This window comes from Lygodium microphyllum, chromosome 1, assembly GCF_053477565.2.
Source record: "Lygodium microphyllum isolate KBCC chromosome 1, Lygodium_microphyllum_v1.1.10, whole genome shotgun sequence".
In the NCBI taxonomy this organism is placed as follows: domain Eukaryota; kingdom Viridiplantae; phylum Streptophyta; class Polypodiopsida; order Schizaeales; family Lygodiaceae; genus Lygodium; species Lygodium microphyllum.
Genome location: NC_141135.1, coordinates 200,346,789 through 200,490,967, shown reverse-complemented (window position 1 = coordinate 200,490,967; position 144,179 = coordinate 200,346,789). Strand labels below are relative to the sequence as shown.

Here is a 144,179-nt window from a genome sequence, read left to right as displayed (position 1 = left end):
TGGGGGCCATCCCTCTACAATGAGTACAACATGTTCCACACCTTCTCTTCTAGTCATTTGCGTTTGACAACCCACACTGAAATCCCTCCTATGCGAACAATCTTATTCCGTATCAAGGCCTAACCCTTGGATTGCATCTTGCAGGCCCCTAGAAGGAAAACATGGAGAACCACGGACAGCTGGCATGCAGAGATGCTCTTCGCGGACGACGAGAGCACGCAGCACGTGCCCCTCCACCGATGCGCTATGTGCCCACTCTCAAGAGAGATGCAAAAAAACATGGACCTAAACGGCACCATCCAGGACAAAGGCCTAAAAATCATCGGACCAAGAAAGTCAAAGCTCAGCTAAGCTACAAACTGTAGCAACACCAGTTGCAAAAATCCCCCATGAGCGCTCAAGCACCAAATGCCCAAGGGCAGGAAAGGCGGCCAGGGACAGGGAAGAGTTCGACGAATTATTTAAAGGCATTTTGGAAATGGTGGCGGTCCGGGACTATACCATCCATGTCCTGGCCGACATGTGCCCTGCCCGACCTCACGACAATCCCGCACCAGCACCAGCCCAGTCGCCCAACCAATCAGACTCGCCCGGCCTAGTAGAAATCGACTAAGCCCTATGCTGAACAAACAAGCTTATCAAGTTATCAGGACCTAACTTTTTGTCTTTTTGATGGGGGAAAGGAAAACTCCCCACTTGTGCAACTTCTTCTGCCTATCACTAATGTATGTCGCATCTTTGACAAGCGATCGCATAGGCAGTGCAATTAACATCATAGCATTTCGAAAAGTCATGTTTTAACATAGCCATAACTGTTGAATTACTTAATGAAGTTAAGCATGTGCTCTCACGATGTGACAAGTGGATGCAGGATAACACAAGTCCTCGTGCCAACATGTTCAACGCCTGGGTCACCGCAAAACCACGATCTGCACTAATCGCAACAAAGTCACGCTGCTGAACGTGAACAATCACCCTTGCAAGTGCCCACATCGCATGAACCAACGTATAGTCATGGGCTACACTCTCTTCTTGGGTCAAGCTCTACGCTCACGATGGGTGTCACCGCAATCGCCCCAATATCGTAACAATGGCTCCCCTAATAACGAGGCTAGGGCCAAATCATCGGTCATATCCATTTCATGAGCCTCTGAGGCTTGACATGTCTCGACCTATTAAAAGGCTCATAGCCTTTGGATATTGCAGAGGTTGTACTGTGGGGCCACATAATTTTTTTTTTTTAAAGAAGAAGAAGAAAAAAAAAGAAAGAAGGATGGAAAGAAAAGAAAAGAGAAGAAAACAAAAGAATACAAAAATAAAAAGCACCCATGATTACAGCACCGCACCTAGGGGCCCTCAAATTAGGTGCGTCCAGTGCCTTAGTCGGCTGGCTCCGCCCCTAGTCCCCTAGCCCCCTAGCGCCCCCCACAATAGTTTAGGGCACATCAAGGGCAGGACATGCCTAGGGAGCCTGTCTCGCCTATGGTTAGACCTGTCACCCTGACCCTCTCACCCACTCACACACTCCCCTCTTGCACTCTGCCTTAATACCCTTGCAACCAATTGTGGTAAGCCTTGCACAAATGACCATGAAAAGTCCACTGTCCTCATCACACAGGCCCAATGTCCACAAGCTACTGATAGCGCAATATCCCTATGTTCTATTATAATAGGTCGTGCAATCACAATGTACAGGATGTCGCATACGTCTCCACGTACAATTCTTCCCATCCGGGATGACTTTCCTTAATCCCCATGTCGTTAGGCGGAACCAACCCGCGATCTTCTACCTACGTAATATCTAAGTATGCACGGGCACTCACATAATATTTGCACCACAGTATACACACAGTTTGGGTCCTCAAGTGCAGGACAATACTCCAGGCTTGCTTAGAGTTCGACCTGTCTCCCAAACTAATCAAAATATGTCTTGTGCACAATAAGAAGACTAGCACTACCCCTTAAGGAGAGAACACATGAGAGGTTTTCCAATTGTAGGTATTAAAGACTCCAACGAAAGCGCTGTCACCTCTACATCAACACCCAACTCTGAACTCTTGTCCTTTACTTCATCATGCAAGACCACCAGAGAATCATCACGAGCAGAATCCACCATGAGCATCCCAAGAACACCAACACCCGTGCCAGCTATGAGTGACCATTCCCAACAAAGAGTAGCCCTATCCCCACCTCCAACAATCATATCACCAGCCAATCAGAACAGCAAAGTGCCCCCAACAACCTTCATTCGCACCAACATCAGAACTCCTCCCAGGCAAGCCACAACAGTCCCTTCCACCCACGTCTTCGGCGCATGCTAATGCCTGCTACATATGACGGTAAGTGCCATGGGACTGGCACTCATCTAGGAGGGGGGTAATATTAACCCCAACACGAAGAAAGCAAAAAGCAAAAGAAAATAAAAAAGACGCAGGGCAAAGGCAGAAAAAAGGTAGCCCAATTGAAGAAAGAAGAGGAGAAAAGGCCAAAAGCGCAAGGGCAACCTTAAAAGTCCAAGGCGGCTGCAAAAGGGGAAAGGTGCATTTTAAAATACAAAGGCGCACTCTGAAATCTTGTAAAAGAGTGCCAGGCGGTGGAAAATCCGAAAAGCTAAAATAAAAGGCAAGGATAAAGACAAAGGCCAAGCCAAGAGAAATGGAAGGCAAAGGCACACCAGGAAAAGCACAAGACAAAACTTGTGTACAAGAGCGCAAGCGCACCGTGGTTTAATTCAAGGAGCATCGGGCTCTCACCAGTGCAATTTGTAAATATAGATGGGCGGCGGAAAGGAAGCTAGGAAGATAGAAGGACAATGGGAAAAAGGGCCTAGGCTACGGCCGGCCATGTAAAAAAAGGGGATGACCGCCCAAAAGGGATTTAGGGTTTTGTATATAAAGTTAAAAAGTGAATGAGAAGCTCATTCTTGTGTGTGGCCAAAAGTAGCTCTCCTCTTCTTCTTCCTCTTCTTGTTCTTGCTTGCTTGAGCTTGTGCTTGAGGGAGGGAGTGTGAGAGTGTGAGGGAGTGAGTGTGTGAGGGTGAGGGACCATGGGATGGAGAAGCTCTCCATCTTCTCCTCTCTTCTTCTCTTCTCTTGCTCGCAGTGATGGAGCTTGGAGCATGGAGCTTGAGGATGGAGCTTGCTTGAAGCTTGCACTTGGATCGTGGAGCTATCGGAGTGAGTGGGAGAGGAGGTAACTCGAACGACATGGAGGTAAGCTCACTACACCCGTAGATATGGATGGCGCGTCGGCTATGTGAGAGGTAGCCATTAGTGCTCGGCTTGGAACACTTGAAGCAATAAGCGGTCCGTGGGTCTTGGCGGTTGAGCGAAAGCTCTCACACATGTAATATGCATAAGAAGTCTAGTATGACATGCATGCGTGAGCCTTTGGCTCTCCATTTGGATGTCTATGGACCCATACCTTGCAAGTCATTAGGTGGTGCGAAGTATATCATTACCTTCATTGATGACTATATGTATAAGGTTTAGACAGATCCTATTAAGCACAAACTGGAAGTCTTGGCTACATTTTAGTGTTGCCTTGCTTTGATTGAGAACCAATCTGGGTATAGGCTGAAATGCCTAAGGTTAGATAATGGGGCCCCTTGAGTAATTTTGTGACGAGAGGGGTGTTAAGCGTCAGTTGAATGCCCTTTACACTCTACCCTAAAATGGTATGGTTGAGAATGCATGAGTATGACAATTCAAGAGCCAATTCGTAGTATGCTTAGCCAGGCAGGCCTACCACAGTTTTGTTGCTACTCTAATCTATATAGAATGCATAATAGGAAAGGCAATGCCTCATATAGAAATGACCTAATCCTGTATCAGGCATCTCATAGAAAACTCAAATATAGTCACACAGAAATATGAGAACACATACTTCATCACTAATACTTAGAGAATCCGGAATAGAGCATAAGGAATATGGTGAAAATAGAGTAGAAACATAATGAATGATGGCACCAAACTATTAGATATGATATATCCTAATAAGAATCCACCATACACAAGTTGTGAACATTAGAGATGATCCAAAAAATGAGAATGACACTAGTTGCCTCTTTCGGTCACGTTTTTACAACTACCTATAAACTACACTTCATGAGGCATTTAAGGGCTGCCCCACACATAGAACTAACATGACTAAGATACTAACCATATGAAGGACAAACATAATGTAACACCTAGCATAGCCTAGTGGATAGTTGGAATAGCCATGACTCGAACCTTCAGATAATCCATGGTGTCAAATGACTTATTGAAAGGTGACATACCAAATGAGAAAAATTATGCCTTTACTCACAATCTTGCACCATGAAGCAAGCCACAAAGAGAAATACTAAGTAGAGCCTCTCTAGTAGGATACTTATAGCCCTCTACTATAGTTGCATAATCCACTCAAAAGGTAGTCAAGACAAAATAAAGGCATACATCGTAAGTATGATGGAAAAAAGAAACAAAATGAGACAGTGGAACAAGAGAGTATCTCATGAGCTGTGAGGCTCATGAGCATCATGATAGTCAGTGATGATAGATTGCTCATGTGCATACTCCTCATGAGATACAAGAGGCAAAAAATTCATGTCATGAATCCTGTCAACTGTAAGCTCCCTAATCTTTACCTATTTACTGAGATCATGCAATACATAATTGATATCAGCCTTGACAACATCAACATCCGAAAATTGATTTTAAGCATGATCAATATGCTTAACACTTTGTGCAACCTAGTAATCATGCCCAAAAGTTTATCATACTCAACGTGCATCCCATCAAGCTTCTCCTTGAGCATATCCTATTCATGAATCAATGCTTCCACATTTTCAGAAACAAATGACTATTGCAACACTACATTAGGTCAAGGAATAGTGTGAGACATCCTCCCAACAATAAAAACCCATTGATCATGCATAACCCTAATCAAAGTAGTCCTTGTAGCAGCCAAATCCTATTGCATAAACACAGAACCATCCAAATCAACTTCCATGTCATTCAATAGTTGCTTCTCAACCTTAAGCAAAGGTTCCAATCGAGCATCTAGAAGAATCCTCTCAGCTTTGAGTTTGGTATTCTCTTGAGCCACCAAATCAAGCTCACCCTAAAATTTTGCATGCATAGCGGTTGTCCATTCCTTGAAAGCGGTCGAGTGTATCTTATACTTGAACAAAATTTCACCATAATAATCATTATGTCTCCTAAAAGCATTGTAAGGTGCTCGCCCATCAATTGTCCAGGCACGCTTTTAGCGGTCTGTCAAGAAACGAATCTAAGCATCGCTACCCGGCACTCCCATGGTATGTTCTGGGTTTTGTCGCCTAGGGTTTCCTGAATCTGCCTCGCAACGGAACATTCACGACTGACGAACCCACTAGAATCGACCTGAATTTTGAATTTTGGGCTCCTAGTGGCCAATGTCTCTTAACAGTATTTTAGCGTCAGATCCTAGACATCCTACTTTACGCAGAGATACCCAAGCCAAAGCAGACCCACGCTACACTTGGTTCAAAGAGAATGGGAAACAAGAGGGATGTGCCGCTCAACCTCTCTGCCCGTAGGGCATGGTCCCATTCCGATCCCCTAAAATGGCATGAATCAAGTTCCAACTTAACAATACCTAAAACAGCATGAATCAGGTTCCAACTTAACAATACCTAAAGGTCGAACTATGGTAAAATCTTATGAGAAGCCTCCGAGTTCTCTAGGACCACCGTACCAAAGGATGGACCCATCGAGGGCTCCGCCCGCCCCCTTTCTTCAATAGCTTTAGTTTTCTAATTAGGTCCTACCACATTTATGTGTGACACTTAAAGTCGGCTTCATTAATGAAGCCTTTTAGGGAACAGGGATCGTTTGCATAACTTATAGCACAGACACGAATTCTTTGACAAACAAGTTCAAACAAGTTCCTTAGCTTATCTTCAAGTTAATCTTTGTCTCTTGCCCGTACAAGAGAAATTATGTATCCCTTTTGTCCAACAGAAGTATCCCTTTTGCTTTGCAGAAGTAACAAGTCCAAATCACATGGCACCACAAATTCCATATCTTTCCATCCCAGTGGAAGATACACAAAATTCCATGAGGATATTCTGCCCACCAAGATTCTACCCTTGTAACTAGTATTTAGGGTTCCAGGATCCCATCCTGGGTCATGAAGGGGCTCGTCAGATTCTAGGAATAATGCAAGATTTATAGCCAGAGCCCCCTCTGGCACACACATTTCCTACTACCCGAGACTATCTCTATTGACAAACCTTTCGCCTACAGAGCCGATCCAAGCCTCTCGTAGCAATAACCATGACCCCCTTGGAGTAGGGTATCGCTACTAGCTTGGGGGTAGCCTAGCGCGATCCTTCCTTAATTAAATCCTTTAGGAATCCAGCACAACAAGGCATTCAGTCCTAATATCATTTTCTAGGAAAACATTCCTTTATCCCCATGGCAACTTGTCATCACAGACCCTTGCCATGCATTTACCATAAATCACAAGCACTTGGAACATCATCCAAACAACAAACTAACAACTAGTTGAATGTAAAAGCATTTAGGATGTTGTTAGATCAACCAACAAAAAACCAATTGTATTCTTGCCAAACAATGCAAGAATAGTCGCGATAACATTTCCATCGCATATATGCTCTTCCCCTTGGGATCAAAGAGCGGTTCTATGTAAAATTTACTTAATACTTGTATGAATAATTTTTAATGTCATGATTATGCCATTCATAACCCTTAACTGATTCCTCCTTGTAATTGCTCTATCAATGAACAAGCCATATGCAACTAGGTGCTATGCACTTTGCAAGCTTGATCTTTTGAATACGTGAGATGAAATTTATCCCTTCCGATGACCTATACTCGTACATCATAGTATGGGGCCTAACGTATCTCATACGAGAATCAAAACAAGCATCTATTAATTTGAAAATACATTACCTACGATCGGAACTGTAGTTGGATTGATAGTGATGCCTTTGCCCAAAGCTTCATTTTTGGTTGTGGGATTGCCATCTGCATGCAACATTCTTCGCCATCATCTGCAAGTAGATTCAAGAGATAAAGAAGGTGGAGTAGATTCGAGATAGGGGAGTGTAAGAGAAGATGGCTTAATCGAAGACCGAGATAGGAAAGAATCGAACTAACTCTCTCTCGTGCAACCTCTCAGGATAACTCCTCTCTCTCTCTCTCTCTCTCTCTCTCTCTCTCTCTCTCTCTCTCTCTCTCTCTCTCTCTCTCTCTCTCTCTCTCTCTCTCTCTCTCTCTCTCTCTCTCTCTCTCTCAAGCTCCTTCTCATAATCTCTTGGAGGGGTATCCTTCTCTCTACCTCTCTCTCGCAACTCTTGGGGTCTCCTTATGCTTTTGTGCCTCCCCACGCCTCATATTTATAGTGAATTAGAGAAGAGGCTTTTGGCTGAGAAGAGGTGCTCTTTGTGGAGGGGGATCTTGGAAAGATCAGTGATCTGATGCTCAGACCATAAATCTGATGGTCCCATTGGCTCCAAAAGTGGGGTAAAACTCCAAGACACTTGCTTAGAAAGCTCTCAATTCACTTCTTATTATTTTCTCTATTCGAACTGCTATTTTTTGTCTGTAGGTTGTGATCGCGGCGTGCGTGATTTTGCAAATCCCTCTCTTTATTTTTTTTTTCTTTTTATAAAATCTCCAAAACTAACTAAAATATCACTTGTCTTTTTTTTAAAATGACATCCAGTTTTAGAAATCTCCATATCTTTTTAGGATAATATCTCAAATATCTAGAATATGCTAATTTTGCCCAAAATCTAATATTTTTGGATCATCCAAACTATACACATTAATACTGGTGATTAATATAGCTCGTTCACATTGTAACTTCCGTGAAGGGTGGCTACGGTCCTTGTCAATCCGTGAAAAATATTGAATGTATGACTCTCGATTTTTTAATATATATTTTTAATTAAATAAAAATCCCTAATTATTCATGTTAATTAATTTTTTACTTTAATTAGTGTCTAGTTAGTAATCTTACTAACTTATTAATTGACTAACTAACTTTCAAATTAACCAACTAACTTTTATAGTGTGAAAATATTACATCCTCCTTCCCTTAGAGAAATCGAGATGTCCTCATCTTGAGAGAAACCGGGGGTATCATTTTGGAACTTGTGGGTTATGGGCCCACCACACTTTCGTTGCGTTACTCTGATTACTCATTAGGCATGTGGTCTTTTGAAACAAAAACCTATTGTATCTGATATATCGGAGTCTTGATTACAAGAGAAAATTTATTGTAGTTACATCTCATGAATATCTTCTAGGTTTTTCCTAAGTATCGGATAATTTATTGGTAGGTTCTAGATCACTTGAGCTTGTACAACTTCATTTCTCGTAAGCTCGTTCTCTTCAAGTTCTGTTGGGACAATTGACATAGTTATGTCCAATGTTGTGGCACTTGGAGCATTAGTGTTTAGGGTGCTTTGGACATTTCCTTTTGAAATGACCTAACTCCCTGCAATAGAAACATCACGAAACTTTATCACCTCTGGTCACAAGATTCTTGGTTGTCCTTGGTAGGATTTTCTTCTTTAGACCAAATTGTCCTAGGATCCTTTTAGCAGATTGAAGTGCTCCTTTATCTCGAAAACTATATTCCCAGATTGTCCTCTTCTTAGTTCAGGACTGAGCTTCATGGACAATTGGCTTTGCTTATAATACGAAAGAATACTTCCAAGCTTCGACATTCTGGTAAGACTCAATCTATATTAGTTGAGAAGGAATGACTTAAGAAAAATTCATTGCAAGTTATAATTGTCATTCCTTGCTAGAGTATCTCTAATCATTTGCAAGTTCTAGGCTCAAAATAGATGCAACTCATATGATGCAAATTAACTGTAGGTATAAGAGTCGGATTTATCGGGGTATTCTCAATACCAAATGTATGACAGTTTTGAAAGATATCTAGGGTTTCTAATCATCCTGAAGAGGTGTTGTAGGTTCTAGGTCTTCGTCTTCATCTGATTCCTCTATATATTCGAAGACTGCACTTGTGTAGCTTCGTTTTCTTAGAGGTTTAATGTCTTCTCGTAGGGCAGTCTGCTTGGACATGCCCTAACTCACTGCAATGGAAGCATTGACGGTAGGGACATCTCCTATGGATGTGCAATATCTATTTGCACGTGTGGCATCTCTTTCCTTGATCTCGAGAAACATCTTTGTCACAATTTTCCAATCCAAGTTCTTGGACGATTGGATTCGCTCGGAGTAATGCATCTTGCAAGTCCATTGGTGGACGCATTGCTTCAAGACGGTGGTTCAGAGGAGTGTTTAGGCCATGGAAAATCCTGGATACTTGCTGCGCAATATCCATAGGTGGTGCATATTTTAGTAGGGTTACAAACTTTGATTAGTAAGCTTCCAAGGTTGATTCCAGCTACTTGAGCTTGAAAATTCATTCATCCTCAAAGTCTCGTAGGTTGGCGGAAGGTATCGTCCGCATACAACATCCTTCAGCTGAACCCATGTGATAGCGCCTTCAAAAATACATTGATCCTTGCACCATTGCTTCCACCATAACCAAGCATGGCCAACTAGCTTAAGTTTGGCTATCATTGCTTGATTGGTAGAAGCAGTTCTCGAAACAGAGAAATAATCACCCATTGACTCAATCCATATCTCTGCCTTTGATGCGACATCTATTCCTTCTCCTTCAAACTCGAGTGCCTTAATTTGCTTGAGAAGAAATTTCTTCTCTTGCATGTCAGCATTTGTAGGTGCAAGAGGTGCCTAACAATCAAGCCATACCACTTAGATTATTTTGTTTAGGATATGCCTATGGACCATACATTAATCAATCACGTGTCATTACAAAGTTTGGCTCTGATACCAACTGTAAGATGCCTGTCCAGGCACGCTTTTAGCGGTCTATCGAGAAATGAATCTAAGTGTCGCTCCCCGGCATTCCCATGGAATGTTTTGGGTTTTGTCGCCTAGGGTTTCCCAAATTCGCCTCATCACGGAATGTTCGCGGCCGAATCCACTAGGATCGACCAGAATTTTGGGCTCCTAGTGGCCAAGGTCTCTTAATACTATTCTAGCATCGGATCCTAGACATCCTACTTTACGCAGAGATACCCAAGCCAAAGTAGACCCACGCCGCACTTGGTTCAAAGAGAATGGGAAACGAGAGGGATGCGCCGCTCAACCTCTCTGCCCGTAGGGCATGGTCCCATTCCAGTCCCCTAAAGTGGCATGAATCAGGTTCTAACCTAACAATACCGAAAGGTCAAACGATGGTGAAATGTTGTGAGAAGCCTCCTAGTTCTCTAGGACCACCTTGTCGTAGGACAGACCCATCAGGGGTTCCGCCCACTCACTTCCCTCAATAGCTTTAGTTTTCTAATTAGGTCATACCACATTTATGTGTGACACTTAAAGTCGGTTTTATTAATTAAGCCTTTTAGGGAACAAGGTTCGTTCGCATAACTTATAGCACAGACACGAAAATAGAGCGAGCAATCCTTTGACAAACAAGTTCAAACAAGTTCCTTAACTTATCTTCAAGTTAATCTTTGTCTCCCGCCCATACAGGAGAAATTATGTATCCCTTCTGTCCAATAGAAGTATTCCTTCTGCCCTACAGAAGTAACTAGTCCAAATCACATGGCACCACAAATTCTATATCTTTTCATCCCAGTGAAAGATACACAGAATTCCACAAGGGTATTTTCCCACCAAGATTCTACCCTTGTAACTACTATTTAGGGTTCCAGGATCCCATCTTGGGTCATGAAGAGGCGTTAGATTCTAGGAACAATGCGGGATTTATAGCCAAAGCCCCCTCTAGCACCCACACTTTCTACTGCCCAAGACTATCCCTATTGATAAACCTTTCGCCTATGGAGCCGGTCCAAGCCTTTTGTAGTGATAACCATGATCCCCTTGGAGTAGGGTATCGCCACAAGCTTAGGGTAGCCTAGCACGGTCCTTCCTTAATTAAATCCTTTAGGAATCTAGCACAACAAGGCATTCAGTCCTAATATCATTTTCTAGGAAAACATTTCTTTATCCCCATGGCAACTTGTCATCACAAGCACTTGGAACATCATCCAAACAACAAACTAACAATCAGTTGAATGTAAAAGCATTTAGGATGTTGTTAGATCAACCAACAAAAAACCAATTGTATTCTTGCTAAACAATGCAAGAATAGTCACGATAACATTTCCATCGCATATATGCTCTTCCCCTTGGGATCAAAGAGTGGTTCTATGTAAAATTTACTTGACACTTGTGTGCATAATTTTTAATGTCATGATTATGCCATTCATAACCCTTGATCGATTCCTCCTTGTAATTGCTCTATCAACGAACAAGCCATATGCAACTAGGTGCTATGCACTTTGTAGGCTTGATCTTTTGAATACGTGAGATGAAATTTATCCCTTCTGATGACCTATACTCGTACATCATAGTATGGGGCCTAACGTATCTCATACGATAATCAAAACAAGTATCTATCAATTTGGAAATACATTACTTACGACCGGAACCGCAATTGGATTGACAGTGATGCCTTTGCCCAAAGCTTCATTTCTGGTTGTGGGATTGCCATCCACATGCAACATTCTTCACTTGGAGGCCATTGTCCGCAAGTAGATTCAAGAGATAAAGAAGGCGAAGTAGATTTGAGATAGGATAGTATAAGAGAAGAAGGCTTAGTCGAAGACCGAGATAGGAAAAAATTGAACTAACTCTCTCCCTTGTAGCCTCTCAATATAACTCCTCTCTCTATCTCTCTATCTCTCTATCTCTCTTTCTCTCTCTCAAGCTCCTTCTCATAATCTCTTGGAGGGGTATTCTTCTCTCTACCTCTCTCTCGTAGCCTCTTGGGGTCTCCTTATGCTTTTGTGCCTCCCCATGCCTCATATTTATAGTGAATTAGAGAAGAGGGCTTTGGTTGAGAAGAGGAGCTCTTTGTGGAGGGGGATCTTGGAAAGATCAGTGATCTGATACTCAGATCATAAATCTGATGGTTCCATTGGCTCCAAAAGTGGGGTAAAACTCCAAGACACTTGCTTAGAAAGCTCTCAATTCACTCCTTATTCTTTTCTCTATTCGAAGTGCTATTTTTTGTCTGTAGGCTGCGATCGTGGCGTGCGTGATTTTGCAAATCCCTCTCTTTATTTTTTTTTCTTTTTATAAAATCTCCAAAACTAACTAAAACATCACTTGTCTTTTCTTTTAAATGACATCCAGTTCTAGAAATCTCCATATCTTTTTAGGATAATATCTAAAATATTTAGAATATGCTAGTTTTGCCCAAAATCTAATATACTATACACATTAATATTAGTGATTAATATAGCTCATAAGTCTCATTCACGTTGTAACTTTCATAAAGGGTGGCTACAATCCTTGTCAATCCGAGAAAAATATTGGATTTACGACTCTTGATTTTTCAATATATATTTTGAATTAAATAAAATTCTTTAATTATTAAAATTAGTTAGTTTTTTACTTTAATTAGTCTTTAGTTAGTAATCTTACTAACTTATTAATTGACTAACTAACTTTCGAACTAACCAACTAACTTTTATTGTGTGGAAATATTACATTAGCATCCACTTCACTAGTATGCAACTCCTTCATTTTATCCATCTCAATGAGCATAGTATCCCTCTCAGAGTTCATACATGACAATTGTTCCTGCAAAGACTGAACAACATCCAATTTGACTGCACCACAAGCATTCATATAAACCAAAAACCTATGCAATCTAGAAAAAATGATCATGCCAATACTTTCCTATCATGACACATACTATCTCGCTATTGCATATAGTCAAATTGCTTGGATATAGTCTCCATTTTCACCTTAGAAAATTGGACTTCCTTTTGTGTACCTATTACAACCACATCTTCATGAACCACATCATGCTTAACATCATTATTCAACCATTCAAAAAAATCCAAAGGCATGGCAATGCCCACATCAGCATTAGATACATCATGTAAAGAATAACCCATATTCATTGGAGCAACAAATTCTTTGCCTTGACTATTTTCAGCATGCAATAGTGCATTAGAATGAGTCAAATCCTTGCCATAAAGATCCACAAGAATACCATCTATTATCTTTTACTTTTTGAATGCATTAAGCTTATCCCCCTTTTGTGAGTCCCAAAGAGATGAATGAACAATTGGAGATAGCACTTGTAAATGAGCATATAAAGCTGCCAACATCGATCCAATTTGACTCTTATGATGTTGCTTTCTAACAATGGGTACATGTACTTCTTGCACAAGCTTATCATGAAGAGTACCTAGCCAATTATGGATAGCTACATTTTTGGTGGCATAGCAAAGGATTCCAAATGTATATTTGGTAGTTGTATCTGTATTGATAAAGAGAGTAAACCTTTCCATAAACCATTTAATGAAGAACCTTCTCTTGGAATTGGCATGCCTTAAAATATATTGATTCCTTGCACCTGTGGCATTCCCAAACTCCTATTGTTTAACCTCATCCGTGCATCTCCAATGTTTAGGATAGTCATAAGATCAAGAGAAAAAACTTGAGAAAAAAGAGGAGTAATCTCCAACTTCCCGCCAATTTTACCACTTTCCCTAAGCACTTTTAGGGAAGTGCCGAATCCTTGTAACTATTGAAACAGAAAGCTTGCCAATCCTGTTCTATGTTTCTTCAAATAGTGAGAATTGTGGAAATGAAATCCTCCTAGGAAGGCCCTTCAAAAAGGCAACGAAGTGTGAGGCTGACTATGTAGCACAGAGGATACACTTGACACTACCGAGTGTGAGGATAGTCACAACCTTTAGCAAGGGGGACCTCATCGAACCTCGAGGGAAAGGCAAGGGAGGTGCTGACGTAACAATCAAGCCTACTAACGAGAGCAAGGACTTGTTGGAAGAGTTGATACAAGCACATGTCGAACAACGAGAACCAATGAGTGAGGCCATGCTTGAAACAAGAAGGTCAAGGGACAATGCCAAGGACATGCTTTGGACTTACAAATATCGTAGAAGACCCCAAAAGAAGCCCAAGCCTTATAAACGAAGGCATCGATGGAGGGTCAGCACAATGCTGCGATGGATATCCAAAGCGTTGCTATGTGCTCAAGGGTATTACACAGGTAACCGATGGATTTGGGTACCAAAATCCCCTGCTAAACCATCTCTATCAGCTGAAGACAAGATTGCATCAAAAGCAACGCAGCATAGGAGGAAATCTAAGAGAAACTCTAGGTCTCGAGGCAAGAGACCGGACATGAGTGTTTGAAAGAAAGAGCCTCAGTCCAGCATGTTTACTAAGCAGATGCCATATGTAGATATTGAGCACACACAAAAGCCATTAGTGCCCAAAGAGCCTTTGATTCTCCAAGAGGATAACAGGCATCATTGACAGCAACCCTCCCACAACAGAAAATAAACATGAAACCAAGGTAGAAGCATGCAAAATCTATGCACATGGCTGAGCCATTAATCTCAAAACTGAAAAGAAACCATAAATCTTCCACTTAATAATGAACTGATTCGTTATCTTCATCATCTTCATCCATAGCTTCAACAATTATACAAGAACAAAAGGGAAAAGAGGAATTTCTGCACAAAAGACAGAGGAGAGAGGAGAGAGAATAACTTTTTGCACCACCAAAAAGGAGAATGTGCCATCGGACAAGAGAGGGAAGGAAAAGAGGCACATAACCACTCGTGCACTCCACCCCACCTCTTCCCCAAAAAGCACACCCCTTCGTATTTTTATTATTTCTTTGAAACTTTGATACATTTGATATCATAAGACCTTTGGCCTTTAATTTTGAGTATTCCTACCCTTCACAAATGCATGCATGTAACACTTTTGTGTATACCATTTATTTATTATGGTGTGTGTGGATGTGGATGTGGCCCCCTCATGTAAGTGTGTATTTTAGTGATTTTGTAACAATGTAGTATTATTCTCTTGACAAAAAATGAAAATATGATGCATGCTTGGATTCTTTTGTGCCTTGTTTTTATGCTTCTTTGGGTGTCATCATATTCCTCCCACACTGAAATGTGAAGCGTCCTCGCGAACCTTGTCAAAGAAGAACCACTGTCTAACACAAAAAACTTCCAAAATTGTTAGTTAAACAACTTCGATCATAAGGCCTAGCCATGGTAGGGTATGGGACTCCAAATCCACGACCACCAGAGTAAGGGAACTCCTGCCTCAAATACTCCCACACTAAAAAACTTTACTAGTCTTCAAAAGATAGGGTTCTATCTTCGATAATGATCACAACAACAACTTCTCCATTCCAATAGAGGAAATAATGATGACTCCCTTCATCATGTAGCTCCAGACACACTCAAGGTTTGGTTAGCATTGTTAGTTTTTAGGATTCAACTTTAATAGAAATTTATATTTATAAAGGGGTGTTCATTTTGAATGTTAATTATAAACATCAAGCTTAGAAAGGCTTTAAGGTATGTGTTTAAGTTTGATATTATATTAGTTAATTTGTTTGGTTTGTTTATGATTCTAAGTTTCATATTGAAATTGGTTTGTATGTCCTCTCAAGGAAAAAGACTATTGGAGCTACATAAGAAAATGGTCACAAGGACTCCCCCTTAGTAAGGGATAATGGAGGAAGGAGAGCGACGTAAGAATTTAGAAGGTGAAGGGAATAAAATACCATTGTACTATGAGGAATAGGAGGGTTATGGTGGAGAGGCATATGGTAGAGCGGAAAGGTGGATTGATTAGGTGCCATCCAATCTAGAAGGGTATGTCTATGAAAATTTTATCTAAATGCTTTTTATTTGTTTTTTATAATTTCTTTCTTGAATAAATTATCCCTTTATTCACATTTAGGGTGTTTTGGAAGAGAAGACGAAGGGATGGGGATGAAGAAGATGAGGATGGAATGGAGAAGAAGAGAGTCATTTTTTATGAAGGACGAAGATGGAGTGCTATCGATGAGGAAGAAGAGGCCGCCTTGGAGATGAGGAATGAAAGAAGCAATCAAGTGGGAGATGCCTTTGTGACCAAGGAAGCGTCCAGAGTGTTCTCTCATGGTTCCTTGTTGTATGAGAGCATTCGGTGACCCCTTCAACTTCTTTTTCTTTTGGCTTCCGCTTCTCTACGATTTGTAGCAAAGGAACTTCTTCGGACATTTAATGGCAGCACTAGAAATCTAGCACCTGTGCTTGTCTCGTTTATATTTTCTTTTTCTCCAAAAATGGAATGCAGGTTGACCTTCAGATTCGGAGCCACTATGAGCAGCAATGGAGCCCTTCGATCTCTGTTAGTTTGCACATTATTGCCGCCTTTGTATTTTTTTCTTCTCGTTTTTTTTTCATCATGTATGATGCCTCATGCTAGCCTCTCTCTATGTGTGTGTGTGTATCTCTGTGATCTCTCTGTGCTCAGGAACATTGTAAAGCTTCAATTTGCCAGTGGTCTCGTCCTTAACAACACGGTACGATGGCGGTATGGGAGGGAAGAAGGTGAATCTGGCAATGACAGAGGAGGTGACTGCCCCCATGGTAGAGAGAGGGGGAAGAGGAGGAGGAGAACCCGCAATGGGTCCTCTGAAGGCACACTGGGTGTTAGAGAAGCCACATCTTTCTCTCTCTCTCTTTGTTTTCCTTCCTTTTGTGTTTAGAGGTGTTTGTGACGAAAGCAACAACAGCAGCAAGTGGAGCCCTCCTTCTCTCCCTCCCTCCTCCTGCTCCTCCTCCCCCCCCTCTCTTCTGTGTCTCTGTTCTAGTGTCGCAGCGTCTTCCATGTAGCTTTTCCATCCGATTTTTCCTTGTTGGCCACTTTGGCATCTTTGCTCAAATTAGACATTTGTTCCCACCCACCTTCGATTTGGCCCCTTTTCTTCATCCTCTACATGCCTTCCCCTGTTTTCCCCCCTCTCTCCTGCCGCCCCCTTTCTTTCATCCCAATCGATGAATCTTAGCACGGCTTGAAAGCATGGACTTGCTTTATCTTCTTATTTGTTGTTTTTCTTGTGAATAGTCATGGACGGAGGAGACCTAGCTCCCTTGATTCCGATGTCAAGCTCGTCAGACAACATACCTCTTCAACAGCTCCAAATCGAGGTGGAAGGACGGCTTGTATGATCACATTGCCCTTTTCAAGATCACATTCACTCTCCTTCCCTCACTACTTCTCTCTCTAACTCTCTCTCTTGGATAGACGTTGATTGAGCTAGAAATGCTATGACCACCGTGTGGTGGTTTCCTCTCGCATCTCATTGGTGTCCGTTGTCTACGTCAAGTTTGGAACCAAGTTGCCCGTCGCGTGGTACTATGGATGAGTACATTATACATCCCTGTCTCTCTCTCTGGAATCGTTGTCTGTTTGTGCTAATGGTTACTATCCATATTCCATCCCAGCCTCTTTGATCTCTTGTAAAATCTACCTATACTTAAGAAGAAATGTTGTGATTGTAATAGAGAGAGGGGCAAACAAAGGACATGCATGCACAGGGCTAGAATGGGGCTCATTCATTTTCTTCTCCCTTCTTCTTGGGATGGCAATCTAGCAGAACTTTCATGAACCTTCTTTTGAGCGCCTTTGATAGGAGTACTCAGTGATAGGAAGCCATGGCGAACTACCTTATGATATCAACCTTTATTCTTCGTCTTCTTCTTTCCTTAGTAGGGTACAACTCTCTCTCCTCTCAACCAGCAAATTCCTGATGTCAAGAAGCCATCGCTCTGTCTCTCTATCTATATATCTATATATAACCTTCTAATGTTTGTAGTAACACCTCTCCAACTAGCTTTTCGGTTCTCACATTTTTGTCTCAACATTGACAATCATCTGCTTTGTAGCTTGACAAGATTGCTTCCTGAGTGTGGTTTTGTTTGAGCCATTCTGGTTGTTGATGTTGTTGTCAGGTGCCTCTTCGTGTGAGGAGCCTATTTTCTTCCTCCCAATGTTGTTAACGAACGATAAAGGCCTTCTTTAGAATCCTTCCTCTATTCAAAAATCCCTTCTGTTTCCTCCATCCTCTATCAGAATCCAAATCCAATCCTTTTCCTGTTATAACTTATGAATCCCTGGGGTATACCTCCTTATTCAATTCAGCATCGGCTTCTTTTGCATCTCCTGCATCTGCTTCTTTTTATTCTTCTATTTCTGAAAATTCCTCCCTCATCAAGAGCTATGCCACCACAACTGCTTCCACATTGATGCACACTATTCTCAACATTTGAAGTTTCTTAACAAGATTTGAGATTAGTTGTTCCCCGGCTGCGCACCAAAATGACAGCAACCCTCCCACAGCAGAAAATAAACATGAAACCAAGGTAGAAGCATGCAAAATCTATGCACATGGCTGAGCCATTAATCTCAAAACTGAAAAGAAACCATAAATCTTCCACTTAATAATGAACTGATTCGTTATCTTCATCATCTTCATCCATAGCTTCAACAATTATACAAGAACAAAAGGGAAAAGAGGAATTTCTGCACAAAAGACAGAGGAGAGAGGAGAGAGAACAACTTTTTGCACCACCAAAAAGGAGAATGTGCCATCGGACAAGAGAGGGAAGGAAAAGAGGCACATAACCACTCGTGCACTCCACCCCACCTCTTCCCCAAAAAGCACACCCCTTCGTATTTTTATTATTTCTTTGAAACTTTGATACATTTGATATCATGAGACCTTTGGCCTTTAATTTTGAGTATTCCTACCCTTCACAAATGCATGCACGTAACACTTTTGTGTATACCATTTATTTATTATGGTGTGTGTGGATGTGGATATGGCCCCCTCATGTAAGTGTGTATTTTAGTGATTTTGTAACAATGTAGTATTATTCTCTTGACAAAAAATGAAAATATGATGCATGCTTGGATTCTTTTGTGCCTTGTTTTTATGCTTCTTTGGGTGTCATCAATCATAGGCACGACATTGATCATGGCAAGGCTGATCGTTCAACAAAGCAAATGGCACAATCGTCTAATAGCCTCGAGCAAATCATTCAGCCAAGTGCCAAGCCCACCTAAGAGTCCTAGATCTCCTACAGCCTCTTTTTTCCCTAAACGGACACATGAAGCACAATACTCGTCAAGTGCGGCTACTCAATCCCAATCTCTACCTACATTAAAGCTTCCAGATGTCTAAGAGGCACGACACGACACCACCCTTAGCTCTCAACCTAAGGATATGTCTGTGCAATCCACCGTGGCTAGCTCAACTGATACTCGATCTACGCAAGTGAAGGCTCTAAGGGCAACAAAAGACACGACCACTTCCAATTGCCCTAAGGACTTGACACCGCAATCCACCAATATTAGCAAGTCCACTAAACTAGCTGCTAGTACTTCAAATCAGGGACCACAGCAGTCACAGCCCTTGGCCGTGACAGTGCCCCTTGCGGAACGGGTCCTCAGTTGTTTGCCTGTGGAGGAGGTGTCGCAACCAACTTCATTAACAACTCCAATACTTCCAAAGCACCTAAAGCCTAGACTGGAAGACTTAAACAGAAGGGAAGAGCTAGACTCTCCAAAAAGGGAGATAGGTGTACCCTCACCACCTGGCGAGGCTAGTCAACAGGCGACGTTTATGCCCCATAAGAACACTTCAGAGAAAAAAAATGTTGAGGTCCAACCAAGCACATCAACGGTTGACCTAGTCCATGGTCCCGAGTCGTTGAGAGATGCACCTTCATTGACCAAGAAAAAGAGAAGAAAAAAGCGAAAAAAAATAGCAGTTACAGGTGGCTGTGGACCCCAAGAACATTGAGACCAAGAGTGCTGGAGAGCTAAGGGATAAAGCATCGAGTCCATCCACCAATGAACCCATTGATGTCTCTCCTAATAGCGGTGAAACCTTAGACACATCCGTGTGTTTTGAAAAAACAAAGCAACTATTACCATCAGCAGTTGCTTGCAACACTCAATCCACTGACAACAGAACTCGCATTGACCAATCAAGAGTGGATACAACACTGTCACATCACGGTGACAAATTTATACCAGTCACATCTAATGAGAACCATGACACAATAACAATGCCTCAAGGGAAACATGGAAACCCCGAGGGCATAAGCAACCCTAGCGTTGACCAATCTTGCTCATTTAGGCCAGAGCCCCCAGCTATGCTAAAGCCTAGGGAAACTCCTAGAACCCTACATGAGATAGCAATTGAGCAAGCCCTCGTTGAACATAGAAGTGTCGCCGAATGCTTAGCTGAGTTGGATGCTAAGCTCAAGGTGTTCGGACGTGTCTACGTCCTTTTGCAGACATGGGCGCATTCCCTAAGGAGCAGCTTGGAGAATACTTGCCATTTTCTCTATCCTGGGAAGAGCAAGAATACCTGAACAAGCACTATGACAGGCTCTTGCATGAACGCATGCGACTCACTTCTGACGAGGAAGCCGATGAACTACGCTTAACTGTAACATTCAATGATGTGCTCTACCAACCAAATCTCTTAGAGATAGAGCAACTAAAGCGACAATCAAAGGGTCAAAGTCAATTTGAGAAACGTTGGTTTGAAAACCGTGTTGCAATGGCCGAACTAGGAGCCCTAATCATGATAGTCTCAGAAGAGCGATTGGCCAAATGGCGGTCTCAAAGAGACCCAACCTATGTGGCACCAACTTCCTTTCGAGTGCTAACTGCCATTCGGGGTACGGACTTAGCTGGAACTAGCCAAGAGAACTCTTTGGCTGATAAGGTTCTCACTGAGGAGGAGCTACATGTTGCAAGTAGACTCGGACAAGGTACCATGATACTTGACGTTGCAAAATACATGATGTTATTAAGAAGGCTACCACGAGTACTGGATGCATGTGCCACACTCCAGTACAATCCCGAGTTCTACAATTGGTTTTTATCCTTACGGAGTGACATGGTTTCATGAACATGTACATAAATAAATGTGTTTTGTGACTGTGCAAATAATACCAAAAGAAGCAAAGGCCAACACACTCCATGAGCAATGATGAGCGAGTGCAAGTGATACGCACCAAGTCAAAACTAAGGGATTCAGGTTGGCGATGTCTTGTTTAGCTGGACATTTTCATTATGGTCAAAGCATGTGACTTGCATGTCCTCTCACGCCTTTCCAAGTGAATGCAGAATGACACATATCAATATCTAGAAGCGTTTAATATCCAAGTCACCACAAGACCACCAACCCCACAAAGAACCATTATGGAGGAAGTGACAGGAATACCAAGAAACAAAAGCCATGACAGAAACGCCACTAGATGAGAACCCAAGGACGCCTCTGCAGAAAGCACATATTACAACTGAGCATGGCCAAAGCATAATCATCGGTTACCTCCTCCTTCTTGGCCAAACTCTATGATTCGGGCAAGAGCCACGCTCTCAACAAGGGCGAACGTCTCTTCATCATCCAGGATTCAATTCGCAAGATGCTCTGCCCTTGTCCATGCATAGCTCACTCCAAGTGCTACCTCAAATGTTCGATGTCTCACATGTTACAAAAAGGTTTGCAAAATCTCAAGTGTATCTCTTCATCTCAACAACAGTTCCTCTAGCATCACGGCTGGTGACACAATCATCTCTGTAATATCCATTCTTCATAGCCTTTGGATCCCAACATTTCTCAATCCAAATGAAAGGCTAACAACCTCAATGTATGGCATTGATTGTATTCATTTTTTCCACCCCCAAAAAAAAGGGAAAGAAAGAAAGAAAAGAAAAAAAAAAGAAAAAAAAAGAAAAAAAGAAAAAGCACACACAATCACAGCACCGCACCTAGGGGTCCTCAAATTAGGTACGTCCAGTGACCTTGGTCGGCTGGCTCTGTCCCTAATCCCCTAGCCCTTTGTACATCCCCCACAATTGTTCAGGGCCCATCAAGGGTAGGACATACCTAGGGAGCTCGCCTCGCCTATGGTTAGACCTGTCACCCTGAACCACTTGCACAATTCTTTTGCACTCCATCTCAATGCCATTACAATCAACAGTGGTAAGCAAGGCATGAAAGACAATGGAAAAGTACACCCTACTTTTCAAGCACTACAAGTAGCCACTAGCTACCAAAAGCCAAGACATCAAAGAGCTCAATTATGCTACATTGCCTTGACAAGACCATAATGATGTCTCAACCAATCTTCAAGTGTACTCCCCGTCTTCATCGACAAATTCTCCCATCAACTTAGCCCCTTGCTTCACTGACCCATTGCTATACAAGGAACCAGGTCGATAGTCTTCTAACTAAGTAATACCTAAATATGCACGTGTACTCACTTAATATTCACACTATAACCTATACACAGTTTGGGTTCTCAAGTGCAGGACAACACTCCAGGTCGACCTGTCTCCCAAACTAATCAAAATATGTCTTGTGCATGATAAGAAGACTAGCACTACCCCTTAGGGAGAGACCACATGAGAGGTTTTTCAATTGCAGGTATTAAAGACTCCAACGAAAGTGCAGTCACCTCTACATCAACACTCAACTCTAAACTCTTGTCCTTTACTTCATCATGCAAGACCACCAGAGAATCATCACGAGCAGAATCCACCATGAGCATCCCAAGAACATCAACACCCGTGCCAACTATGAGTGACCATTCCCAACAAAGAGTAGCCCTATTGCCACCTACAACAATCATATCACCAGCCAATCAGAATAGCAAAGTGCCAACAACGACCTTCATCCGCACACCAACATCAAAACTCCGCCAAGGCCAGCCACAACAGTCCCTTCCACCCACGTCTTCGGTGCAAGCTCTGCATGCTACCTTCGACAAAGAGTGCCATGGACTAGCACTCGTCTAGAAGGGGAGTAATGTTAACCCCAACACGAAGAAAGCAAAAGAAAATAAAAACGATGTAGAGCAAAGGCGGAAAAAAGGTAGCCCAACTGAAGAAAGAAGAGAAGAAAAGGCCAAAAGCGCAAGGGCAACCTTAAAAAGTCCACGGCGAATGCAAAAGGAGATAGGTGCATTTTAAAATACAAAGGCACACCCTGAAATCTTGTAAAAGAGTGTCAGGCGGTGGAAAAATCCAGAAAGCTAAAACAGAAGACAAAGACAAAAGCCAAGGCAAAGAGAAACGGAAAACAAAGGCGCACAAGGAAAAGCGCAATTCAAAACTTTGGTAAAAGAGCATAAGCGCATCATGGTTTAATTCAAGGAGCGCCGAGCTCTCACCCGTGCAATTTGTAAATATAGACGGGCGGTGGAAAGGAAGCTAGGAAGATAGAAGGACAATGGGAAAAAGGGCCTAGGCTACGGACGACCATGTAAAAAAGGGGATGACCGCCCAAAAGAGATTTAGGGTTTTTTATATAAAGTTGAAAAGCGAATGAGAATCTCATTCTTGTGTGTGGCCAAAAGTAGCTCTCCTCTTCTTCTTCTTCTTCTTCTTCTTCTTCTTGCTTGCTTGCTTGAGCTTGTGCTTGAGAGAGGGAGTGTGAGAGTGTGAGGGAGTGAGTGTGTGAGGGTGAGGGACCGGGGAGGAGAAGCTCTCCATCTTCTCCTCCCTTCTTCTCTTCTCTTCTCTTCTCTTCTCTTGCTCGCAGCGATGGAGCTTGGAGCGTGGAGCTTGAGGATGGAGCTTGCTTGAAGCTTGCACTTGGATCGTGGAGCTACCGGAGTGCGCGGGAGAGGAGGTAACTCAAACAGCATGGAGGTAAGCTCACTACACCGGTAGATATGGATAGTGCGTCGGCTAGGTGAGAGATAGCCATTAGAGCTCGCTTGGAACGCTTGAAACAATAAGCAGTCCGTGGGTCTTGGCGGTTGAGCGAAAGCTCCCACAGAAAGAGAGAAATAGAGAGAGGAAGGGGGAGAGAAATAGAGTGAGTCCAAGGAAGGAGATATAAATATATATATATATATATATATATATATATATAGAGAGAGAGAGAGAGAGAGAGAGAGAGAGAGAGAGAGAGAGAGAGAGAAATGGAGATGGAGAAGAGAGAAAGACATGGAGATAGTGAGAGACAAATAGATCATCAAAAAGAGAGATGAATAGATAGATAGAGAGAGAGAGAGAGAGAGAGAGAGAGAGAGAGAGATGTGGAGATAGTGAGAGACAATAGAGGGAAAGGGATAGAGGGAGTGAGAGGAGAAGGAGATGGAGAGGAGAGAGAAATACATAAAGATAGGGAGAGACAAATAGAGAGAGGGATAGGGATAAGAAGAGAGGGAGAGGTAGAGATAGGGAGGGAGAGAGATAGACATGGAGATAGAGAGAGGGAGGGATAGAGAGAAATGAGAGAGAGGAAGGGAGAGTGAAATAGACAAGAAGAAAATAGAATAAGAGTGGGAAAGGGATATATATAAATAGAGAGGAAGAGGTAAAAATAGAACTAAATAGAAATATAGAGGGAGAGAGAGGGAGCAAGAGGGAGAGTGATGAATTGAGAGAGATAAGTGTATTGTCTATCATGACATAAAAGAAATAGACAATGATGAGAATCATGACATTGAAGATCGAGAGGCATATCTCAATCAACATGTCCCATGTCCTTGCACTCACTGCAAGCTTGCAATTTGATGAAAACATCGCTTATTTATAGATTGTGTATGATGCTTTAGTAAGTTTCAACCAAAAATCATCGATCAAGTAGTCTTAGACTTTAAGTTAATGGTGAGCAAATTGTGTACCAATCATGCTTTGCAATCAAACTCTAATTGAAATAAATTTTAATAATATTAAAATTGTAATAAAAACTCCATATAGAGGTGCCAATACATCCCAAGCAATGCATCTATTGTGGCATGTAAGAAGAGTTCATGGGCATACAATGGAAAGAGCACCCGAGCCAATAAGATTCCATCTAGTGTACTCTTGACATCCAAAATATTGGGGACCTTTCAAATCTTTTTCAAATATTGGAGGCTAAGATGGAGGTAACGATTAATGCATTACTAGTCATGGATGCCAAGTTATTCGATCCAATGGGTATCTTACTTAAAGACATTTCTTATGCTTCTAAGTATACATGCAAGGTATGAATGGAGTGATGCGAGTTTGATATTACAAGAGCATGGAAGAGTTGCCACTGTTCATGCTTATGAGGTGGTTGCATGATGCCTTAATCGCAACTTTACGCCAAGGGGAGGAAGTCTTTAGGAAGGAGTGGGAGTTCTTGAAAATATGTAGTTCAAAGGTAATCATGTGCTTTCTTTGTTATTGTATCTAATAATTGTATGTAATATCATATCTTTGTTTGCCTCAATAATAGCTTTCTATTCTTCTTTCTAAATATCTAAATTGTCTATAGGCTGAAGTATTTGATTTTACTTCAATTGAACATTCTTTTGATGATCAAAATCTTATTGGTTATCCTTGGAATTCTAGAGAATATTATTTGGTTTAGTTCCTTAACTTTTCTAAACTTTAGGCTACTCTTGCACTCCTAGATGTTCTATAGGGTGTAGTCATGTCTATTCATGAATTGGTATCCAAATAGTTTTGTTGCTTATGAGAACTCCATTCTTACTACAAGGAAATGGGCTGATAGCAACAAACCGTTCCGACGAAAAATATCGATGTCGCTATTTGTCACTATCGGCATCACTGTTAATGTCACTAATTCTAGTTTACAATGCTAATAACGACGTCGATAACGATGCAAATAGCGACATTGCTCTAATTTAAAAAAGCATCGAAAACCCGAGTGTGGCATTTGTCGAAAGCATTTGCGAAAGAGAATGGAGAGAGAGAGAGAGAGAGAGAGAGAGAGAGAGAGAGAGAGAGAGAGAGAGAGAGAGAGAGAGAGAGAGAGAGAGAGCTCACCACTGCCTCCTCCACTATCATCGCTGTACACCAAGAAAAAGGAGAAGGGTGCAAAGGAGAAGGAAGGAAAGTCGTGAAAGGGAGGCACAAAGGGTTTCATCTTCAAGCCTTTGAGGTAGGTGCATTGCCGCTTCTTGCTTTATTTTTGTGTTTTTTTCTTTTTTTGATTTATTTTTGTTTGTGGAGAGATGCATTGAGAGAGGGGGGGAGAGGGAGGGAAGGGAGAAGAATGAAAGGGGAAGAAGGGAGGGAGAGGAAGATAAAGACAGAAAGAGGGAGAGAAAGAGGAGAAGCGAAACAAAGAGGAAGGGGAAGAAATGAATAGAGAGATTGAGGGAGGGAGAGAGGAAGGGAAAGAAACAAAGAAAAAGAATAAGAGAGAGAAAGAGAGTTGGGAGAAAAATAAATAGGGAGGAGAGAGAGGAAGGAGAGAGAAAAGAAGGGTGAGGTAAAGAGAGGAAGAAAAGTGAAATGAAGAGAGAGGGAGGGAGAGATAAATAAAAACATGGAGGGAAAGAGAGAAAAAAAAGAGGGAGGGAAAGTGATAGAAAAAGATAGATGGAGAAAAAGATTAAAAATAGAGAGCAAGAGAGAGGGAGAGAGAATTAGAGAAACAATGAGAGAATGAGAGAGAGGGGAAAGAGAGAAAAGTAGAGGGAGAAGGGGAAGAGAGAGAGAGAGATAAAGAGAGGGAGTGAGACATTACTTTCCATTTCTTTGTTTTTTAAGTTTCTTATTTTCTCCCTTTACTTTTATTTGTAAAGAGATGCATTGAGAGAGAGAGAGAGAGAGAGAGAGAGAGAGAGAGAGAGAGAGAGAGAGAGAGAGAGAGAGAGAGAGAAGAAAGGAGGGAGAGGAAGTGAGAAAGAAGAATAGAAAGAAAAAAGGGGAGAGAGGGGACTTTATGAAAAATAGAGAGATGGAGAGAGAAAGAGAGAGAGAGAGAGATGGGAAGAGAGAAAATGAGAGATGGAGGGAGGTTGAGGGAGAGAGAGAAACAAAGAAAGATGAAGGGAGGGAAACGAATAAATGAAAAGACAAAGAGGGGCGTGGAGAGAAATAGAGAGGGAGGAGAGATAAAAATAGAGAGGGGGAGAGAGAGAGAAGAAAGGGAGTTTCATAAAAATTAGAGGGAGAGAAAGAGGGAAATAGAGAGAGAGGGAGGGAGAGAGAGAGAGAGAGAGAGGGGGGTGGGGGTTGAGGGAGAGAAACAATGAGGGAGAGAGAGAGAGAGAGGGGGAGAGATAAACAAAGAGATAGAAAAAGAGAGATGGAGGAAAAAAGAAAAATAAAGAGAGAGAGAGAGAGAGAGAGAGAGAGAGAGAGAGAGAGAGAGAGGGAAAGAGAGATGGAGGAAAAGAGTGAGATAAAGAGAGGGAGGGAGCATTGCTTTCTATTTCTTTATTTTTTAAAGTTTCCTATTCTCTTTGTTACTTTTGTTTGTGGAGGGATGGATGGAAAAGAAATAGAGAGGGAGGGGGACATAAATAGAGAGATGGAGGGAAAGATAAAAAAAGAGAGCGAGAGAGAAAAGTAGAGAGAGACGGGGGAAGAGAAACAATGAGAGAAACCAAATTATATTGTTTGTTGTAACATAGATGAAATGGAAAATGATGATAGTTGCAACATTTAAGATTGTGAGGTGTATCTCAATTAGTGTGTTCTATGTCCTTGCACTCAGTGCAAGATGGCACAATTTGATGAAAGCATCACTTGTCTATAGACCATATGCGATGCTTCGGCGAGTTTCAATCGGAGATAATTGACCAAGCAATCTCAAACTTTGTCCAACAGTAAGAAAAGTGTGTACCAATCATGCATTACATTCAAATTGTAATTGAATATTATATACAATAATATTAGACGTGCCTTGAAAATGTCTATAGAGAGGTGTCATTCCGTCCCAATGAATACACCTATTGCGGCTCATAAGAAGATTTCATGGGCATACAATAGATGGAGTGCTTAAGCCGATAAACCCATTGGAGGGCACCTTGCAAACTACGCCTTCAACACCAAAAGAGATGGTGGGCCCTTCGGACCTTCCTCTAATCTTGGAACCTGAGGTGAAGACAATGATCGATGCATTACTAGCCATGGATGTCGAGTCATCTGATCCACTAATAGCAAGTACAATTAGTAGTTCACTATTATTTGTCCACTAAAGAAGAGCATATGGTGAAGTAAATTACCAGGTCTATCCTCACCTCGATGTTATGTGTTCTCTCATATTTGATTTTTCTAAAGATGACCAACTAACAAGACTGAAATTCCATGTTTGGCACAAGATATGCTAGGTTTGTCCTGGCCTTGATAGCAAGAAACCTCAGTATTTCACTATTTTATGTTGATCCGATATTCATAATGCTTTAAATTTTTGGCAATTCATACTACCAATTGCAATTCCAAGGTATGTCACTTCAAACATATGCTTGGCGATTTATAAGTTGTCGAATTTAGTGCAATGGATCTCACAGAAGGAGATCAAGACATCCTCTATTTGAATTTGTAAGACGAGGACTAGTGAAGATGATCTATCTCTTTGAGAAGTACCTACACACGAGCATGCTCGTGTTATAAACTCACCTCCTAGTACATCTCATGGATGAGGTGGAGATTATGGGACCTGTCCATATGTGATGGATGTTATTATTATAGTGCTTCATGAAAACCCTAAAGGGCTTTATGCGACAATGAGCTCAGCCAAAAGGTAGTATGGCTGAAGGTTGGCTAGTGTCGAAGGTATCAATGAATATTTTGAAGTGATTGCCGATGGTGGATTCAAACAACAATATGCTATGGACATTGAAGGATGATGATAGAACGACTGGAGATGTGGTGGTTGGAAATGGGGTAGAAAAAAATATGGATGGTGCCATGAAGGAGAAAGTGAATCGTTTTTGTATGTTGAATCGTGCATCCATGGAGAAGTGGCTTGGTAGATATAAACAGGCCAAAAGAGAGCGGGAGGGAGTGTGATCAGAATTTCAACATAGTACACACCATCAAGCGATTCAATATCTCAAGGGCATGGAGGAGATGTCGTGGTTTATGTTTATGCAATGGTTGCATGAAGCTTTGATTGTGGCTTCACTTGAAGGGGTAGAAGTCTCTAGGCAAGAATGAAAAATCTTGAGGAGATGTAGTTCGAAGATGATCGTGGCTTCACTTGAAGGGGTAGAAGTCTCTAGGCAGGAATGGAAAATCTTGAGGAGATGTAGTTCGAAGATGATCATATGCTTTCTTTGTTGTCATATCTAGTTTTTTATGCACAACTAACCTATGGGTGACATTTTTGAGTTGAGCGCATAGACAAAATGTGCTCCACAACGAATTGTGGTGTCATGGCAAAGTTTGAGCAAGAGAGCCGACGATAGGCCGCGGATCCAAATACTATAGTAGATGAGATGGAGTATTTTGGCAACTTGTAAAGTGTTATCTCAGTGGATTACCGTAACTTCTCCATGATCATATTTGATGAACAATGGTTTAAAGTGATAATGGAAGGAGTTGGGGCAATTATTCGACAAGGTCTATCTGGATTTTTGGAGGTAGATTTTCACAAAATATGAAACGACCTGCATGACACATTTGTATTGTTGGGTCATTGTGAACATGTGCAGATATTGAATATATAATCTTCTATCCAAATCCCTGACAACCTCCATGGTGATATGCTGTGCCATCAACATCTTGGAGTGCACAAGTGCATAATGAAGGCAATGTCCCCAACGTGGACAAGGAGAGCATGTAGGTAGAAGGATCAATGTTACAAGGGGTGGAGGGCGAAGAGGACTTAGTACATGCAGAGAAGACAGGCATGGGTAATGTAGACGAAGAGACAAGAGGCCATGAATTTTTTGAGAATGAAGTGAACTCCTCTTTCTGTGGAGACTTGTGTATAGACCTTCCATTGAACGGCGAGCTATACCAAGAGCTTGACATGGAGCCATAGGCTTGGTCGTATTTGTGTCCACTTGGTCAATTTGTTGATAATTTGCTTCTAAGGGTACTTTAGTATATGCATTTTAATTAGCATACTTTTTTGTAGAGTTATGTTGTTGTGCTTTACCTAAATCCTTATATTGATTATGTTAACATCATTTTTTGACTGTGCGAGTTACTTTGACAATACCCAAAGAGTAGGATGAGTCGAGGAATGACATATAAGGAGTTACATAAGATCTTTATGCATATGTCTCCGAATTAGATGGCCCGCTTTAGAGATATGGCTTGCGGTCGTCGTCTAGCTGTTCTACAAGGTCTACCTCAGTATGCTCCAATGCTTCGATCTCCAGTAGCATAATCGACACTCTAGATTTCTGGCCCCAAATGGAGCTAGTGGTTTTGGGAGGTGCTATGAAGATGTAGATGTTGTGAGCCCACGATTGATTGCTAGTCCTCACTCTCATACCGTTTTTAGAGAAGGTGGCTTAGGTGGTTGTTGTGGAGGCACCGATGTAGTGTTTTCGTCTTGTTGGTCTAGTGGACACTTGTCACCTCCAAGGTTTGTCATACCTGTAGGGACATCTACTTATGTGACTCAAGATTTTACTTGCCTATCCATAGGTGGTACCCCTATAGGTGCTACTCCGAGAGATACCACCTCCACAGGTACGCCAAATGTACGGGGGTCTCTTGGTTATGCCCAAGAGCATGGTTGTAGGTGGGAGAGACCACACCTTAGACATAACCCAGTAGGGTACATATACCTCGTAGATAAGAAAATAGGTGTTGTGATCATGAATGATAAGGGGAGGAGGGTGATGGCTCACACGAGAGAGTTGTGCCAACAAGTATTTAGATGCAACATTTTAGACCATTGGAAGAATATACCGGAGAAGAGCAAGGACTATGTAGTTGCATCTTTGTACAAGGAGTTTCCGGTACCTATGATAGCAAAGAGGTTTTTACTGGTTGGGTGAACGATAGATTGTATGTGTGAATACATGTCATGTAGACGATTAGACACACGCAAGGTGATCAAGAGTGGTACCTCAAAGCCAAAGTGGTTGGATGCAAAGGATTGGCAAAGACTCAGGGAGGAGGCCACAGACTCTCTAAGATGATGGCGACAACAGGGGGAGGTAGCGATGGCATAATTGGAGGTAAGGGTTGTGCATCATTTGGGGAATGGTAGCCATAGGACTTATTTGAAGGACTTTGTAAGTTTTCTTTTGGTTCTTCTCACTTTCTTATTTGAATATCACTTATACTAATAACTTTATTTTTAACAATGGTACTTTGTTTTCTTTATAGTACTACATCACAAACCGCGATTCTATAGGTTTGGAGACTCTATATGCAGAGAGACATGATCTCATAGTACTTATTGATAGATTTGTTAAGACTTCAAGCTCAATCTACTATCTTTGGTATGACCATACCCGACACTTAAGTTGTCCAGCTGTACCACACTATGCGGACATTAAATAAGTCGGTACTTAGGACTTAACTGCTTTGGTGTGAATGGTCCTTTGTGACCTTAGGTTGTACATTCACTAAGTAGTGTGTGGAATGATAATGAAAGTAAGAGAGCACTCTGCTCTGACTGTTGCTTCTTCACTCTTGTCTCTATCTCTAATTGTTAACATGGTATCAGAGCACCCATGACGGGGCTCTACGGAGAATAGCATTATGGAAGAAGACCTGGAGATTGAAGAAAAAAGACCTACTGTGTAGAAGGACTGACTGCCATTGTTTCTGCAGAGGTATGTATTGAATGCATCTTAATTATACTTGAAGGAGAGTGTGTCAGGACCTATTTGGAGCTTTGAGGAGGGTTGGTTGAGCACCTGGAAGAAGACCTTGGTCATCATTATGAAGAGAATCTGCTACTGAAGGCATTCTAACAGACTGCGTGTTTGCGCCTGATTGCCTGATGGTCTGCCTTGGCTGCTCATGGACATGATAAGCATCATCTATGCCATTTGTAGCTTGTACACATGCTTGAGAAGACATCTTGATAGTCTGACATGGCAATGGTTAAGTTTGAGCTGAGATAAGAGCTAAAACAGTCATCTACAGATCTGAAATTCAGACCAGGCCTGCCACAAACAGGGAATACACAGCAAATATACTTCTCTGACATAAGCTTGGGAGCTCTCTGACATGCCTGGAAGGACTTGATATAGCATACATATGCTCAGGAAGACATATGTATTGAATGTCATGCTTGGAAGGTGTATTTTCTTGATGAAATCACTCAGATTTGTGAGCTCTTGACACGCTGAAAACGGTCATTCATAGTTTACAGAAAGCACTTATCTATCTTGGAAGATTGCATGTTTTTTGTCGGCCTTGATGACATGTATGACATGGGATATGTCTACTAAATTGGTTGTGGATTGGTATGAGCATTGGATGCTCTTGGAAACTGAAATTTGGATCAGAAAACAAATACTTTGGCACTCTATTGGTTGGTCATGAACAGTGACTGCATTGTCTGACATTGCTCCTGAATGCAGGACACTCATCGGTGTTGACAGGTTCATGTATTGGTTCCCATGTATGGTGGCATATGTTTGTGACATTTTGAAGAGTTTGGTGGACTAAAATACACTATCATTGTTTGACATTGCTCCTGAAGACATGACACTCATCGGTGTGACAGGTTCATGTATTGGTTCCCATGTATGGTGGCATATGTCTGTGACATTTTGAAGAGTTTGATGGACTAAAATACACTGTCATTGACTATCTTTGCTTGGCTGAAATTTACAGCAAGTGTACCTTGCTCTTGTAGTTGCAGTACATGATGTATACAGTGTCAGACTAACATGTCTGGAACTCCATATGCAGAGATAAAACTCTGAACTATTGTAAGTGTTCTTGGGGCATGTATCCTATGTGTTGAGCTCAAAGAAGAGCTGTTGGTTACTGTCATTTTCAGCCTATAGACTGCTTGTCTGTACATGAACAAGTTTCCCAAATACATGCTAGTTTTGCATTGAATGCAGTCCGTACATGCAGGCTACAATACCTAGGTGATTGCCAAGTGTCAGGAGGTGAATGTACCATTGTTTTCAAGTTGAAATACTGATTTTCTAAGCACAGGGATTGCTGAAAACTGTCATAAACAATTGCAGGTTGAAACTGAATTGTCATGAAGATTTTGGCTTGTAGGTAGTCAGACATAGCATACGACACGGCTAATGCAAAGAGGACTGACAACATAACCCAGATAGTGGGGGAAAAGCTTGATAGTAACAATTATGCCATATGGAAGTTCCGCATGGAGAACTTCTTAATAGGGAAAGGCTACTCGGAGTTGGTGACTGGAGCGGAAGCTGAACCTGAGCTCCCAGATCGACCTACAGCTGATCAGAGACGATACACCGAGCTTGGACAGAAAGAGCTCGTAGAGTCTTGCACTGGCTCTCTTTATGTATCTCAGATGCCATGGTAATGCTGATAATGAACTGCAGCTCTCCTAAGAATGCATGGGACATTTTGGTCAGGTACTATGGCACAACCACAAGTGCCAGAAAGATACAGTTGAAGCAGAAGTTCAACAACATGGAGAGAAAGAGTAGATCTATACAGGATTATGTCACAGAGGTTAAGACCATTGCAGATCAGCTGGCATATGTTGGTTCACAGGTTAAAGATGAAGACATGATTGCTGTGACTTTGAATGGCTTGGGGCCTGAGTATAAGTCATTTGACACTTCTGTGTTTGTGAGGCCTGAAATGCTTGATTTTAATGAGCTGGTTGTGTTGCTTATCCATGAGGAGGTTAAACTTGGCTTGGCTACAGGGTCAAGCAGTTCTAAAAACAAGAATGCAATTTTCTATTCCAATCAACGTGGCCATGCCAACTGTGGTAGAGGCTATGGATCTGGCAGAGGAGGCCAATAGAATGCATCCTATGGCAATAACAACCAATAGGTATCAAATACAAAAGGTGGTGGAAACTTTAGAGGCAGGGGGAGATCTAGCCCTAGAGACAGAGGCTCCTGGCACCAGCAGCGCCCATTTGACAATCCCAATAGGGATAAGGATTGTCACTACTGCAGGAAGTATGGGCATATTGCCAAGGACTGTTGGAAGAAGCAGGGCAATGAGAAGGGCAAATAGCATGGACATTTTGCTACGTCTAGTCAGGGAGATAATTTCTCAGGTGATAGACTGTTTGCCATGCAGTATGTAAAAGACAAGGCTACTGAAAAACCCACTGATGATGTAGTTTGGTATATTGATTTAGGGGCATCAAATCACATGATCCCTCACGGTGATTGGTTCACTGATATGGTGGCTAAAAAACATGGCTATGCCTGTACAGGTGATGACACGCAGCATAGCATTGAACATAAAGGCAAAGTATCTCTTGTGGTTCATGATGGCAGAAAGCAAAATTTGCATGATGTACTGCATGTTCCATCGATTACGAAGAACTTACTATCTGTCGATCAGATGATGGAGCAGAACTTGCAAGTTAGATTCAATAAGCATGGCTGCTTTATTGAAGAGTTTGAAAATGGATGCAAGTTGATAGCTCGCGAACAGGAATGGCAGAATGTTTACTCTTGATGCTACCTTGCCAGAGCTGAATTTAGCTATGTTTGCCCATGGTTCTGGCACTATCAGAGATTTGGAAATTTGGCACAAGAGAATGGGGCATGTAAATTTGCAAAGGCTGCAAATTATGCAGAAAAAATAGCTCGTTACAGGTTTACCCAAGTTCCAATACTCAGATATTGGTCATGTATGCGATGCTTGCCAGTTTGATAAGCAATCCAGGTTGCCATTTGTTAGACATGTAACGCTGAGTACACGTCCATTGCAGTTAGTGCACTCTGATGTTTAAGGACCAGCCCATAATGCATCTATGGGAGGCTCGAAGTATTATGTGACATTCATTGATGATTACAGTCGTTATACTTGGGGTGTATATCCTGAAAACAAAGGATGAGGTGTTTGCTGTTTTTCAGCAGTTTAAAAAGCAGGTTGAAAAGGAATTTAACTGCTATATCTCTTGCTTGAGATCAGATAGCGGTGGGGAGTATGTGTCAAATGAGTTTGACAAATTTTTGGCTGAAAATGGCATACGCAAGCAGCTTACCTGCAGCTACACTCCTCAGCAGAATGGGGTAGTTGAAAGAAAGAACAGGGTCTTGATGGAAGCTGCTCGTGCCATGATGAATGAGAAGAAGATGCCACTCTATTATTGGGTTGAGGCTGTTATGACAGCCATGTATATCTTGAATCAGACTCCCACTGTTGGTATTCATGAGATGACACCATTTGAGAAGCTGTATGGCTATAAGCCGGATGTAACTCACATGAAAGTCTTTGGTTGTCTTGCTTATGTGCACATTCCAGATGAGAAAAGAAAGAAGCTGGATCCAAAAGCGCATAAATGTGTTTTCATTGGATATTTGCAGGAGAAGAAGGCATACAAATGCTATGATCCCTCTACCAGGGAGACTTTGGTGATCAAGGATGTTATCTTTGATGAGATGGGCTCTTGGTATGTATCACCAGCTGCAGTGCCATCGGATATGCCTTCTACTCATGTATCTACAATTGATTCATAGCAGAGCACTGCTATGACAGGTCCTAGTGGTCAGATAGTATCCCCATGGACAGGGAGATTGAGGAGCTTACCGTCCACTAACACCAGTATGTCAGTGAGAGAAAGATATGATGTCTTGGACAACAAAGGAAAAGAGAAAGCTATTGAGGATGCATCTGGTATGATGACACATGGTAGAATGACTTCTGGATATGAGTCTGCTAACACTTTAGACAATGAACTCAGTATTCCGACTGTCTATACGCATGGCACAAGGCAGAGCAGGTACATTCCGCCTCATGAGAGAGGGGAATCGAGCAGTGCACCACAGGCTAGACACTCACAGAGGGTCAAATACCCTGTTGACAGGTTGATGTACAGTGGCTATTCTACAAAGTATTATGCTTACATGACAAAAGTGATCGATATTAAAGAACCAGGTACATATGCTAAAGCAGTGAAAGATGAGAACTGGTGTGCAATTATGGATGAAGAAATGAATGCCTTGGCTGAAAATAAGACATGGGATCTTGTACCACTTTCTGAAGGGAAAAAGACTATTGGCTGCAAATGGGTCTACAAAATCAAATGCAAGTCGGATGGCAGCGTGGAAAGGTACAAAGCCAGGCTGGTTGCTAAGGGGTATGCCCAACAATATGGACTTGATTATGAGGAAACGTTTAGCCCTGTTGCCAAGATGGCAACCATACGCATTGTGATTGCTTTGGTTGCTGCTAAAGGCTGGAAATTGCAACAGATGGACGTTAGAAATGCATTTCTTAATGGTAACTTAGCAGAGGATGTTTATATGGTTCAGCCTGAAGGGTATGTTCACCCTGATTTTCAGCATTATCTATGTAAGCTGAAAAAAGTATTGTATGGGCTGAAGCAGGCTCCGAGAGCCTGGCATGCAAGGATCAGTAATTACTTACAGAGCTTGGGATTTGCTGTTGGTAGGGCTGATCACAGTCTGTTTACGAAAAAGACAGACAAAGGCTTGGTAGTGCTGGTTATCTATGTTGATGACCTGATAATCACATGTGATAATGATTTGGGGATACAACATGTTATGCAGATGCTGAAATCTGAATTTGACATGAAAGATCTAGGTGAATTGAAGTACTTTTTGGGTATTGAAGTGATCAAGGCTGAAAATGGTTTATGGCTGATGCATAAACATTATGCCATGGAAATGTTGAAGAAATATGGCATGGCTGATTTAAACCATTGGATACACCTCTTGATCAGAATGTCAAGCTGGACATTAGCACTGGAGCTGAAATTCAGGATGTGACTATGTAGAGGCAGATGGTTGGAAGTCTGATCTACTTGACCATCACCAGGCCAGACTTGAGTTATGTAGTTGGGCTCATAAGTCAGTTTATGCAGAAGCCCAGGAAGCCACATTTGGATGCTGTTAGGGAGATTCTGAGATGTGTTAAGTCCACTGTAGATTATGGGCTGTTCTATGTGAGAGATAAGCCCTTGAAACTCATTGGATACACGGATGCAGATTGGGAAAGATGCTCATATGATCGTAGATCTACGAGTGGATATGCTTTTGGCTTTGGAAGTGGCATGATCAACTGGAGCAGCAAGAAGCAACCAACGGTTGCATTGTCTAGTACTGAGGCAGAGTACAGGGATGCTGCATTGGCAGCATGCGAGATTTCATGGCTGCTCAAGCTTATGGCTGATTTGGATATTCAGGTGGATGCTCCAGTGACCTTATTATGCGACAATCTCAATAGTGTACTCCTAGCAACGAATCCAGTATACCATGCCATGACAAAACACATAGAGGTACACTACCACTTCATCAGAGAGATGGTTCTTGCAGGGAGAGTTGATCTCATGCATGTAAAGACTGATGAGCAGGTTGCAGATATCTTTACCAAGTCCTTGGGTAAAGCTAAGTTCAGTGTTTTTAGACAGCTGCTTGGTGTGCAGATGCTGTCTTGAGCTTGAGGGGGAGTGTTAAGACTTCAAGCTAGATCTACTATCTTTGGTATGACCATACTCGACACTTAAGTTGTCCAGCTGTACCACACTATACGAACATTAAATAAGTTGGTGCTTAGGACTTAACTGCTTTGGTGTGAATGGTCCTTTGTGACCTTAGGTTGTACATTCACTAAGTAGTGTGTGGAATGATAATGAAAGTAAGAGAGCACTCTGCTCTGACTGTTGCTTCTTCACTCTTGTCTCTGTCTCTGATTGTTAACAAGATTGTATGCATGTGTTGGCCCAATAAGTCAATCCTATTTCTTATTTGTAATCATTAGTTTATTGTGATGCATTATGTATTGTGGATTAATGTCTACTTGTTTATATTGTAGAGTCTGTTCGATGCTCCATTGTATCGAGACGAGATTTCAAATGGCGAGGAGCTATAGCATGCGCTTGGATTCATAGAGTGCACATCATTTCCTTTTTTGGTCATGTGATCCATACAAGCTTATTTCATGTAGTAGCATTTCTTAGATATATTTCTTACCCTTTGTATAAAATCACATTTTGCGATATTTATAGATACATTTTCATGTTTGTTTTGGACTCTCTTCTCCATGGTTCCAAATAGTGGAAAATCTTGGATTTATTGTGGGCAATAGGGTTATATTAGGCTGTAGTGCCATAAAATGTGCAATGAGAAAGGCAAGGGGAAAGCATATGATAATTCAAAGTCGAATGATTGTAGCATTGTCATCATCAGTCTTGTACTCATTTGAATATTAAATTAATGATACTTTTTATCAAGCATCTCATGATGCACTTGTCTTGATGATGATTATGTATTCAAGATGTAATTGCTTTATAGAATATTATTTAGCATATGGTACTGGGGGGGGGGGGGGTACGGTAGCAAGCTGCCCAGCCACCAAATTTTTTTTCCCATTGCAATCAACACTAATTTACATGCACGTGTCGATCAATGTTAATAGCGATGCTAATTGTGATGCAAATAGTGATGCTAATTGCGACCGATTTGTAGAGAAGTCTATACTGACGCTTTTAGCGATAACGGGGAACAAATTTTTTTATGAATATTTGCATTGATTTAGACGTCGCTATGTGGCATGTATCTTGTAGTGTAATGAGGTAAAAAATACGTGGTGCTAGGTTTAGGATTGGATCTAGTGAAGGGGCTTTGTAAAAAAGCTAGAGTGCAAACTAGTCCTTTTTGCAAAGAGAGGTGCAAAGGATAAAGAGACAGTGAAGGTTAGGAATGTCTTTAGGATTGTGGTGATTTGATGGATGTGGAAACTCCACAATGATAGGCTTTTTTGAAAAATAAGAATGCCTTGGCAAAATGTTAACTATTTTGAAAGATTTTAGGAGGAGTGATAGGGCTTACATAGTTATTTAAGAGAAGTCTATCTAGAGTGTGAGGGTTGTTTCCTAAAGTATACCTAAATGGTGGTGTAAATATTATCATAATTCATTTCCTTTAATCTAATATCAACACACATTATTTAAAACAACTTTTCTAGATTGTTTTTATATGCAATGTGAATGTATTTCTAGATAATGCTAAATATTTTTTTCATTACTACTGAACTCAAGATAATGTGAATAAATGTTGATATTAGAATAATAATTGTTTCCCTTACATTAATATTTTCAAAATGGCTAACTTAAGATAACTTCGTTACATTGAAGAGCAACTTATGTGGCTTTCTTTTAAAGGGGTTGCATGTTTCAACTTTTGAACCTTTACCATACGGCCTTTCCATCATGAAGATCTACCATACACTATTGCACTTGTCAAGATATCTCAAATGTAAATGTTGTAAGGTGAAAGCACCTCCATTTTATGAGTAGTTGCTCTACATATTAATCTAGATCCTCTAATGCACCTAGTAGATAGAATAAGTGGGTGTGAGAAACAATTATTGTCACTTGGATAATGTGAATACATGTGAATGTTTTTTGCAAAGGGTGGCGGCTCATGACAACATGTGAACATTGTAAAGATATTGTTGCTCACAAACTTTTACCAGGAGACATTCAAACTCAAAGGAGCTAGCTCATTGCTTTCTTGTGCTTCCTCGTTGAACTTAAGACTCAATAACACATCTACATGAATAAATTTGAACAAGTACTTTGGGTATTTATGGCATTCATCACTTTTTAATGCTCCTTGTAGAATATCTAAGTCACAAAAGCTTCATAAATATGTTCATTCCAAATGTTCCCCCCCTTTTTTTTTTCAAGAGAGAGACATATGTTTGTCTTTTAAGCTCAAACTTGTAGTACGGCTTTTATTAAAGACAAGTCTACCCATTGAGACATTTGAAGCTTAGCATTGGCACCCACAAATCATAGTTTGGTCAAGTTTTTGTGGTTGCTACCGAACTCACAATTTAGCAAATAATTGGTCAAGAGGTTGTGTTTATTTGCAAATATATTTATGTTATTGTGGCATTAAAAATATAAAAAATGATGAGAAGTCAAGTCCTTTACACAGGAGTAATGTGTACTTCCACATAGTTCATTCAAAAGAAGCCAATAGGGTCTTACATAGGAGCACTCTGCACTTCAACATAGTTCATTCAAAAGAACCACCCAAATGTATACACATGTAACATTTTGGTAGTCATAGTTGTTGCCTAATGCATTCATTACGGACTTGATATATTTATGCAATGCAAGTAGTTTCTAGACTTTTATACACAAAGATTTAGGTTAAATAATTGATATTCACGTCATAAAACAGATGAGCAACACGTGCTAAAACCTTAATATCTAGAGAGGTGCTTAAAATCAACCTTGTATATGTAGGCTTTCTTCTTCAAAAGCCTAAAACAAGTCAAGTTTACTTTTTAATTAAGATGCCTACATGCTCCTCCTTCAAATGGTTTTCACTTGTGTGATAAAGACACTCTTATCTTAATGAACGGAATAGTTGCTTCAAACTGGATTATTTAAGAAACATTGCAAAAAGTAACATAGTTACTTTTTAATATGAAGTTGAATAATTATTCACATGTATTTGAGCATTGAAGCTTGCTTGCTTCTATGGTTGTGTTTTCAACAAGGGTGACATTGTGCGAGGAAGAATTAAACCTCTCATAAACCTTCGATATTTGTAACTTGCTAAACTAGTCACTCAATACACTTGTTGGATGTGTTTTATAACATGAAGAATTTCATGTTTTTCTCATGAGCGACATTAGTTGCCCAAGTTATTGTTTCACTCTTTGGGCAGTGAGCATGAGAAGATAGCTAGGAATCATCGTATCAAACAACCTTTTTGTTGCTTGATGTGCAATTGAGTCGATACTATAGTAGCCTAATCTCAAGGTGAAGGCTTCATTTTGCTAAGAAATTATTGATTTACAAACAATGCAAATTCTTGAAGTGTGTGTCCACTTTTATTTGGAAGTGAAACATCCAATCAAATTACCTGTATCTCAAATGCCTCATACCACATCAATACATATGCATGGCCAAAAAGTTCAAATAACTAGTGAGATAAGTAACAAAAAGAGTTTAAAGTCCAGACAAACAAGTTAACAAAAATTGCACTAGGCTACATTAAAATCATGGAGAGGTGAAAAAAAGTAAATTGGTTTAGTGAATAATGTGTGAGAGACATGATGAGTCTTTTAAAAACCTACTGGTGAAATGTGGTGGTTTTCAAAAAAATATTGAGAGCTACATTTTAGTAAAGGTCATAAGGATCCACCAAAAAGAAAAGGTGATACTACAACAGTAGTGGCATACACACTTTTTGGCAAGCATCAAACGTTTTAAAAAGGTATACAAACATGGGGTTTGTGTAAACTGACATGAGAGGCACAATCTATAAACAGACATGAGTAAATGAATTCTCTATAGTGCATTGGAGAGTGAGAGATATAAATTCTATGTTAAAAAGTTTGAAGAGAAAGGGTCTTAACATTTATGCTTACTAATTAAGAAATGTATGAAAGGAAAACAATCAAATCTTGGACATGTGATTATTAGTTTTTAAAAAATGTAAGAAGTAAAAGAAAGCAAAGAACTAAAGGTTATTGCATTCTTGAAGTTTGAAATAATTTTGTGTTCTTTGAGAAAAATGATTTTTCCCCTACAAACCACTAACAAGGCCTTGGAAGTGTAGCCAAGACACGAAAAGTAGTTGATATCATCCACAATTTATCTATATAGCCTACTCTCTAACTCACCTTTCACTAGCCTTCATTTTCAACGTCTAGGTCGTAGAAACAACTAAATAGTGTCACATGCTTTGTAATACTCTTTAATTTAATAGTAATAAGGTTACAAAATAGTAGAACAAACGGAGCTAGTTTGATGGTGAATTGAACACCTACATTAGTCCATGCTTTTGAAGCAAAGTCTCTAAAATGGTTCCAACTAGTTAGATTTCTTTATGCACTAGCCTCCAAATATTCTTTACTTATTATTGAAAACATTACGCCCATTGAAATAGATTCACAAGTTTTATTGTCTCTAGTTATGTTCCTTTTTGATTGTTTTTTGATAGAGTTTCCATGTTTGATACGAAGGACCCAGTATAATACGACGTATATGAGCTTTTAACATCAGGTTAAAAAAAATCACAAGTTAATGGATGAATTTTGTTAAAAATCAAAGATGAAAAAAGAAGTGAACAAAACAAAGGACAAATTGATACCTCTACTTGTAGGAGCATAAATGGTAAAGCCTTATATGCAAGAGTAATCATTACCATCTATCAAATATTTATAAACTATTCGAGCAAAAACCGCAAAGAAGGACTGAAATTTTACCTTATAAACATTTATTCGTATGACAACTTCGTTTTCCTCACAAAATTACATTGAAACAGCCTAGCATTCATAGTATGCTAGTTTATATTAATATTAATGCCTTTAACTCATTTAGAGGCATGCAATGCCTACGGCTTGCAGTTTTCATAGGACAAGAAGAACGCGCACTATTGAGTCGATGAAGAAAAAGAGAATCCGCTACTGGTGCTTGCTTTCAGGTTGCTGCTGTTGTACTGTGGTAGCGCAAAAAGGTGTTTGAAACTTGGAAGGCCGCAAGGGGTGGGGCCCGCTTGTGTTTGTGTCGTGTCCATGTTTGAAACTTTGTTAATAAGGCATTTCACATTTGATAGCCTACCAAAAATCGTTAAGCAATCGCGCTCTCCCGCCAAGCAAAACAACTAAAACAGAAGCAAGCAGTGAGCTAAAAGAAAAACACACACTCCCTCTCCCTCTCTACCCCCTCCCTCCGGGCTCTACTTCTGCAGGCCATTTCTTGCTGCGATCGACATCTCTCTCTCTCTCTCTCTCTCTCTCTCTCTCTCTCTCTCTCTCTCTCTCTAACCCTAGTTCAGCTCCGAAGGTCCATCCTCCTGTGTGGACGCATCATCTTGCTTCTTCTCGCTTCCTCTCGTCACCAAAGCATCTGCTTTCCTCCCCCCCCCCCCCCTCCGGCCAGCGCACCTTTTCATGCTGTTTTAAACGACTTCCTTTTTCCGCCATCCGAGGCCCTGCGGCAGCATCAGTCATGAAGTCGAGCTTTTCCGCTGCGCTTGTTTCTCTCCGTTTGGTGTCATAGCCGCATCGCAGATTCTGTAAGTTCAAGCTTCATATCCGCAAAAATGATGGCAAACCATCTCTTGTAGTCTTCTCGAGTTTTCCTCTCGAAGGCAGGCTAGCAAATTACTCTGGAATCCAACATTCATTTCCCGTCTTTCTATCGTTGCATTTCCAAAGGTGTTGGTAGCAGGTGCGGAAGAGCTCGAAAGGGTGCGTATCTTCTTCACCAATGGAGAATGCAGAAGGAAGAAATGCACAAAGGAGGCGACTGTCACGATCGTACACAACTGCTCTATTCTCCTCGGACGTTTTGGACAGTGAAGTCGTGCCATCAGATATATCTCAGATTGCGCCCATACTACGGGTTGCAAATGAGATCGAACCAGAGAACCCTCGCGTAGCTTATTTGTGTATGCACCTAAAGCCACATACCGTCATTAGTCTTCTTCTGTCCTTGAGATGTTTCCCCATCGTACTCTTGGATGTTTCTTTGCCACAGGCCGCTTTCATGCATTCGAGAAGGCACACCGTTTGGATCCTCATTCCAAGGGCAGAGGAGTTCGCCAATTTAAGACTGCATTGATCCAGAGATTGGAAAAAGTACTGTGTTGCACACTTTACTCGCTTCCAAATGCTGTTGTAATTGCTGAATGTGATAATTCACTCCCAGTAATTATTTTAAGATGCCTCCACAGATTCCATTTTCCTCATTCTTTAGCTGACAATAAGGTACAAATCGTCTATTTCTGCTAAAGGAGGATAAGGAGACAGAGGTCTACAAAACGAAAGACGATCCAAGCATAATGCAAGAGTTTTATCAAAAGTATTCTGAACAATACATTCAAGCGCTAAACAGATCTGAGCATAAAGACAGGTACTGCTCTCGTATCATACATGTTCCAGCTTCTTTTTTCTTGTCAATAGAAGAGTTCAATAGGTTTGCAATACATGGAAAACCAAATCCTGTGTGTACCCCATCATAATCATAATCATTTTTCATTTCTATTTGCTTTCATGTTAATCTGTGGTTAAAAAATTGCTACTAAAATGAGTCCATTTATGCTCTTCAAATGGAGAGAAACTTCAATGCATGCACCTAATCGATGGTCACACCTGCCATGCTCAATTTTGCTCAGTATGAAATCAAAAGTCAGGTTGTTGCTGTCATGTGATGGCCGTCTGGAACAATCCTCTGTGAGACGTTTTACATGGTGGTTCTGCATACATTTTTTTTTTCTCTTTACCTGGTAATTACATGCTAGTTGCGGGTGGTTAAGCAGATGATTGAAGGGCACATATAAGAAGAGGCATAGCATGATTTATGTTTCTCTGTGTTCTTTGCACAGAGCTCAATTGACAAAAGCATATGCAACAGCAGGAGTGCTTTTTGAGGTTTTGTGTGCAGTAAACAATGGTGAAGTTGCACCAGAGGTAATTTTCTTTTTCATAGTTGTGGATGCTGTTGTTTTTGACTCTTTCTTCGATGATGATTTGATCAGTTAGGAGTATGGTAGTGCTGCTCACTCTGCTGACTTATGCAGATTATGGCATCTGGAAAACATGTTGAGGAGAAGAAGCAAATCTACACTCCTTTTAACATTGTTCCTCTTGATGAAGGAGGTGCCTCCTTAACTATCATGCAACAAGAAGAGGTACAAATTTAATTTGCAGTTCTGTGCAGATATTAGGTGATTGTTGATATTGCTTTTTAAGTAAAGGGATGCAAATGGTTGCATATTGCAATCCCAACATGTTGGTAAAATATTGTTTGTAGTGCTTGAAGCATAGGCCCATTGTTACTAGATAAATTGTAGAAGAGCTTAGTGAAATAGCTTTTAATCTCCAGTTCTGTTCAGAAATTAGGTGATTGTTGATATTGCCTTTTAATTAAAGGGATGCAAGTGGTTGCATATTGCAATCTTGACATGTTGTTAAAATATTGTTTGTAGTGCTTGAAGCATAGGCCCATTGTCACTAGATGAATTGTAGAAGAGCTTAGTGAGATAGCTTTTAAAAATTATAACCATGGACCTGTCAACTATCAGATAATCCTTTGTTCTAGGCTAAGACATTGGATAAAGGGTTTGGTATTGCAACAAATTTGAGCCTTGAAGATCAAATATCAAAGGAAGTGCGTCCAACTTTTCTCAAATAAAATTGTCCAGACATCATTTGACATATAGTAACAATAAAGATGGTGCCCTTATGTAGGCAAAGAATAGAGGCTATAACCTAGTTGTATGGAATATAGGCAAAGATAGGAGAAAAAGACAATTTGCTATGTAACCTAAATCTAGATGAGAGCCAATCATCCAAGCCCAAAATTTAGAGTAGCATGGTTAAGCCGTCCAAAATCTAGAGCAAAGCGCCAACTTCTAAGTGCCAAGATCTTAGAGTAGGGCTTAAATGCACTATAGGCCTTTCACATTGTAACTTGGTAGGGGTTGGTTGTTAGATTATAATCCTCATAAATGAGACAGTCAATTATATACGAATGAATAACTATGAATTAGGTAGAGCTGAGAAGGGCTATCTTCTTATTAGGGTAACATTGAAATGTATCAGTCTCAAAACATTTTGTTTCAAAATAGAGCATTTCACCATAGGGTAGGCTCTACGTGAATCACACACACACACACACACACACACACATGTACACATATATATACATGTATGTACCTACATATGTAGGTATGTACACACCTACATACCTACATATGTAGGTACATACATGTATATATATGTGTAAGATACATACATGTATATATATGTGTACATGTGTGTGTGTGTTTAACATTGAATTACACATTTTTTTGGAGTGAAATGGCTAAACCTTTTATCTTTTGAATCTAAATATTTGGAAGTTGTCGCAATAACACGTGCCAAGAAAAGAAAATCCATAGTTCTAAAAGAGAACATTTCCTCTGTCAAAACAATAAAGTTCAATCTTCCCAAGGAGAAATAGAATGATGCAGAACAAAATGATACAGTGCAAAGTGTCCAGTAGTACAGAAGGATACAGAGACAGTTACAAAGACAGGACTAGAGATCTAAGCGATAGAGGACGTAGAAGTACCTCCATTAGTAGAAAAAGTGTAGACGTTGTCACTTCTAGAGGAAAGAGGGAAGATAAAAGCGGGGGTTATCCCATTTCCTAGCTGATTGGAGAAGCCCATGGATCCTATCAAAGAATATGACTTGGTCAAAGACTTAGACACCTTTAAACCAAACCTAACATTCCGATAGTTGTTGATGTTGTCTCCTAATTGCCAAAAGGACATTTAGTAGTGAAACATGGTTTACTTTTTAACCTTGGTGAAATTTGTTTCATGGTTTTCATGCTCTCCTTGGAAAGAGATTGATCTCAGAAAAAGACTAAAGTTACATGGTGGGGCATATAGAATTTGAGCAAAGAATAGAGAGCACACAATAAATTAGAGAATAATTGAGATTTCTTCAATTTCAAACAAATTGATATAGAGATGGCTCTTTCCACTCGTGCGTTTTCATTGTGAAGCTTAGATGGTGATCTACATAGAATCTTGGTGAAGAGTTTAAGGTTAGCTGGAAGAACTCTAAGCGGGTCTTCCTTTTATAACCCGCAAAGATAGTCAAGTTGGCCTAGTTCATAGCCTCCCTTGGGACCCCTTAGCCAATGGCCACCTTTGTGGCCCTTAGGACTCTAAATAGGGGGTCTTTTGAAACTCCCATGCCTTGCAACTTGATGCAATGTGCCTCGAGTTACTACTCGCAAAGGTCATCTTTTTGTTATTGAGTCACGTAGATCTCATTTAAGTATAAGTTAGAGTCCAACCAATGTTTGGGCTCACACATCTGACATGGCTTCTCCTCATGATGGGGGCTAGATAACTTTGAGCACCATGGATCATTAGTGGCACCTTTTGAGGGTGGCATATTAAGCATGTCTTACAATCTCTACATCAAGTCTTTCAAGTAAGATGTCAGTCAAGTTTTTAGACAAAATTTCAACAATCAATTGTGGAGAAGAACAAGACATAATGATTAAGAGATTTAGATGCTAAAAGCCCTAGAGTAGTTGCAATTGACATGGAGAAAATGTACACATCTTGTCTTGGTAAAACTAAGCAGTGATATCTTTGTTTGATGAGGACAAGCGACATATTTTTTTTTGATGATAGTGATGGCAAAAGATGAAGTTGCTTGGTTTGGTGACCCATGGATAGCTTTATCTAAAGTAAAGAAAGGCTAGAGGTTGTTGCGTTCAACTTGATTGGATGAATTGTTGCATTAAGGTTGAATAACTTGCTTTAAGACTCATGAGTTGAATCGAGTTTTTCTAGAAAGTTTTAGCTTTTCACAACTGGTTTGGTGATCCATGGATAGCTTTATCTAAAGTAAAGAAAGGCTAGAGGTTGTTGCGTTCAACTTGATTGGATGAATTGTTGCATTAAGGTTGAATAACGTGCTTTAAGACTCACGAGTTGAATAGCCTGCTTTAAGACTCACGAGTTTCAACCTTTGGCTTTTCAACAAGAATCTAGTTTTTCTAGAAAGTTTTAGCTTTTCACAATGCTCTTCATGCACAAGAACTTTTCAAGCAAGGCCCAAAGGATTTACAAATGTTGAATGTTAAATCTATATATTTGAATTGAATCGATAGTTGTGAAACGTGCTTAGGCCCAAGATTTGAATATACAACTCATTCAATAGAGATCCTAGGCAATTAATTATAGCAACTTGCTACTTGGCATGTTCATGTTATCTATCCTTAGCTACTTCGCCACTTTGTAATCTATCAATATCTCATCTTGTGCATCATGGGCTACTTATCAATACTTTCCATGGTATCCATTCATTAAGAAATGTTTGGAGTTCATGCTCAACAAGCAATCCATCCATCATCTTTTCAAGATTGTTGGGGTTTCTAAGTCACAAGTAATCCATCCATATCCATTGATTATTTACCATAATCTATTATATAATAAAATAACAAATGATAGGACTTGGATCAAGGTCATAGGTGGTGACATTCCCCTTAACTTAAATTCAAGTCGTCCTCAATTGCATTGAAGCTACTTTTGCATTTTTGTAGCCATATTTTCTCAAAATTATGATGATTGGTGAGTCTTGTGAACTTGAGAGAAAGAAACCCATTGACCACACATGTAGGTTTAACACACAACAATCAACCAATATGAATAGTTGAGGAGACTAACAAAGTATGTCTATGAGTTGGCTAGATGCTATTAGGAATTGCACCCTTCAATGGCACATTTGAGTAACTCTATCAATTTATTGAAAGCAAAGTAGAGGTGAATCTTTGGAAGACAAACTTGGATAAAAAGAGAAGAGTGATAATTCTATGGTAGATATGTGAGCATGGTTGTGTCAGAAGTGGTATAGCAATGGAAGCATAGACAAGTGTTGAAGTAAACTGTTGAACAAAGACAGAATAGAAAGAAAAGAGAACATTGTAGAGAAGAGAACTTAGAGATGTGTTTGGAAAATGGAATCCATATACCAAACACGAGACAGTCGCGTACAACAGTGAGTCACTAGTTGTGTGGGCATGGGCACTGGCTCCTCTCTTCAATGGAAATCCACTTGAAGAATGATGATGACTATATGTGTGGAGGACGAGGAGCCCAATAAATATGCCTTAAATAAGCCATAACTAATAGTTGGTTGGCTAGCATTAAATGTTGGCCAATTAGCATAAAATGCCAAAAGCCACATCAAATGACCACTATAAAAAACCTTAAAAATATACAAATGTGCCTAGCTTGTTAGGTATTACAAGCTCACACATGAGCTGACAATTTTGCCAACACCTCAGATCATGGATGATCTGACACAATACAATTATACAATGATGATGACTCATCATAGTCAATACCACATAGAAACACTAGAGTAGAGCCATGGATACCCAAGTAGTGGGTGATCAAGCCACCACCAGGGTGCCTCTAAGAAAACCTGATGTTGATGTTAATTGTACCATCTCTTGAAAATAGAGAAGAACCATATCATGTCTTTGTGTTTGCCATCAATGTCTCGTAGTAGCATATAAGACCATACTGTCAAAAATGCCTTTGAACATATGTGACCATGGATTTTCAGCCTTTGGCTAGACCATCAAAGTGTCCCCTCATGTGAGCACAAGACTAGGAGCCAATCCCACTCTCTATCAAATAAACATCTCATCATGAACTTGGATGTCAAGCCCAGCTCCAAGGTTTGAACCTGCCAGACTTCAATGCGTTAGGGACATTCCTTTGTGGAACATGTGCACCTCTATACTTGTATAGACGAGGCTCGGCTACCTCATCTCACCACCTTGTCATACTCCCTCTCTAGCATTGGAGGTTGTGAGGGATGACCGCATCACTTGGACAAGAAAGCAACCCTTCCCTTGGTATGAAGAAGTGGATCTTATCTGTGCCTTGGACTTCTCCTTGGCCGGAGGATCGGAGTCAAAGTCTGAGGAAGAGGATGACTCAGCAGAGGAGTTCGCATCTTGCTTCTTCTTCTCCTTCTTTTGTGAGGCTGCTAACTCCTTGTAGTTTTTCCACAAGTGTCTCTTCTTGCCATAATGATAACATTGGGCCTTCAACTTCTTCTTCTTCTTGTCACCCCTCCCTCTCTAAAGCTGTAAAGGCCTCATTGGAACCTTCATAATGAGATGGAAGCCTTTCTTGTAAATGCAAAGATGCTTGATGCTCAAGCGCAACATTTTGGACATGTGCGAAGCTCACAGGTGTAGATGGTATCTACGTCCTCAAAGCATTTGTCACTCCATCAAACTCTGAGGGGGAGCTTATAGAGTACCGTTCCCACGAGATACGCCTCCGGAAGGGCAAATTGCATGTGTTGAAGCTAGTCCTGTACCTGTGTAACACAGAGCAGAAAGGATTGAATAGTGTCCTTTAGCTCAAACTTCGTGTTGAAGCTATTCATAAAGCCTCATTGCACTCATGGTGGAGGCTGTCTCGTACAACATCTGAAGCTTTGACCATATTTTTGGAGATGTCTTGTAGGAGGTAACCGTCAATAGAACTTCTTTAGAAATACATTGAAGCAATACAGAATATGCACGTGCATCGTTCGAATCCCATGTAAGCACAGCTTCCTCATGGTTGTCCTCATCAAAATCCTCGAGAAGAGGAAAAGGACACTGAGGTTGAGGAATAGCTCCACTAACAATGTACTAAATTAGCTTCTACACAAACTAGTCTTTCATCGCATTAGTCCATGTAAGATAGTTAGGTCTATGTAACTTATCATTTGAAGAAGTGCATGGAGGAGCCATTTGAAGAGGAGAAGATAAAGAAGAGAATGTAGACAAAGAGAGAGGACATCCAACCAAACGGCATAGATTGCACAAAAATAGAGTTCACACGCAAGGTTTACAAGTTGACCATGAAAAATCAACTGCAAAAAAAGGAAAATGGCCAACAAACATTGTAAGTAAAGAGAAGATGTTGTCCCTCGCCTCTAGGAGCAAGATTGGTAGAAAACACAATAGTTGCTAATGAAAATGCAAGGTAAACAGCATTAAATGCAGGTGATCTGCAGTAAATGCAGCAGACGGGGAAAATGCAGGCAGCTAGAGGAAAAACACAGCCTTTAGAGGATGAGAGACAAGGCGATGGCAGTAGGCAGTAGTCGCTAGGTCAGCAGGAGTGTAGACGGCCTATAATCAGCAGAAAAGCACTCAGCAAGAACCTAGATCCTGAAATTTGATACCATGTTAGAAGTGGTACAGCAATGGAAGCATAGATAAGTGCTGAAATAAATTGAATACAAGACAAAGTAGAAAGAAAATAGAAGAACATTGCAAAGAAGAGAACTTAGAGATGTGCTTGGGAAATGGAATCCATATACCGAAGACGAGATAGTCGCGTACAATAGTGAGTCACTAGCTATGTGGGCACTGACATTGGCTCCTCTCTCCAATGGAAGTCCACCTGAAGAATGACGATGACTGTGTGTGTGGAGGAGGAGGAGCCCAATAAATAGGCCCAAAATAGGCCATAACCAGCAGTTGGTTGGGCAACATTAAATGTTGGCCAATTGGCATAAAATGCCAAAAGCCACATGAAATGACTACTACAAAATGCCTAAAAAACATACAAATGTGCCCAACCCATCAGGCATGCACAAACTTGCACATGAGTTGACAATCCTACTAACAGGTTGATATAGCCAATAGGACATGCTCATGGTACAAAGCAAGGCAAACAAGAAGTAAGCACCAAGGCTATAGACCAAGGTTGAACATGGGTTCAAATCATGGAGGATTGAGTCCTTTGGGGTTTGTCCACCTTGTTATTTGGCAAGCTCTCTCTTATATAGGTGAAGCTCTTGCTTGTGTTTAAAGGCATGACTATTCTAAAAACTTTGTGTGGGCTGCATTATGGTAAGAATTGTTCATTACTTCCATAAAGTAGTGCCTTTGTGTCTCATCTTATCCTCTACTTTTGGAACAAGCTATTGAGTTCTTGCCATAGCTAGGCCGTGTGCCAATTGCCAAGCTTCTGTAATATGGAAGACCATCCTAAGGGCTCTTCATTATAGTATTGATGCTTTATGGCAGTCCCATTAGTAGTGCCTTTGTGTCTTAATGACTAACCATCATTTGAGAGATTGATAGTGTGCTAGGTGCAAGAATCAAGAGCTCGAGCCCATGACTCTGAATGCCAGAGGCATGAACAAACTTTGATTCAAAGTGCATCCCCATCACAAGTTCTCAGATTCTCTTGGCATAGTATCTAGGACTTGGCCAAAATGTGAAGATCTTGAAATTGGAACACTCGATAGTGGGCCTTAAGTCACATGTATAGAGGTTGAGGGTGAGCTTGATTAAAGACCACAAACCTAGCTCCTTGTCATGCACAATGCAATTGGAAGGCTAAGAGAGGTAGAGCTTGGGACATCCTAGTGGCAAAGTGTAATGGAAGTGAGTCCCTCCGTGTGTGTGACTGAGAGTTTCAATAGGGTATCCCAAGATAATGGGATGGGAGGGAAGTGTAGGAAGATTTGTGTGTGTGTAGAAGCATTTGTGGGTACTAAATGAGATGCAACATTGAGGGTAATAACTTGCAAATCAAGAGAAATACCTATTTTATAAAGGGCACTTCTCGTGTTGCAGTCCACATAGTTTTGTGCCTAAAAATTCTTGTGGTACCTTATGTTTGCCTGCATATGAGTTGAATCAAGATGAAAGAGATGATCTGTAAAAGAATCATGTGAACCTTATTGGATTTGAGTGGTCATAGGATGTCTCTCTTGGTCCATGGTGGTCCGTTCTCTCGTGGAAGAAGACTCTAGATTTTCCTCAACTACCTTGTCCAATTGTATGCTACTTCCATACAGCCTGTTAAAATCAAAGCTCAGAGATCATGAGCTCATTGCTGAAGATAAATAAAAGTCCCTTAGAGCCTGAACTGATGGACTTAGAAGAGGGGGTTTTGGAGTATCAAACCTTAAGGTTTGCAGAGAAAACACAAAGCGTCTATGAACTCTACTAAAACAAGTGAACTCGAAGAGAATTGCAAGGTAACTCAAAACACAAAAGTGTGAGACAGCCTCTAGATGATTCAAAAGCAGCATACCACCAAAGTTCGGATGTTGGAGGATGCCACCATAGCTAGAGAAGAAGAAAATGCAGGTGTAGCAGTCCTGGAGATGTAGGCGGCAGCAAATGCAGCCTCTGGTGGAGAAAACGCAGTGGTTTGGATGATGGGGGAAGCGGGCAGCAGCACGAATAAGAGAAAACACAGGCAGCAGACTGTCCTGATGATGATGTCAGCTAGGTCGGTCAGAATAGCAGCACAATGCAGCTGTTCGGATGCTGGAAATGCTGGACTGACAGCTCAATACAGGTTGCCAGCAGCTAGGAGAAGTCTAGGAAGCAGGGTGGTGGCTGAACTGGGGGTGGCAATAGGTTTGGCAACAGGTGTAGCAGCCAGTAGCAGGTGGACAGCAAGGGTGGGGGTGCAGCTGATGGATGTGGGGGATGTACAGAGTGGCTGACAGATCCCTATTTATAGGTAAATGAGCCAACCGTCTTAGGTGGCATGGGCACACTTTTGGGGCATTTAGTATTTGAGCTTTGGGGATGTTTTAACGAGCTGAAAAGGGGGATTAAAACTACTTAGCTTCTTGTAGCTTAACACGGTTAGCTCGTGCTAGAACTAGCAATGTAGTCATGTTCTAGGCAAGGATGCGTTGATCCAACATTCACATAATAAAGTATACTTAAAAAGGTGAGATGCTCTAAAGGCTCCATTGAAGTACACAATGGAGCACACTTCCTACTCCCACACAACCCCTTCCCCCACACTCACTTAGACCACACATAGGCCTCTACTCCCACACACTACCTACTCCTACATACACTTAGTCTACTCCCATATGCCCTACTCTGACATGCACTTAGCCTATTCCTACACACTTACTCCCACACACTCCTACTTCCACATACCCTTACTCCCACTCGTCCCTAACAACCCTACTCCCACATGCACTTAGTTCACTCCCACCCACTTGCGGACTCACACTTGTGTATAGTCATTCACTCTAGTGTGCGCACACATGTTTCCAACCATTCACACACACTCATAGTCATTAGGCTTTGTGGTAAGTGGTGCTTCCAGTTTGTCTTGAGTGGTGAGCAGCACCATTTACTAGCAAGTTTGGTATAATAAATCAACTTTTCCTTTGATTGAGTTATATCCCTCATGCTGGCCATGCCAAACAGAGTCATTGATGGCGATCTAGACATGCAATTGATGATGGGCACATATTTTGGAAGATGCAAGTGATCTTTTAATGTAATAGGTAGTAGTGAGCTGTGCACAATTAGTGTGTTTGATGGATGTTTGGCACATTAGGTGACTCTCTGTCCATGGCTGAATGAACTGTGTGCATGCTCGACATCCTTGAAGAGGATTTTCCACAATAAAGATTTGCTTTACTGTGTTGGTGCTAATGCCACTTTGAATCAATAAGAGCTCAATACTGAAGCTAAATACATGTATCTTTTGGTTCTATGCGGCTGCTCAATATGAATGATAAATATTTTCTCTAGTTTTTATTACAAAGTATTGATCTTTTGGATGTCCTTAATCTGCAGAGACTGACATTATGTAAATATATACATACGTATGCGTGTGTTTGTTCTGTTCAAGCCAGATTATAGCTGCAAGAGATGCTCTGAGAAATGTTCATGGTTTAACATGGCCATCAACAAGAAGACAAGTGAAAGCAGCTTCCTTAGACATTTTAGACTGGTTGCAAATGAAGTTCGGATTCCAGGTTTGCATTTTCCTGGTTTGTTTGGTTGATACATGAACAGTGTGGTATTTGTTGATGTATGGAACTTTGTAGCCTGTCGAGATGTTCGTAATCTCAAGATAAAGTGTACCTAATGTGCTTAAACATAATTTGTTCATTCAGTGCAAGCTGTTCTATTTGGAACCTCTTGACATGCCTTGATGCAAAAGCACATTGTCTGTCATTGATGGGTCAATGATGACTTAGCTGCACACAGTTTTGCATCTTGTCTGAATAGCTGCTTGTTACCTGACAATATATTTATAGATTGTGACTATTTTGACATGATCAGAAAGACAATGTGGCCAATCAAAGGGAGCATCTTATTTTGTTGCTCGCCAACATTCATGCACGGTTGGAAGATCCAAAACCTTATCCTAAGCGCAAGGTTTGTCTACACGAGAGAAGCTTACTTGAAAGTTAAACTGTTGTGACTTTCCCATTATGCATATTGAGGACTCTGACGAAGTAATGGACAACTCAGTTGGATGATCGTGCTGTCAAAAAACTTCTGGATTCCCTTTTCAAGAACTACAGGAAGTGGTGTGACTTTTTGGATCATAGAAACAATCTAAGGTGATGTCATTCCCAAAAGACACTGTGCCATTTTATATTTTGGATAGAATTTTATAAACAATGGTGGTTTTCCTTTGTTATCTTATTAGGTTTTAATGCAGGTTTTCACCTGGTCAACATGGTCAGCAGACAGATACTCAACAGCGCATGTTGCTGTACATGGGACTTTATCTGTTAATTTGGGGTGAAGCTGCTAATCTGCGTTTCATGCCGGAGTGCCTTTGCTACATCTTCCACAATGTAACTCTTAACCAGTCAATTTAGCTGATATTATAGTTTTTGAACTGTGTTCAACTGACAAATATGCCTCTCCCCTTGATGAGACTCACTGAGATGGATGGCCTCATGGCTATTGCAAAGCCACTCCTATCTTCAATTGGTCCTGTCTTCTCTTAGTTATACTGGAATGAAGAGTATTTATGGTCTTTTGTCTATTTCTGATTGCATATGAAATGGGTTGAGATTAACTTTTAAGCTGGTTAGACTGCATTGATTCTCTATGCAGAAAACATCTGTTTAGTTTTACTATCTTTGCAGATGGCATCAGAACTCCAGGGAATGCTAGCTGTTACCAGCATTGTTACAGGACAGAATATCATGCCTGCATATGGAGGGGATGAAGGTTCTTTTTTGGCAAAAGTTGTAACTCCTATATACAAAGTTATACAAGAGGTGCTCAACATTTTTTTGGACTTCCAACCCACTCATGAGTTGAGACACACTTAACTTTTTTAATTTATGCAGGAAGTTGCAAATAATAGGAATGGTACTGCTACACATTCAGCATGGCGAAATTATGACGACTTAAATGAATATTTTTGGTATGCATGACAGGTCCAAAATTTGAGATATTGAAATGTCTTTGAACCAAAGTGGACAGGTCCAAAATTTGAGATATTGAAATGTCTTTGAACCAAAGTGGATTCCTGTTTATGTTTGAACTGATTGATGTCTAGAAGTAGGATAAGCTTGTCAGTATTTTCCTTCAACTTCTCTGTCAGGATCTGATATAAACAGAAGATGAATCCATACTGGGTCAGATGATAAGCTAACAATTTGATGTATAGGTCTGATGAATGCCTCAAGTCGGATTGGCCCATGAAAAATGAGGCTAACTTTTTGTGTCAGGATCTGATATAAACAGAAGATGAATCCATACTGGGTCACATGATAAGCTAACAATTTGTTGTATAGGTCTGATGAATGCCTCAAGTTGGATTGGCCCATGAAAAATGAGGCTAACTTTTTCAAAACATGTTCAAGAGGTGATTCTTCTCACAAGGTGCGCTTTTCCCTTTATGGTGAATTCAATAGTGAGCACGTAGGTGCCTGAAAGTCAACTTGCAGCATAAAGAGCTTAACTTATATGCTGTCTTTTTTAACTGCAGTCAAATGGTTCAAATGTGTCACGTCATGTTCAGAAGATCAACTTTGTGGAAGTTCGAAGCTTTTGGCATCTTTTTAGAAGCTTTGACAGGATGTGGACTTTCTATATCCTGGCTCTGCAGGTACTGTTGGCTTGCATGCCATGAGGAAATATAGATATCATGGAATGAAAATGCATGTAAAGTCTGTGTTAGATTGATCACAACTGAGCAAAAACTTGAAAAACGAGTCATTTACTGTGTGAAAAAGGAGGCAAATGACTGCTTGGCTTGGTTAGCATTTCCTATGTAGGCAATACACACTGCTCTCACACATGCACACATTACACACAGCAGAGTGGCACAAAGCAATGTGCATGAATAGAGAGGAGCTTGAGATATTTTACAAGTGTTATGTAGTGCTGAAGTCTTATCTCATCTTTACATCGAGTTCGTCGTACGTGTTGGTACATGTAAACTGGCATGGTGAGTTTCTCTCTAGTATATATTGCTTGTGGTGTAAGTTTCATCCTTTTTTTGATGGTCTATGTTTGCTCTTGGACATGCCCTGGAATTAATATGTTGGATGTTACTCAAATCTCCACCTCTTAATTCTCTGCCTATGCTCCAAGCCCTCGAATGAGGACAAGCCAAGATGGGCACTGAACATGATGATCTATATGAACTTGATAGTGGGGTCAAGCGGAAAGAGTTTGGGCAGATAGTGAGTATACACTCAGGCACTTTGCAACCTTGCGACGTGTGACGAGTTATTAGGAACTACTTTTGTGGGGGTTTAGGTTGTTAACCTGGTCTGTGACCATAAGCCATAGTTTTGATTGGTCAATCTCTAGCATGTTATATATATGTTGTGCCACCCTCTAACATATCCCAGGTATTGAGTACTCACACCTTTTTTACTCATTATTTTCCATGTAGCATTTGTCAAGTTCACTTGTCAAGCACATAGGAGTGGATGAGTACCAAACTGTAGATATGTTATACCAAGTTGTAGATACTATTGATGGCATAAATGTGTATCTTTACCTTTCATATCAACATTTATACCGTGGTGTATCTTTGTTCACTTGTCAAGCACATAGGAGTGGATGAGTACCAAACTGTAGATATGTTATACCAAGTTGTAGATACTATGGATGGCATAAATGTGTATCTTTACCTTTCATATCAACATTTATACCGTGGTGTATCTTTACATGGTATTAGAGCTGGTGCTCTTCTAAAGAGTATCTTATGGCTGTTGTAGATTGCTTGGTTTGTTCTTGACTACACTACATGTCATACATTGACTCTCGATGGCTTAGACTACTCCATCTTGGGATCCTTTGGTGTTTTCTCAGCTCAATACTTCAATGGAGACCCTGTTGAGACACTAGATTCTTGATGTGGAGAACAATGCTCCATCATCACCTTCCACGTATTTCTTCTAGGGATCATTTATTGATTGAAGCCCAATTTTTCTTGTCATATTCCTTCATAAGGGGATTTTCAATTGGGGCACTCAAGCTATGAGACTAATCACCTCTGATATGGAGAAAACTTTTGATTAGAATTGTTCCAAAACATACTCCTATATCTTTTGTTTTATTTGAGTATGAAGTTGGTGCTTCGTACTCACAGTTCTTGCCCCTCCCTCCCACAATCCACTATAAGTACATATTTAGATACTTGTACATTAAATTTAGGACCCTCATTTAGATTCACCATAGGGTATCTAGTGTTAGCACATACTGTTTTTGATCCATATTTTGGCTTTAGCCATCATTAGCTACTCGAATGTCTACCACTTTGTATGTTGGTGCTTTGTTGTTGGGAATGCCACCGTGCATTGTGCACGTTCCACACACTAGCAAGTGAGTCACACTTTGTTCTATGGTTCGGTCATGTGGGGCTCCCCCTCTAGCATATTGTACCATCCTCGATTGCACAAAAGCAAGGACTCCCCTCTTGTGCTGATGAGTGACTGCTGCCTTCATTGAAGGAAATAGGGAGTGCAAATGAATCATGAAATACTTAGACCCAATCCAATACTCCTTGATTGATCCTAAGTTGATCCACCTCTCATTGAAGGAAAAAGGGGAATCATAAAGCCCAAACAAGACAAAGACATCTTTGGATTCTAGAATCACTTGCTTAAAAAGATACCTTTTGCTAGAAACTCAACCATGTGGATGACAATTGCCACTCAAAAGCCAACGGTCTTAGGCACAGATGCAAAATCAAATAGTCCACAATTGAGCGTATTTTATCCACACCTAAGCTGAATCCATTGCCCATCCCAAAACAAATGTCAGTCCCTTTTGGCAGTGGTACTACCACTCTATAGATGTTGAGAGGGAGTCTTCCCTAAGGAATCAGTGTAGATTCTCCAACCCCCTTGTATATGTGCTCATCTGTTGTTGGCCACTAGTGTGGTGGATTCTGAATCACCCCATGTTAGTGCCTATCTGACTGGCTCAGTCATTATACACTATTAGGCTAGATTCTTCAGATCTTGAGGTCACTCTTAGGATGATTAGGCTAGTCAGAGCCCACAATCCTTTTGGTTAAGTTAGGCTCTTCTTTTCTTAGACAGTCTTGCTAGATCTTTTTGAAAGTAGTAAGTGTGCATAAGTGTCCCATAAGCAAACCCACAAAACTTTGGTTGGCTTCCATTTCTATGAATAGAGAATGTGCTAAGTCCTTCCATGTAGTTCTTCATCAGTCTACCCGCTAAGGTTGCCATGTTCGTCAATTGGCTGCCGCCCATCATCTCAGTTGTTGCTGTGACCATCTGCTGTTGCTGCCCTGATCATTTGGAGGTTGCCACCATCTGTGTTGGTTCCAGCTGCTGACGTCACCATCAAGTGCTGCATTTGCTTCAGTTTGGAGCCACCTAGCCTGCTGTTTACCGCTGCTGCTTGTTGCCATCAGTTGAACCGGTGTCTTGCTGTTTCTGCACTTCCTCATCATCATCTGGCTGCTGTTCAACACTTAGGTGCTGCAGATTAGGTTGCATTGACTAGCACATCACCAAACAGCTGCCCACTGCTGCATTTTTGAGTTTTCTGTACTTTTTTGTGCTCCTGCTAGTGGTTGCTGCACTCTGAATCTTGGACAATACACTACAGCACCTCCCTTAGCCGACTTCGATGAGAGCCATCAGCTGTTAGACTTCTTTCCCTTTGAGCATTACGTATGCACATTCATTCATTAATTATATATTATTTGCTAAATTTCATCTTCTTCTTACCTATTTTGTGTTTTGTATCTTTGTCGGAGCTATTGTGTTTAGTTGTGTTCATACAAACTCTGTTTTCTCAATGTAAACCCTAGCATATCTTCATAGGTATTGCTGCAGCTAGGCAATGTCATTGCACAAGGATGGGATAGTTTTCTCCAAGGGAACCCATGCATGGGTGATCATTTAACAAAGCTTGAGTTGTTGCAAGGGGACAAGCCTCATGGGTGTTATTGGCAAACATGGGAGCGTTGGCTTGTATCTATACATGCTATTGGAATGTTCATGGCAAGACAAACCGTATTTATTATTGAAAGAAAGTGGAGCCAAAATTTGTCGTTTTAATGCTGTGAGAAGCTTGTTTGATGTGCATTGTCGTTGTTCTATGGGTGATATTACTTTAAATATAAGGCGTTGAGAAGATTTGAATTTTTACCCATTCTTTGCTATGTCTTGAAAGAGGTCCAACAAAGTTGGTTTATCTCCAAATTTACCTTGTCGATGGGCCTCAATTATAATTATAAAAGCATTGCACATCCTTCTTGTTGAAGCATTCAAAGTTTCCTTCTTTCAAGGACCTAATCCTCATAGAAAGAAGCAACAAAAGATTGTATACTTGTCTGGATAGGTGCCAAGAATTAGAATAATTAGATGGATATGTATCAATTCCAAATGGATTGGTGGTTTCTCAACCAGTTGGACACATATGAGACGTGAAGAACGCCCACATTCCAGTCCACGTTTCTTAAAGAATGTCAATTCTTGCTTCCAACCACCTTAGCTTTCTTTTGGCTTCTTTCCAAGTTTTTCTTGGATTCAATTGTCACATTTCTTAGCTCTTCACTACTAAGACAATCTAATCACCTTCATTTGCTTGTGTTTCTAGCCCCTCTCTTTGTGTGAATTTGGAGTATGAGTACACGACTATTGAGGGACACTCTTGATTTCTTGTTGACTTTTGGGTCTTGCTGTTCACGCACCCACCCACTCAAAAATTTTAAAATCATAGAAAGACGTAAGGGGGAGGCATATATAATCCAAAATAATAGTCAAAGAGGTCTACTTGATTTTGAGGAGTATCTGTTAAGGTCAAAGGAGTCTTTGAAGAGACAAAATGAGTGAGCACTTGAAGTGTACCTAAGAACTGAAATCAAATGACTTCATGTAGTGTAGATAGTTGGTGCCCAAAACCTAGTCCAAGGGATCAAGAGTGAGAAATTGGGAAGGAAGGACGGCATAGGCCCGAAACCCTAAGTTTCTTGTTAACTTTCTTGCTGAGAAATGAGATTTCTAAGAAAATAAGGGTTTTGAAGCTAGACATGACTGTACCATTGATAAATTGTCTCTTGATTGTTGGAACGTCTTTGACAAGAAGCTGATGCAATACTTAGTGAAGGTCCCACTAGGAGTGCACCCACCAAACATCTCCATAGAAACACTTGTTTGAAAGGCAAGTTACTCTTGTATATAGTTGAAAAATTCATTTCTGACAACCTAAGAGTGTTAGTTATGTCCCATATGACCAAATCATACATACACGAACAACATAACATCATGTCCAACGACCAGGCCACAACCAACAATCACAAGGCATGAAGAAAACAATGTGCTGAGGATAGAACAAAATTGAAAAGCATTTAGTATGATACATGGATGAGCAGAAGTTTGTACTCAAGAAGAAGACCACCAACCACAAATGCACCGACGATGAGATGGCTGCCACGAAGCTTATGAGAAACCATGGAAAGAGACAAACAAGAAATGAGATAAAGAATGACAAAAGCTTGTATGAGAATTGTTGAATTGTATGATACAGAAAATGAAGTCTCTCTTATGGGCTATCTACAAGCTTGCTGCTCATTAGAGCTTGGCTACAAGACAAGACAAGCATGAACCTTAGAATGGGTACAAGAAAGTGTTTGAGAGACTCAAATTAAGCTTAAAAGTTAATCTCAAAGTAAGTTCCAATTTCTTTTGTCCCTTTTAAGCTGCAAAACATTTTCTAGATGAAACGTATGTATATATAAAACTCCAGAGTTTTCGATTAGACAAATGGTTAAAGAGTCAAAAGTTCTATAAAAGGGTTTCAGTGTAAATGTAGTGAAAAAGTACATACATAAGAAGATCAAAACTGTGGTTACTTGAGAGATAAAGTGTGACATTAAAAAGGGGGAATACAAATGTAAAGCTTATGTTTGTAATTATCTGGCAAGGATATTGCAGAGACATTATGTAGTGGTGTTAATTCCTGTGAATGTCTTGATAAGTGTATGGATGGTACTGTATGCCACTTGAGGCATTTGTATTTGATAGAGCCCATAGTAGACATTTTTGAGCAGGTATTATGATGAGTATTTGATTCTTCTCTGGCTATACAGGCAATGATTATACTTTCATGGAATGAGTCAGCAACTCCACTTGATATTTTCCAGCTTCCTGTATTTGAGAATGTGTTGAGCATCTTCATTACGGCTGCTATTCTTCGCCTTCTACAAGGTGCATAAAGTTGTATTGTCATAAGTCTGTCAAACAATATTAAGCTATGTCTGGTCATTTTGAGGGACCTTAGCACTTTCTTCTTGTACAGTTGTTCTGGATATTGCACTCAACTTCAAAGCCTACAACAGCATGAGTTTCTGGGACATGTTAAGAATATCACTGAAACTGATTGTAGCAGTGGCATGGGTCATTGCCCTTCCTATTTGTTACGTTCATTCATGGGATAATCCTAGTGGCATACTCAAAGTTATAAAGAATTGGCTGCGGCAGACTGGCAAGATACCATCTTTGTACATTACTGCTGTGATCATCTATTTGCTGCCCAATCTGCTCGGTGCAGTTCTTTTTCTGTTGCCCACAGTAACAATGTGGATCGAAAATTCAAACTGGGGAATCTTTCAGCTATTGCTCTGGTGGTCACAAGTAAGTGCAGACAGGATCCTGTCAGGACTGTTTTGTTTTTTGTCCCACACTAACAAGTAGAATTTAGATAGGCATCTATCAGTGATCTGTCAACCTCTAAGGCTTTGTTTCAACACGTGGGCAGCCAAGGCTTTATGTGGGACGTGCTATGCAGGAAGGCCCTGTTGCTCTTTTCAAGTAATCTCCTCTGAAGACTTGTAGAGTAGCTCACTTAGTGTGGGGTGAATTGAACTATCATGTTAATTGCATTTGTCTGTGAAATGGCAGGTACACCATGTTTTGGATTGTTCTTCTGATCTGCAAGCTTTGTTTTAGCTATTTCATTCAGGTGCTACTTTCTAGTCAAATTTAAAGTCCAGCTGCCAGTGGGTTTCCCATGCTCATGCTTGATTTTTTTGTTTGAAAAAAAGGCATCTAGCAAGTGCTGTTCCTTATTCAGTTGGCCTACCTAAAACATGACAGTAACTGAAAGCTCGTTCTTTCAACTGTCTTTTCAATATGTCTGGTACAGATCAAACCATTGGTGAAACTCACAAAGGATATCACTCAGGTGACTAATGTCCAGTATGAATGGCATGAACTTTTCCCCCATGGTGAGTGCAACTGTATAATATGGATTCTAGATATGTCTTGCTTGTAAAACTTCGGATTCCTCCTGTTTCGTGATTTTTATGTAGTTAGGGTTCTTGTGTTGTGACGACTTGCAGCCAAACACAATATTGGAGCTGTCATTGCTATGTGGGCACCAGTGATTATGGTATGTTAATAATGGTAATTTGATTGACAGTGCTTATAAATGGTGATCTTTCAGACTAATCCAAATTTTTATTTTTCAGTTTCTTAACAAGGGGGCGATATTTTGTAGTAATTTTGATTGTGTTGAATGATTCATCCCATTTAACCTTTGTCACTGTGACAGGTATATTTCATGGATACTCAGATTTGGTACGCTGTGTTTTCAACTGTTGTTGGGGGCGTAATGGGTGCTTTTCATCGGCTTGGTGAGGTAAGAATGCATACCTTCTGTTGTTGCAAGCCTGAAATATTAATGCAATCATAGTTTGACTACATCAGTTGGTACTTACAAGAAAAGCTTTTCCTCTAGTTCAAAATTTTGTCATACATTCTAGTTTCATGCATTATCTTTTGCTGCAGTGTTGATAACGGCTGATACTTTTCTAACTTTGAACAACCCATGCAATTTTAACAGCTGCCTTTTTGTGATTGCACATGCATGTGCATAAATGTACGTGTATCAGATTGGGAACTTTTGACTATTTATAGTTGGCTTGCTTTATAGTCACATAGGACTGGAAATAGGGACAGGGGAAGGCTATGAATTGCCATACCTTGCGATCAATAGTCACATAGATAAGGCATGGGACAGGAAATAGGGATGGGGAACAGGGACAGGGGACCCAAAATTGGTAATTGACTATGAATTGCTTGTATGATAGCCGTCCTCTTGATGACTATCTTTTTGAAAATATCTGAGAAGGGATGCTAATGTACCGAGCTAATGCAGCTTACGATCCTTAACTGAAAATGATTGGCTTTGCCATTCCAGCCTTAATGGCTGAGTTTTATCTTTTTCTTTACAAGATATTGAAGTGAGCAAAACGATTATCATTGAATGTTGTCTCCTTTGGCAATTGGTTTTGGCACCTTTGTATTGTATTGTTCTCGTTTTTACTACTATATACTCCACAAAGTGCACATTCATTAATCATTTTACTCTTTTGATTCTTAGGAATGGTGATGCTTTGTTAACTAATGCAAGCTATTGCTCTCAAGAAGAGAGTGAAAATGTTAGAGCACGTCCCAATTTGAGAAGCTTGAGATTGCCGTTTTATGCAAATTTGCTCAATACAGCTCAAAAATCTTATTCATTAAAGGTAGGAAAATTGGCCAACATCATAATCTAACCGAGAGTTCTTTTAGAAGAAGCTGCTTTAGAATATGAGAATGCCAATATTAGAGTAGCACAAATAATTAGTGGATTGTTGAAGAGGGGAGCTCAATTGGCATGTAGATGTCTAGACATCAAGATGCAGTGGGGATTAATATCCCCTCTCAATCCCAAAACTAGAACCGGATAGGGATAGAGATTTGGCCTTGTATGGATTGACCAAAGAGATTTTTCTATGACAGATCTATAGGTGTGCTCATTGAAGGGCTGATTGAGGGAATCCTTAAAAAGGTGGATAGTGGGATGAAGTGGCGTGGCCACTAGCTACAAGACATCTGATTGGTACACTATTGTTTCACTAACTAAAGGGCGTACTTTTGCTATGAGACAAAAATACTATCCCTAGATTGAACTACATCCATCTCCAAGAAATACGACAACTAACCAAGGTCAATCATCTCAAAAGTGGAACAAAGTTGGGTCTTAATAAATGCTATGATAGTAGAATTTGAGCTTGTGATAAGTAAATCATCAATATGTAAGAGAATGGGGTTGGACCCCTTTGATGTGGGCTTTATATATAAGTTCATGTCATAAGGGATAGAATGAGAACCATGAGCTCGAAGGAAATCATCCATCCCATGGAATGAGGAATGCGGTGCTTGTTTCAGTCCATGAAGAGCTTTTTGCAAACAAAAGACTTTGTACCAAATTAAAAGCTCCTAGAACTTGGATCAATGCAACGCTTGCCTTGTAGTGCAAGGTTTTCGACAAAAACATGGCATAGATTATGAGAAGACCTTTGTTCCAACACCCAACTTGAACCTTGGTGGATCGTCCAAGCCAGAAGAAAGTCATTGGGATCAAGTGGATCTTTAGGACCAAATCAGAAGCTATTGGGACTTTGGATCAGTACAAGGCTTGCCTTGTAGTGCAAGGTTTTCGACAAAAACATGGCATAGATTATGAGAAAACCTTTGCATCAACACCTTGGTTGACGTCCTTCCATTTCTTGATTGCACTAGTTGCTTGTCACAGTTGGCCAATCTATCAAATGGATGTCAAAGTGCCTTCCTAAATGGTCATTTGGAGGAGGAGGTCTATGTGGAGTAGCCTCCCAAATTTTCTTTTGCAAATTGTAAAGAAAATGCCTTGAAGGGAGTCCTCCAAGGAATCATTGAAGTCGAGCATCGGTTGAGAATGTATATCGAAGTGTAATTGGCCTCGACCCAAAGATGCTCAAGCAGCTCTGTTGCGAACAACATAGAGCATGCCCTGCTTATCACGGTTCGGTTCCTATGCTCTACGACTCCATTTTGAGAGGGATAGTTGGTAGAGGTGAGTTGGTGGGTGATGTTGTACTTCTCTAGAAACTTGGTAAACTCATGGGAGATGAACTTGCCACGAGGATCAATCCTTATACATCCTACTCAACGACTATGTATAGTGTGCCATTAAGGGAAGTAGTGGATGTCGGCCCATAGAGATTAACATGGGCTAATCTAAGAGGCGTCTCAGCTCTATGTGTGATCTACTGAGGAAATGGAGTGTAGTGTTGCTCTCCTAGCTAGCAAGTTGGATAGACATCCTTGGACATTTTAGGCAAGGGAAGCCCATCTATCGGTGTGACATCTTATGGAGCAAGTCATATCTAAGGTGTTTGAAGTGATAATGCCAAAGGCACTCATTGTTCGGAGACTTCCGTGTGGTGGCTAGAGCTTGTAAGCGGTGGAATAGCGAGTCCTCGGCTATCAGTTGGGAAAGAGGCTAGGCATCATGCAAAGGCCACTAGGTTGTGCCTCAATGTGAGCGATCAATAAACTAGTTAGAGAGTCTATAGCCTCGACTATGGTCGTTGTAAAGAAAATTGCTTGTCCCAATCGGCAAAATTGTTCAACAAGTTGAAGGCCATACTTTTGCTGAGAGACAAAAATGGAATCACTAGATCTAAAGTGCATACTTCTGCTGAGAGGCAAAAATGCAATCACTAGATCTAACCATCTCCATTTTGCTAAGAGACAAAAATGGAATCTCTAGATCTAACTACCTCCATTCTCTAAAATTTAGACATCTGATTGAGGCTAGTCATCTCAAATGTAGAGCTAAGCTAGGCCTTAATATTTGCAATGGTAGTAGAATCTGAGCTTGTAATGAGTAGATTATCAGTCTACAATAAGATGTAGAGGACCCCCTTTGAAGTAGATCGAACATATAAATTTGGGTCATAAGGGGTAGAATAGAAACCATGAGTTGGAAGAAACTCATCCATCCTATGGAGCCATGATTGCAGTGCTTGCTTTAGCCTTGTAAATAGCTTTTTGCAAATGAAAGTCCTTATCTTTAGGGTCCACGAGAAAATCTGGGAGGCTACTTCATGTAGACTTTCTCCTTTAGATAACTGTTTAGAAATGCGCTTTTGATGTCCATTTGATAGGTCAGCCAATTGTGGTGAGTGGGACCAATGCTAGTCAAATTGCAATATTTAAGGCTGATTTACAGCAAAGCTTTGCCATGACAGATCTTGGTGTACTTCACTATTACTTGGTCATCCAATTTGCCACCATTGAGGGAGGCATCATCATGACACAATCCAACTATATTGGACTACTTCTTCAATGCTTTCAATTCAATGATTGCAACCCTGTGACTACTTCTTTGGAGCCTAGTTTCATATTCACTTTTGATGATGGTAGTGGATCTTTTGACACTAACTTATATCAGTAGATTGTTGGATGCTTGAATTATCTATGTCACATGAGGCTTGATCTCTTCAGTTTGTTGTCTCCCAGTTGAGCAGATTTATGTATAGCTCTTTAGTATTTCATTGGGAGGCAGTGAAGTGTCTTTCAGCATTGTAAAGGTACCTAGGATCTTGGCCATTTCTACAATGCTGATTCTTCACTCTCTTTGCATGGATATTTTGACAATGATTGGGTTGGATGTTCAGATTCTCGCTTCTCTCAGTGTGGCAATTGCTTTTTCTTGGTTACATCTCTTGTTTCTTGGTTCAGCAAGAAACAAACAAAGGTTGCTACTTCCCATTGTGAAGTTGAGTGTAGAGTAGTGTTTACATCCATAGTGGAGTGTTTTTGGCTTTGCAAGTTACTTGCAGATCTTTATGTGCACGAGATGGCTCTGACACTTATCTACATTGACAACTAGAGTGCTTTGGCCATTGCACGAAACCCAATGTTCCATGTCCACACAAAGCATATAGAAGTTCGTTACCATTATATTCATGAGCATGTCACAACTCTATAGAAACAGAATTTGTATCCTTTTTCATTAATTTGTCTATATAATGATTTATTAAATTTATTTCCTTTGCACTAATCAGATATAAAGAAAAGTGCATTGGAGCTGGCCATTGATGAGTGGTCACAGGTTATGGTGGACCCACGCGGTGGGTTAGAGAAAATATAGTTTACACTTCCACCTATATGGCCCGATTGGGTGCCTGTGACCAGAACTTACGCATATCAGGGTTAGACTCGGACACAGAAAGGATTGATGCCTTGAAGTGTGGGCTAGATCCACCAGAACAGACAGTTACAATCAACAAGATGGCATGATCATGAAATGCTTGTATTGTTAGCAGTCATGTTTGTCATGCCTTGTCATCTCCTGCCTGTGAGCCTCAGTCTGAGTCAGACGAGGACTTTAGGAGCTCTGACTTGTCTATCACTTGTTTTGACGGAGGAGGTAGCTAATTCTAGAGCACTCAGTTTATTGCATTTCAGTGCATTTTCTCCTCCATTCGGGATTTTATGTGCATTTTCCGGGGCAGTTTCTGCATTCTTCAGCCTGCCTCACCTGCCGGACATTGTCTACCCTTTCCGGGATTTTTCTGAGCATTCCTGGCATTTTTACCAGCATTAAATGCTGGTCGGATCAGCATTAAATGCTGATCGGACATATTTATGGCCTCAAATTTCAGGTCGGCCAGTTTTTGGGTTTTTTGGCTTTTTATAGCCATTTTCCACTTGGCAGTCAGTTGTATTATCATCTTCCCTCCTTCTTTGGGAGGTGCACACTCCGACTCCGCCATCTTCCTCCGTCTTCGGTGCTGCCATCATCATCAGCCTGATCTGGTGCCCTCACTGACGCTTCGGGCTGCGTGCAGGGGCTGATCAGTCCACAGTTTTGTATTCAGCATTCATTACAGTCAGTGTAGATTTTCTTCCTTCATTTTCTGCTGTTTCTCTCTCCTCCTTTGTGTTCGTGTTCTTCTTCCGTTGCGCACTCTCACATGTATAATGTGCATGTGTGGGCTGAAAGCTTGAAATGCACATTTCTTTGCATAGGAAAGTCACATGAAGATTCTGATACCCTTTTTTGCGATGAACACGGAAAAAGCTTTCGTATGACACCCATATTGGGGGCGTCCCTAAATTTTAGGAGATCCCTAAATTTGTTAGGAGGTCCCTAAATTTTAGGAGCCTCGAATTAGCCTAAAAATGCTAGTCCTAAAAAATAGGGATGTCATTCTAAAAATAGTAAGTTTTGTACTTTAACTGTGTTTACTAAATTTGGTTGTTTCTATTCTTGACAGTATTCAACCCAAAAAGGAAGGCCATAGAGAAGAGACAAGTGTCAAGACACTTGTCACACAAGTTTCCAAGTGTCCCACCACTTGTCACATCTCATGACATGTGGCTGGACACTTGTCTTGTGTTACTCCACTTTCCCCTTTTGTACTAGCTCTTCCCTCTCCTATAAATAAGAGCTCGTTTTTCTTCATTCAACATCATTTTTCTTTGTTGTAAACTCATGTAGAGCACCCACAGATAGTCAGAAACTGGCCCCATCCATCCCCATCATCATCTCCCACTTCTCCATTATCAAATTCCTCCATATTCCCTTTTCTATCACTGCTGTTTTACAGGACAACAAGCCTGTAAATTCATTACAGCACCTCCTTCTCAAGCTCTTTCTTCCATTTTAGTAACAAGAAGCAACCTATCCATGTACTATTGTTCAACAATGGAGAAAGGCTGATTTTCCCTCTTTCTTCTCTCATACTGTAAAGAAATCAGTTCTTATCATTGCATAATAGATCATGCATGTGTGTTTGTACATCTTTGCATGATCTTGTGAGAGTGAGAATTGCTTGTCCTCACTCTCAGGTTGATTGTAACTGAGCTCTTCCCTAAGGGACTTGGGTTGAGCAGAAATACATTCCTTCGGGGGGGGGGGGATTGCCTATCTTCAACCCTCAATCTTGTCTCCATTACTTTTACATTTTCATGGCTGTAATTTTGTGAGTCATTTTCATTTTCAGCTTTAAGTGTTCATTCTCTTTTATATTAAATCTCGAAAACAAGCGAATATCATAATTATTAAGCATACTACGTTGTTCGGGGCGTTTATAGTGGTATCAGAGCTTTGGCTCGGTCCTCATCCCAACACTGGTAGTGCTTACAATTATAAGTTTGTTTGTTTTCAGCCCTTGTATTGAGTGCTTGAGCATATTTTTTTTTCTTAAGAGTCTCAATGGATCAATCGAATGCTATCCTTCAAGCCATTCAAAGTCTTAGAGAGGAGAATCAGCAAATTCGTGAGCAACTTCTCAAACTAGAAAAAGTTGAGAATCCCAAAGAATTCAAGGAAAGAAGCCTATCTACTTCAAGGAGACAAAGCCATACCAATGAAAGGAGCCGATCAAGAAGTCCAACTACTTCTAAGAGGCAGTCCCATTCTACTTCAAGACAAAGAAAGAGATCGCGTTGAAGCTCATCCTCTTCTTCAAAGTCATCTGGCGCCTACTCTGATGGACCCTCTTCTAGTGATGAAGAGTCACACCCTTCTCGTGGAAGACCTCATCATCGTCAAAGGCATCGACATTCTTCACCCTCGTCTCCATCTTCATCCCTATCAAGCACTTCATCATCTTCAACCTCAAGATCCGGGCATGGACGAAGGCATAAGAAGAAGAAGAAGACTAAGTCACTATCTCAACTTGAAAAGAAGATCAAGTTCAGTATATATGATGGTTCCCGAAATCCTGATCTTCTTTTGAAGTTTATTCGTCAATTTCAAATTTTGTATGGTCGTGACAAGTATAAAGAAAAAGAAAAGATTAAGTTTACAGCTTTACATTTAACCGACTTAGCTCATACTTGGTGGACGGGGTTGGAATATGATCATACTGTCCCAAAATCATGGCGGTCCTTTGTTTGCATGATACAAAGCCAATTTCTTTCTATTCATTTCAAAAGAGATGTAAAAATGGAATGGGATCGGCTTTGGCAAATGAAAAATGAGTCACTTGGTGACTATACCAAGAGATTTTGGGAGCTACATTTGAAGGTCCAACATTTCAAGAAGATCAGCAGTTCGGAAAAGCTTAGGAAGTTTCAAGGAGGTTTGCATTTTAAACTTCGTACTGCTCTTAATCATTATCATTGTTCTAGTCTCAGGGAACTCATTGATCATGTTGAGACATGGGAAATGGAGCACAATGGCAACAAATCATTCCAAAAGAATGATAAGAAGAGAGTAGCTGATGATGAGGAGTATTCAGCCCCAAATGAAGGACAAAAACAGCGGCAAAAGCAGCCATCAAATCAAAAGAAGATGAAGCCCTATGCACCTCCTAATGCTCCTCAATTTCGCTCCAATCTATACCCACAAGCAAAGCAACTTTTTGAAGAAGAAAAGCAACGCTTCATGAAAGAAGGGAAGTGCTTTAAATGTGGACAAACAGGCCACATAGCGAAGCAATGTCCAAACAAGGGACAAAGCAAGGTTTCTGACAACAAGTTTAAGTCGCCAGTGAAAATCAATGCTATCAGTGATGTAGTTGCAAACACAACTCACACTCCAGAGACGCGCAAATTATTAAAAGCTTGGGGACAGTTGCAAGGTAAGCAAGCACTATTCTTGATAGATCTTGGGGCGAATGAAAATATCATTTCCTTGCAATTAGCTAAAGAGCTTGGATTAAAGAATGAAGAGATGGACACTCCGGCAGAAGTTCGACAAGCTTTAAATGCGGATGAAGGTGACACAGTGAAGACTGTGACACCGTACATTGGCAAGCTCAAGTTTCAAATTCAAGGCTACAGTGATGCAGATACCTTCTGTATTGGAGACCTTGAGGGTTGCGATGTGATTCTTGGCATGCCCTGGAATCATAGAGTAGATTCAACCATCTTCTCTCAGAAAAAGAAGGTAGAACTCACCAACAAAGGCAAGAAGTACGAGATCCAAGCTGGAGTTTTTGGAGACACCATACCTATGGTAAGCCATATGCAAGTCTCTAAAGCAATTAATGATTGTATTCAATGTTGTTTGCTTTATGTCACTGATGTAAAAGATAATATGAATGTTGAAAACCAAGAGCGACTTCAGCTCTTGGAAAAGTATAAAGATTGTTTTTCGGAAGATCTTCCTTATCAGCTTTCCCCAGAAAGGCCAGAAGACCATCATATTGATATTATCCCGGGCAGTTCTCCTCCTAATATAGCACCATACCGTGTGAGCCGTCCTCAACAAGAAGAAATCAGAAAGCAAGTCGAAGACCTACTCAACCGTGGGCTAATTAGGCCAAGTAGCTCACCATTTTGTTCACCGGTTCTTCTTGTTCAAAAGAAAGATGGCACATTCAGGATGTGCATTGATTATCGAGCCCTCAGCAAAATCACTGTGAAGAATCGGTTTCCTATTCCCAGAATTGACGACATTTTGAATCGTCTAGGAGGCTCAAAGGTTTTCAGCCGCATTGATCTAAAGAGTGGTTATCATCAAATTAGGGTAATACCACAAGATGTACACAAAACTGCTTTCCGTACTTCATACGGTCTTTATGAATTCTTGGTGGTTCCTTTCGGATTAACTAATGCACCAGCCACCTTTAATCGAATGATGGAGCGCATCTTTAGAGAGCATCGACAATATGTCGGTACTTTCTTTGATGATATTCTTGTCTTTAGCAAGAATGAAAAGGAGCATCATCAACACTTGGAAATTACTCTACAATTACTACAACAAAATCAACTCTTGGTAAATGGTAAAAAGAGTGAAATTTTCATGCATAAAATAAATTACCTTGGGCATGTCATCTATTCTGAAGGGATTCAGATGGATCCTGAAAAGATCAGGATAATCCAAGAATGGCCTCATCTTCATGATGTACATGAGGTGCGATCGTTTCTTGGCTTATGCTCTTATTACCGCCGCTTCATCAAGCATTTTGCACATATGGCTTCTCCACTTCATGACCTTACAAAGAAGAAGATCTCTTTCCAATGGAAGGAAAAAGAGAAGGCAGCCTTCACAAGGCTGAAAACAGCTCTTACTTCTAGACCTGTTCTTATCATTCTAGATCTGGTAAAACCATTTGTGGTGGAAGCAGATGCTTGCGGTGATTGTATTGGTGCAGTGCTAAATCAAGAAGGCCATGCCGTAGCCTTTGAAAGCTGCCGTCTAAATGATGTGGAGAAAAGGTATGACATTTATGAAAAGGAGCTCTTAGCGGTGGTTCATGCTTTAAAGATATGGAAACATTATCTTTTAGGCAATGAATTCCTTATTAAAACCGATCATCATTGGGTAGTTCTCTTGGTTCTACTAGCATGAAGTCGCAACCCTTCGTTTCGAATTCTCATGCAAGACCTTGGAGTTCTTCCCTTTTTCAGAGACATTCAAGATGGTCTTAAGAGACCACAAAGGATCCAATGTTTGCAGGTGCAATAGAAACATGTACGCTTGCTGTGAACTATGCTCTTATGCTTAGGATTATCGAGGACAAAGTCTACTGTTGTCGAGGAGGCTTTTATCCAAGATACTTGGTGCCGTGCCATGCAAGATGAACTCAATCCCTTTGAGCAGAATCACACTTGGTATTTGATTCCCCATGCTCTACAAATGAAGTTGATTGGGGTCAAATGGGTTTGTAAGACCAAGTGTTGGGCCAATGGGACACAAGTAAAAGCCAAGCTTTTTGCCAAGGGTTTTGTTGAGCCCAAAATTTTGGCTTGGACTATGTTGAGACCTTTATTGTGGTAGCTCGTATGTTGGCTCTAAATAACCTCTTAGCCTTGGTTGCCCATCACAAGTGGTCAGTGACTAGATGGATGTCAAATTAGCCTTCCTTATTAGTGATATTCAAGATAAGATTTATGTTGAGTAGTGACCATAGCTTCCAAGTTCCAAGATCAAAGGATCTAGCTTTGTGCTCATGGAAGGCTCTCTATGGCTTGAAGCAAACATCTTGGGCTTGATATCATTGGGTAGATCGCTTCTTCTTGACCATGGGTTTTGGCAATTAGATTATGACTTGAATCTCTACTTTAGATTGTTAGATGGGTAAGTGACTTTGTTATTCTTTATGTAGATGACTTGATTGTTATTTGGTCATAGTGAGCACATCACATGCATAGAGAGATGTCAAGCACAGAGTTTACCATGATAGATCTTGGTCTCTTGCACTTTTTCCTTGGTTTAGAGGTGTTTTAGATGCCCATAGGCATTCTCACCTCACAATAGAAAGATGTGGCTCATTTGTTAATAGCCTTTTTGCACAATTGCTTGTGTAAGTCAACTTCTTGTTGTATGAACCCAATATCCAAGCAGCTCACATGCAATGATGAACATCACTAGCTATAGATACTTGTGGGTCATTGATTTGGCTCATTCTTACTTGACCATATGTTTCTTATGGAGTCACCATCTTGAGTTTTTGCATGTGCACATCTCTATAGCCTCATTAGTAGGTCACTTAGTAGCTCACTATTGCTATTCTTCCTTAGAGGTAGAGTATGGAGCTGCTTATGCAATCGCCATTTTTTCTATTTGGTTGAGATTGATGTTGATTGAGATTGGATTTCCATAGCCATAGCCTACGGTTATTAGGGGTGATTGTCACAGTTGATGGCTATAGCCAAGAATCCGATATTTCATGCTTTGACTAAGCACATTGAGATCTAATATCATAGTGTTTAAGAGAGCATCTTGAACCTTAGTTGCTTGAAACTGTGTTTTGGACCCCTAAAACATCGATATGAGTGAAATTCTTTGGAATCGAAACATGTTTTTTTTGAAATTCTTTTTTAATGCTTTGTTTTTTGGGGGATGGGGGAAGGCCTAGGCCTTGAACTTTACCCACCTGTGTTTTCGTTTTTTGTCAACATGCGTTGTGTTTTGGTTTTTAGCCTTCATTTCTAGCCTTTCGATTGTATATTATTGCATGTGTTTGCATGCATGTTTCTCTTCACTAAAGCCATTTGTAGTAAGAGGATGCATGGAGTTGTAAAAAGATTTGCATGATTATGAAGGTTGTACTCTTATTAGCAACCCATGTTAAAACCAAGCCCACACATGCCTTTATATTTATTGTTATATCTTTATATTTTTATTTATAGATTTATTCATATTTTTCAAGCTCCTTATTTAGTTGCTTGGGACAAGTATTGAAACTTCATTTGTGACTTTGAAACACATTTTTGTTTTCCTAGTTTCGATACTCTTAGCAACTAGGTCTTGGACAATAGTTGGAGCTATTTTACAGACAATGTGATGGATATCTTCATGTAGGCTCTTTCATTGCCTTCGGTTGTTTATTGTGTGTGTCCCTTGGGCGTGTAGGCACACTTGAGATCTCAAAGGTGTCAGTGATTACCATTATCTTTGGTTGTGAGTCCTACCTTGAGTTAATGAAGGATATTATGAGCTTTGTTGGGGTCTAATCATTTAGCTACTCTTAGTTATTTTTTTTCCTTTGTTCTTATATTTAGGTCCCATCCATATTTTTGGCTCGCAATGATAATAGATATCCCAAAGGATTTGATTGCTATCTTAAAGGATTTTAAGTCAGTTTTGTGCATAAGTTAACTTATTAGTTGATCTATGCTTGCTTTTCACATAGACTTCTTTTGTATCTTGCGTTCTCTCTCTTAGTGCTTGCATCACAACTACACTCCATAGCACATGTAGGGGTTGGGCCTTGTATCAACATTCTTTCATTTTTTGGGTGAGTTTCTCTTGTTGCCTTCATTCTTTTTCATGCTGCTCTTGTTTGGATCTTCTTTCGTTGCCACTTTCACAATCATGTGCAACCTAGTTTGAAACGTCTCCCCAGGATCCCACCTGCATAGAAGATATGATATAAACCACATTCATGAATGTAAGTGATTGGACATCAGATTCACCTCCCAGCCATAGAGTCAAACAGACTCGCCCTTGAGCATGGTAGCTAGCAGCAATGCGGGCCATGAGCACATCTTAAGGATTGGCATTCCATACCACCAACCCATACCATACGGATGTGTTGATGAATAGGCCAAGAGTCCAAAAGTGATGATCACACAATGAATGTGCACAATAGGGCCTTGATTTTTGTAAGTAGAACTCCACTGCCCTAACCTTGAAGTGTCCTTAGTGCATGGCATTAAGTCACTTCTTAACCACTGTGACCAATGCTACTAGCGCCCATCTAGATATTTGAGGATATAATACTTTCCCCCTTTATGAATGATTGTTGTCCTTAGCAATATCCTCAAGAACAAAGTGAAGAAAATGACTCTTTAACGAATGTATTGATTTCCAAGTAGCCTCTGTCTCCAAGCTTTATTTTTTCCACTTGACCAAATATTCAGGATAAATGGTTCGATGGGATAGTTTAGTCCTGAGGTCGAGAACCAATTTAAGTTCAAATGGAATATGTCGAGCAATGTCCTCAAGCCACATGACTTTCTTAATCAGAAAAATCAATTCACCTTGTAGCAATTGTTCTTTCAAATGACTAACGTGAAACACATGGTGAACTCAGATTTTTGAAGGTAAATCTAGCTTGTTTGATATAATACTTATCTTCTTGGTGATTTGTCAACAAAGAGACTAGTTAGCTTGTTGCTTTTTGTAGTCATCTTTGTGGGGATGAATCGAGCCATTTTTCCTCAATTTGTCGATTATAACTCGGATGTGTCATGATCTTGATTTGTATAGGGTAATCGTACTACAAAACCCATAGAAATGTTACTTCACTTTCGATCAAGAATTTGTTGAGGATGTAACTTAAGGGTAACAAGCCAAAACCTCATGCTGCATCTGCAACATGCACTACTATTATTTACAAGTTACAAGTACATAGATGGGAGTGGATACATCATATATGAAGGTTCATACAAATAAGAGTAAGCTTGAGAGAGAGAGAGAGAGAGAGAGAGAGAGAGAGAGAGAGAGAGAGAGAGAGAGAGAGAGAGAGAGAGAGAGAGAGAGAGAGAGAGAGAGAGAATTGAAATGATATATTAACGTCTACAAAAGGCCAAAATGACCTTTTGACCTATGAGACCATGAGTTACAATCATGTGTATGATGGTACAACTGTGTGGGCAAAATATGTAGCACAAAGCAAAATAAGGAAGGAAACTAACTATGGCTATGTGTAAAACATAGAGCTCTATCTAGTAACAATGAGCTCCAAATGGTACAATCTCATGTGGGTATGGAGGGCCTAGCTCTAACACGAGCAATAATCCCCTGTATCCGCCTATGAAGGTGTCGTCGGTGTTTGTGTCGAGGCCTAGGATATCTGGATCGGCCAAGCTGAATTGCTCGATCAATTAGTACTCCTTGTTTGTGTGTGGACTATGGCAGTGAGAGAGGTTCTTGTGTCGACTGTGGTTGTAACTGTATTGAAGTCTTCTGAGTCTCCTTTGAAAAGAAGTCTGTGAGCTGCCTCTATGAAGGGCCTCGGTGTCCTGGAGCAATTGTACTCCCGAGGCACATGTTCGAAGTCGTCGTATCTCAAGAAGAAAGAGGCCAAGGCATTGCTGATCGGTAAAATCCATGACTTTGGATAGTGGTCCAAATCTGTCTCTAAAGAGACAATGAAAACGACCACGGACCTCATAATACGCTGAGCAACAGCAGATATAATGCTCCTCTGTCTCTGGCTCTAATTGGCATATTTGGCATATGCGCTCCTTAGGTGGGATGGATCTATATCTGTCAGTCTCAATCTCTAGCTGATGTGAGGAGGTGCGCAATTGGCCAATAGTACATCTGGTCCCATGGGAAAGGTGGGTGTCCATTTATCTCGGGCGAACAATAAATCCATCATCTGTAGTATGAAGGAAATACTCACGGTAGAAAGCCATCTTTGTCCCTAGCTCTTGCCCTAGCATCAACCATGTCCGATATCCAATTGGGTAAGATCCATCCTGATGATCTTGCGAATCTTTATCTTGCTCAGATCAAGAGATGGTGCATCAAGGGAGTACTAGAAGGGGGGTAACTTGTCCATGCTAAAGCTATGCAACTCAAACTAGACCGACATTTGTGCATACCAACATGAAGTATCACCCTCTCTGGCAAGCTGCCTGGAGGACTCAAGGGCCAACCGTGCATATTTGTGTCAGGGTAAGTCCCATAGGCTATGTATGTATGTGACTGATCGGGTGAGGGCCTCTGCCACAATCGGTGTAGCTGCTAGCTCGGCTCTGATGATCTCATGTGGCACTGAGACCTTACATTTGATCATCTTGGATATCATGGACACTAGGGGTTTCTCCATTGACCTCCATTCGTCATAAGTGCGCCCTGATCTACTACGGTGGTCAAGACTGGGCCTCCATATCTGTACTCCATAAAGTAGTGTGGATGTGACCAGTGTATTGAAGAGCCATAGCTTGGTGCACGGTTCTTGGAATTGCACTTGTGAGCACATCCTCTCCAAACCACCTAGTGTTGTGTATCTGCAAGTCAGTCTAGTGTGTGCTGCCTCTCGCATAGAAAAGGTGGGCCCTGTGAATTAGACTCCCAGGTATGTATAAGAATCCACATACTTCAGCTCCTCAGATCCATATGTGAATTTAGGTACTGATCTCCTGACCCACTGTGGTAAAGTATTAAATACCATCACCTTGGTTTTACCAAGGCTCACTGAAAGCCCACTGTCCAAAGTATAGGAGTGTAATGCATCCAAGTGTCTCTGTAGACCCTTTGGAGAGTCAGCTATCAATACAATGTCATCTGCATACAATAGGAGAGGTATCCAAGTGCCAGCTAGTGGAGCTCCTCTATCTCCTTCTTGTGAAATATCATCAGCAATCCCATCAATATACAGGCCAAATAATGTCGGAGAGAGGTGGCATCCCTGCTTCACCCCAATGGTGGAGTAAATAGGTGCCGAAAGGCCCTTAGGTGTCCGGACTTTGCCCACAACTCTCTCATACAGTGCCAAAATACCCCAACTGAGCTCTTTCGGTACTCCCATGGCATGCAATCTATGTATCAGCCTGTCTCTCGGTACTGTGTCAAAGGATTTGCGGAAGTCCACAAAGCAGCAGCAGGTCCGTCGGCCATGGGCCCTTCCCTCCTCAATGATCGCTCTTAGTGTGAGGATGTGATCCAATGTGGAGAAGCCTCTGCTAAAGCCAGCATGTCCCTGTGCTCTAAGACCCCACATCTCTGCCCACATGCTTAACTCATGCTCAAGGATGAAAGCATATAGCTTAGCCAATGTATGCCCAACCATGATAGTCCGATAGTTACTAGGTAGAGTAGGGTCCCCTGACTTGAGGATAGACATAATAGTGTTCGTGCTGCATCTTTCTGGTAGGCCTTCACACATGGCTTTGTTAAACATGTAAGGTAGGAATCTTGCCACCAAATCTCGAGCATGGATCAAGTGCTCGGCTACTAATCCATCATGATCTTGTGCCTTTCCTCTGCTAAGTTTGTCAATGGCCTCTCGGACCCTACTTTCTGTAAAGAAAGTGGGTCAAGAAGAGGTGGTTGACCCTCCACAATATAAAGACTAGTTGCGTACTCCTCCCATACAACGGTGGACGTAATAGACGTGGTCGGGCAATGCTCTCTGAAAAGCCTCCAAGCCCCTCTAGAGTCCTGGCTCAAGAATGATTGATATAGGTCTCACTCCAACTGGGCCAAGAATATTCTCTTCTTCCACCGTGCGAGGCATCTAAAGAGTATCTGTGCCTAACTGTGGGTAGTGGACCCTAGTGCTATCTCTCTCTATAGCCGTGCTCTGATCTCACGGCACTCATCATCATACCAGCTATTCCGAGGTGTCACCTCAGTGGAGGCTCTCAGTGTGGGTCGTGAGTGTGGGAAGGCTACACCTACAACGATGTGTAGGGCCTCATTGAACTGTTGAGTGAGCTCCTGTAATGGAACATTAGGGTCTGCATCATGTAATAGTCTAAGGATCTCCACCTCATAGATATCCTTTGTCTCTCTGGAAAAGAGGTATCTCAGGTGTCAGTGAGCTGCATGATGGGTCTGCATGTCAGTGAATTGGAGGTCGATGGTGAATGATAGGTAGGCATGATCCACTGCAACTCTGAGAAGGCGTGGGGATACTAAGAGGTCGTGGATGTGAGATATCAGCATCGGTTGGGCAAGAACATAGTCTACTGTGTTGGCACCGTGTCGGTGAGGATAACATGTGAAGGCGCCAGATAGAGGGTATCTAGCCATGCCATTGAGAATGGCCAACCTGTGTGCTGTGCCCATCTCCACAAGGTATCTTCCATATTCGGTGACTTTGCCCATATCCTGAGATGTCCTCTCCAGTTGTAGTTGTGACACATCTTGCTCCTCTAGCATCTCCTCGGATGCATCAAAGAAAGACACCTGATGGGAGACTGTCTTGGCATTAAAGTCTCCTAGTAAGATAACCTCTTCCTCCTTCGAGAACTCCCAAATATCCTCATCCAAAGCCACATATGGTGATTGCCCCTTGGGTGGGGCGTCATGGGATGTCATAGGGGGAAAATAGCATATGGCAACATACAAAGTGCATTCCTCACCATGCACTCTCAGCCACATGTATCTGGCCTGCTCATCTTTGCGGACTACTTGGATCATTTGATGTAGCTCCTCCTTGAATAACACTGCCACTCCTCTCGACTCACAATTACTGTAGTTTGTGCGTGTCTCCTTCCTGTAAGCTGACTCCCACCTATAGCCTGTCACCTGTGGAAGTGTAGTATGTGGTCCTTGATATGCCTCTGAGTAGAACACTATATCTCAGCCTTTGAATGTCTCCTCAAAAGCTCCCACATCCAATCGGAGGGCTCCATTACAGTGCCAAACTGCCACTGCAAGGTTGGTCCCATAGGTCTCACACCGTCATTTGCGGTGCCTCTCCATGACTACCACTCTCCCTCCTCTGTAGAAGGCGTGTTTGCCCTCCTCCCTGGTTGCCTTAATTTTTGGAATGCACTCCCTCATGTGGGCTAGTTGGGTTGGTGTGAGATCGTCACCCAAAAACACACCGGTCCCCTTCAATGTATGATGTTGAGCTAGGAAGTCTCTCCTAGCCTCCATGGTGGGGAAGCGGAGAATGAGTGCACGCTCTTTTGAGCTCTCTCCTTCTGTGCTTTTCTTGCCCACCCTCCAAGCAGAGACATGCGTGTTTTTCTTAATATTCATTAATGTGTATAGCACCTTGGTGTCCTCATCCACTTTTTCATGCATCTTCAGCCCCGTCACCCGAACATGGAGGGCTCTTATTTTCCTTTTTTGTTCCTCCTCCAATGTGTCATTGATTATGGTTGTTGTAGGTGCGTGTGCTGGGTGTTTCCCCTTGTTTGCAATTTGAATCCATTGCTCTGTCTCCTCTACTTTGCTGTTGGGTTTTCTTCAGCATCTCTACCCAAGAAATAGCCTCCATCGTCTCTTTTTTTGGAGTTGTACTTCCTCTTTGATGCGGGTGAGCTCCTTGGTCATGCTAGGTTGAATTTCTCCTTCCTCTAGCTTGGGGCTTAGTTGAATGTCAATCAGTAGCTGCCTAAGTGATCGAATCTCCCCATCTTGGGCTTCTATCTTTAATTCCAACGTTTTAATCTTATCGTTCAGCTGCCTATTCACTATGCTCAGTCCGTTGTCATACTCCTTGACTTTGTTGATGGCATTGGTAATCATCTTCTCTATTTGGACCTTCTCCATTTTGGGGTCGAACTCCGTCTTGTTGTGTTGGGCCTGTGGGGGAGCTTGATTTAGAGTTCAGAATAGAGGATAACCATTTCAATGTATGTGAGGAACAACCATTTCATGACAGGCTTATTGTGTGCAACAGAAGGGACTGTGGCACTAGGAGATGGCAGCAAGGAACTAGGGGCTCCAGAGGTGGTGGGTGGGGAGCTGATGGATTGCGGGAGAGGCTAGCGTTAGATGGCGCAGATAAAGTAGGCGACGAAGGGCTAAGGTGGTGCAGGTGACGAAGGGTTGCGGGATGGCGAGGGATCTGATGGCAAGGCAGACGGGTAGGAGCTGGCTAGCAAGCGTTGTTGGTGGAACGAGGTGGTGACCTAATGTGGAGCTGGACCTGATGTGGAGCTGTCGGATGAAAACGACCTGTCCTGTCGCGCGTGTCCAACTGATGTGGCCTGAGAGAGAGAGAGAGAGAGAGAGAGAGAGAGAGAGAGAGAGAGAGAGAGAGAGAGAGAGAGAGAGAGAGAGAGAGAGAGAGAGAGAGAGAGAGAGAGAGAGAGAGAGAGAGAGAGAGAGAGAGAGAGAGAGAGAGAGAGAGAGAGAGAGAGAGAGAGAGCGAACGATGTCGCCGCCTGTGCGTGAGGCCCTGCCGTCAGTCGTTTGACCCGTCGGCCCTGCCCGCCATCACGCCTGCTTGCCATCAGGCGTCAGACCAACGGGTCTGGGTCGCCGTCGGACCTGCACGCCGCCCCTGCAGACCTGCACGCCGTATGACCTGCTCGTCGCCCCTGCTTGCCATCCGCCCGCCCCTGTTCGACCTGTTCGCCATCGCACCTGCACGCCACCGGACCTGCTCGTCGGCCCTACTTGCCATCCAACCTGCCCGCTGTTCGACCTGTCCGCCAAGAGAGAGAGAGAGAGAGAGAGAGAGAGAGAGAGAGAGAGAGAGAGAGAGAGAGAGAGAGAGAGAGAGAGAGAGAGAGAGAGAGAGAGAGAGAGAGAGAGAGAGAGAGAGAGAGAGAGAGAGAGAGAGAGAGAGAGAGAGAGAGAGCTGGCGCGCCCTGTGGTCTGCGCTGTCGCCGCCTGACGCCCTGCCAGACGCCACCCCTCGTTCGCGCCCGCCCAGCCTCGGTTCGTTGGTAGGTCGCGCTGTCCATCGTCGAGGGCTACATCGCCGCCTCTGGTTGACGGTCGCGCCTGCTCACGGAGCCGTCCCGCCGCCCTGTTTCTGCCGCCCTAGCCACGGCAGCCTGCCCCTGCGGCCGTGAGTCAGCGGATCCGCCCCTGCCTGTCTCGCTGAATCATCTGAAGCCGCCCTGTCAACTTCACCTCTGCTGCGGCTCGAGGCGCCGCCTGTGTGTGCTCCTCCTTTCGTGCAGAGGCGCCCAGTTCCTGTGAAAACCCTGAACCTGACCTTCGTCAGAGAGGAGAGAGTTCGTCCTCTGTGTGAAGACAGCAGTATGGCTGGCCTGGATTTGGATTTTCTTGACCGGACGGTGGCAGCCCTTGGCCCTGATTCCGATGCAGAGGAGCCGGAAGATATGGTGCCATGCACGGAGGAGTTGCCGCCGAGTTCTGAACAGCCGCCTGCCGGCAAACGCTCCAAGCCTACGCCTGATGAGCCAATGAGTCCTCCGGAACGCTCCTATGCGCAAGTGGCCTCTGATCCGGTGGATTCGCAGGAAATCGACTGGGAGCATTTGCTGGACTTCGCCAATACTCTGCTTGGCGATTATGTCCAGCATAACACCGAATCTTTTTCTGTTGCGGGAACGGATGATGTGCTGGAAGCCACGGTGGACCCCAAATCAGTCTTGCGATCTTTCTCGGTGTTCTATGACCGTGCAGTTATTCTTTTCTTCACTGGCAGGATCCCAATGCTTTCGCATATTCGCCAGTGGCTGCACCATCTATTGCAAGGGGAGTCGGTTGAGGAGATTTTCCTTGGACCTCGCGGGTTTTATGAGGTCCTGCTGAAATCGGAAACGCATCGCGCTGAGCTCCTGTCCAAGTTGCCGCTATTCTTTGATCGCCGTCTGGTTCATGTTGTGCCATGGCGCCCCATGGCCGACTTCCAGCACCTGCTTCAACGCGAATGCCCGGTGTGGGTAGAGGTGGAAAACTGTCCGGCGGTCTATTGGCCCATGTTGAAGGATGCGATGGCAGTTGTGGGAACAGTGCTGGTTCCCCCAAGCCTCAGGGCGATGAACCGCAACCGTTTATGCATGCTATGGGACACGGCCAGGAAAAGGCCCGCGTGGCTTCGCCTCAATTATTCGGGCATGCATCCTTTGTATTTTCGCTTAAAATGGGGCAACTTTGCGGGCCACTGCTTTTCGTGTGGTAAATTGGGGCTTTTCATGGCCGAATGCCCTGAAAAGCAATCGTCTTCGGCTGATGCGCAGGTTGTGCTGCCCAAGGACGACATGGTGCTTGATGCCACGCCCCAGGAAGCCCTTCAGTCTCCTCATGTCATGGACAAAGGCAAACAACAGGTCCGAAGTGTGGATTCCCGTTGTACTGACTGGATTGAGGCACGTCCTCAAAAAGGTAAAAAGTTGGATACAGGCTTGGCGGATCCTGGGCCTCCCGCTTCCCAGGATTCCGTGCGCACGTATACGCGCCGGAAAGAAATGGCCACTTCACAGCAGGCTCCGCGTCCTAGGGCCCCGTCGGACCCCCGCAATCAGTCTCCAAGGAGAGCCTATACCGACGGCCCCAGAGGCCCACCTGCCAAGCTGGCGTTCGATGCCAAAGGAAATGTTATTACACCCTGGGATCGGCGTTATCCCCGCCCCTCTCCCAAGGCAGTGGATTGCCCTTCTACCTCCAACGCAGGTCGCCAGAATTCTTTTGCAGTATTGGCTGATTTTCTGGATGAGGGTGTCCTGGATGCTCTCGCGGAAAAGGTGAAATCGAGGCAGCAGGTGCCTCGTTCCTGACTTCCTTCTTTGAGGATACATGAAGATAGCCACGTGGAATGTGCGAGGCATTTGCTCTCGCCATAAGCAACATGCCATGTGGACCGTCTTGCACGAGAACCAGTGGGATGTATTGTGTGCAGTTGAGCACAAAAGTCACGGTGAAGCAGGAAAAGTGATGGATTGTCATGGATTCCGCCTGTTTTATGCGGGGACCCATGCTACGCACTATTCGGGCGTGCTGATGATTGTCCATGAGAAATATCAGCCTGTCCTTGTTAAAAATGATATGCAGGGCCGCTTTCTGGTGATCGAAGTCTTATTTGAAGGCGAGATTTTATGGCTGTTGGGCCTCTATGCTCCGAATGATGCTTTAGATGTTTGGACACTCTTTGGTCAGGCCTCTGGGCTTCGCATCAATGCCCTTAAGTCCGCCCTTCTCAGTTGCACGGAGCCTGATTTGCAGTCCTTAGGCTGGCAAGGCCAGGTGGTTTCCCGTGGCTCCATTGTCAGACATCTTGGATACCCATTGGGGGTGGATGTACGGCCAAAAGCCCTGCTGGAGTGGATTTCACAAAAATTGGCAGCAAAGTTTATGTATTGGAAGTCGCAAGCGTGGCCATTCCATGTCCGCCTCAAAGTGGCCCAGACAATCATGCTTCCAATGCTAACGTATTTCCTGCCATTGTTGCCATGGACTCCTACTACTTTGAAGGCCCTCACTCATCCCATCCGTTTCATGCTATGGAAGAAGGACTCACTGCAGGCCGGCATTTCCTGGATTTCTTGGTCACACGCATGTACCCCTAAGCGCATGGGTGGCGGAGCGATTTTGGATGCACACACTTATATGTTAGCTCTCCGTTGGTCCCTTTTTCGTGCCATGTGTGTGGATCACCACCCTTGGTCCATCATAGCCCGTTATTTTCTTGAGGACAGCGGGCTCCGCCATGGCAACACACGGCTTCGGGCCTCCTGGTGGCATGTCCTTAATGCTGACTCTCGTGTTTCCAGTCCCTCTTCCTCTTTGTTACTGCACTTGGTCGGCTCTTGGAAAGTGGTGCTCCAAAAGGCCCGCTGGCACCCAGTGGGGGACCGCTTGCAGACTAACTCCTTTCAGCTGGAATTGTTGGCAGTATCGAGACTCCTTTCATGGGAAGATAAACATCAACTCAGACCAAGATTTAATCGCATGGCCCGTTTAGGTGTGATGTCGGTTGCGGATGCTACCCTTGCTACTCGCAATGTCCTCGTCTCATTTCGGACTGCGCGGCGACTCTTTAAGATCCCGCGTGGATACCGTGATTTGTGGGAGCAGCTTTCGTCGAAGCTTCAGGGTCGGCAACCCTTTCCTGCCTTGACGGTGGATCGCCCTTGGCAGGACTGGAATCTTGCAGGCCGCCTGAGTCTGGAAAAGGCCTCCACTAATCAGGTGTATCATCTTCTTGTTCAAGATCACCAATGGCTGGGAGAGAAAGCTAACACTGTTTGGGGACTGCGGAAATCGCTGTCATGGTGGCACAAAACGCTGATGGAGGGCTGGCAAAATAAGACACCTTTCAAATGCAAGGTTTTTCTTTGGCGGGTAATGATTGGTGGTCTTCCTCTGGCCTCGGCCCTTGCCAAGCGTCGCATCTCGAATGGCAATTGTTTCTTCTGTACCACACCGGCGGAATCGGCCCGGCATCGTTTTCTCTCTTGCCCGCTCGCCAAGAATATCTGGTCACTCTTGTCGCACATTTGGCGCGCGGTGGTGGGATCCTCGCTAACTCCTTTCGATTGGGTTTTTGTGCGCCCGAAGTATTCCGCACCGCCACAGTTGCATGAGAAGATCTTATTTCACTTTTTCAGATATTGGGGATGCTGGCACATTTGGACCACGCGCAATGCTTTTCTATTTGATTCGGCCTCTAATGTACCCCGATATATTGCCAGGCTTAAAGGGCTCTTGCATTGGCAGCTGGATATCATCCGACACTCCGACTTGCTCCCTCGAGAGGATTTGCATCCGTGGCATATGGCAATTGCCTCTGGGTCGTTGCCATGATTGGTGTAACTTTTTCAGTGCATTACTACGGGGCTTCCCCACACGTTGGCCTAGGGCCCTCGTGTATCTTGTAATCAGAAAAAAGAGAGAGAGAGAGAAAGAGAAAACCTCTTCACATGATGGCTTTGTGTCATCATGTATCTTGTAATCCAGTAATCTTGTATTTTTTTCGTAATTAATATAATTACCTTTTACGAAAAAAGAGAGAGAGAGAGAGAGAGAGAGAGAGAGAGAGAGAGAGAGAGAGAGAGAGAGAGAGAGTTGTAGCCTTGGGGGAGGTTATGGACGTCTTGTTACACTTGCCCAAGGATAAAAGTCCGGGTTGGGATGGTCTCACCAATGAGTTCTTTGAAGCTTTTGCTACCCAACTGGCGAAACCATTGCAGGCTTTGTTTCAGCAGGTGTGGGAAACGGGGATCATGCCTTCCTCATGGAAAGAAGGACTTATTAAACTGCTTCCAAAAGTTCCTTCGCCATTTAAGTTGACACAGTGGCGCCCAATTTCTTTGATGGGTTCAATGTACAAAATCTTTTCCAAAGTAATGGCGAATCGGCTCCATAAGCATCTCCCTGCCCTTGTGCACCCTCTCCAGTATGGTTTCATTAAGGGCCGAAATATTCTGCACAATGTATTGAATGCTCAACTGGCAATTGATTATGCAAGGCATTCTAATCAGGAGGTAGTACTGATTCAACTGGACCTGGAAAAGGCTTTTGACTATCTGGACTGGTCTTTCGCTGAACTTATGTTTGCTATGGGCTTTGGTGCTCGGATGTCTCGTCTAATCTACACCATTAGCGCTGCGGCGTCTTCGCGAGTCATGTTGAACGGAGGTGTTACTGAGCCATTTGTCCTTGCCCGTTCTGTCAGACAGGGGTGCCCTTTGAGCCCTCTATTCTTTGCCCTTGCGACACATCCAGTTCTTTCCATGTTATCTCATATGGCAGCCTCTTCTCAGTTGGCCGGACTGTCACTTCCTACAGGACAGCACTTCATTAGCCAATCCCTGGCGGATGATATCTTTATGATTTTGCGTGCGGACAAGGATAACCTTCGAAAAGCATTGGATGTTTGGGGTCTCTTTGGTCAGGCGTCCGGCTTTCGTATCAATGCGCTCAAATTAGCCATTCTAAGCTGCACGGAGTCGGATTTGCAGTCCTTGGACTGGCAGGGTCTGGTTGTTCCTCGTGGCTCCATTGTTAGGCATCTTGGGTACCCTTTGGGTGTTGATGTTTCCCCAAAGCAGCTTTTGCAGTGGATTTCTCAGAAAATGGTGGCTAAGTTTATGTATTGGAAGTCTCAGGCCTGGCCCTTCCATGTTCGCCTCAAAGTAGCCCAGACAATTATGTTGCCAATGCTCACATATTTCTTGCCATTGTTGCCCTGGACTACTACGACTCTGAATGCTCTTACTCAGTCTATTCGCTTCATGCTATGGAAGGACTCATTGCATGCAGGTATTTTCTGGATCTCGTGGTCGCATGCGTGCACCCCCAAACGCATGGGTGGCGGAGCTATTTTAGATGCCCAAACTCACATGCAGGCACTCCGTTGGTCTCTTTTCCGCGCCATGTGCTCGGATCATCATCCGTGGGTCGATATAGCTCGTTATTTCCTTGAGGGCCATGGGCTTCTGCATGGCAATACCCAAATCCGGAGTTCTTGGTGGCATGTTCTTAATGCTGATTCGTGGTTCTCCAGTTCTTCTTCATTGTTGGTTACTCATTTGGTATGTTCTTGGAAACACGTCCTCCAGAAGGCTCAGTGGCATCCAACGGAGGATCGCTTAGCTACTAACTCTTTTCAATTGGAATTATTGGCAGTCTTGCGTTTACTTTCGTGGGAAGGTAAACATGAGCTTAGACCACAATTCAACCAGATGGCACGTTTGGGCTTGTCTTCGGTTGCGAATGCCACCCTTGCCAGTCGCAATGTGCTTATATCGTTTTGTACAGCTAGGAGGCTTTTCAGGATCCCTCGTGGATATAGGCCTTTATGGGAACAGCTTTTGAGGGTGCTCCAGAGCAGACAACCCTTTCCTGCCCTTGCTTCGGATCATCCCTGGCAGGATTGGGACCTACAAGGCCGGCTGATTTTAAGCAAAGCTTCTGCTAACCAAGTGTATCATCTTCTGATTAAAGATCATCAATGGCTAGTTACTAAAGCGAATGCTTTATGGGGATTGCGTAAATCCCGGTCATGGTGGAGGGCAACTGTGATGGAGGGCTGGTTGAACAAGACACCCTTTAAAAATAAAGTCTTTCTTTGGAGAGTGATGATTGGTGGTCTTCCGCTTGCTTCAGCTCTTTTCAAGCGACGAATCTCCAATGGCACCTGTTTCTTTTGCACCACTACTGTGGAATCCGCCCGCCACCGATTTATTTGTTGCCCCATCGCTAAGAAAGTCTGGTTATTTTTGTCGGCTGTTTGGCAAGGGGTGGTTGGTTTCACCCTGCGCCCCTTTGATTGGGTTTTTGGCCAGCCCAAATACCCCACTCCGGCACAGCCACATATGAAGCTCATGTATCACTTTCTTCGATATTGGGGCTGTTGGCATAACTGGACCATTCGGAATGCTTTTCTTTTTGACTCCGCCTATGATGTTCAGCGGCATATTGCAAGGCTTAAGGGCCTCTTGTATTGGCAATTAGCTATTCTCCACCATTCTGATTTGCTCTCTAGGGAGGACTTACGTCCCTGGCATATGGCAATTTCCTCCGTGACTTTGCCATGACATTGTAACTTGTAGTACTTAGAACCTCTTCACATGATGGCTTAGATTGTCGTCATGTATCTTGTAATCAAGTAATCTTGTATTTTTTTTCGTAATTAATACAATTACCTTTTATGAAAAAAAAAGAGTTGTAGCCTTGGGGGAGAGTGGTTAAAAAGTATCCAGTTTTTCATACTAAATCGTATGAATATGTATAGCATGGTATTGTACGGATCTTATTGTAGGGATCAGTCCGTACTACGTTTGAAGACAATCCTACGGTAATCCATCTAAGGGCATTGGCAACCATATTAGTTGCACCCTTTTAATAACGAATTTTAAAGTCAAATTCTTGTATAAGCTTTGCTAATCTCACCTTATGGCCACGGAGATTAGGTTGATCACAAAGCTATCTTAGCAAATGGTGGTTAGTCCAAATAATGAGCTAGATGCCGTACAAATAATGACGCCATATTTTAAGTGCATAGATGATTGCTAGTTGTTTCTTCTCTTGAGCAATGTAATGTGTTTAAGCATTAGTGAGCTTATGGCTCTCGTACTCGACGATTGACATATTTGAGCATCGGTGAGTTTATGGCTATTAAATGCGACAGGTCGACCGTACACCCATAGCATGCATAGTCACTTCTATTCGTATGGATCTCAAAAGGTTTATTTGAATTGATTATTTGCAACATTGGTGTAATGGTAACCAACCCTTTCAATATTTAAAAACATTGATTGAGCTCACTAGTCTAAAAACTAGCAAACTAACAAACTTTTTATTGCTTCGAATATCCTTAAGCAAATGTGCTAAGGGCTAAAAAATATGAGCATAGTTTTTAATGAACTTTTGAAAAAAGCTAGTGAAACCCAAAAAAGATTTTACTTATCTTATGGTCCTTATAATAAGCCAATCGAGTACCATTTGTATCAATTGGGATACCATCAATTGAGATGATATGTCCAAGATATAACAGCTTCGTTTGAAAAAATTCACAGTTGGATAGTTTTGGGAACAATGGCTCTCGTCTCAAGAGACATACAATGATATGGAAATGGTTCACAAGTTTTTGCAATGACTTACTATAAATAAGTATGTCAAGGAAAATGACTGTTCATTTTTGAAGATACGGACCAAGCAAATCATTCATCATTTGTTGGAAAGTTATGGAAGCATTAGTTAATTCAAAAGGTAGGACAAAAAAACTGATAGTATCTATATCATGTCGAAATGCAATTTTGGGAACATTGTTTGAAGCTATTAGTATCTGATAGTAATTGGATATAAGATCGATCTTGGTGAAATATTGTGTAGCACAAAGTTGATCTATAAGGTTATCCATTTAAGGTAACATATATTTTGTTCTTGACGGTCATCTTATTGAGACCTTTGTAATCAACACAACACATCATACCATTCTTTTTTTTAGCGAGAAGGATAGACATGCTTCATGGAGGTTTACACAGTTTAATAAAACTCTTAGCTAGGCAATCGTGAAGTTGGCTATATTGTCTTATCCTTTTGAGCTAACCTATAGGAGTGTTGAGAGATGGGATGGCTCTTTGTCCTTTTGGGTCAACCTATAAGAGTGCCGAGAGATGGGATGGCTCTTGGGCACTGTCTTTGATCCTATGGTCTAATATACCATGAGACGGTGGAAGTCTGTTGGGTAATTCCGACGGAAATGCATCAATGTACTTGTAAAATTGGATTGAAATATTTACTTACATTTGAAGTCATATCAACATTATTGAAAGAGATTGAATTACATTGCAAGTTAGATGATTGAACTTTTTTCAATAAAACAAGTAAGTAATAACATTCGGATCACAAAAATATCTACTAAACTTCAAAGCAGATATCATAAATACATTAGCTTCGGTGGTCATGGAGGGTGAATAGTCTTAGATTACATAATAATGACCACCATGATGTGCAGTTTTTTGAGCTGAGAGTGAATGTGTAGAGAGTTGAGAGCAGTAGAGTGAGAGAGTGAGTACGACACTTGATGTTCGGTACAAAAGACTAGTGTACCACTTTTAGGTTTTGAATATATATAAAGTACAACAAGTTAAGGGTGCGTTCACACCCAAACAGGGTAAAAGGTAGGGTGAGCCTTTATTTCCAACAACCTCCCATCTAAAGGCAACGTGCCTGAAGGTAGAGGAAAGAATCAGCTAAGTCTATGTATGTGCAGAGTTGAAAGACACATATACTATCCAATCCCCATCATTTGGTGGCAATGAGCAAACCGCTCAGTTGGAAGACCCTTTGTAAGAAGGTCTGCAAGGTTATTATCTGTATGTACCTTGACAAGCTCAATGCCTTTGCTATCAAGTATATCCTTGATAAAGTGATACTGCACCTGTATGTGCTTTGGCTTTGCGTGAAAGACAGGATTCTGTGCCAGCATGATAGTACTCTGACAATCATAGTGGAGGATAGGAACCTCTATAATCCCAAGCTCTCTACCAAACCACTCCCATCGCAAATGCAATGTTAGGACGTGTAGCAACCATAGAATATATCAAGCTACCAACAATTGAAGCATAGGGTAACTTGCCATTTCAGCCTTTCCATCATCTGATGTAGGGCTGTCATCTACATTAAGTTTCACATATGGAGGCAATGGTACACTAATAGCTTTCCCCCACTTCATAGTGAAATGTTGCAGAACTCTCGTAACATACTCTTGCTGTGAGAGATAAAGCAGACCCTTTGATCTGTCTCTGAGTATACACATGCCAAGAATGTGATTTGCCTCACTAAGATCTTTCATATCAAAGCTATTGTGTAGACTTTGCTTCAAGGAGTCCAAGGCATGAACATCCTTGCTTGTAATTAGCATGCCATCCACATACAAAACCGAGAGAATAAGGCTGCCATCTGCTGCCTTCTTGGTGTATAAGCAATGTTCAACTTGAGAATGATGAAATCTCTAAGATTGCATGAATGTATCAAATTTGTGATACCATTCTCGTGGTGCTTGTTTCAGCCCATACAGACTCTTGTTGAGTTTACATACCATGTGCTCTTTTCCCTTTGCAACAAAAACATCAGGCTGTTGCATATAGATCTTCTAATGCAAATCACCATGTAAGAAGGCAGTTTTTACATCCATCTGTATGAGTTCCATGTCCTCAGATGCAACCAAGCCCAAGGTGGTTCGCAAAGTAGTCATTTTGAGTACAGGAGAAAAGATTTCATCAAAATCAATTCCATGTTTTTGCTTATACCCTTTAGCAACCAAGCGTGCCTTGTACTTGGGCAAAGAATGAGAAGTGACTTTCATTTTGTAAACCCATTTGCAATGTAGCACTTTTTATCCTTTTGGTAAATGTATCAAATCCCAAGTGCCATTCTTCATGAGAGATTCCATTTTTGATAGCATTGCTTTTTGCCATCTCTTACTATCTTGTCTGTCCATTGCTTCTTGGAAGCATGACGGTTCACCACAATCTGTAAACATGACATAATTGACCACATATTTTACTCTAGGAACAAATCTATTTGGCTGTTTTTGCACTTTGGTTGACCGACGGACATAGTGGTCAAATTTGCTGGCTGTTCAACCTACAAATCTGCATTAATAGCTTGCAGGTTCAACATGATGTATAGTTGGTTCAGGTTGTTCCAGATGCACATGTTCTTAGTAAATTTGTGGGACATCATGGGCAAGATCTTGCTGATTATTTTCAGCATCATTCCTTGCATATTCAGGGACATTTACAATAGGTATTTGCTGCTGTCTAACGGGCATTCTTTGTTGTCCTATTGGTACATCCTCTCGAAATATAACCCTTCTGACCTCCTTTTTTCTTTCAGGTTGTTTGTGCATGCGATCTTCTCGGAAGATGACATCATTGCTGCGTACTATTTTTCTTTTCTCGGGATCCCATAATCTATACGCCATCTCACCTTCATCACCATATCCTAGGAAAATACATTTACAGGTCTTTGGCTCAAGTTTGTTGCGTTCTTCCTTGTGTATATGTACAAATGCCTTGTAGCCAAGCACTTTCAAGTGAGCATACGAAGGTGGCTTGCTCGACCACGCTTCTTGAGGGACATCTTCTCCTTCTTCTCTCTCTCTCTTCCCCCCCCCCCCCCCCCCCAACACACACACAAAAGACTTGTTTGGTGACCAATTAATCAAGTGTACAACTGTCATAACAGCCTCTGCCCAAAAACCATGGGGTAAAGCAGCATGTGACCGTATTGTACGGACCTTGTATTGAATGGTCCTATTTATACGCTCTACAACACCATTTTGGGGCAGATTAGAAGGGCCAGTAAGCTCCCTTTTAATCCCTTTGCTGTCACAAAGGTCTTGAAAGGCTTTGGACACATATTCTCCACCATTGTCAGAGCGAAGGCATTTTAATGTCTTGTTGGTTTGATTTTCAACAAGTGCCATGTCTCGTCTTTGTGATGGATTGGATAAACCCATACTTTGCGTGTGGCATCATCAACAAAAGTAATGAAATACTTCTTCCCTCCTAAGGATAATCTTGGCATTGGACATATATCTAAATGTACTAACTCTAAGGGTGAAGACTTTAGATAAAGAGATTTTTTGTGTGACGTTTGAGCATGTTTACCATAAATACAATGATCACACTGTTCAAAAATCATCATACCTCAAAGATGGTAAATAAGCCAAACAAGAGAGCACTTTCATTCCAGATTGATCCATGTGTCCCAACCGGCTATGGCACAAAGAAACACTTGGCTACTCAGTTATGGCAACAACATGGTCACGCACACTAGATACATGCAAATGATACAATGTATCACTTTTGGACCCCTTGACAACAATGCGAGAGCCCTTACAGATTTTCCATTTGCTATCCCCAAAGGTGGTGTGATAGCCTTCATTATCTAGTTGCCCTGTGCTTACTAAGCTCTTCTTGAGCTGAGGTACATGTCTCACATTATGCAAAATAAACATAGAGCCATGCTGAAATTCTAGTTTCACACTGCCAATGTCTGGAATTTTACATGCATAGTTATTCCCCAAGTGAACAACACGACATACAACACCATTGTAGTCAGAGAGTCACTCATGATGTGGTGTGACATGAAATGACATACCTAAATCAAGTATCCAAGTATGCATATCATCCTCAGATGCTGCAATCAATGCATGTGTATCCAAAGAAGAAGCAAGAAGTACATCACCATCATTGTCATTATCATGAGTGACTATATTAACCTCTTCTATTTTCACATTGCTTTTCTTTTTGGTAGATTGGTTGTCTTTATTTTCAGCCTTATTGGCTTCATTGTTTTTGTTTTTGCCCTTCTCTTTCTTCATTTGAAAGCACTCTCATTTGTTGTGCTCTTTTTTGCCACAATGATGGCACTCCACATTTTTCCCACGAGATTTGCTGCGTGCTCTGTTTTCAGAACTGCTCTTATGCTAAAATTTGCCTTTGGTGTGTAATGCATTTGAAGACTTGTTTGCTGAGTTATTGTGCCTATTGAGTTCTTACATCAACAAAGAACTTTTCACATCAGAGTATAACAACCGAGCATTCGAATTACTCAAAGCTGTCTTTAAAGTATCCCAACTTTCAGGTAGAGTGCATAGCAAGAAGGTAGCTTTGAACTCTTAATCAATATGGGAATCCAAAGCAATTAGTTGATTGAAAATTGAGTTAAACTCATTCAAATGTACAGACATGGCTGTATCCTCTTTCATTCGAAAGTCCATCAGTTTTTTCAGCCAATAAACCTTGCTGGCTGCACTTTTTTGAGCATTCAATTCTTCAAGCCTTTGCCACATTGCATATGCTGAATTCAGCTTCTCAATGTTAAAGAGCAAGTTGTCTGACACTAAGAGCTCAATGGTAGAGCGAGCAAGCTTGTTCAAGTCATCCCATCCGTCTTGTTCCATGTCTCTTGGTTTGATTCCCTTTGTTTTGATGGGCTTTAAATGTTTCTTTCGCACCAAGACGTTGTAGCATTGTTTTTTGCCAAATTGCAAAATTATGTGCATCCTCAAGTTTCTTAATGTGCAAAAGATTATTGCTGTCACTATTTTCAGCCATAATTTGCAATCCGAAACTGACTAACCAGTCACCAAAGGCAAGCCCAAATGTGACACAAGTGACTACGGTACACGAGTACCAACTAGCAATGAAAATCCCAAGATTGCAAAAATTTCAGATCTGCAAATATATTTTCAAACTTAAAAAATGTCATTTGTCGCACTCCTCAAGCAATTTCTGACACATTTAGAGTCCAAGCCACCAGTACATGTGAAATCCCCAAAATTTCACTGTAATTTTTGCTCCAAAGGCATTCCCGAGCATAAATTTGACAATTTGGATCAAAAGTCCCAAACTTTTAGATGATAATTCGTTCACATTGCATCAACACACGTACCCAAGTACATATACCAGGCAATTCTTGCACAAATTGATGAAATTCTGCAAAAGCCCCAAATTTCTCAGGTCCGATGTGTACAAATTTCATTGAAATTGAAGAAATTTCAGTGAAATGTGAAAAGCCCCAAAATTTCACGCACAAATGTGCACTGATTTTGCAATTTCTAAGTCAGATTGTCCACTTTTGCATTAAAGTTCCCAAATCCGAGAAAACCCCTAATTTTCTTGGGCAAAATTTGACTTTGTGCCTTTGCGTGTGAATGCCCGATGAAGAAGAAAAGAAAAAAAGGATATTTTTGATAAAAAAAATGTTGATCTTCGCCCATCGTTGCTTGGGCTTGTTGGGTATTTGACTCACGCCTCACTTACGCCTACGCTCATATGGGAGTGTCGGTGATCAGTAGGACACTGGGGCATTTTTTACTCTCGGTATGAGAGGTTTTTTCCCCCAGACTTATAGTCTTATTGTCGTATGTGCTTATGTTACACACTTATGGGCACTTAGTGTGTGTCGGGTGTGAACACCCTCTACAACCCTAAGGTTTAAGGGTTGTACTTTGTACTTTCTTGTCACACTCTTTCAGTCGATTGGATTGGGTGTCGTGCTTCACTCTGTCTCTCTCACTCTCACACTGTCTACTGTACTCTCAGCTGCATTTCGATCCTATCACCATCTTTACATTTGGTATCAGAGCAGTCTGCAGTCTGCAGACTGTAGCCCCCACTGTCTGCGGCCCTCGTCAGTTCTGCAGCTCTCGCCAGTAGAGCTGAAGGCACCATCAGTACCTGTGTACGCCACCTGTCCCAGCAGCGCCTCATCCTCGTCAGGCACGACCTGCAGCTCGTCACCCGTACTGCTCGTCAGCTCCACCAGCCTGGTATTCGTCCGCCCTCACCTGCCTGTGCAGTCGCCAGCAGGCCTGAGCGTCGCCTGCCTCCAGCACGCCTGCCTCCAACGTCGCCTGCCTCCAGCATGCCTGCCTTCAGCTCGTCTGCCTGTGGCCAACACGCCACCTGTCTGGTCGCATCGTCGACGTTGCAGCGCGACGTCTTCTGCGTGTGATTTGACCATCTGCTCAGTCCACGTCAGCTACCCGCCCGACTGCTCAGCGACCTGACATTTGACTGTCTGCCCAGTCCACGTCAGCTACCCGCCCGACTGCTCCGTCTGCCAGCGATATGCCTAGCGTCTGCCCTGACCACGTCAGGTATTTTTTTCAACAAAAAAAAATTATCCCTTTATTCCAGAATAAATTTCTGGCAAAGGAGGTTCATACGCAGCAGGCACAGCATACAGGATACAAGTGTGGACTAAATTTGATGCAAATTTCTGGGCACATTCATCAGAAATTTTGGGGCTTTTATGTATTTTGAGGACAGTTGCATATGAACTGCAGTTACAGTCATAGAAAGACTGTTTTAAACAAATTTTTGGCAAAAATTTTGGGGATTTTGATATTACAGTGTTGCTGAGCACTATTTGCACCTTGGGAAGCGTGCATTAAAAGACAGTTTTTGACAGAGTACGCCCTTGCACATTAATTGCAGAAGTGTGCTTGCTGCAATTTCTGGAAATTTGCAGATTTCCAGTCCTTACTGCTTTGACATTGCTCATTTGTCTTTGGAAATTTGTCAATTTGTCATCATGGCAAATCAGGGAGGTGATGTATTTACGTATGTATCGAAGGAAGACAGATTGGACGGAAACAATTATTTGCTATGGTCATTTATGATGAAGAATGTATTAGTGGCCAAGAATTTATGGGATTATGTTAGTGGAGAGGAAACTTGACCGAGAGTTGTGGCTCCCGTTACTCCTCCTCCTCAAGGGGCACGTGGACAACGGGGACCTCAGCCCGCTCCACCTCAGCCACTTCCTCCAAGAACTGCAGCTCAAAAAGCTTGGGATACATGTGATGCACAGGCCTTGTCGTTCGCTAATTGCTTTGGCAGTTCAGCGGTCCATCATCCCTCACATTCGTTCAGCATCTTCTTTACGAGATGCATGGCTGACTTTGGAGTATATGTTTGCAGGAAAGAATGAGACTAGGATCTCTTTCTTGAAGAAAGAGTTAGAGACTTTGAAGATGAATGAGGGTGATTCTATGCAAGATCACTTGAATAAGATTCAGGACTTGAGGGAGCAGCTCATGAATATAGATGAGTACTTTTCGGATGCACAGTTGATATCCACCACTTTGAATTCCTTACCTCCTTTGTACTTGTCTTTTCATACTGCATTGAACCTCACCATGAGGATTGCCGAGCACCCACTTACTTTTATTCAGCTGGTTAGTTTGCTTCTAGAGGAGAAGCAAACAAGGAAAAATAGTGGTGTGGATGCTATAGTCTCTGAGTAGGCTTTTGTGGCAAGACAAAAAGGCAAAAACAGCAAGGTGAAAAATGCTCCATAGAGTTCTGGCACTTCGGGCACATCACAGAATCAGGCACAAGGGGGAACGCAAGCTAAAAAAGGGAAATGTCATTATTGTAAGAAGCCAGGCCACTATATCACTGAGTGTAGGAAGCGCATTGCCAAAGAGGAGAAGGAGTCAGGAATGTCTGTTTCTACTACTCCTTCCAGTGCTAGTGAGTCCGCGTCCTTTGTTGTGGACAGGGACTATTGTTTTTACACTTGCAGTTATGACATCTCTTGGGCCGATAGAGCACTTAGCTCTACAGAGGATGCTGATACTTGGTTCTTTGACAGTGGTGCTTCTAGACATATTACATCTCGCAGAGATCTGTTTGCTTCAGTTAGTGCACCTCCCGTTGGGAAATCTGTACAGTGTGCCAATAATGCATCATACCCTGTTTGTGGTATTGGGGAGATTCAGCTCACAACCATTGATGGCTCTATTCTCCGCCTGCAGGATGCTTTGTTTCTGCCTCGAATCAAGAAGAATTTGCTTTCTATTTCTTCTTTGGCACGTTGTGGTTTGCAGGTCACATTTGATGATGACCGTTGCATGGTTAGAGATAAAGAACGCTTGACTTTGGTCTTGACAGGATCTTTGTGTCATGGTTTATATGAGCTGGATGCTCTTTCAGTAGATCAGTCGGCATACTTGACATCCACTCTTACTCTTGCTATGATACAGGCGGAGTTATGGCATGCTCGTTTGGGACATGTAAACTTTGGCAGCTTGATGCTTTTGCAGCGTACTTAGATGCTGGATGGCTTACCTCTCTTGGAGAGACCTCCTGAGCACTTATGCGAGGGATGCATTTTGGGGAAAATGCATCGTTTCTCATTTCCCTGTGATGTTGCTTTCAGAGCAACAACCAGATTGCAGTTGGTGCATTCAGATGTTTGTGGGCCTATGCAAACAATGTCATTGGGCGGTTGTTATTATTTTGTGACATTCATTGATGACTTTACACGTTTTTGCTGGGTCTACTATTTGAAAAAGAAGTCAGAAGTATATGATGCATTTTTGGCTTTCAGTGCACTTGTTGAAAATCAATCTGGATGCAAAATTAAGACTCTCTATTCGAATCGAGGGGGGAATACATGTCCTCTATGCTGAATTGTTTTTTGCAGCAGAAAGGTATAGTCCATCAGTACACTACTGCCTATACTTCACAGCAGAATGGGGTAGCAGAGAGGAAGAATCGGTCACTCATGGAGATGGCCAGATGTATGCTGAAGGCAAAGAGCTTGCCTCATAGTTTTTGGATGGAAGCAGTCATGTGTGCTTGCCATATTTTGAACAGATGCTCTACCAAAGCCTTGAAGACCATCACACCTTTTGAGGCTTGGAACAGCCGTAAACCTTCTGTTGGCCACTTCCGTACCTTTGGGTGTCTTGCCTATGCCCATATTCCATAGGTACTTAGAAAAAAGTTGGACAACAAGGCTGTTAAGTGCATTTTTATGGGATATAGCAATGAGAGCAAAGGCTACAGACTCTATGATCCCGTTACAAAGAAGGTTTTTGTCAGCAGGGATGTTGTTTTTGATGAAAAATCAAAATTATCCTTGGCTGGTTTGGACACATATCAGGCTGCCCGTGATGTTTTTGAAGGGCTGCTGCCCATTACTTTTGGTGATTCAGCTGGAGCTTCAGAAAATGAACCTAATGTTCAGCCAGCTGCTCCTATGGAAAGTGCAGAAATTCAGCCATTGGCTGATCGGAATATTCAGCATAATGCTGAAACTGAAATTCAGCAAGAGCTTGCACACAGTCAGGAAGCTAGACAGTTACCTAGATGGTATTTGCAGACTATGCAAGATAGTCCTTTGGATGCACCCATGGCTGGTCGTACTAGAAGGCAAACTCGTTTGCATGATTTAGCACATACCATGGAGTTTGTTATGGCAGCAAGTACTTTTGATAATGAAGAGCCTGAATGTTTTGAGGATGCACAACACAGTGTGCATTGGATGGCAGCAATGCAAGCTGAATTAGATTCTATTACTAAGAATCAAACTTGGGATTTGGTGTCCTTGCCATTTGGGAAGAAAGCCATTGGAACGAAATGGGTCTACAAACTAAAAAGGAAAGTAGATGGATCCATTGATAAATACAAGGCACGGCTTGTAGCTAAAGGCTACGCACAGAAAAAGGGCATTGACTATGAGGAGACATTTGCTCCTACTTCCCGTATGACGACCATCAGGTCTATGATTGCTTTGGCTGCACATTATGGTTGGACAGTGCATTAGCTGGATATCAAGACTGCATTTTTACATGGGGAACTTCAGGAGGAAGTTTATGTACAGCAGCCCATTGGTTTGCAGTTGAAGGCTCAGAACATTTGGTATGCAAGCTCAAAAAGGCACTATATAGTTTGAAACAAGCTCCTAGAGCTTGGTATGCAAAAATAGATGCTTTCTTGCTTGGTCAGGTGTTTCTAAACAGCTCATCCGAGTCTACCCTTTACGTATGTAAAGAAGGGGGATCTATGCTGATTATATGTCTTTATGTTGATGACCTTTTGCTCACTGGAACACATGCTGATCAGATGTCAGCATTCAAACAAAATTTGCAGCAAACTTTTGACATGTCTGACTTGGGAGTTTTGCATTACTACTTGGGCATCCAGTTCATACATGATGCTAGAGGTATTGGGCTATCACAGTCAAGGTATATTGGGCAGCTTCTTGAGAAGTTTGGCTTACAGGATTGCAAGCCAGTTTGTACCCCCATGAAACCTGGACTGAAACTGTCATTACATGATGACAGTGATTTGTTTGATATACATACATATGCTCCTGCAGTTGGATGTCTTATCTACCTATGCAACACTAGGCCGGACATACAGTTTGCAGTTTCAGCTTTGAGCAGGTATATGCATCAGCCACGTATGTCACATTGGCAAGCTGTCAAGCGTGTTTTTCGTTACTTGTAGGGTACTCGATCTCTTGGATTGCTTCATGCCAAGGGGAGGCCACTGCAGTTACATGCTTACAGTGATTCTGATTGGGCTGGTGATTATGATACACGTCTCTCCACTAGTGGCAATTGTTTCTTTCTTGGCTCTTCTTGCATTTCTTGGCTTAGCAAGAAACAATCCACTGTTGCCACATCGTCATGTGAAGCTGAATACAAGGCAGCGTTCACTACCACAGTTGAATGCGTATGGCTTAGACGCTTGCTAGCTGATCTGGATATATCTGTTACGGAGCCTACTCCTTTGTTCACTGACAGTCAGAGTGCCATTGCAGTGGCACGGAACCCAATGTTTCATGCCCGCACGAAACACATTGAGATTCATTATCACTTTGTCAGAGAGAGGCTACATGCAGGTGATATTAGCCTTGTCTATTGTCCTACCACCAGTAATGTGGCAGAGATCTTCACCAAAGCTCTTCCTCGTGACAAATTTGAAGCATTTCGCGATGCTTTAAATTTGATATCCTTTGGTGGCGGATGATCCTTATACTCTTGATCACTCTTCACTCCAGGGGGGTTTGTTGGGTATTTGACTCACGCCTCACTTACGCCTATGCTCATATGGGAGTGTCGGTGATCAGTAGGACACTGGGGCATTTTTTACTCCTGGTAGGAGAGGTTTTTTCCCCCAGACTTATAGTCTTATTGTCGTATGTGCTTATGTGCTTATGTTACACACTTATGGGCACTTAGTGTGTGTCGGGTGTGAACACTCCCTACAACCCTAAGGTTTAAGGGTTGTACTTTGTACTTTCTTGTCACACTCTTTCAGTCGACTTCTGCTCGTCTTCGCTTGATGCCGCGTGGATTGGTAGACGCGCACTAGATTCTTGATGACTGGCCTTGGTCGCCATTCGTCCGCCACTAAGTTCGTAAGCTCCTCGACCCCCTGCCGCACATCGGCTATTGCTATTCCATTTGCCTAAGAGCGCGTCAGTTGCTTGACTTCCTTGTCAACCTGTCGTGTGCTTGTCCTGTGACCTGTGACCTGTGACCTTGCAACTCCTTATCACGTGCGACATATGAAGCTCTTGCTTGCCTTTGCCTCTTACACTCCTGTCATGCGGCTTGACGCTTGTCACTAGCTTCGGGAATCGTGTACAACCTATGCTTTGATACCGGTTTGATGTGCAGTTTTTTGAGCTAAGTGAATGTGTAGAGAGTTGAGAGCAGTAGAGTGAGCACGACACTTGATGTTCGGTACAAAAGACTAGTGTACTACTTTTAGGTTTGAATATATATAAAGTACAATAAGTTAAGGGTGCGTTCACACTTGAACATGGTAAAAGGCACAGTGAGCCTTTATTTCCAACACATCAAGTTCAAAAGATAGTACATGAGTTTTATAGTCAATGTACAAAGATGAATATCTATCAAAAAACTTGGCATACTATGAATGATATTGACATGGTTAAAGCTCATCAATCGAAAGTCCGAGAGCTCATGGTGTTGCTAGATCGAAAGATCTAAGCTTGGCACCATTTTATCCCAATGATCCATAGTGGGCCCTTTCACATAATAGACACGATAAGCTCAGTTAGCGGGTACCATGTGGAGCTGCAATTTCTACATCAATTGAGAAGAAAGAAAATTGTGAGTAGAGCAATATTGAATAGAACTGTAACTTCTTGGCTATTAATATAATTAATGATTTTTAAAAGGTCATAGGAGTAAAAATAGTTTTGTTTATGGAGCAACCATTAAAACTAATTGCATTAACAAAACGATCTTTCGATAAAAACTTAGAAGAAATACCTAGAACTTCTAGAGTATTTACCGAAGCCTTTAAAGTGGACTTTGCCCTTTTAGTTTGAGGACACTCGTTATCACATGAAAGTGCCCTGTTTGACGACAAACAAAGCAATGACCCTTAGAGTGATTCTTGCTTTATGAGTTACTTTGTGTTGATCATCCTCATTCTTGTGCAACTCTGAAGTCTATTAATGAGTTGTTGTTGGGTAGAAGGTTTCTTTGGCTTGAAGATGGAGATAGTTTGATGGGACCCACCTATCGATTAATTGCTCCTACTTGTAACCAAAGTACTATCAAAGTTTTTGGCGTACTTGTAGATGTCCTCTAATGAATGTAATGGATTGCAGAGTATCTCATTCTTGTAGTCTACGGCAATTCAAAAAGATAATGCATGTAGAGTAACGCCTAAGGATTATCCGAAGCCTTTGTTTTGTGCTTTGAATTTTTGTTAATATGTATCCAAGGTTTTTTTCTCCATGTTGAGCTTAGACAATCTATAGAAATTTTTAATTTGATCATTGGTTACGAAACGCTTTTGAAAAACGGATTGAAAGTTTGACCATGCTTCTAGCTTGGAGCATGGCTCCCCTTGCCACGTATACGCCTTCCCTTGTAACATGATTTGTATATGTCCAATATGTTGAGCATCATTGAATTGATACAAATCAAAATAAGTTGTCCATTTGGCTAGCCAGGAGTTGAACTTGTCAAATCTCTTGTTCTCCCCTTTAAAGGGATCATGTTGGAATTGAAGAGGCAATGTCCTCATGGTTGTGGACACATGGAAAATGGGAAGTATACATCTCGGCCAATTGTCATTTTATTTCTTTGATTTTAGCTTGAAGAATCACCACTAGTGATGAATCTCCATTAGATTTCATGGAAGAAGATCCATTGGGATGCTATTTGTACGCATATTTGGGCTCAAAATGGACGGGCATCCTCCATGTGTTGAGGGTTGGTAGGAGCGGATGTATCGAAAGGAGACACTGCATGAGAGGTCACAGTGTCGATAGGAGAGAGGAGTGTAGCGAACAAAGAAAGTTTGGAGAAACAGAGAGATGTGAGAATTCAGAGGTTAAAGAGTGGGAGAGAGGAGAGTAGAGTAGAATGCAAATAATCTGCATTTAATTCCGAGCTTGGGTCCCTTTTTTGAAAGGAAACAAGCAAGGGTTAGCTTTGGCGGCTTGCTTAAGGAGTATACTTAGAGAGTTGAAGTCGAAATAACATTAAAACAGATTTAGTACCCTTGTCTAATGTAGTCAACATCCCCATTACCCCCAAAACATTATGTGGGTTGCAAATGTCTTGCGCTCGACACATATATATGCTCAACCATGTCAAAATATGATCGACATAGTTGTGGCTGATGCCACGTGCCCCAAGGCGTGTCACAGCACCTCCAAGAACTGTCCACAGTATTGTCCTTGTTGGGTGCAGCCGCCCTATTTGGTGTAAAGCCATAGCTCAGCCATACCTCCCTTGTGCAACCATCGTGCATCCACCATGTCTAGCGCTACACTACCCCATCCTCTCTCTCCTTCCCATCCCTCCTCTCTCTCTCTCTCTCCCCCGTCTTTCTTTTCAACTTGATTTTCCCCATCCTCTCCCTCTCTTTACCGTAGTCACAAATAGCTCGACTCTCTCTCTCTCTCTGTGTCAACATCATATTTTTTTCTCTCTTTTCTTGACATCATTTTCTTTCTCTACCCTTGACACCATATTCTTTCTCTCTGCTCGACATCAGATTGTTTGTTCTATCTGACATTAAATCACTTTTAACAAATGATGTTAACATAAAAATTAACAATATCATCAACATAATTATTAAATGTTAAGAACAAATATTTTTAACGTTAAAGTTAATGATAACGTTAACATTAAATGCTTAATCAATTGTAAAAACAGAAATTGTGATGCCCTTACAGGTTGAGGTTTTGGTCATTGATGACGGTTTGCCATAGCCTAGGGGTGGCAGCTCCTCGCTCCAATTATTAGTACTATCAAAAACCCCTATACACACACCGCCCCAACACAAAATCCCCAGCATGAGTACTGGACAAGAAACATAGCTTGTCATACCCACCACCCACAATATGTGCCCCCTTGTGCATGCCTCTCTAACTACTAGTGTCCATACCACTCTAAACAAGATAAAAGGGTACTTGTCAAGTATCACGGTTTCGTGAATGAAAGTGGTTTTGCGCACATCATCGGATCTCGTGTCAGATTGCAAGTTGAGGCTTTGATACAAATGAAATGTTCCCCAAGGATCCCACCTACATAGGAGATATGATACAAGCCACATTCACGAATATAAGGGATTGGACATCAGACTCACCTCCTAGCCATAGACTCAAATGGGTTCACCTTGTTGTTGGGAGCTATTAGCACTTCGGGTCATGACTACATCCCAAGGATTGGCGTTCCATACTGCCAAACCCAACCATCTCGATGTATGGATTTGTTGGCCAATGGGCCAAGAGTCTAAGAGTGGTGATCACACAATGAGTGTGCACAATAGGGCCTTGAGTCCTATAAATTGGACTCAACTTTCCTAACCCATAAGTGTCTTTGGTGCATAGTTACCACTATGACCAATGCTACTAGTCCCCATTTGGATCTCCAAGAATATAATATAGTTAGTCCTTAGATGAGATGCATTATCTAATATGTGGCCATAATGGAATAAATGTTCTTGCAAAGGGATCTTCCTCTTCCCTTGCTGCTCACAACTTTCCTTTTTTTATTAGACGTAACTTGCTCAAGTCTCAAGTTGGAGGATCGTCATGGTCACATCCACCTCATCTACTTTCAGCAGTCATCATAAATACTAGGTGCTTGGAGGTAGTATGCTGAACTTGGTGAGCAAGAGGCATAGAAAAATCCATATCCAAAGGATTTCTACCAATAATTTTATTCAAAAGTAGCTCACCACCAAGGGCCTGCTAGTAGTGTTGTATTGGCTTTTATACAAGTTTGAAGCAAAGATTTCCATGGGAGCTTGAATCATTTTGCAAATTATCTTTAGGAGGTACAACTACAAATGAAAAGATTAATAATATTCAAGTCCTCTTCTTGGGGATGAGCTTTATGATATCCCATGTAACTTTGGTACTGGTTTCACCCGCTGTTCAAAAGGAATATGGACGCCTTTGAAGCATCAAAGGTATGATTGGATATTGCCAGCATGTATCCTATTAAACTAGCAATGGGGTTATGAGTTGACAAGAGATGATGATAATAGATGAATGCACCGGAAGTATTTGCCTAGCTAGCAAGGGGATGATGCTTATCAACGAGTGCTGTTGATGCAAGTACGTTGCTGTCTAGACATGCTTACTATTTTGTAATTTTCCTTGCAAGTATATAGCTCATGTATGCAGAAATTGTGATCGTATCAGCTCTGTAATTGCAAGCATAAGCACTACAATTGTCTGCAAGCTATTTGTTCATGGTCTTATGACATTAACTTGCTAGTTGCTTTGCCATAGGATTCTTGTATTTGAAGCTGTACGTGCTGAGATAGCTGGATAGCAACCCCTTGTATCTTGTGTATTAGCATAAGATGAGTGATACTGTTTTTATTTTCCTCTTTGCTAGAAATCATGTCCTTTCCACTTTGGTCAGCAAGTTTGCTCAATTATTTGCCAGATCATGTAATGTCTCATATTCCAATATTAGTAAATTGAAGCCTATTGCGAAGTTGATAGCTAGCACCAGTCGCTGACACCAAAGATCTTTGTAAACAAGAGGCTTCTTATGTTGTGGCTTCTTGCCTATCTCTAGTCTTTACAGTACAACTTTTATCAAGTATGTGTCTGATGTAGATGTTTTGTACGCTCATTCAGAATTGTGATATTGTATGTGATATTTTAAAAGGTAATGCTATGTGCTGTTGACAAAAACTTTCCGGATGTTTCTGGTGATATTGTATTGTGTTGTCATGTTTGGAGAGTCCTCATTTGGTAATCACACAATAGGCTAGTTGTTTAAGGCAATACTTTGATTGGTCATATCTATCACTATACCTTGTCAATCCTTTTATTTTACAGATTCGCACTCTCGGTATGCTGCGGTCTCGGTTTTGGTCGCTTCCATATGCTTTTAATGATAGATTGGTTCCGGCTGATAGGCCTAATAAGGAGGTTAGTTGTTTGCTTCTCATGTTGATGGTGTAATACTTATGTTTTGAAAGTCTTGGGAAGCTCATTATTTTTCAATTGGCTTTTTGCTTGGTCGCATTTTCTTTGTCTTTGTTGTGGGGATGTGTGTTTGTAAAGCCCTCCGATAAAGCAACGAAACATGCCAAATTCGCACAGCTTTGGAATGAAGTGATTAACAGCTTCAGAGAAGAAGACATTATCAGCAATAGGTAAGTTTGTCAAGTTGTGTACCATACTTGTTACTTTTCTTGTTTGATCATTTGTGGAGAATATACGCTTTATTTTTTTGGTTGCATTTTCTTTGATTAGTAGCCACTTTTTCCAGTACTTTTCCCACAAAAAAAAGTGTTATGGGGTGTGTGAGAAATCTAGGAGGGAATGTGGCTAAATAGCCTTTGGTGGATTGATGAGGCTTTCATCAATATACCCACTTTATTGGCTAGCAAGGTGCAAGGTAATTATTGGCAGGGATGGATGTGCTAAGCCACCCAAAAATTGCCTTTCAAATTATCATTCGTATTGATGCTTAAAACAGCTCCAAAAAGCATTTTTTGTGTTTTAGATGCCATATCAAGCATTTAGTAGGACAAAAAGGATTAAAATGTTCTATTTAAGGGCACTCAATGTGCACTATCTCTTCATCTGCATCCCCTCACCTCCGATGGCAGCTTTCCTTCATATTAGCATCTTCACCATCCTCTTCATCAAGCTGTTTCCCACCTACAGAAGCTTCCATGTGAAATGCTATTTTGCACGAGCAACATGCAACTCATGGTGTCTGAGACTCCTTCACCTTTGGAGCCTAGTCTCTCTACCCTTGGGAGCCTAGTATCTACTTGGGGCACTTCATGTTTGCAAGCATAAAGGAGCATTATTCTCTTGATGCGGAGAACAGCACTTCTTCCACTTTTCCTCAAAGTAGATTGGATTTTGGGCAGATGATGGTAGGTGCAAAGATAGATGGTTACCTATAGAGAAGATCATCATCTCCATTCTCAACATGTTTTCCCATCTACTTAGGCACATGTTAATACAGATTCAACCATAGACACGTCGGAGGGAGATGCACATGAGTTGTGGCATTCAATTGGAGAGGATGGGCATGTCTCAAATGGGAGGGAACATACCACTTTCGTGACAACCAGTGACCCATTGTCTTTATCTCAGCCAGGCTTGAGGTCAGGTTCGTATAATCAAATTGATTTGTATATGCCAAAACCCCTCTTGGTTGCTCCTTTTGTTATACAGGAACCGATTTTAAAATGCTTTGGAGACCTACATCGGTACTAGTACGTGAACGTATGTAGAAGCAGCTCTAGAAGTAGATGCATGTTGTGGGATGAGCTTGCTTCCCTTGGCGGACGATATGGTGATGATTCTTATTACTTAGCCACCATCTCACAAGTATGATGTCTTCTACACCAGCTTGCTTATCTCTAGGGTTTGGGAGACTCTTCTGTGGGAAGAGTTAGCACCGCTTGTTTGGAGCATGAAGATTGACTCAAAGAGATTAGTACTAGTGGATCCAACCTTACTAAGGCTTTTAGAGGGGACAAAAAGAAAGGCAGTAAGGCCAAGAACAGGAAGAAGAAGCATATTAAACATTGGGAGTCCTCCTCGAGCTTTGATATTAATTAAGAGAAGCCTAAATGCCCACATTGATGGAAGGGCATTCATCTTGAGGAGAAGTGTTTGAAGAAATACTCTCACCTTTGTTTGTTAGTGAAGGATGAAGCTAAAACATTCGAGCCCTCCCCTACTTTTGAACTTCTACACCAGTTGTTACCTATGAGTCCATGTTCCATGAGATGGAGGGGCCTTCTTCATCAGTTGTACAAAGAGGCCTTGTCTTATTAGTAGTGGTGCTTCAAGTCATATGACTTCGCGAGGAGATTTGCTATAGGATCTTAATCCATTTGAGAGTATAGTCACTATTGGTGATATTTGTTCGGTGCGTATTATTGGTGTTGGTACTCCGCTATTATTGCATGATTGTCCTTCAAGCTTAGTTTTGGATTCTACATATTTTGGACTTGGGCTTCCCACTCCTCTCAACTCATGGCCTTCTTAAACTCAGTACCCACATTGTCTTTACTGAGTAGGCTGTCTTTATTGAGGATTCTTCTATAGGAGTCATTTTAGTGATAGGTTGGTAGGAGAGAGGGCTGTACATGCTCCATTCCCCTTCCTTTGTGCAAGGTCCCCGATTTTGGCTATTTACAGCCAACCTCCACACATGACTGATAATTCACATATTCATTGTTCGCAGGTTTCAGCACACTCCGACGTATAGGAACTCTTCTCTGTCTTTCTCTGCTGCCATCCATCATTGGCTTGATCCGGTGCCCTCATTGATGCCTTGGGATGCATGCAAGGATTGATAATGTCCTCATTGTATTTTGCTTTCTTTCAGAGTTCAATGCAGATTTTCTTATTCCATTCTCTTCTTGCATTGCAATCTTTCTCTTCCTTTCCCTCTTCATACTCATGTTTCCTCTTCTATTGTGCATTGTCACAATGAAAACCCATGCATTTTGTTAGCATGGTTCGCTTTTACCTCATCAAGAGAAGCAACTTGAGCAACTCATAGCCGATCTAGTATCTCGAGAAGCTCTCACACTCAATGCAATAGTTATCCCCATCTATCCCTTTACCTCTTCATATCTCTATATCAATATCCTTGATTTGGTTTTGTACTTCTGCTCTCGCTTTTATATGAACTACTGAGCTAGGTTAAACAACTAAATATATTAAAGAAAAACTTAAGCCCCAAAGGAATCTAGATCACCTTTGCCATTATTATTGGTCCATTGGCAATTTGGGAGTCCATTGTGACACCCTTGGTTCGATGTCTTGATTTCATGAAGGGTGATCTCTTGGGCAACCCAAAAGAAGATATACATTACCTCTTGTAAAGAAATACCCTAACACAGAAACATAAACAGAAATCGTATGACAAAGCACAAACTAATAAAAGAACATAGTTGTTGAGAAACCCTTCACCCTTCACCTGCAGTTTGCGTTTTTGCGTTTTGCGTTTAGGGTTTACAGCCCCAAAAACGGGCGCCATCCTAGATTGACTATGCCTATTTATAGGCCACTCTCTCATTCATTCCTTACGGTTGATTCATTCAGTCCGTCACCTCTTCTCTCTAGCCTCTCCACTACCCTCACATCCCTTCAGGAGGACATTGCGGTTCGTGGTTTGTGGTTTGTGGCTGTCTTCATCATCTTCCTTGTGCTACTGTACCCTTGTTCCCTTGTATCACATTCACTCCATGATTCAGATCTTCATCATTCCATTCATAAGAGTTTTTTCTCTCTTCTCTTTTGTTCTCCATGTTTGCCGAGTTCACTCTGTGTTCCTCCTTGCAAACCCTAATATCTCGTTGGTACGTCATCTTTTGATATGGTATCAGAGCTGGATCTGCTCACCTAGCATCGAAGATCCTCCACTCCAGTGAAGGCAAAGACCGGTGGCAGGTTCGGCATCCACTTCTCTTCTTATTCCGTTGCATCAACATCTCGTTTTTGTAGGTTTCAGGTGTTCTCAGCTTGCTGCCCATATCCCTTTTGCAGATGACATCTTAGTCTCAGTTGTCCCTTGCTGTTATCTACAGTCTGGCGCCTGTTTTCAGCCTTCCATCCGCAATTTGCAGCTATTTACAGCAGCAAAACGACTGTTGTTGATTACTCTCCATTCAAAAAACAATCTCGTTTTTGCAGATTTCAAGTATTTTAGCTTGTTGCCCACACCCCAAACGCGGAGGACATCGCGGTCCAAGCTGGCCATTGCTGTCTACAACAGTTTGGCGCCTGTTTCTAGCCTATCACACACTGTTCGGAGTTGATTTCAGCATATTGACTGCTGTTGTTGTTTTTTCTTGCGTTTTTAGTCTTTCTCTCTCTTAGAGGTTGTCTTGCTTGCGTTTTTAGTCTTTCTCTCACATGTTGCCTGCGTTTTTAGTCTTTTTCTCTCCCGTTGCCTGCGTTTTTAGTCTTTCTCTCTCCTTACCTGCGTTTTTCTACTGGTTGCAACCTCCTACTATTGGTCACATCCTTCTCCCACTGGCAGCTCACTTCCAGCCCTTCCACTACCCTCCCACCCCTTGAGGTGGACATTGCGGTTCGTGCTTCACACTGCCCTCACATCCCTTGAGGCGGACATTGCAGTTTGTGGTTCATGGTGGCTGACCTTTTTCTTCTTTAGCAAGGCGCACACTGGTATCCATGGCTTCTTTACCAATAGATGACCAAACTAGTGGGTGCTCCTACTGTGGCATCATCGTACACGCCACCGATACTTGCCGACTTCGACCTTTGCTCCTTACCCCTCGGAGTATATGCGTCTTTCACCAGGCACTCCTTGTGCCACCTCTCCTTTTTGGGCTATAGAGATCGTTTTGCATCGGCTATCAGAGTACTATGCTCAAGGTACTAAGACGCATCCGAGGCGCACTAAGTCCTTTCGAGCACATGGCAGATCGATTGGCGCTAGACCTCCTAGAGATTGTCGCAATGCCAGCGGCAGTCTTCTCCCACTTATTTTCAGGTATAGTGGCTTCCACGACCTACGGATTTGCAGTCTGCTCCATCGAGAGACAGTGATTGTTTGCTACCGTCTCCTCGTCAGTCTACTTCTTCAAGAGATAGTGGTTGCTCGACTTCTTCCTCTTCTTCGGCTATCTAGTCTGCTCCACTGAGAGACGACAACTGTTGCCCACCTCTTGCTCATTCTAAGCCTCTTTCTTTCCCACCCTCTACCACTGAGGTTCGAGAGGCCACCTCTGGGTGCTTTTTGGCTTCCTCTTCAGCACCCCAGATACCTTCTTCAGCACGATCGGCGGCACTTCCTTGGTCATCAGACATTTCGGAGTCCATGATCCATGAGTTTTTGGATTTTCTATCTACTTCAGAGGGGGATGTTATTTCTTTGTCCTCAAAGGGGGTATCTACTTCTTCTTCGACTTTAGCAGGGGCCTCTCCATCTCCCACCTCAGAGGGGGAACCTACTCCACATGAAGTTCTTCACCCATTCTCTACTTTCTTGGGGTGGCTGTCTTCGACTAGTCATCTCTTCTACTGATACCTAGGATTTACAAGTACCACCTAGATCGAGACCTCAAAGGTTCAGTCGTGACTTGGTGACGAGGCCTTCGTATTCCTTTCAGTATGGATGCACGGAGCTAGTGGCTTCTCTCCAAAGGTTGAGTTTCGGGTTCTCTAGTTCACTCTGTCTACTGTTCTTTACTGCAGGTTTCTTTTCCAGTGGAAATCTTGGATCTTAGGAAGCCTCTACATCTTTTTTCTTCTCTTTTCTTCTTGCCTTGCTCACTTGGTCAGCATGAAGCAACCTCCGAAGATCGAGTACGGGCATATCCTTATGGTTCTCGGCACCACACAAAGTCTGACATTCCTCCTATGCATTGCATATTTTTATCATCTTTGTATTAGGACGCTTGGGCAAGTGAACAATTTTTCCATAAGAGACACTGTCCAAGTGGCACCTGTTGCATAAGCATTGCATCTCCACCTCACTCTTCTCTTGTTTTTCTTTTTGGGCATGAGAGGGGGTGTTGAGAAACCCTTCACCCTTCACGCGCAGTTTGCGTTTTTGTGTTTTTGCGTTTTGTGTTAAGGGTTTGCAGCCCCTAAAAGAGGCGCCATCCTAGACTGATTGTGCCTATTTATAGGCCACTCTCTCATTCATTCTTTAGAGCTGACATTGCGGCTCGTGGTTCGTGGTTTGTGGTTGTCATCATCATCCTCATCATCATCATTATCCTTGTGCTACAGCACCCTTGTTCCCTTGTATCGCATTCACTCCATGATTCAGATTTGCATCATTCCATTCATTAGAGTTTCTTCTCTCTTCTCTTTTGTTCTTCATGTTTGCCAAGTTCACAATATATACCTCCCCGCAAACCCTACTGTCTCGTTGGTACGTCATCTTTTGACAATAGCTAGGGTGAGGGTAACTCAGAGACAATGAACACAATGAATGAATGAATGTGGTATGACTACTGAATATACGATGCTCATGTAGCAAACACACTATGCAGTGAATGAATACTGAACCTCGAACTCTTGTATCTCAAGGATCAACGCAGGGGTAATGAGCTGGAGAGTGTGTTGTACTTTGAACGGATCTCGAATCACAGCAAGGCAGCCTTTGAATGTCGAACACTAGCAAACGCAGCAGTGAGAAGCTAGATTTAATGCATACAACAGTGAGGAGAGAGAAAGACTAAAAACGCAGGCAACAAGTGAGAAAGACTAAAAACGTAGATTGCAGGAGAGAGAAAGACTAAAAACGTAGGTAGGATAGCCTACAGGAGAGAAAACTGCCAAATGCAAGCAGAACAGCTTGGTTACAGCCTGTAGAAGCTGCAAAATGTGGAGAAGAGAGAAAACTGCCAAATGCAGGATGCTGATGATGTGGCATGTAGTACGACAGCAGGTCTGTGCAGGAACAACAATCTCTTGGTTGGGATCAGCTCCGAATTGCGAGAAGAGGGTTGGAAATCAGACGCTAACTAATGTAGGCAGCAATCGACAGCTTTGATTGAGATGTCCTCCGCGAACGGGGTGTGGGCAGCAAGCTGAAACACTTGAAATCTATAAAAACGAGATTAAGGGGTGAATGGAGAGCAACATACATATTTATAGAAAGTTTGAGTCCTCCCAAGTGAGTTTGTGCTTATGGGACACAGAAACTCTCTAGGATCACGTTTCTTTTAAATAAACTAGGTTTCTTCATTAATTAAGTATGTTTTGGGGCTATTTAAGTAAAGCTAATGCATTTTTAGCTCAACATTCCCTCTCAGACTCAACACCGGTGCTAGGAGAATAGAGGCCAGCCAAGCCCTTGCTTTGTTTATCGTTTATCCCAAGGCGTTCCACCCTAAAGTAGCCAGAGCATCGGACAAAGGGTGTGCGTCGGTTGCCCAGTGGCCTACTAAGACTACAGAGGTGATGGTTATCTTAGCAAGGGAGCCCAAGTGATCACCCTAGAGAGGACAGGGCATGTGACAAAGGTTGCACGTCGGCTCCCCAGTGGCCTACCAAGCCCTACAAAGGCGGATGGAATCAACTATGGACTTTTTTTTTTTGGAGGGCTTTTTAGGTTGATAGATTAAGCATTAAGCGAGGGTTTCAAATCAGTGTTCGTCCTATTGAGTATTCGTGTTCTAAACGAGAGAGTGATAAGGGATGGTCAGACCCAAGATCTTCACAAGACAAGCATACTATCCCTATCATTATTGGGTGTCAGTGATGAAGAAAATGACGAAGGTGGATGTATAGCAAATATATCAAGGAATCAAAACAAGCAAAGCAAGGAAGCAAGCTGGGAAAGATTGCCTTGGAGATTGCTATGTGCAATGCCACGAATATGGTGGATCCTAGAGTCGATCACTCCAAATGACCGAAAAGTGATAAATGCGCATAGATGCATGGTTACATAAACTGAATGCCAATACATGGGGTAATGCAAAGGAAGATGCAAGATATCATACTCATGCAATATGCTATGCAATGGTGCCACTTGGACAGTGTCCTCGCAGGTGAATTGTTCACTTGTCCAAGTGTCCTTTTACAATCATGTCATCTTGATAGTGCGGATGAAGGTACAAATGTCCATACTACAATACAAAAGAATAAATGAATGTAATGTCTAAAAAAAATTGTAAGCAGCATCACTGTCACTATCAAGAGTAGAAGCCCGCCCCTCTCAAAGTGGAACGGAAAGCAAGAGGAAAGCATCCTCTCGTCAAGCTGACGAAGTAGGGGAGGGTGTATCTAGCCGATCCTGGGTAGTAGCAGGTATTGAAGAACCAGCTGGTTGACCGCTTTAGTCAAGATATTTGCAAAATTATTTGATGATGGCACAAACTCTAGGCGAATAGTGTCTAGCTCAACCTGCTCTTTGGAAAAGTGGAAGTGGACTCTCACATGCCGTGTCCTTGGTGTGATGATTGGGTTGCCTGCAAGGGCAATGGCACTTTGATTGTCGCAGTAGACAACTATGGGAGAGTCACATGGAAAGTGAAGCGTTGCCAGTAAACTCCTTAAATAGATGGCCTCGGTGGTGTCATCGAAGAGAGTCCGGTACTCAGCCTCGGTTGTGGAAGTTGCTACTGGCTCCTGCTTACAGTTGGAATAAGAAATGGGAGCTATGCCCAAGGTAAAGAGGTAGCCACCATGGGAACGCCGGGTGTTAGGATCTCTTGCCGAATCAGAATCAGTGTATCTCTGCAAACATAAACCAGAACCATATGTCAGGCCATAAGAATAAGTACACCGCAAATAATGCAACACATGAAGATATGCAATCCAATGTAACATCCTAGGTGCTATGAAATACTGACTGAGTATGCTAACTGAGTAAGCTAAATCTGGCCTAGTGTGAATTAAATAAAGAAGTTTTCCTACAATAGAACGATAGGTATGTTCATAGAAGGGTTGTTCTAGGGTATCCTTCAACAAGTGGACAGTAGGATCTAGAGGCATGGCCATTGGTCGTGTTTGATCCGGAGTGTACTGTTCCACGAGCTGAAGTGCGCACTTTTATTGTGACACAAAAATACAGTCTTCAGAACGAACTACCTCCATCCCCAAGAAATAAGACAACAAACCAAGGCCTGTCATCTCAAATGTAGCTTTAAGTTTGGCCTTGATTTCCGCTATGGCAACAGAATTTGAGCCTATGATAAGTAAGTCATCAACACATAGCAGGATATAGCTAACCCCCTCTATAGTAGATCGAACATATAAGTTTGGGTCATAAGGGATAGAATGGCATCAGTGAGTCTGCAAGAACTCATCCATCCTATGGAACTAAGACCACGACGCTTGCTTTAGCCCATAAAAAGCTTTATGCAAGCGGAATATCTTATCCCTAGGATTCCCTGAAGGAAAGCCGGGTGGTTGCTCCACATAGACTTCCTTCTCCAAGTAAGCGTTCAAGAAGGCACTCTTGACATCCATCTGATGTATCGGCCAACCGTGGTGAGTGGCTAGTGCGAGTAGCAACCGAAAGAAAGTCAACCGTGCAGTAGGGGCAAAGGTCTCTTCATAATCAATGCCATGCTTCTGTCGAAACCCTTGCATGACAAGGCGAGCCTTGTACTTGTCTAAAGTCCCATCAACTTCTAGCTTGGTCCTAAAAATCCACTTCGTCTCGATGACTTTTTTGTGGCTTGGACAATCCACCAATGTCCAAGTCTCCTTTCGGTCAATACTCTCTAGCTCTTACTCCATGGCCTTTCGCCATCAAGGGTGCTGAAGAGCCTCCTGTTATGTATCTGGCTTAAAATGCGCTATATAATCAGCTATAAACGACGCAAATGATGCTTGAGGAGCAAGCTAGGTAGATCTTCTAGGTCCCTTCGAAGTGGAATCTAGTGGTAGGATCCCAGAATCTTGCATGGTTTGCTGGTATCAACGAGGTAACAAGTCTTGCAGAGGGGGGCTTGGGAGCAAAAGAATTTGCGGAAATGTCAGGAGCAGTAAGAAGACCAGGCTCAGTAGGCACGATCTCTGATGATGTGGAAGAAGGAAACGGATTGGAATCTTGCGCAAAGGATTGTATGATATCTCTCGTCAAAGATGACATCCCGCCTAACGATCACCTTGTTTGTCCAAGGATCAAACAAACGATAGGCTTTTGCTTTAGAGGAATATTCCACAAAAATAAGATTAGCTTGGGGAGTGAGCTTTCCTATCTTGTCATCAGGCTTGTGTGTGTATGCACGACACCTGAAGACTTTGAAGTGGGAAATAACAGGCTGAGAGCCAAGAAATGCCTCATACGGCGTCGTTTGAGGAAGAGCTGCAGTTGGGCCTCGGTTGAGGATGTATACCAAAGTGTTAACAGCCTCGACCCAAAGGCGCTCAGGGAGCTTTGCTTCGAACATCATAGATCGTACCATTTCCATGATTGTCCGGTTTCTACGCTCTACGACTCCATTCTGAGAAGGGGAGTTGGTAGAGGTGAGTTGGCGTGAGATGCCATGCTTTAGTAGAAACTCAGAAAAACGGGAGAAGAACTCACCACTGCTATCACTCATGCAACCGACACGACGACCAATTTGGTTATGATTCAGCAACACACAAGCAGAAAAATATGTGATAGCATTTGATTTATGCTCAAGAAAGTACACCCACATGTTTTTGGAATGATCATCCACTATCAAAAAGAAATATAGCGCGCCATTTAAGGCAGCAATGGATGTCCGTCCACAAAGATGAACATGAATCAATCTAAGAGGCGCCTTAGCACGATATGAGGTTTGCTGAGGGAATGGGGTATGGTGTTGTCTCTCGAGCTAACATGCTTTACAAACATCTCGAGCTAGCTTCAGGCGTAGAAGACTCTCAACTAGCTCACGACATGACAACTCATAAAGAGTCATAACCAAGATTCCCTAAGCCAAAATGCCAAAGGTGCTCATTGTTCGTAGGCTCTCAAGATGTGACCAAGGTCTAGAAGCTATGGAACACGGAGCCCTCAGTTGTCGGCTCAGTTAGAAAATGTGTCATGTGGTATAGGCCATTAGGTTGTGCCTCACCGCGAGCAATCACTAAACCAGTCTGAGAGTCAAGGACCTCGACTGTGGTTGCTATAAAGAAGACTGCTCGCCCCAACTGGCAAAGCTGTTGAACAGATAACAAGTCCCCCCCAAGCTGAGGGATATGATATACATTGTCCAGCGAAGCCAAATCCGGGCACTTGTCAGTGGCAAAACTAATGCAACCTTGAGCTTGAATCTTGACTGAGGAGTTGTTTGCTACGCGGACCCGTCCGACTGCAAGGGCTCGAGAACGGAAAATGTCCCCTATAGGAGTCATATGATGTGTAGCTCCACTGTCCACAATCCAAACAAGAGCTGAAGTGCTCGGTTGTGACGATGGGCCTCTGCGGTAACCTCTTTAGGAGAACGAGCAACAAGAGTCCCCTTTGAAGAGGAATTCATATAAAATTGATCGAACAACCGTGCGTAATGCAACAACTGACACTCAAATCCATAGAATGTAGACATGGTAGGCTTTGAAATTATATCTTCCACAAAATTGAAGTATTTCTTGTGGAGAAGTAATGTGACCTGATCGTTAGAGGACTTGGGAGTCCATGTAGTGGAAAATTCAGTGAGAAGACGTCAATACTCAGCCAACTTAACTTTCAAGTCATCCCGGTCGGTGATTTTGAAAAGCTGAAGCTCATGGTCAAGATTGATACGATGGGTCCTATCCTCAGATGCATAGCAGTCAGTCAAGTGTGCCCATTGCTCTGATGCTAAGTCAAAATGTTGAAGGTGAGAATGAAACTCAGGCAATAAGAGTTGAAATGGAAATGTAAATGGAAGTGGAGAAGCAGCGGAAGAATGTGGTGGGATGGGTGGGTTTTGAAAATGTGGTGTGTGAGGTGTGGATGCATTTTGTTCATTTTTAACATTTAATGATTGGAAATAACAATGTGAAGATGATGATGCACCATGCAATGAAGAAAAAGGAACGCCAAATTCATTCTGATTTTGTAAAGTAGATTGAAAAGATGGAAGGTTAGAAGAAGAGGAACGTGACTTTTTCTTATAATCCTCGGGATGTGTGCAAACATACAAGAATTGGTCCTCAAGAGAACCTTTTCCGTAATCAATAGACTAGACTCTTTCTTCCACATGATCTCTACCAGAATAGTGCAAAGTAGAAGAGATAAAAGGAGGAGCAAAAGATGAATCTAAAGTACCTTGCACTAGAGTAGACGGAAGAGGATGAAAGAAAGGAACATACTTCAAGTCTTGTTCTCCAAGAGGGGGCCCATCCCTGATGGAGGTTTCGACGGCCTTGTAACATCATCAGATTTACGTGCAACATCCGAAGAGAGAAATTCATGCATACCTTCATTTAGAAGCTTTTCTTGAAGGGCAATCCTTCGATCGAGCTACTCAATCTTCTTTCGTCTATAATCTATGATCAGCTTGTATTCTTCAGAGGTCAACTTGCCTAGCTTTTCTTCCATGTAATCACTAGTGCTTTCCACCATGTTAGATGTTTGTGAAGCAAGCTGATTGGCCTACTCTCACTCGGTTCTTGGTATAGTTGGTTTTGGAGACCGAATCGGTGTTATTGTGTTGGAAGTCATTTGAACCTACTGTTGTTCTTGCTTCTTGTGCAGAGATTTCAGATCAAAGGCCTAGGTTTCTCAGAGAGTACTAGGCTTTGATACCATGTAAAGAAATACCCTAACACTGAAACATAAACAAAAACCGTACGACAAAGCACAGACTGATAAAAGAACACTGTTAGGGTCAGGGTAACTTAGAGACAATGAACACAGTGAATGAATGAAGTGATATGACTAGTGAATATACGATACTCACACACTATGCAGTGAATGAATACTGAACCTCGAACTCCTGTATCTCAAGGATCAAGGCAGGGGTAATGAGTTAGAGAGTGTGTCGTACTCTGAGCGGATCTTGAATTGCAGCAAGGCAGCCTCCGAATGTCGAACACTAGCAAACGCAGTAGTGAGAAGATGGATTTGATGCAGACAATAGTGAGGAGAGAGAAAGACTAAAAACGTAGGCTGCAGGTGAGCGAAAGACTAAAAACGCAGGCAGGACAGCTTGTAGGAGAGAGAAAACTGCCAAACGTAGGCAGAACAGCCTGGTGACAGCTTGTAAGAGCTGGCGGCAGCTGGAGGAGAGAGACAACTGCCAAATGCAGGCTGCAGATGAGGTGGCAGGTAGTACGGCAGCATGTCTGTGTAGGAACAGCAGTCGCTTGGCTGCGATCAGCTTCAATCTGCGTTGTTGAAGTAAAGCTAATGCATTTTTAGCTCAACACCTCTATGAACTTGGTAGGTTCTTGGGCAGTCTAGGGTGACACCCATTGCCTAATGCCTTGGTCTCTTTGGAGTGAGACCTTTTGGGCTAGGGTTAGAGCCTTATTTTCACTCTCTTTGATCATCCTTTTTTGGCTTGAGAGGGGTTCTTAATTCACCTCAAACCAACGTATTTTACGAAAGGGACAATGCATACCACTCTTCATCCCTTGTATGCCACTCATTCCCTTCAGCCCATGGTTGCTGACATGTGTCTAACCTCATCTACTCTACTTGCAGTTGTTGCCATTGCTGCCAAGGACCACGTAGCCTTAAGCATAGGTTTATTTGATAGGAGTTGAAGAAATTATTAGCCAAAAGCACGTCGTTCATGAAGGAAAGCAAGAAGCCCAAAAGGATGCTTTTCATGGTTTTTAAGCTCAAAAGTTAAGAAATACAAATGTATAAATACATGCATGAGGCAGCTGCTCACTCACACATGGGGAGAGATTGTACCCATTTTCTTATTGTGCGCTCTTCTCTCTATTTTCTCTTGTGCTATTAATGATTCTCAATTTTCAGTTAATAATTGTTTTTATGGTGAAAGGCCACAACACTTAGCTGTAGCGTTTTGGTTTGGGTTTGCTGCATTTGTTGCTTTCATCACTGGAAGATCTGCACTTTGCGGCTCCAACACCTTGCTATCAGACTTTGCATCATTGACATCAGTTTTTCAGGCATTTTTATCTTTGAATGGTCCTTGGTTGTTGTGCAACATCACCCTCATATCCAATTTACTGCATGTGCATCGGATTTTGAGTAGCTTTATATTCAAAAGTAAACGATATAGAATTTTGAAACAAGGCCTTCATGTACCAACAAAGACTGATATCCTTAGTTGAAAGGATTACTAGAGTGCATGTAATGACATGTACCACTTGTGTACCATTGAATGTAGGAGTCTCTGAAAATAGTTGTTTTAAGTTCTAACTGCTTCATGTCATAAGAAAATGCAGTTGCTGGCAAACATACACTCTTCAGTTTGAGGGACTCACGAGTTTGCTATTAAGCCATGTTGCAACCCCTAACTTTACCATGGAAAAATATCAATAACACCTGGTTGTCAGTGTCTTTAAATCCCTGAAGCATCAACTCTTTCTGGAAGTACATGATCTTTAGTGGAGCTTCATCTTTCTAATTTTGTTTAGCTTTCTCTGAAGCCGGCTTATGGTGCAAAAATTGCAAATTTACTTGTTAAGGCAAAACTTGTATTGTTTGTCTTTTGAAACAATTCTCACCCCCCTGTCGCATTCCTTTTTGACTCAGAACATACTTCCTTTGATATGTAAATCTGCTGCAGAAGTTTGTTCCAGCTGAATTGAGAAAATCTCAAAGTAGCAAGGGCTCTAGAATGCCATCAAACGTTAAAAACGATGGGATATTTTCAATGTGCAAAGTTTTCCTTTCCTGTATGTCCATTATGTAGACTTTGGCGCTTGCAAACAAGTACAAACAACACATCTCTGTTTTTCTCTACACACTTTTTTTGTTTAGTAACATTACTGTTCCATTCAGAAAAATGGGAATCCATAGGTTGATTGCTGAGGGTGAGATCTCTTATAGTGAAGAAAAACGATAAAATAATTCTAGTTGATTATGACAAAGGCCTTCAAATGCTGAAGAAAACCATGGAAGGAATGGTGAGGAATCAAATGGGTTTGTGCAATGTAGGTAATCCATAAATTACACAATCTAGTCCAAGCAATGAAGAGTGAGAAATCAGGCAGGGGAGGAGAAAGCATGCTTGTGAAAAAAAAGAATGTATTATATTGTGTGTCTACTTGTCCATGTATGAACTCAAGGTCTCTATTGATACCAACGTGCAGGGAGCTGGATCTACTTCTTGTTCCCTCATCGTCCTCTTCAGATCCTACTTTAAAGCTGGAGCTAGTGCAATGGCCACCATTCCTACTTGCAAGCAAGGTAACGCTAAATGCTTTGGTTTAGCTTGAAAGTCCTTAATAACGGCCTTTTTTTTGCTTCTGTAACATGCAAAAGGATGTCATGCTTTTTCTTGATAATGCTTGTTATTTATCAATCTGCAGTTGCCAATAGCTTTGAATATGGCAGCAGAATTTGAAGGAAAAGATCAAGACCTGTGGAAGCGTATCTCTGCAGATGAATACAGAAGGATTGCTGTGGTGGAGTGCTATAAGCTGTTTGAGCTTATCATGAAGTATCTTATCATTGGAGGGGCTGAAGAAAAGTAAACCTGTGCAGAGTTTTTAGCTCTACCGTTTACTTATAGCCCAAGATACTGTGTGGTTGTCTTTTTATGCAGCCTAATCTAGCAAAAATCTATTTTGACCTCTCTACACTGAAAACCTTCTTGTTAAATTGTATCAGGGTTTTGGCAAAACTTCTGAGTGAAGTCAATAAACACATTGAATGCAAGACCTTTCTTTCTCACTTCAGAATGAAGAAACTTCCTCTTCTTTACAAGAAGTTTGTTGCCCTTGTTGGGATCTTGGTAATCTTCTGCTAATTAAGCCAAATCGTTGACAAGGTTTTAGTTTGCTCATTATAACAGATGTTTGTTTAACTCAAGTTTTGATTTATTGCAGCAAGAAGAGCATGACGATTCCAAACATGATAGGGTGATTCTTTTATTGCAAGACATGCATGAAGTTATCACACGAGATATTATGGAAGGTGGTTCAAGGTGAGTATCTACTGAAGTTTCATCAGCTTTGCCCATTCAGCTTGTAGCCCCAGAATATGAACAGCTGATACACTTTTCATCTGTAACCTAAGTTCTGAGGTCGAGTCGAGTCACAATAGACCTGAATCGATGTCTGCTTCAAAAATGGGAGAAAAGCAGCTTTTTGCATCTAAGAACCCTCCAGCAATTAGGGATTCTCTCCCTGACACCTTGGCTTGGAAAGAACAAGTATGTGGTTTCATGCAAACCAAAATGATTTATTTCTACCAAGAATTATTTGTGCAAGGGTTGTTATGTGCTTGGCAATGTTTTTTGGCAGATAAAACGACTTTATTTGCTACTAACAGTTAAAGAGTCAGCAATGGATGTACCTACTAACCTTGAAGCACGTCGACGAATTGCATTCTTTGCCAATTCTCTCTTCATGGGCATGCCACGGGCTCCACCAGTTCGTGACATGTTGTCCTTCAGGTAACCTTGATGTTTAATTGCAAATTCAGTTTTTGAGTCCTTTGGCATTCAGAAGGACTTCAGGAGAAATGGTCTTGTATAAGCCTCTTTATGCTGGCAAAACCTGAGTTTATGGTAGTAACATCTCAACAATCAGAGATAGGTTGTAACATTGACCTGCTATGGCTTAAGTGTTCATTTGGCGCAATTTTTCACATTCTGATTTTGATATCTGGATTTTAAGCGCATGATTGGGAAACTGCAACAGAAAATTGTTTGTCCCTTTATTTTTTGATATAAAGTGCTCATTGTGCTTTTTTCAAGATCTGTTGAGGAAACAGATACCTGCTAACTTGTGGGGTTTCTTTGGCTTGTTGAAGTGTACTTACCCCATACTACAGTGAGGACACTGTGTATTCCAAAGAGCACATATACATGGAAAATGAAGATGGAGTGTCGATCCTGTTTTATCTCCAAAAAATATATCCAGGTTCTGGCAATATAATTTTCTAATTATCCAGGGTTGCAGTGGTGTTATTCACAACCGCTGCTGTCAATCTGCACACTTTCCCTCCTAGTTCTAATAGTTTGTAGTTTGTGTGCAGATGAGTGGAACAACTTTTTGGAACGCTTAGGCTGCAGAAAGGAAGGTGATGCATGGAAAGATGATGAGTTATGGAATGATGAGAATAATGAGCGTGAATTAAGGCATTGGGCTTCTTCACGTGGACAAACGTTGTTCCGCACAGGTGGTTTTTGAAGTTATTCACAACAAAGACTAGGACAATCTGCAGCTTTGTGCTTACTAAATCTTTCCTTTTGCAGTGAAGGGGATGATGTATTATTGGCGCGCACTGAGACTGCAAGCATTTCTAGATATTGCACAGCCAGAAGGTGATCCATTTTCCTGTCAAGAATTCAAAGAAACCAAAAGAGCTTTCCTTGATGGCAAATTGTAAACTATGTATGTGCATGTGTTTGCATGTCTGTGTGTTTGTGTGTGAGTGGGTGAGAATGAATGAGTGAGAACGAAAGAAAGACATGTTAATGTCTAATAGATGCCAAATTACCCATGAGACCGAAAGGTAAGTAAAAACCCATGGTATGTCTCATCATGGATGAACAAAAGAAAATTGAAAACTAATATAAAAGCATTCCATGCCTTTTTCTGTTCTTCTGTTGGATCATGGGGAAGCACCAACTCTCTCTCATCTCCAATTAAATAGCCCAACAAGGCTTGTCAAAAAACTGATCATCCTGAAGTTTCAGGGCTGATAGTTGCTTTTATCCTACTTGTCTACGTTGATGTTGTAACTGTTTTTGCCCATTTGTATGCAGCAGTACCAATAACCCTCTTAATCCGAGTCTTGCAGTTGCACAGAAATTCCAAACATATCTGAAATTTTGAATGTGTGTAAATGAATAGTGCAGACTGTAACCCTACAATCTGTAACACCCAACAAATGGGCAAAACCTGCACAATCAGCAGAATTGGTTGAAACCTGCAATTCTGCCAAATCAGCAAAAATGCTGTGGAAACCTTGCAGTTGCAAAACGGAGGCCAAAACAGCCTCAAATGGCAAAATAACAATGGTAAGCTCTTATGGGCTTAACTACGAAACTTAGCGCTGTCTTTGCGTTCCCTGAATTTCATCTCAATCTGAGACAGTGACTGAACTTGTACCTGTAGCTCTGCTTAGACAAAAGACCTCGGAAGAAATGGAGCAAAGATAGGGGATATGTGCTTCTTGTGCCAGCTGTAGTTGGTGTATCTGCATCGCCTGTGAATGTTAGATCAGTATGACTGCCTCCTGTGAGTTAGCCGCCTTGCTGAGAGAATCAGATTGACATGGTTCGGCACCTGTGTTTCAGTTTTTTGCCGATAGACAATGTGATTTAGTTCTCAGATCTCAATTTTAGCCTTAAAATTACACTCTTATTGCATGTGTTTGCATGCATATTTCTCTTCAGTAAAGCCATCTATAGTGAGATGGCAGTGGCCACAAAGATTTGCATAACTAAGAAGGTATTGCTAACTCTCAACCCTTGCCAACAACCTGTAACTGTTAAATGTTGACATGAAGGCTGGAATTCCTCAACTTGTCACAGATTGTTTGATATAAGAGATGGAGAGAAGATGAAGACAAGTTCATGAGACACGAAGGCTTGAAGTTTTGTGTAAAATTTAAGTACATGGTGTTATGTTCATTGATATATTAAAGTACCAATGTATGGATTTAATGCTAAAATCCAAAACTCCTTCCCGGTTTCCAAAAATAACCAAAACTCCGAAACTCCAGTTTTTTCTGTTTCCGAAACTCCCCCATACTATGGCCTCGATGTAGATAGCTATGAGAGTGAGTATGTCTGCAGCAAGATATGGGCTGGTTTGTGAAGATGGATATGGCAGTCGATGTCTAGATTCTAGTTGTAGGGCAAGATGAGCCTTTTGAGTATGACTATTGTGGATATAAAAGTTGAGAGTACTTGGGAGAGAGAGCTACGACTTTGATACCATGTGAGAAATTGAGAGAGTACTAATCACATGCACAATGACCTGTTTATATAGATTTAGTCAAGCCTCAGTACAAGACAAAGTTGCACACACAATCTCCTACGATTTGGGGTGCACCCCTTGATTTTCTCCACCTCCTCAAATATAGAGTGCTTCAGTTGAGCTCTGCAAGGTGGATGACATCAATGACATGAGAAAACCTCATCTAATGACACGATCAATCAAATCAGCAGGTCTTATCTAGCTAGCACTCTTTGTTGCTAAGGTTCTACTTGTTGCTAATTGTACCTAGTGCAAATCAATTATTGCGAGTCCCTAGTCTAATATGAGTTTGATTTCTCAACAAGTATGAGTGCATGTTTGCTTTTGATCACAATGTTGACTTGCTTGTGGACGTGGAGTTGATACTGGACTCTTGTAATTTGTTTCACAGAGATATTGGAAGGGTATAAGGCACATGCTTTTGCACTTGCTGAAGAGACCAAAAGTTTGAGATCATTGAAGGCAACTCTTGAAGCGGTTGTTGACATGAAGTTCACATATGTAGTTTCTTGCCAGAATTATGGTGCACAAAAGAGGCAAGGTGATCAACGTGCTGCAGATATACTTAGCCTAATGGTGAGGTAAGCTGGCTCTACAGTAAAGCAGTTTCTATTAATTGTATTGTAGTAGATCCAGGCCAACTCTTTTTGCTAACCTTGACCTGTTTTAGGTACCCTTCATCTCAAGCTGTAAATAGATCTATGCCAGCGCTTTTTGTTATGTATATTGTAAATAGATTTAGGATTTGTCATGTCTAATTAGATCCAGTCAGCTCTTTTTGTTAACATTGATTTCTTTTAGGTACCCTTCCCTTCGAGTTGCTTATATTGATGAGAAAGAACTAATGGTGAAAGGAAAGTTACAAAAAGAGTACTATTCAGTACTTGTCAAAGCAGTCAACGGCTTAGATGAGGTATCATGCACACAAACCTACCACACACCCACTATTTGATCTGTAGTGTAATGGCATTTTGTTGATAAATTCTTGAAATTATATCAGTGCTTGTTAATAAGAAATTAACATCCACAAGCTATTTCATCATGAGAACTTCCCTTAACCTCTCATATTTGTCTGCACGTTCAAGGATTATGCAGTAGGTTTTTCCACTAATTGGGAATCATCCCCATTTCTCCTAAGTTGCAAGGCACATGCAGTTCCTTACCTTCTCCGTCCCTAGTTTTCTATAAAATTCATTCTGGTTTAATGCTAAAACTCAGAAGTGTAAAGATCTTCAGGGGAAGGGTTAGCGCTAGTAAAAAAACACTGAAGATGGAGTTGCAGCAGGATTCCATCTGCCACAACAGTGCCTTCAACAAGTGTTGGCTCCATCGCTTGTCTTGATCTCTAACAATTGGGCCTGTGTTTGAAATGATTGTTGTGAAATGATAGCACTGCAAGATAATCATCAAAATGCTGTTCTACACTCTCTCCATGGAGCTCTGCATAACTGTGTACACAGTCTCAACTCTTGTACACAAGCAGTCTGTAAAGAACAGCACCAAGGAGCAATCACAAATAGCGGAGCACACAACATTAAACAGTTTCAAAAGCCCAAACTACTGTGTACTACGATGCTGCTGCAAGATGAGCAGTAGGTGAACTCTGCCAGTCACAGGGAGGCCTTATCATGTAAAGGGCATATCAGGGGAGCATGTTGGGTCATTAACAACATGCCACCAGAGAACAACTGCCCTCAGAACAGCAGGCCTACTACAACTGGCAGAAGATGATGCTCAATGAGAAACACAGCAGTGTGGAGCCGCAGCAGCAGAGAAGTACTCTGGCAGCTCTAATCTCAGGTCAAACAGCTCTAAGTAGAGTTGATCTTGTGGCAGTTAAAGTACATCCTATAGATTACAAGAGAGGAAAACAGATGCAGATAGAGTTGCTAGTGGGGGGGCAAATTAGAGAGGGGGTTGATCACTTTGTTAGGGACTGCCTACAAGATTCTACCAAAGGCGATCAACATTAGATTGGCCGTTTTTATGCCAGATGTCATTTACCCTACTCAGATTGGGTTTGTCTCGGAATGCAACATCTTGGAAAATATCTTCACCTTTTGGTAATCCACAATACTAGCATGCTGAAGGAATTAAGACCTTATCATTTTGCTTCTTAACTTTGAGAAGGCATATCGTAAAGTAGACTAGTTGTTCTTGGAGGGCACTGTACTGAGGATGGGATTTATCATTTTTAGAGTAATGATTCAGACGTGTGACAGCAATTTACTCATCAGCTTAGAGTGAGGTCCTGGTCAATGCAGCTAGAGGAGAGTGTTTCAACACTAGAGACTTGCACTCTCTCATCTCTCTCTCATTAGTGTGCACTCTCTACTCTATCGTTAGTGTTTTGTGTCACACTGTGTTTTGTCGCTGCGCTCCTTTGATGTTTTGGTATGAGAGCCGTTAGTGTTTCGTATCTTGTGGATGTGCGTTCTTGAGAAATCTTGGATACATTTAAGGGCGTCCTAGCTATGTTTGCCGTTGGCAGTGGTGGCATTGGCATTTGGCATCTAAGTACTTGTTCTTCTCATGTTCCTAGAGATCCCCCATTTACCTAATACTATGGTTCTTGCTCGATCCCTCACTAAGAAATATCAATCCTTCGCACACAACACTCTCTGTGTTGACGAAGCAAAGCCTGTAACGAAGTGGCAACTTCTAGCTATTAGCCCTATTGAGCTATACAAAGAAAAATTTCAACTGTCAAAGCCACAACCATGTATGTTGACAAAAATAGCAATTTCATGATCTTTGATAGCCAAGATGATAATCACTTTCTCAAAGCTTTTAGAGAAATTTGTTGAAATTGCTTAGAAAGCTAAACCTGAAGAATTACATATATGCATTTAGGGTATGCTGCAATAGGATTAGTTCCACTATTCCAAAAGGGTTTACCAGCCTTAGCATTAGCAGTAGTCCTAGATACTCAGCATAAAAATCCTCAAAGCATGTTACTAGGTGCACTTGTTTCTCAACAATCAAATGGTCTAGTCTACATTGAGTTACGTCCTAATTTTCTTATCTCGCTAGATGACCCATACTTCTCAAAGATTCTTACACTTAAGTTACAAACACAATGTTTAGAAATGAAATTTGGTAGTGTTCACTTAATAATCCAATATAGAGCAGTTCTTAGGCTTGTGAATTTTGCAATTCCAAGTGTTTTTTAAGGTCTTTCATTAGATCCTAAGGACAAAGTCCACAACATCATTAAAAAAGGCAGATGATATCATGGAGAAACTAGTCCCAAAAACAATTCAATGGTCAGAACTAAAGCTCCCAGAACAGTGGGATATGGATATTAGTATTACTAAGACGAATGAGATGTTACCACTTGCACCAGCTGCAATTCACCAACTCTCTGCAAATAGCTATACCCTTACTAAGGCTAGCAAAGAAAAAGAAAAAAGACCAGAGATGGCAATAGCTTTGGATTGGTATGGGCAACAACTAAGATGACTGATGGTTGTTTTTTGTGGCTGAAGGTTAGATGATCAATGATCTAGGATTAATGTTGATGCCAACAACATGCTCTATTTATAAGGGATTTTTGCATTTGTCATATTGTTAGATAATAAAGCTTTATAAATTTGGTAATCCGTATTTAGTTACTTTTTGGGGTTGTTTTTGAAAGTCTAACACAAGTGTTACTGCACAAGAATTTTTTATTAGACTATTTCGTAATGTTAATGGCTCAACAATAACTCTATACTTAGAGGGGGATGATAACAAGTTTAGAGCATTTGTGATTGTGATAAAGGTCTTTTATAGGGCATAACATGCTCTCATCAATTGGCACAATTTTTAATGGTCTTTGGATTTGTGACGTTCAAAGATTGGATTGGAGGACTTCACTTGGATTCCTTGTAGAAAAACATTTAGAAATCTTGGATGCTATGTGGATATCGACATCTCTATAGAGCAGTGATGGGTGCCATTACTATCGAGCATTGAATAAAAGCTCCTTTGTTGCAACACAATGAGATTGTCTTTAGTAGGGAGGGTGGTAGTGGCTAATTAGGCTCTCTCAACCATGTGGTACATCTCTTGTTGGCCCTTGTCTAGGCCATTCATTTGCTAGGTGAAGTGGCTTAGTAGCATAGTTGCACTAGTATCACGTATGGAAGGATTCATACTATACTTGTGAAGAACAAGAACTAGCTATGAAGGAGAGAGAAACAAGAGAGTAGACAATGATAGTGTATGAGTTGAACGAGAGTGTACTTGTTGAACTAAAAAGATAGATGAAGTGCAACTAAGGTTTAGGTCTAAGGTTGACCTAATTACACTTCCACCAACTAAGTAGAGTTAGGTTTATTTACCCTAGAGCCTATTGTCACTACTTTAATGTCCTAAGACACTAGGTGTACACATCCTATATGGACACTTTAATAAGTGTCCACACCATACAAATTACATTGGGCACTACCCAAAATTGACAAATTCTGACCCCCCCTTGCAGTGCCAATGTGGTGAAGTACAAAAAAGATCAATCACCAAAGTGTAGTGAGCTCAAGGACTTTCAAAAAGCCTCAAACTTCTCACGTGGTAAGGCTTTGGTGAAAATGTCTATAACATTTTCTTGTATAGGAATTTACACCAAGTTGATTTGTCATGTATAACATCTTTCTTTGACATAATGATAGTGAACTTCAGTGTGTTTTGTGTGAGAATGAAATGCAAGATTTCATGCTATTGCAATAATACTATGATTGTTTGAAAAATTGAGTGTAGGATACTCCAATGAGATCTATAGTTCAACCAACAATCGGCACAGTTATATAGATTTAACTATTGCTATGAAAGCTGCCTTGTACTCAGCCTCACAAGATGAGGTAGCCATTGTAGGTTGTTTCTTGCTAAGCCATGAAATGCATGAACGGCCTAGAAAGAAACACTTTCTACTAGTAGACTACCGAGTGTTTGAGTCGCCAGCTCAATCTGAGTCGTAAGCTTGTAGTTGCAACACACACACACACACTCTCTCTCTTCTCCCCCCTTGGGTGAGGAATAATGATGTATATGTTTGAGTATCTTGCAAATAGCAAAATATTTACTTAACATCTTGCCAATGTACTGTCCATGGATTGTGCATAAACGTGCTTAGTTGAGATACTACAAACTATATGTTAGGGCATGCGTTGCAAAGATAAATAATACAGCCAACAGCCTTTGGCTGTAAAGTGTAACATTAGACATCTCACCACCATCATACATGGACCGCTTCATCCTTGGCTCCTTTAGAGTGCTCGTAGGTTTACAATCTTGCATGTTTAACCTATGCAAAAGCTTGTTTACATACTAGGATTGTGAATGATAATACCATGCTGATTTTGGGCGAATTGAATCCCTCAATAATAGTGTAAGCAGACCATATCTCCACCACCTTGCTAGTTGTTTGATTGCTTGGCTTTATGTGAGTACATGATAATCCAAAGTCCTATAAACTTGTCGTGCTTTTGTTTTCCAATGGTGATTTCTCCTTGTATACTTTTCAATAGTTTGAGATGGCTTTTTTTTTTAAATTGTTAGGAAATCTATCGCATCAAGCTACCTGGCCCAGTGAAGCTTGGCGAAGGGAAGCCTGAGAATCAAAATCATGCAATAATTTTTACTCGAGGAGAGGCCTTGCAAGCAATTGATATGAACCAGGTTTTTCAAGTTCAATAATGACTTGTTTTTGATGGTGATGCTAAGTCAATACTGGTTTCCTTATTAGCCTGGATAATCAACCAGGATAACTACCTTGAGGAGGCCTTCAAGATGCGAAACCTTTTGGAAGAATTTAATGAAGATCATGGAGTCCGAGAGCCAACCATTTTGGGTGTAAGAGAGCACATTTTTACTGGAAGGTAATTGCATTTTAGTCTATAGAAATTGGTAACTTTATTTTCCAGGTTGCTTTCTTGTGAATTCAGACAAACCTATATCAAGTCTTTGTCTGCCTGTTGAAACCATAGTTTTTGTAATGATAATGAGTATATACCGTTTTAGTAATTAATGTTTTACAAGGATTTTAAGTTTTTAGTCCTCTATGTGTAAGCCTTTTTGTCTCTTAATGGTCTTGTTTTTGTTTGCTCCTTACTTATTTGTTTATTTGTTTTATGGGGGTTGGGTTGAGGTGAGCAGCGTATCATCTTTAGCCTGGTTCATGTCTATGCAAGAGACAAGTTTTGTGACAATTGGGCAGCGTGTTTTAGCAGAGCCATTGAAGTAAGTTCTGATTGTTGAAGAATTGCTACCTGATCTTTTGATGCATCACCCTGAGAATGTTGACCTGTGAGTGTTTTTTACTGTGTACAGGACACGTTTCCATTATGGACACCCTGATGTCTTTGACAGGCTATTCCATATAACCAGAGGAGGTATTAGTAAAGCGTCACGGGTTATCAACTTGAGTGAGGATATATTTGCAGGTATGAGGTTCGTGGCCTTTTACAGAATTAGTTTCGCAGGGAGTACAGGAGTCCACTGCTTTTCTTCACAAGCTACTTTTGTCGCAGACAATGATGTATTTAGCCTCTAGTCTGGGTTTGTTTGAGCATTTTGTCCTATTTGTTGAGTGGTGCAGGATTTAATTCAACATTGCGACAAGGTAATGTTACTCATCACGAGTACATACAAGTTGGAAAGGGGCGTGATGTCGGGCTGAATCAGATATCTATGTTTGAGGCAAAAGTAGCCAATGGAAATGGAGAACAAGCATTAAGTAGAGACATATATCGTTTGGGCCACCGATTTGATTTTTTCCGGATGTTCAGCTGTTATTTTACCACAGTTGGTTTCTATTTTAGTTCGATGGTAAGATCCTTTTGCATAATTTATGTTTGTCGTTAGTCACAGCTTCCCGAGATTATCCTTCAGTTTGTGCAGTCTAAAGTACATAAAAGCTAGTGTTAGCATCAAGAGTAGGGAGGTATGGCAACTGGCCAAGATAAGGACTGTATGTCTGACTCGCAGTTTCAAAATGTAACATAATCTATCAGGTATTTAGGTTCACAAACAGGTAGTGTATATCTAAGTTATTTGATGCAAGCACGGGTGGAATATGGAGTACTCATATTGAATACCATGAAGTTGGGAGAGTAATAATACCCAAGGCAGGACTGATGAAGACAGATAGCATAAGGGAGTTCCCCAAAAACGTTCAGGATAATGTGGCATAAACATGGTTGGATGCACAGCAGTGCACATGAACCTGTGAAGTGTATGGAATATGAAGTTAGTAACACAAACGATGCCTAGACGATCACATAAAGCTTACATCTTGATACCCAAATAAATTGCTTATCATTCTTACTGAACATAGCTAGGATTTTTCTTCTTTCAAACTTGGATTACGGTGGTATTCAATGAGATGGATGTGTTCACTGAAAGAATTGTTGATGCCCTAAATAATCTTGAAGAAACTTGTTTGCAGATAGTTGTGCTTACTGTTTACACATTCCTTTACGGTCGGCTTTATCTGGCTCTCAGTGGCCTAGAGAAATCACTGGTTAAAGAAGCAGAACTAAAGAAGAATCTCCCCTTGGAAGCCGCTCTGGCTTCACAATCGCTCGTACAGTTGGGTGTGCTTATGGCACTTCCAATGGTGATGGAAATTGGGCTAGAGAGAGGGTTTTGGAAAGCAGTGAGTGACTTTATTGTGATGCAGCTCCAGTTGGCCTCTGTTTTTTTCACTTTCTCCTTGGGTACAAAAACACACTATTTTGGGCGGACGATTCTTCATGGTGGAGCAAAATATCGTGCAACTGGGAGGGGCTTTGTAGTGAGGCATGAGAGATTTGCTGAGAATTACCGACTGTACTCTCGGAGTCATTTTACCAAGGGTCTGGAACTTATGGTGCTGCTTCTGGTGTATAATATATATGGCAGGACAAACAAAGGCTTGCTTCCATACATTTTGGTCACATTCTCTATGTGGTTTCTGGTGGCATCTTGGTTATTTGGCCCATTTTTGTTCAATCCATCAGGTTTTGATTGGCAGAAAATTGTTGAGGATTGGGATGACTGGAATCAATGGATGAAAAATCGTGGTGGCATTGGCATACCATCTGCAAAGAGCTGGGAATCATGGTGGATTGAGGAGCAAGATCACCTTAAGTACACAGGTTTTCTTGGACGTTTTTGCGAAGCATTACTTTCTCTACGATTTTTGGTGTATCAGTATGGACTAATCTACCAGCTTGATATTGTGAAAGGGAATAAACAAATAGAGGTACAGTCTGTGATTTCATAAATAGAAAGACATCTCGACGGCTGATATTGTTGCTTGATTAACATGACAAAAATAAAATGGTTGCAGGTTTATGGATTGTCTTGGCTGGTAGTTGCTGCCCTTCTTATGCTGCTGAAGGTCACTTTTCTAGATCTTTTCTTTCATGGATAGCTCACCATATTCTAAGTAGATGCTTGTTGCAGGACTTTTGCTGGATGATTTTTTAATCTGACCTTGGGCATATGTATGACAGGTCATTTCTATGGGGCGGCAACGCTTTGGAGCAGATTTTCAGCTTCTTTTCAGACTTCTGAAAGCAGGGCTTTTTCTGGTTTCCCTTGCTATATTGGCGGGGCTTTTCTTTGTGTTCCATTTCAGTTTGAACGATCTTTTTGTTTGCATGCTGGCATTCTTGCCAACAGGATGGGCTTTGCTGCAGGTAAGCTGCATATAAGGACAAATAAATGACTCGTGTGTTGCTGCCCCCTGGAATCTTTTCATGTGATTGTTCTTCGCGTTTTGAACTACTAAATTTTGGTTGCAGATGGCCCAAGCGTGCAGACCAATTATGATGGTTTCAGGCTTTTGGGACTCAGTAAAGGCCCTTGCCCGGGGTTACGAGTACATGATGGGACTGCTTCTCTTTGCCCCAGTAGCAGTATTGGCATGGTTCCCATTTGTCTCTGAATTTCAATCTCGGCTGTTGTTCAATCAAGCCTTCAGCCGAGGGCTTCAAATTTCACGCATTCTATCGGGTGGGAAGAAAAGCTAGCTGATAGGATGGAGTGAGGAGAATGTCTCAGAGCTTATTGTTTTCAGGAGTCTTAACACCAGCATGTTGACCATGCTTGGCTTCCTCTGTAGAATGTCAATCAGGAGAAGGTTGCCCTTGTTGTAATATATGTGCTCAATGCACACAATTTTGATCTGGAAGATGTTCTTCCATACACGTGTGCTCAGTGCATACAATTTTGATGTGGAAGATGTTCTTCCATTAGCCAGTGATCGGTATTTGTAACAGTGTCTCAAAGTACAGACTTTTGTTGCCTTAGCAATCCCCCCATCTCATATCCAGTTGAATCGTTCATTAACTAGCTGAAAGCTGTGTTGTCTCGATCACACAATATATAAACATGACTAACATCCTTCTTGTTTATTGCACTAGCATCCTTCACACGATAAACACACTAGTGCATGTATGATGTGGGCATATTGCCCTTTTTAGACGCGAAAAATGATATATTACGATAAAAGAGAATCATAGTTGCTTGCATTTGTTGGATAATGGCCAACTCAAAAGGGAGTCGAGGTTGGTCAAGTCAATCTTGTCTATTTTACCTACCACACTAGCAACCCACCAGTAGTTCCATGCTTTATATATGATTTTACTCGAATGACTCCTTGAAAGTGAAGCACATCATTTAAGGCCATCAGTCCTCTAGGCATAGCTAGAAGACCATTTGAGGCCATCATCTCTCTATCGCACCGCTCTTCGTAACATATCCTTGGGGTGGAAAAAGCGATTGTCCTCAGTTGCCTATGACAGTATGTGTAGAGAATAGAGTGAGATAGGAGGGATGCCATCCATTGGGATTCTTTCAACATGGTGGTTTTTGAATTTGACTAAACATTCAAAATAAGCATATCTAGCCCTAGTGGCAATTTGGTTGGTGTTAATGATAGCTTCTAGTTTTAAAAGGTTTTCTAAAAGGTTGAAGAAGCTTGTTGAAGAAGGTTGATGTAAAAGGTGTAGTGAATATTTTGATGTGAAGGTAGGTCAAGATTCAATGCATGCTTTTCATTTGGACTTTTCTCTACAGTTTTCACTCGATGTCTTTCAATTCTTAGCTACATAAAATTACATTTTTAATATTCAATGTGTTAGCTTTTCTTGTTGGTTGGAGTCATATGTGATTATTGGGCTTTAGCAGAACGATATAATTAGCAAATGAAGGGTTTCAATGGTACTAGCTTAGTAGTCTAGAAAGCTATAATATCATACATCTTGAACTAAGAATATTTAGGGTTTCACTTTATGATAATGCTAAGCTAAAACTTAAAGACATGAAACAAATAATACCTATCTAATATAAATATATAAGATTAATATTCTATTGAAAGATATTATAAGTATCAATAAATTTTAAGTTTAGTCAATGGTTCAAATTATTGAGTTAGCTTCTAGATTCTAGCAATCTATCTTGATTTGGCTAGTTTGTTTTCTTTTCAAATGTTACTAATTGATCCTTTATTTAGTAGTAGGGTTTGACTAAACTAAAGTCTTTGACTACTTTACTTAGGCGGTCGTTCTAGATAATATCGATTGTAGAGTGAATGATAATTTGTTCAATTTAATGAGACTATTATTTTTACCAATTCTTTTTTAAGTATTTAGCTAAGTTACTCCTAGGAACAGTCGAGGTAAATTTATTGATTTTTCTTTCCATTATGAACTAGCATGTTTCATTTGTCAATAAAAGGACGTAAGTAATATTTATACCTCATCAATTCTTATACTAATCAAAGCCAAAGTGAATTCAACACGTAGTTAATAATGCTTTTAATTGAGCATATTTCTAATTGTAAAAAAATTCTATCCTAGTAAAGCCTTAAAATTAAATGCTAAGAAACGAAGCCATGGGTATGCTTTTGTTATTTCAATAATGCTCTACGATTGAATAATACGATGATTAAAACAGCTCTTTGAATTTTTACATGTGTAGCTAATGATGGCTTATTAATTATCTATTTTGTGGTTCCAAAATTTTTACACATTAAATTCTTTTTAAAAAAATCGCTACTTTCATTGTGTTTGTCATGTTTACAACTTTTAGCTTTCAATTTAAGCATCGTTTTGCTTTGAGCTCTTTTAGTCTTGTTATTTCTCAATAAAAGAGAGAGAGGCGAGGTAGGATGCTAACATCGATTCGAATTTGCTCTTCAATATATTTTTCATAGTTCATCGTTCATCGCATTTGTAGGTCAAAACGATAGATTTGTATATTCATTCTTTGTTCTTTTAAGGATTAGTTTAAACGATTTTGTCCTTCATCTTTGTCCTTTCTTCGTTGTTTTAATGATTAGTCGAAATGATTATTTTTAATGATTAGTTTATTATAATCAGTCAGCATAATTAATTAGTCTTTGTCCTTCCTTCATATAGTTAGTTTCATCTTAGTTTAAATGACTAGTTCAAACGATTAGACCAATTTTTGTCATCTTAGTTTAAACCATTAGTTTTAACGATTAGATTATATTATTATACTTAGTAAATATATTAGTTAGTACATAACGATTAGATTATTTTAGTTTAGTTTAATTATATTAGATTAGTTAACAATTAATTTAGATTAAGAAGATTAATTATTAGATTAGTTAAATTAATACATTATGATTAGTTAATTAGTTAGATTAGTTGATTAATTGGATTAATTATAGTTAATTAATTATATTAGTTAAGTTAATCATAAAACTATTAGTTAGTTAATTAACTTATTATTAATTAAATTAACTTTAGTAAATTAGTGTTAATTCAATGAATTATAGTTAATTAGACTAGTTAATTAGTGTTACAATCAGTCAATTATTGTTAACTAGTGTTAATTGTAGGGGTAGGTTTAGTAAAGGCAGCTACAATCCTTATTCATATAATCTATGACAAAATTAGATTCAATATGTTTACATGTTTAGCTCTGTAACATTTTTTAAAATATTTTTTTCTTCTTAAAAATACAAAAATCACTTGAACACTATCATTACTTTGCTTTTTGTTTGCTAAAATTTTTGGAATGCTACGCTTTTTGCTTTTTGTCAAACAGTGAACGTAGTTAGACTTATTAGTAGTTGTAGTATTATTAGTTAATTAGTTAGACTTATGTAGTATCAATAGTATTTGTAGTAGTAAATATTTAATTAGTAGTGAAATGAAAGGAGAAAAAAACAATCTTTTGAACGTATGGAAAAGCCAAGAGCGTAACAATCTTTCAAACGTATTGAAAAAAATGAAAGCGTATATCTTTTGAACAAACGGTATATTTTGAATGGATGGGGAAATGGCATCTTTTCTTATAATTGTTTAAATACGAAGAGACTTGCGCCAACTCTTCTACATGCTATATAACATATTTTTTCATTTCATTTAGTTTTTAAAGTATTGTTAATGTTTATTTATTTTAATATTTATTGATTTATTTATTTATTTGAAGTACTATTTAGCAAAAAAAGTAAAAATAATCCTTCTCGCACGTAAAAGAGATAAATTAACTTTTTTATTATTTTTAAAAATATACAATTACAAAGTATAGCATGTTATTTTCATGAAAAAGTGTAGTATAGTTGAATGATAAAAATGTATTGTTCTCATCAATATCAATAGCCACTACGCAAAAATAGAGTCAAGGTATCTTTTAAGACTTCTAGAAAAAGGAAAACTATGGCTTGTAGAAAACCATAATGAAAACTGTTGGCAGCAACTTGGTGACATAGACAAATTCAAATCATCTTGGGCAACATAATGTGAAAGCATAATTTGAACACTAACAATGTGCGCATCTTGTGGTATAGTCACAATGCAACATCATGTGGTCATCTCAGAAAAGAGCAATGCAACTACAAAGAAACATAAATAACAATGGCTTTCTCAAGCACTATTCTCATCCTTGTATGCCAACAACACAGAGTTAACATGATGCTAATGAAATGCTGACCATGTCTTTGAATAAAGATATAAACAAATACGTGGTCTCACCATTATCAAACTCTACACAAAATGAATTCTTAATGCAAAACTGTTACATCTTCAACTCTTGAGCATCATTGTTACATCCATCTCGGTCTCCAAAATGAAAACAACAATTGCACAAGGAACCTTGGACCGTCAATCAATTCTAAAAAATCCTCTAGTCTCTTGGAATGATGCATCGCTTTCCTAGCCATCCACTAGAATTGACTTCACTACATCTGATATTGCGAATGTGTTCACTTTCAACATGCTACATAATCCATTCATTCAGAAGTACATGGCTATAACAAAACATCCACATCCAAGGATAAGGCTTTGCATCCTCAGCAAAAGCAATCCATCGAAAGGATTCTAGATCCATTGTGAAAGCTCTCCATTTGGCCCAATGCTCCAAGCAGAATATGAGAATGAAAGAGATTATAGTTTGCTTGACAAAATAGTCGAGCCAAGTCGAGCATTCCAAAGGGTCGATCAACACGAGTTCACATGCATCATATTACGGAATAATAATTGTATCCTAAAAAGAACAGTGTTTATGACGGGCGGCTTGTCCACAAGAGGCTCACCCTGCCTAGACATCACCTTGGAAAATGCAATGTTTCTGTTCCTATTCCCACTTGGCCATGGCACCTACGATGGCAACATCGATCTTAGTGAATACATCAAGATGCGGGTATCAACCCTATTTTCTGTGTATACCTTACACAATCCTTATATCTTGATTCTATACTAGCTGAAATAAGTTGTCTTGATCACGAACATCACAAGGATAACTTGCCTACAAAGGGACATTGACAACTACAGGCGTGCAAACAAGACTAGTTCCAATGAGGAGGTTAGCAGACAGATCCTCTGCTATAGTGTTCCCGCTTCAATACCCGGGATCCATATCTTGGCACACTAGTATAACTCGAAGGATCTTATCACAATGGTTGACATATAGGGAATGCCTCATTTCTTCCTCACATTCATTGCAGATGAGGTTACCAGTACAAGGTGGACTGAGATCAACAAGTTGGGATGCATTGCAAAGGAGTTCAATCCTAAATTATCATGGAAAGATTGCCCTGTCAAGTGTACTATCCTCTTCCACACTAGGTTCCACCTTTTCTTCAACGAGTACATTCTTGGAAAAGTTGCTTGCAATGGGTATGTCCAGCACCATGTCATTAGGTATGGGATCCGACATAAGGGCTCCTTATATGCACATGTGATCCTATGGTTACATGAGGTAGACGTTGCAAAATACGGATTTTCGTATGCCTCATCTGATTATTCGGAACCAACAATAGACCCTAAAACTCAATGCTAAATCTACTACTGTCCTAGAGATGAGCACTGAAATGCTGTGCCATATCACCCAATGCTATTGCTCCTTTAGGGACAGCACATGAATATTCAATAGGTAACAAACTCTTCCATCTCTTCCTACTTGCTCAAGTACATAATGAAGGCGGAGCCAATTTGAAATTTAAGCATTCGGGGACAGAAGATGCTAAGAGTTTGGGATTGCAAGACTTGGACTCAAACAAGCAAAAAGTAAATTTTGCTGCAATATTATGCAAGCGAGTGTCACCCACCGAAGTGGCATTAAATTGCATGCATGTCTCGATAGTCACATGAAGCGAGTCTATTGAGTACATCAACAATTCCTCTATACAAATACGATAGTGGAAGCTCACAAGGACATGGAATATCATCATGCACCCTGTAGACCTTTACGATGCTTGGCCATTCAGCTTGGAGTATGTAACATTCTATCACTACCACAAAAACTACAACATAACCAAAGCCACCACTACATTTGATCTCGAACCCACTCTATGCTTATGGCAATACCATGGAGCAACATATGAGACTGGTACGATTCACTGGTTTTCACCTAGGCCAACAAACTAAAGGTTTCTTCTTTAACACATTACTTCAATGAACAAGCTTTAGGTTAGAGAGCGAACTAATAAGTGTCGAGAACTTAGCACAATCATACTACGAGTGCCAACTTCGTGGTCTCATGACTAATGAGGAAGACCTCAAAATGTTCATGGACTACATGCAAAGAAACTTGCTCGCCTTGAACCGAACCCACCAACTAATGAACATGATCATTCAAAAGATCCCTTTCATCAAAGATAACCCAGCGACATTCATGACAGTACCTCCATTAGCTTCTAACTACGAAAGTAGCATTGCATCAATACGGATAAAGATGTTACAACTCATGAAAGAGTTCTGAAAATTTCATGATAGTACTCTAACAATAGAACAACAAGCTGTCTACAACCACCTCATCGATGCGACATACAGCCTACGCATCGTCAGCGACACACACATGAGGCAGTGGAAAGAGCTTCCTCATATGTTACTACAATTACAACCTCATTGCTAGAAATAAGAGTGTACTACTGACAACAGGCATAGGAGCAACTGGAACTAGACTATGCAACCTATCCACCACGGTCCACTACCAATTCAAGATACCAGTACTACGTGCACAATAATATCCAGTACAATTTCAAGAGATGGACGAATGCTACATTGCAATAAGAGAAGTTGAAGCAATCATCATCGTTGAGATGCCCATGTTAACAATGACAATGCTCGATATAATAGTGCACCAGATAGTGAGCGTCCCGCATAACCAAAAGAAGAAAATTGCCTATCATCAGCCTTCCAGATGCATTTGCCTTCACTCTGACACCCTTCATGACACCACTCAAGTAGAGAAACAACATAGCTCAAGAAAAAACAAAGAAAGATTAAACACAACACATTCCATCACACAACAATCTCATATGCTTCTTGTAGCAAGTAATAAAGCAATCATCTAAACCTTCTTTCAAATGTTGTTTGTTAATATACTAATGTGTTTTTCTCATTTTCTTCTCCTACTAATAGATTTATTAACATAATAATGTGCTTTTCTCATTTTGTCCTTTATAGATACACATCACCCATTAAGGTAAAGATGACTTTGGACGAGGTATGCACAATCCAAATGATACCTAGTATGTATAAAATTACAAATATACTAAACATCGCTAAATCTTATCTACAAACATACTTCACTTTAAAACACGTTACATGTCGAAACACCATCAATAAAATTGCTACATAACAAACATGCAAAAATTGCATATGGAACTTCATACTAGTTTACTTAGTTGAGATTGTCAACCTAGTTCCATTTTTGTTACCATCAACAGTAAAGAAAAGAAAAGCAAAGCAAAAAAAGGCCATACCTTCTCAAAAGATGGGGAATGACATCTTCCCCATAATTACAAAACAAAGAAGAGACTCATGCTAGCTCTTTGATATGTTGATTGTATCACATGCTTACGTGTTATTTTTTCTTATTGCTTCATTTTTACAAACTTTATAAGTTCAATCTCAAACAAAACATGCTTTTAAAAAAAGATAAACATAGAAAACACCACATCTCAGACTTTGATTAAGCAAATTTATGGTTTTCCATTTTTTATTATGCAAGGTTCTCTTGATCAACAGAACGTGCCAAGCTATACAACAAGTATCTAACGATATTTGATTAGCTCCAAAAACTTGTAAGTATACTTCATGTGTTTTGTAATTTTCAAGACATGTCATTTCATTTTGCTTAGTTGTACTTGAAGATATTTTCTAGTTATTGCAAGCATACAAATTAAGATGTAACATTCCATTCAATCATGGAATCATACTATTCTAACACATAAATATACATTTTTATGTTAATAGGATACACAATATTAATGGGCTTCATGCAAATACCAAATTGTAGGTCCTCATTATGATCTTCTAGAAAAAGGAAAACTATGGCATCTAGAAAAACAAGACTAATTAAACGATATACTACAAGTTGGTATGATATACAAAAATTTGAATTTATCTTGGGCAATAGAATGTGCAAGCATCAGTGGCACACTAACAATATGTTCAACTTGTGGAGTAGTCACAATGCATCATCAAACTACAGCCTCACAAACAAGTAATATATTTATAGAACAAGTGCAAGTTTCGATAGCTTTGTCAAGCACTATCTTGAATCTTGCATGCCAACAACACACATAGTTGACATCATAGTGGCAAAATGTGTACCATGTCATGCAAATAAAGGCCGGAACAAACACATAGTGGCCTTGTTGCTAGACAACACAAAAAGAATTCTGCATGCTGAAGTGCTACAACTACAACTAAGGATCATTGATGTCTCCATGTTAGTCTCCAAAATGACAACTGAAATTGCAAATGGAATATTGTATTGACGATCAATTTTTGATAATCCTTTGGTCTGCTAGAATGATGCATTACTTTCTCATCCATCCACAAGACTTAACTTGACAAGATCTACCATTGCTGATGTATTCATGTTCAATTCATGCATAATCTAGTTATGCAAAAGTACAACACAATAGAAGAATATGAACATCCAAAGATAGGTCTTTGTGTCCTTAATAAGCAATCAATTAAAAGGATTCTAGAATAACATCATGAAAGATTCCCATTTGATCCTATGTTACAAACATAAAATGAAGTAGGTTATACTTTGATCGACAACATAGTTGAGCCAGAGAGACAACAAGCATTTGAAAAGGCCAATCAATATGAGTTTCCATGCATAATCCTTCTAAACAGCATCCAGCTTTTGTAAAGAAAAATAACATTCAAAATAGATGGCATACCTACAATAGGCTCATCTGGCCTAGATATCACGTTGAAAAACATGCTTTTCCCATTCCTCTTTCCACTTGGATGTGGTGCATATGATGGTAGTATATATCGTAGTGAATACATTAAGATGCACATGCCAACACTATTCTTTGTCTATACCCTATACAAGATCTACATCCTAATCTTGTACCAACTAAAACAAGCAGTGCTGATTGCAAATAACATGAGCAATAGTTGCTTGCATAGAGACATCGACAACTACAAGTGAACGAAGAAGATTATTTCTAATGAGGAAGTCATCATGCATATACTTCACTACCGCATTCTTGCATCAATACTAGGGTCCCCTTCTTGGCATCGACGTAACTTGAAGGACCTTAGCACAATGGTGGATGTGTGGGGCATGCTCCACTTTTTCCTCATGTTCACTGCAGATGAGGTGACTAGTACAAGGTGGGCTAAGATCAACACATTGGAAGCCATTGCAAAGTAGTTCAATCCAAAATTCATGTGGAAATATTGTCCAGTGGAGTGCGTTATCCTATTTCACACCAGGTTCCACTTGTTTTTCAATCAATACATCATTGGAAAAGTTGGTTGTCTAGGGTGTGTCTAGCATCATGTTGTCAAGTATGAAGTTTAACATAAGGTATGATTACATGCACATGTCATCCTATGGTTGCACAATGTAGACATTGACAACACAATAAATGAGATCTGTGCATATATTCCATCAAATAATGATCAATGCAGTTTGACACAAAAACTAAGAGCATTTGTCCTCGCAAAACAACTTCATAAGTGTCATTGCACTTGCTATATAATTGGTACTAGTAGCCATGAAAAATACAAGTACAAAGTTCCATTTGCTACATTGAACAATCCAGAACCAATAGTAGACTCCGAAATGCAACAATATATCTGCTATCATCCCGAGGAGGATGAGCACCACAATGTTGTGCCATATCACCCAACATTACTTGTCTTGTGGGGGAATCCACATGAACATTCAACGAGTAACAATTTCATCCATCTCATTCTACTTGTTGAAATATACAATGAAGGCTGAGCCCATGGGTAGATTAAAAATTCAAATAGAAGATGCCAAAAAACTAGTTCTTCAAGACACATAAGCAAAAAGTAGTCTCCTTTGCAATACTTTCCAAGCCAATATCTCCCACCGAGGTGGCCTTGAATTGCATGTGAATTCTGATACTAACAAGAAGTGAGACTCTTGAATACAAAGACATGTTCCCCTACTAGCATATGACAACAAAAGCTTACAAGAACATGAAATATCATCATGCACCTCATCTATCTATACTGTGTCTAACCATCATGCTTAGACAATGTGACATTCTATGAGTATCACAAAAACTATAGCATCACCAAACACACATCTACATCTAATATTGAACATAAACTACAAAAGATGCTTATGGAAACATCATCCAACATCACACAAGACTAGTACGATTTACTAATTTCCATCCAAACCACCAAACTGAAGGCTTTTCTTTAATACCTTTGTGGGAGCTTTTGCTCAACCGCCAAGACCCACGGACCACTTATTGCTTCAAGCGTTCCAAG

At 41.2% G+C, this 144,179-nt stretch overlaps 3 protein-coding genes and 1 pseudogene across 3 annotated transcripts; 1 reads left to right on the top strand and 3 right to left on the bottom strand.

Annotated features, from left to right (window-relative positions):
* Positions 1-42,424: 42,424 nt before the first annotated feature.
* Positions 42,425-133,955, top strand: LOC148042155 (callose synthase 5-like). Its single transcript, XM_087685764.1, has 43 exons — positions 42,425-42,814; positions 42,957-43,189; positions 43,279-43,379; positions 43,535-43,653; positions 44,126-44,210; positions 44,321-44,431; positions 53,958-54,080; positions 54,391-54,486; positions 54,583-54,674; positions 54,776-54,914; positions 55,212-55,346; positions 55,419-55,495; positions 55,869-55,956; positions 56,063-56,182; positions 61,658-61,775; positions 61,867-62,201; positions 62,326-62,378; positions 62,469-62,529; positions 62,713-62,794; positions 62,909-62,958; positions 63,121-63,207; positions 106,297-106,389; positions 106,525-106,616; positions 121,120-121,216; positions 121,339-121,499; positions 121,640-121,763; positions 121,858-121,955; positions 122,048-122,183; positions 122,275-122,426; positions 122,786-122,895; positions 123,011-123,154; positions 123,231-123,299; positions 125,354-125,543; positions 125,764-125,875; positions 130,498-130,617; positions 130,702-130,817; positions 131,095-131,178; positions 131,269-131,381; positions 131,537-131,766; positions 132,386-133,183; positions 133,271-133,321; positions 133,437-133,622; positions 133,728-133,955. Exons 2-43 carry the CDS (start codon positions 43,009-43,011, stop codon positions 133,953-133,955), a joined length of 5,757 nt encoding a protein of 1,918 aa, XP_087541890.1. The 5' UTR covers positions 42,425-42,814; positions 42,957-43,008.
* On the bottom strand, positions 76,546-77,210 carry LOC148042158 (uncharacterized; annotated as a pseudogene).
* Positions 79,336-79,905, bottom strand: LOC148042157 (uncharacterized). Its single transcript, XM_087686265.1, has one exon. It carries the CDS (start codon positions 79,903-79,905, stop codon positions 79,336-79,338), a length of 570 nt encoding a protein of 189 aa, XP_087542391.1.
* Positions 80,209-96,162, bottom strand: LOC148042156 (uncharacterized). The gene is made up of 3 exons (XM_087686252.1): positions 95,987-96,162; positions 95,731-95,889; positions 80,209-80,719 (listed from the first exon to the last, which is right to left on the bottom strand). The coding sequence occupies exons 1-3, from the start codon at positions 96,160-96,162 to the stop codon at positions 80,209-80,211; spliced, it is 846 nt and encodes a 281-aa protein (XP_087542378.1).
* Positions 133,956-144,179: the final 10,224 nt, after the last annotated feature.

Bases quoted from the DNA above. Each gene is read 5' to 3' on its own strand.
- LOC148042155 (XM_087685764.1), top strand. From the start codon at position 43,009: ATGGAGAATGCAGAAGGAAGAAATGCACAAAGGAGGCGACTGTCACGA. The intron at 62,379-62,468 runs GTAATCTCCTCT...GTGAAATGGCAG, and splicing joins GGCCCTGTTGCTCTTTTCAA to GTACACCATGTTTTGGATTG. The intron at 131,767-132,385 runs GTAAGATCCTTT...ACTTGTTTGCAG, and splicing joins GTTTCTATTTTAGTTCGATG to ATAGTTGTGCTTACTGTTTA.
- LOC148042157 (XM_087686265.1), bottom strand. From the start codon at position 79,905: ATGTGGCTGAGAGTGCATGGTGAGGAATGCACTTTGTATGTTGCCATA.
- LOC148042156 (XM_087686252.1), bottom strand. From the start codon at position 96,162: ATGGTCAAATCACACGCAGAAGACGTCGCGCTGCAACGTCGACGATGC. The intron at 95,890-95,986 runs GTGAGGGCGGAC...CTGCTGGGACAG, and splicing joins GCTGGCGACTGCACAGGCAG to GTGGCGTACACAGGTACTGA. The intron at 80,720-95,730 runs GTAGACAGTGTG...GAGATGCTGAAG, and splicing joins GAAATGCAGCTGAGAGTACA to AAAACCCAACAGCAAAGTAG.